This window comes from Glandiceps talaboti, chromosome 22 (genome assembly GCF_964340395.1).
Source record: "Glandiceps talaboti chromosome 22, keGlaTala1.1, whole genome shotgun sequence".
NCBI lineage: Eukaryota > Metazoa > Hemichordata > Enteropneusta > Spengelidae > Glandiceps > Glandiceps talaboti.
In genome coordinates, this window is record NC_135570.1 from 1439174 (window position 1) to 1583352 (window position 144179).

At 34.6% G+C, this 144179-nt stretch overlaps 3 protein-coding genes and 1 long non-coding RNA gene across 4 annotated transcripts in view; 1 reads left to right on the plus strand and 3 right to left on the minus strand.

The window, feature by feature from the left end:
- Window positions 1–3855: 3855 nt before the first annotated feature.
- LOC144452385 (tachykinin-like peptides receptor 99D) lies at window positions 3856–22804 on the plus strand. The gene is made up of 5 exons (XM_078143476.1): window positions 3856–4490; window positions 19047–19197; window positions 20865–21061; window positions 21552–21693; window positions 22763–22804. The coding sequence occupies exons 1-5, from the start codon at window positions 3856–3858 to the stop codon at window positions 22802–22804; spliced, it is 1167 nt and encodes a 388-aa protein (XP_077999602.1).
- A 7948-nt stretch (window positions 22805–30752) lies between these two features.
- LOC144452386 (neuromedin-K receptor-like) lies at window positions 30753–38435 on the minus strand. The gene is made up of 5 exons (XM_078143479.1): window positions 37777–38435; window positions 36426–36576; window positions 35129–35325; window positions 33491–33618; window positions 30753–30960 (listed from the first exon to the last, which is right to left on the minus strand). The coding sequence occupies exons 1-5, from the start codon at window positions 38433–38435 to the stop codon at window positions 30866–30868; spliced, it is 1230 nt and encodes a 409-aa protein (XP_077999605.1). The 3' UTR covers window positions 30753–30865.
- A 205-nt stretch (window positions 38436–38640) lies between these two features.
- Window positions 38641–109520, minus strand: LOC144452297 (uncharacterized). Its single transcript, XR_013482341.1, has 3 exons — window positions 109481–109520; window positions 91820–91941; window positions 38641–38837 (listed from the first exon to the last, which is right to left on the minus strand). It is a non-coding gene; the product is annotated as an uncharacterized LOC144452297 (long non-coding RNA).
- Window positions 109521–129230: 19710 nt separating this feature from the next.
- The window catches only part of LOC144452387 (solute carrier family 4 member 11-like), a 43189-nt gene continuing 28240 nt past the window's right edge, over window positions 129231–144179 (minus strand). The window contains exons 5-18 of the mRNA XM_078143480.1: window positions 143585–143708; window positions 142917–143030; window positions 142257–142367; window positions 141202–141283; window positions 140484–140609; window positions 137019–137132; window positions 136419–136625; window positions 135608–135857; window positions 134612–134718; window positions 133472–133640; window positions 132890–133063; window positions 131999–132194; window positions 130227–130396; window positions 129231–129357 (exon numbers count right to left, since the gene is read on the minus strand). Of these exons, the coding sequence (XP_077999606.1) occupies window positions 129297–129357; window positions 130227–130396; window positions 131999–132194; window positions 132890–133063; window positions 133472–133640; window positions 134612–134718; window positions 135608–135857; window positions 136419–136625; window positions 137019–137132; window positions 140484–140609; window positions 141202–141283; window positions 142257–142367; window positions 142917–143030; window positions 143585–143708 (2005 nt within the window). The 3' untranslated portion in view covers window positions 129231–129296. The remainder of the gene's footprint in view (window positions 129358–130226; window positions 130397–131998; window positions 132195–132889; window positions 133064–133471; window positions 133641–134611; window positions 134719–135607; window positions 135858–136418; window positions 136626–137018; window positions 137133–140483; window positions 140610–141201; window positions 141284–142256; window positions 142368–142916; window positions 143031–143584; window positions 143709–144179) is intronic.

The window sequence follows — 144179 nt, forward strand, 5'->3', positions numbered from 1 at the left end:
GTTTCTGTGGGAATTTGAAATCGATTGATGCTATGCTCCAATATATCACTGCCTTCTCTGTTTGATGAATTACTGTCTCTACCACAGTTGATAGTAGACCGCCATATGTACTGACAAAACTAGACATGTAACTCTCAACATCAAAGCATCATTCCCTGTAATATATTAATTATATAGTGAATAATAGCATGTCCTTGCATTTTGCCTAGTACGAACTTGAATAGATCTACGAGTCCATACAATTATGCAATCAAACATATCAATCGGGTGGCGTTGCCATGTCAACAAACTGTCTTCCTGACTCTACCAGTTAACAAGCGTTGCTGTTCTCTCTACAAACAAACATAGACGTGGACGATTAAAAGCACGCGTGTCTTTCTAACTGTTAACGTTTATAAAGTAACCCCAGTGCATGTAACTCAAAGTCCAACTCACTATGTATGCATTCATGACCGTCGCTTCTAGTAGACTAACAAATACACGCATATAGCATGTTGCTGAAATGCGCGATTGCCAAACAGTGGGCAGTTTTAGAACTTGCAATAATTAAATTAAATGTGCACGTGTGTTTCTGTACATTTCCTGTACGTTTCCAGTATATGTGTAGGTTAACTTATGCTTGTCACCACACCACGCTAGCCATAAAAACTTAGTACCATGCGGTCGAGACATAATAAAATAAAATAAAAGCGTTCAAATGGTATTGAGAAAGTAAGATTTTTCTGAGATTGTAATGCAAGAACTGGTACATTAACCCTAGTTGCCAACAATGGCGCCTTATCAAATACTCTTAGATAAAAGTGACACATGTTTAATCAGAACAATTCTGGCATTTGCGTCGAAGAAAGTGGTGACAAACCGAGAGGTTAAACGCGGACGGCTAGTATTAGCACATCCACATATGTAACGAGTAGGTCTTAGCTGTGGTTATCACAATCACCCGCTCCACATGACAGAATTATCAGCAGACATTTGAAAAGAACTAACGATTAGTTAAGAGATACTTATCCAGCAGGTGGCTTTTACTTTGTCTGTGTTTGCATGACAAAATCTAAAATTGAACCAGGATAACGAAATTGTTTTTTAAAGTTCCATCAACATGGATGTCAACTATAGCTATAGCTATGGTGGTTGCTACTTGAGGCTGCCAACACAGAGCACACTGTTGTTGCTGATATATGCAAAGGAAAATAAATGGTGATGATCAAATATCTATGTTTCCAGTGGGCTTTCAGTATTATGACGTCATAGAAAAAATTGAAAGGAAGTTGCGTAGGCGATTACTATCCGTATCTAGTCATACAACAAACGAAGCAGTGGTGGGGGAATGTGGACGTCTTCCATTTTTTTGTGTCAACATTAAGACGTTGCATCAGTTATTGGTTAAAGCTCCTCCGCGCATGTCTCCAGACAGGCTTCAAAGGCAAACTTATATCATGTTACGTAATCTAGATGTCATACACGGGCTACATCAATCAAACATACTTTGTTCACATACGGGTTCGGGTATGCTTGGTTGAGCACTTAGATTTTTGATCACCACCAGGGTACCAAATATTTGTAAACAAATGTGGTATGCTAAGATGACTGGTAAACCTAAATTACGTACTTATAGGTCTTTCAAAAGTTTACTAGAGCCAGAAAAATATTTATTTTTAAGGTGTAATTAGAACGTTCGCTCGATTTCAATGTTCATCACTACCATTAGCGATTGAAGAGGGATGTTACCAAGGCATTGTCTCGCAACTCAGAGTGTGTAAAATATGTAAATCTGGTGACGTAGAAGATGAATACCATTTCCTTTTGATTTGCTCTCTACTTACAGTTCGTTGAGAGCTGAGTATTTACCATTTTCTGTATATTTAGAACCTAACTTCAACAAATTCTAAAGATTAATGTGTACATCTGATGATGACTTGCTGATTAATTTGTGTAAATTTGTTTTCCAAGCAATGAAATTGAGAACTTCATTTATAAATTCTGTACAAGGAACGAGAATACATGTGCAATGAGTGCATGTTATTTTCCCAATTTACCTAATTGCCAAAGACAATTTAATATGCAAATGACTAAGTTAAGCTTAAAACTACATCAACGACCTTTATGGGATATTTGCGCTGTATTACCTTTGTTGTCTGTAGCAGATTATATAAAACCTTAAGCTTACATTCTCAAGGTATTACGTAATTATCACAAATCACTTTAATACTATGCAAATGTGCCATTTAATATTCATGATATATTCCAAAACCTAATAAGCAATTCTTGCCATTACCACAAACAGATATGCAAAGAAGTTTCTATAATGAAGTCGTTTTTGAAATATCGTGTATATAGGCACACACACACACACACACACACACACACACACACACACACACACACACACACACACAATCTGATGAAGCGACATCGTCATAGGATAACTTACATCTCAACAACGAATAATTTACTATATTATATGGCGCCTGATATATTTATCTTTGTTTCTATGCTAGCGTTATGGCAGATTTACGTACATGATTAGATGTATTCTGATGTATTCATTTATTTGTGATGTTTCCTTATCGGTTTGCCACATCGTTTTCATCTGAAAGGAGACTGTGTTTATTTTGTCCAATGCGTAAATAACACACACACAGGGCATTCGATCATTATGCCCTGGCTCAATCAACATAGATTGCTTATTTTTTCACCCGATCGATTTCTTGCACCAACAGAAATAAATTGTTTATGGTTTGTTTAATAAGAAATGTGTAGAAGTTTGTATTAGATTGATTTCGGTGAAGAATATCGGAGAACGGGGGCTAAGATATTGATCATCTTCAATAGGTCTTGAATTAAACAAAGTCCAATTTAGCCATAATCTTGGGGATCTTCCTTGCATTTCCCTAAGGGCTCAAGATAATTTGCAGGTGCATATAACTGTATTTGGAAAATCACATGACAGGAAATTGTTTTATCAGGGAAGAGTTGGATTTCGGGTCAGTAATTTGGACTTTAAATGGATTGAATGACTTTGTTAACTTTGATTTCTTCTCCTGCTTGCAGGTTTCGTCTCCAATAACAAGTCATCTAACATTAGAGGGATAGTCCAGCATACACCTCTGACGCTAATAAATTCATAACAGGAAAGGGCAGTGCGCAGTCTCAAGAGAGAGCAGACGAAACTGTCAACGGTTTTATGTGTAAGCATTAACATCACGTTGTTCATTAATTCCACTATAGACGTCTTTACACATAGCATAATCCCTGTGTGACTTCTTACTGCTGGAGTGAACGCACAGTCTCTTACCTTATAGCGTGTGTTCACGTCTTTTGCTCATAAATGACTACTCTGTGTAAATTCCTACGCCTGTGACGCTGTCTGCTTCTGAACTGAATCCAGTGAAAATTCATATTTTTTATTTAGAAACGGATGGACGTACTTAACAATCAATATTTTATTCAATGACGTGATGTGTCGGAGTAAGTACACTGTTTGGAATTAATACTTTCCGTTTATACTGTTAGATTTATTGAAATCACTGGTAACACATTTCACGAATTTATCAAATACATCCGCAAGGATATAGCTTGCCGTCAAATCACAGCGGCTAGCGTGTTGTTACAGATGTATCCTAGATCGACTAGCACATATCCACCGTGTTTATTTGTTGAAGACATACTTTCACATTCATTTCGAGGGTGATACTCAACTACTTGTTATCTGACGAATAGCTTTCTACGAGAAATATCCAAGTAGAACTCGGAATCTGAAGGAATCTGCGGGCATCATCCACGACAGCGTTCACTTTCCTGTTTTTAAGTTTCAAGAATATCACCGAGCTTCAGACCCATACTATACCATAGAGGATGGGGGTAACTGTAGTGCCTGCGTTCAGCGTTAACTTTACGGTTCCAGCTGTTGATATTGAAGATGCTGCCAATTGCACAAATTGTACACCTCCGTGCTCGGCTGCATTATTTACCCAACCAGCATTTGCGCAATTTTTATGGAGCGTACTTTTTGGTACGATGGTAGTTATAGCTGCTGGTGGGAACATAATTGTAATATGGATTGTGTTAGCACATCGAAGGATGAGAACCGTTACCAATTATTTTCTGGTCAACCTAGCGATAGCGGACACTCTGATAGCTACATTAAATATACCCTTCAATTTTTCTTTTCTACTGAATAACGTGTGGTACTTCGGATTCGCGTATTGCAAAATTGCTCGATTTATTGGACAGGTGACAGTTTTAGCAAGTGTATTCACGTTGTCGTCAATCGCAGTTGATCGCTACATTGCTATTGTTCACCCCATGAAACCAAGGATGTCCAGGGCTCGAGCAAAAACAATTATTGCATTTGTGTGGATTATCGCTGCCATCATCTGTCTACCAATCTTTATATATGCTAGCCTCAAATTGTTCAAGTGTCCTGATGGAGAACGAACTGTGTGTGTCATGATTTGGCCAGATGGTATATTTCAAGAATATGAGTTCTGGTAAGTCATTTTACATTTATACATAAACGTACCAATAATATTGTGTTAGAAAACGGCTTATTATTTACTGAATCATTCCTGTTAAGAATCGAGAGTAATGTTTTATTTTCATTTCACTCTGTTGATTAAAGGGGTTATGGGGTAATGGTTGTTGCATATTACAAGAAGTTCTTAACCACCACTTGCTATTAGCAGAACTTAAACCTGGGAATCGGATATAGCATACATTTCAGGTTAAACATGTTGAGAAAGTCCATACTAGGCATAATACGCCACCAATTGTGCTAAAACACTAGGGGTGGTTTTTAGTGATATCGGATTCATACATCGTCATTAGCAATATACTGTGATAGTTTAACACAAGGCTTTTATTAATAGATACTAAAATGTAGAAACAAGCCAGATAGTGCCACTTACTCGTAATTGTGTTCTCTACGACATGATGTACGTTAAACAGTCACTAAGTTTAACCTATGAACAAAAATTCAATTAAAATAGAATCTACCAATAAATCGGATTTCCTAAGCAACAGCTGGTGAAAATTTGAGATTTGGCATTTAAGCCCATTTCTTCTACAGGACAAATCACCATTTCGTCGTCCCCATTCACCCGCCTGAGCCGCGGGGTCAGGAGGCAACGAAAATCTAACCAGTAACGGTTACTGAGAACGAGCCTTGGGGTCCCATGCTACGAAATCCTAACTAAGAATCGTTACCGTTGTCCCATAGTACGAAAGATTAAGATTATGATTAAGTACAGTTACCTTGAACGAGCCTCGGGGAGTCGGGGGCCCGTGTTGCGAAAACCCAACAAGTGACAGCTACCAATAACGAGCCTCGGGGAGTCGGGGGCCCGTGTTGCGAAAACCCAACAAGTGACAGCTACCAATAACGAGCCTCGGGGAGTCGGGGGCCCGTGTTGCGAAAACCCAACAAGTGACAGCTACCAATAACGAGCCTCGGGGAGTCGGGGGCCCGTGTTGCGAAAACCCAACAAGTGACAGCTACCAATAACGAGCCTCGGGGAGTCGGGGGCCCGTGTTGCGAAAACCCAACAAGTGACATCTACCAATAACGAGCCTCGGGGAGTCGGGGGCCCGTGTTGCGAAAACCCAACAAGTGACATCTACCAATAACGAGCCTCGGGAAGTCGGGGTCCCGTGTTACGAAAGCCTAACAAGTAACAGTAATTACCGAGGACGAGCCTCGGGGAGTTGGGGTCCCGCGTTACGAAAATCTAACTAGTAACAGTTACTGAAGACGCTAAATCAAAACTTTGTTTCTGAGCCGGATTTGTATAATATAGGAAAGACAGTTCACTAATAAAAAGTTAACCCTCAAGCAAATTAGCCACTTTCAATTATTGTGGTGGTCATATAATTAGATGGTAAGAGACTACCTATATACTCATTGTCGCAGTTTTCGGACAGACTCTGTTTTCGGACAGATATCGACTCGTACCGCGATCCTCGCTATTTTCTTCGGAACTGTCATATTGTCATGTTCAATATTTCGTACGAAAGATCAGGCGATACTAAAGCTTTGATTCAACACTACTGTCGTGGTATCGGTTTTGAGAGCATTAATATGGGCGATCACAAAGTTACCGTATGTAACAACACTGTCGTAGTTGTCAGTGTTTTAGCCAAAGCAAAGTACGCGGAAATGTTACAAGATCACTCGAATACCATTTCGCTCTTATTTAAATCTACAAATATCTCATTAATGTTTTTCTCCCAGATGACATTTTCCATGAAATATGGGTGTTATTTTAAACGAAAATATGGGACGTATCTTGAGAAAATAAGTGTCTCAGATATCGGACAGTAATGACGTTTGCGCGCCCAAAACATAGACTGCCAATCAGCGCCATTAACTGTGATCGAATCCCGGGGTCGAATTCGGTAGTAGGACAGTGTTCATGATAATTCCTAGCAAAAGCAATCAACTTTTGTGTAATGGTGATTAAAATATCACAATACCAATGTTTTTGCCCAATATTTAAATCAAATGGAGCGGCGAAGTTCATCATTTACGCGACAAATACGTAAATCGGCGTGGAAGTTCGTGTCCGATTACTAATACTGTCGTCCGATTACTTAGTCATCGATGTAGGGTTATCAATTCAGAGATTACGTCAACCACAAAGTTATTTCTGATTTTAAACCCCGTTGAAAAAGACCCTAAGGAAAATGTCTAAGCACACACTTCCACGAAGGGTGTCACTTTTTGACTAATAGTAATCGTCGAATAACATGACCTTGTCCGAAAACTGCGATTGTGAGTGTAGTTATACAACGAGACGCATCAATAAACAAACTAACAGAACTGCTCCAGGACATGCCTATAAAATATGATGACCACTACACTTAACTCAATATCCTATTTGTACTGAAAAAAATGACGTTCTACCACCATGGTATTTTTTACAACATGGCACTGTTAATTATGTATTTTTAAATTGTCAGTTGAACTAGGTCGTCTGAAGACCAAAATAGCTTACAAAATGCAAACGATATAATAATTTACAATACTCCCCCCCCAAAAAAAGGAAGCAAAACAACAACAACAAAAACCAAAAAACAATAACAAAACAACAAGAAACAAACAAAATCTAAAATGTGTAGCCCTAAAATCTATCTTTCATGCTTACCGTAGACGTTTAACAAGAATTAACAAAATTGTGAATGTAATAAATGCATAATGAAATTTATTATATAGCCCATTAGTTGTCATAACATGTTCACCATGTCAATGTTTAGAAATACAAAACATCACATAGAAGCATGGAATAGCTTTTGTAGAGATGACTCTACCATATGGTTGCGGGGCCTTTAATAGTTGTTACGAACATATAACTGTTACTGATTGGGTCAACAAAATTATAAACGGAATGTAGCAATTATCGTATTTGCTTGACGTAAGGTCATGTTCGAAAGCAGTCGGTATCAAATAGTTCTTATAAATTGGTTCATTATGTAATTTATATGCAAGTGATCAGCTAATCTTTTACACAACTCTGACGTTGCCTAGGAGTATACGTGTCTTTGGTAACAATTTATTTTTAAATTCAAAGAGAAATCTCCACACTAGCTCTTTCCTTTTAGTGTAGAAGAGATTGTTGATTGTAAATGGTAGGGTTTGTTTTGGTTTGATGAAGTTAACATGTATAATGCCAATTAAGGCGGAAGGGGAGATTTCAGGAATGTGGTTGGTAGTAAGGGTGGGGGACTAATACATCTAATCATTTATGCTAAGGAGCGCTACGCTCCTCGACAAAGTGAAAGGACATTGATTTATAATTAGTGTGTTGTATCAAATATATTCACATCTTATACTATATGATGGAGAGATAGGTATAGATACAGGAAGAAAATGTTATTTCGACCAGCAGTCACCGTCTTTATATATATATATATATATATATATATATATATATATATATATATATATATATATATATATATATATATATATATATATATATATATATATATATATATATATATATATATATATATAACTATTAAAACCATCTTCTGCCAGCAAGACCGTGAAGTTCTCATGATAAATGATTTTTATCATATAAGTGTCCATAGAGGGGTCCTTAGGTGTGCGCCAATTGTAAATAAATGAAATTATAATGTGTCCCTACTTATATTAGGAGTTACAACACTATAAGCCTGGATATTCACGTTTCGGTTTGAATTCTAAATTATAGTCATGATACGCTAATTTGCCTGTGTAAAGTTACCTAGAAATGATACACCAGGTGAACACCAGGTGAATGTACTATATACATCCTTCGATAAAAGCTTTGTCATCTATGTATGTGTTTCATTAGAGATTTTCAATGTACCTATACAAGGTCAGGGGGTGTGACTGTGCTCACCCGAAAAGCCTTTTCAAGTATAAATTCTGACATATTGACTAGTAATGTGTTGACGTGTGATCCCTACTCCATTCATGGGACATGCCAACCATATAAAGGACATACGTGACACGATAGCAGAGTCATGTATTATTTTTAATTGCTCCTGATATTTGAAATGTGTCATTAAACGGTTATTTCCTTAGCATGCTTCATTTCAATGAAATCAGTGAAAGGTTAGTAATTGATCAGTGTCCTCCACAATTTTAGAAGGAGCCATTTCCGTGGCCTGCCTTATGATTTTCCATCTGGTTATACAACTTACATGAAATGTTTCGCCAGAATGTAAAATAACGAGTGCCTAAGATAAAGAGTAATAGTAAAGCTGATGCCCATATGGTAAAGCTGGCTGTACAACGACTGCTGAATTGTAATTAAGCTTGGCCCAGCAGGCAACCAGAATGTCATTTTAAAAAGAAGGTGATAAAATCGATCTATTATTAGTAACAGTCTTTGTTAACGTCAGAAATCACACAATGTCGTGTGTTCAATAACATTGCATCAGTTACACGATGGATGCCACTCTAGTAAGATTAACATTGTAATAGTTTTAAATCAAGTACATGTGTATATTACACATTCAAATTCTTGTGATTATTAGAGAATTTTCTTATGTCTCACATGTTCTTCTGTACGTTCACAAATAATTCAATTTTAAGAGTTGCTCAATTGTCTATCTTTTCTTCTCGGAAGTAGGTTAGTCAATCTACTAGTATATACCAAAGATATTCCAATTTGAATAGAGAAAGGCATGGTTCTTATCATGTAAATTATACTGTAGATTAGTTCAATCTCATTAAAGGACGACCACGACGTAGACGTATCCATCATTTCATATATAGAGTAACATGCGGCTGCCTGAGTTACCTCTTGACTTGTTCTGTTGTTATGTTGTAAGAGTTGCCTATATGGTCATGTGCTTATTCTCAACCACTCGTATTTCACAAAAGATGGATATATGTAATATAATATAAAATAAATATTGCAGCATTTCAAATAATTAAACCTCATTTTACTAGTAAGATGTATTTCTCAATATTGCTCTCAGTTACAGCTCATATATTACACATCTAGTATCTTACCCTTGGCGAAACTGAGTCTTGTCTACACGTAGCATTGGTAGTGCCTTCAATTCGATTGTAACTCAGTTTAATACCTCATTTACCATATATGATAAAGAGTGTAACTAGTCCTTTTCCTATCATTGCAAGATTCCACTATTCAAAATTTATATCACTATGGATTTGCACACGGTGGAAGGAATTGAAGTAGGGGGTTGATCAGTATTCAGTAGTAGAGTAAAAGTGCCTTGATGATAGGGAAGAAAATGATATTGTGTTGAGGAAATTGTAAAAACAATCTTATAATACAATTTGAATCTTCATATTTCTATATCATCACATTTCAAGACAGATGGATCAAGCTTTATAGATTAAACAATATGAATACAAACCGAGTTGAAATGTAGATAGCTTGATAAATTTAAGATAACATAATGATGGTGATAATTCTAACTTGATAGTTAAACAGAGGTCAAACTATAGTAAAGAGGTCACGAAGTTATTAAGGAATATGTGATCACTTAATGATCAATAGAGCGGATAAATAGGAAAAAACTACTATTATTAGTTTTTGCAAAAAAGGTTGATATTTGACGTTAACCACTATGATCCTAAACGTGCTTAGCTTTGTAGACGATTTATGCTATTACCCACAAATCTTGACCTAGACAGTAGTTGGTAATAGCCCAAATTAACTACAAGCCGTGACGCTAGGCTAAAACGTGCTCAATGAGTCTCATGTTTACAGTACTCAATTATACCCTTAGGTCATTGCCTTTGTATTGATAAACTGCTACCCTCTTATTTCAATTAACCGTGGTTCCTTCAAATTGAAACTACACCTAGTTTATTTCAATAGCCATACTTCTTAGTATGTGTGAAGGTTCAAACTGTTAAGACACGAGTAGGAAGAATGTTTGGTTATTGTAAGAGTCAAATAATGTTTTGCAACGTTTCAAACACAGCACAATTTCGTTTTATCCATGTGGCTCCAAACACAGTGATATACTTCGATGACAAAATTTACAGATCAGTGTGAAAAAACAAGGTTGAAATAGTATGCTAGCACATTTCATATTCACGTGATAGAAACTAAATCAGAGAATCTGCAATGCCATGATACAAAGACATGCACTTTGGCCCTAACCTTATTGTCACAACTTTCACCATTCTGTGTGAATTGAAATCAGTTAGGACATACTAAAGCCCCCGAATCACCTTAGTTGGACTCGGGATTTTGTTCTGAATTCTTCCCACCTTTCACAGTTTTCATAATAATTATGTACTTCTGTTCAATGCACATTACTTCCTTATATAAAATTAGGTTATTCTCCAATATTTGTCTTCAGTCAGCACTCGGACCTAAGGGTTGTTACTACTTGTCTAGTGACTCATAGTGACAAAGACCTCTTAGGTTACTCGTACTTTCCTTGGCTGAACGAAGAAAAATATTGGGGAATAACATCTAATTACATCATAACAATACTGATATGATATGTGGACTGCACATAGTCTCGTCCTCAACGATTCATATTCGTCTTTGTACACATATGACGTAATACTAATCACATCGATTTCATAGGATTAAATATACATCAGACGCACCGATGGAATAATACAAATATATGCTCTAATGTGTTGACATTGTACGCCTGATTTACAATTAAATCAGTGATTATTATGACATTATATATATATATATATATATATATATATATATATATATATATATATATATATATATATATATATATATATATATATATATATATATATATATATGTGTGTGTGTTGAGGGTAGAAGAAAATCAAGTCGGGTTTTTCGTCTCTACAAGCCTGTTTCGTGAGTAAATCACTCGTCAGGAGATGTTGATGTACATCAACATCTCCTGACGAGTGATTTACTCACGAAACAGGCTTGTAGAGACGAAAAACCCGACTTGATTTTCTTCTACCCTCAACATATACTCCGCTCTGCGTGCAGACGTATCGAGCACTGTACTACGGACATATCTTACCACTGACTTCCTATATATATATATATATATATATATATATATATATATATATATATATATATATATATATATATATATATATATATATATATATATATATATATATATATATATATATATATATATATATATATATATATATATATACATGTACTAACGTGTTAACACTTTCGGATCAATTTTGGGTTTTATTTTCTTGCATTTTCAGAAACCTTTATAACAATTATTGTTTACATTATTTCCACTTGTAAAGAGTAAGGTGTGGCAGAGATAACTGAAACCTGAAGATTATAATTCAAAATTTATCATATTTCCTAAAAAAAATAAACCCCCAAAATAGATCAAAGTTGTAAGTAGTGTTTGTATACTCTGTTAGCCTGGTATCCACATGTAGTGCAACTAATTCGCTGACATCATAGCAAAATTACATAGCATTATTACTGTTAGATTATGAAAGGAGATGACACAAAGTAAATCCTTAAACGCCGACTTTTCCATCTTTGTAGGGTCAATATATAACTCCGCAATATAGTTGAGATATAAAACATCAACGTGTGACGTGATAATCCTAACTTTAGGATAAATATATGAAACCTTTAGTGTGTGGCACTGTAGAACTGTGTATAGTATTCAGTGACTATTTGCTCTTCTTCTCAGTTTATCGTCAATGGGTGTATGAATGAAGACCCATTAAATACAGTCTGCCAAACATGTCTGAGTTAATAACGTGGTGGTGTTAACAAAGCATCAAATGGAAATGGAAATGAAAATATCAAGAAAGTAATTTGGATAAGAAAACATTGGCAGCTATATTCCAAATGAATGATGTATGGAACTAGAGCGACAATAATTAAAATGAACGTATGAAGAAACGTTTCCTTCAAATCATGTATAGAACAATTATGTAAGTTATATGAATATTGTAAAGAGTGAAGCAGAGAAAGAAAATGAACAAACATTCGCGTTAAGGTAATGATAGTCGTACAAAAAGACCCGAATACACACACATTCCAATTTATCGAAAACTCACATTGATTAGATCTTTATATTCAGTGCAATCATCAAATGAAAGTTACTATTTAATACACTACAACGTTTTATTGACCTTTCGATGGTTTATTCATGTTTGTCAATTAACAAAAATAACATTCTCATAGTTATTTTATAAATGGATGTTGGCGCCGTTCGTATGCACGGGTCTATCGCACATGTAGGACGTCACTTCGATGGTAGTCTGTTCAATTAAACACCTTGTCGGCGCTTCACAAAATTGGTTCTCTTACTTTCATTTTGTAGATCAATTATCAACTCAGTCGTAGCTTCCAGGGACGTTTCCGCAACTTAGACATTTTCAGATATGTACCTTTTTACAGTCTAAAAGATACGGTAGTTATGGAGAAGTGTAATAAAGAAACAGTTTACCCTCAAGCTTGCTTTTAAAAGAAAAATCGCATAATGAATAACTTCAATAAGCGACAGAGTTGACGGGCTACCTATTTAGATTAGTGTTGTACAGAAGGGAGGCATATTTGCACTACAGAGCAGACAATCAAATAAACTGAGAAGTGATTCATCGACAGTTATTTCGTGTTATTTAATCATGGCAAGTCGTTTATGCTCCAGGCTTATAAAACTGACTTGGTGGTTTTAGTGTTAGGAGTTTCCTTATGTCTGGCTGACGGCAAGATACGTTTAACCGTACTGTTAAATACGAGTCTTCACAATATGCACATATCAATTTTTTAAAGATATTCAATCGTAACGCCTTGGATCGTTATATCGAAAATGACGTTTTTGCCTTCTGAAACATTTTGTGCTGAGACTTAATCTCAGCACAAAATGTTTCAGAAGGCAAAAATAGAAAAGTTCTTTCATTATACGTTTACAGACACGTTAACAAACCCTTCAAGCAAATGCATCATGCACCCAGATTTCAAGAATTTCTGATAATAAATACTTTTTAACAATTGCTGCAATGGAGTGCCACCTGAGTACTTCTTTTAGTCAGCCGTGTATCATTGCATTACGACTGGTACTATTTTCTAATGATCACTTTCATCTTTAGGCAGATTCAAGTACACTTATGTTACCTATAACAAGTATCACAAGATATAGAATTTGCTCGACCTAACTCTAAAAAGAGACAACATTCTCCTTAGCATGATATCTAGTCGCTATCACTATGCATCTGCATCTGTGAGCGTCAAATACAATGCGAAGAAATCGGTAATTATGAATGTAATACTCACCTTTAGATGTAATACTTCACATGTTTATAGACTAAGTCATGATGCAGACTTATCATTTTGATTTTATGAAATAGCAAAAATAGCGAAATGAAAAAGATCTGAAAAGTTAAGCCAGACAGGACAGCAACGTAGAAAAGTACATTTATATGACATTTTCACATATTTTGATATTTGCAACAGCAAACGCACATAAAGATGTCCATGTGGGCAGTTATCCAAAAGCTGTTAATATTCTGTTGCGAAATCTAAACCATGAATTACTTTCATTGCCCTCACTGAACTCCGCGTACAACACTGACACTGTGATAACACTTTTGTGGTTAATTCTATAATTTGGCAGCATAATTGCTGTTGATTATGGTAGTGATGATCATTCATGGAAGGGCTAGTAGTTAATGTAGTAATGGTGGTATTGTGATTATTGTACAAATATTAAATGATGATGATGATGATGATGATGGTGATGGTGATGGTGATGGTGATGGTGATGATGATGATGATGATGATGATGATGATGATGATGATGATGATGATGATGATGGTTGTCGTTGACGTCGTCGTCGTCGTCGTCGTCGTCGTCGTCGTCATCATCATCATCATCATCATCATCATCATCATCATCATCATCATCAACGTTGCTGTATCACATACATTTGGTCGACATATCCACATTTGCTCCCTAGATTTTACACTGACGACGCAAACCTTACAATTGATATAGAGTGTTGATTGACTTGACACCCACAGAGAACAGAAACATGTCGTAGAGTTTGATATCAAAATATTTGAGAAGTCGGCTTACGATAGGAATGCCGAACTTCGACTCTTAGTTTATTTTGGCCATCATGCATTGTCGTACATTAAATAAACAAGGCTTTGTAGTTGACTGTCGTTGCTTATTCTACATATGTTCTCCATGTGGTACTAGTTATCTGTAAGCAGACTAGCCAAGCCAAGGCGATACTTATTAGTTTAAACACACCTAATTATATGAACAACATCGACCAACGTCTGGAAAAGATTAAATGTAATATTCAAGCTAATCACGGAATATTTGACACTCAATTTGCTGCTAGTGGTACATTAACACTTCTCAAGTTAACTTTGTTTAAGTATTTTTGCCTTACTATATTACACCTAACTTTGCCAGCCCTTAGGTAATAATCTTCCTTTCTAACTACAGGAATACCTAGATGTATTGTTCACAAGAGCATTAGCTCTCGAATGAAAGGTGTTATGTATGTTAAAAGAACGTTTTCTTAATGAAAATAGAATATTTGCCTGCCCATTACTGCTGCTGTCCAAATGATTTATTTCACTGACTTAACGTCCGTAATGAAATGTAAGTTAGAAATACTTCTTCAATAGATAAAGTCTTTGACTGAGTGAGGAAAGGCAATACATATTATTCAACGAATTGGGTAGCCCTTCAAGGAAAGGAAGCCAGTTCATTGGTAACAATATACACTCCTCTCTCTTTCAATTAGTGGTCATATTTACCAATTAATGGTCACAGCTGAGTCTACACATTACTTGATGATAACACAATTAAGGGGTTGTCATTGATCTATGAGATATGCCCAACTTATGTCTATAAGGTCAATTTACGGCCCTATGGCGGTTTTTCCTAATTATTCTCTATTTAGAGATCAGATGAGATTTGTCCTTTTATAGACAATTTATATCTGAAAAGGAGAGTTTTGATCAACGTTTGTGAAACTGACACATTAAGACACATTAAAATACGTACACATGTCTAGTTCTTTATAACTAAATGCTACTGAACGTCATTTAGATTTATGAAAGTGACAAAGGTGTCTGCTCAGCAATTTCCCTAGAGATTAAAATATAGTACTCAAATGTTAACGTAACATCATTTCAATGTACCTGTAGCCGTTTCAACTCCGTTCACAGCTATTGAAGTTTGTTTGGCAGAAATGGTACTACCCTGTTGCCTGTGCGAGTCGTTGCTATCAAGGGGCATGTATGGGTACCTGATAGGACGTAGAGTGTTAGATGATGATATTAATTAGTTGTAGGGAAATTAGGATTCCGCTAACGCTATGTAGCGAAGTTTTGAGATAGTGTCAGAGATATGCCAGTAATGCGTATCAGTAGCGCTGTTTTGTCTGGTGTTTTTGTGTATGTTAGTATAGCTTTCCATAATAACATACACACAACGACCAGACTTAACTTACTGATGTGCATTACTGTCATATCATTTAACCTTTCTCAATACTTCGTTATCAAGCGTAGCGGCATCGTAACACCTCCTACTACTAACACACAATGTGAAGAATCCAAATAAGATTGACAGTCAATCATATCGTGACAGCTGATGAGCATTTACTGACATATCTCTTCACATGTCTCATAACTTCCCTACTACTAAGTAACGTAATTTTAATCCGCTTGTTGGTGTTTCAATCCCCTCCGTTGCAATAGTTTCTTTGACAGACTGGTACCACCCTGGTGTCTGTGCGAACCTGATTGGACGTGGTGTTGAGTAATGGCATTACGTCATTGTATCATTTGACGGTATACAACATGAATTGTCTGCCCCAGCGAGTTGTGTAAGACAGGCAGGCCTGTGTTAGAGGTATAAAGACATGTGAACATGAAAAGTGTTCTTAAATGTCCATTATCAGTCAGCCATCATACCAGTCCTACATATATGTCTATATGCCTGGTCACGTACATGGCAAGAGTTAACAGGGTGGAACATTATTTACCCATGCGATGTTAGAATTTTAAAAGGGAATAAATCAGTGCCATGGACCTGTCACTTACTTCTATACAGTTAAAATAATATTGTTACAATCCGATGTTCTGTTTTACATAATAGTTTAATATTATCATAAACTATGTAAATAATCACCGTTTATTGCTTTGTTCAAAAGAAACAAACCTGATGCAACGCTTGCAGAAACGCAACTAATGGTGTACTCTACAGAAGAACGTGTTTTGGGTGATAAAAGTAACATATATTAGATTCACAGTAGTATATATGTTGAAAATTTAAATTGGATCGTTAATATGATGCATATTGCCCTACTTCATATTTAAATCTAGGCATTGATACGCATATCCTCATAGCTATAGTTAATAATTACATTGGGCCAGTGATATGCATATCTACCTAGTTAATAGTTACAGTGGGGCAGTATCATGCACTTCCTCATAGTTAAATCGGGTCAGTAACATGCATATCCTCGTGGTTAAATGTTAAATTGTGTCAATAATATACATATTCTCGTTGTCAAATGTTAAATTGGTTCATTAATATGCATATATACCTAGTTAATAGTTAAACGTGGGGCAGTAACATCCTTATAGATAAATCGAGTCATTGATATGCATATCCTCGTTGTTAAATGTTAAATTGGGCCATTAATATGCATATCCTTTTTGTTAGATGTTGAATTGGGTCATTAATATGCATATCCTCCTAGTTAATATTTGAGTACCCATTTGATTGCAAAAGACAAAGCATCACCCCATCTTTTTGTTTGTGGTGATTTTTACCAGTATTCCTATTTGACTAATGTAACATTCAATTCATCGACAGAGTCCTGATAGGTTAGCCAATTTTGTCTTTGTGAAATTCACCAGTCGATTGTCAGAAATTCACTTAACCATTGAAATAAGCTGATGTACAACGGGGATAGTAAGGAGCGAATCTAAGGCCGTGCACAACGCTTGGAACATAAAATCACCATTAACTGATCTCGATGGCACATTCCTTCCATTATCTGGTTGCTAAAATGTGATGAATTGTCTACAATGTTGGCACCCCATTGGGTTCGTTCACGAAATCAGATTAGAATGTAATTATATTTTTATATCAAATATATCAAATAAACTCGTGTTTATATAATTTCATCTGAGTTTGATTCAGATGCAACTCTAGCGACTTATTACATTAAATATATCAAATTAAAGAAATAATAATCAATAGTGGTATCATTACTCAAGTTACACTCATTAGTTACTTGATAATACACATAAACTAAAGGTAATATTTGTATGAGCTATCATTTCTGCAATCCATAATCACATATTGATATAACATTGTCAGAAACCTATCAATCTTTCATAATGATTGACGAGTTTTATCGTGAGTCACGTCTTTTCCCATTCTAGGCAGTTAAGGAAACTAGTTTAAAACTTCTAAATGGTGTATTTGTGTGTGTGTGTGTGTGTGTGTGTGTATGTGTGTATTTAAGTATATTGTATGTTATCTAAGATCATGAAATAAATCCCCTTTCACGTTTCCTGAGCTGTGTTAGAATAAATCTCTTTCAACTGACCAGAAAAACAGAGATTCCGATCTTTTGTCTAAGAATCCTCATAATATATTGAAAGTGATTTCAAACTGATTTCATTCAAAATCATCATCCATTCAAAGGTTGCTTTTCACATATCAGGAATATCAAAATTCAGAAGAGCAATAGCTTGTCTGAGGAGCTCGGGTCTCGGTCTGGAAATTGAGGAGGGTAGGGCACGTGGTATTTTTCTTGAGGAGCGCACCTGTAAAGTTTGTTGTACAATTGAAATTGAGGATGAATTTCACTTTATTTCTGTCTGCCCGTTATACCAACGTCTAAGAGAGTTATATTTACCAGTTTGGTCATATAGACAACCTTCAATTGAAACTTTTTATTCTCTTATGTCGTGTGATGATAGAGTTGTTATATCAAACCTTGCTGTATTTATACACAAAGCTTTCCAATTGAGAAAAGAATGTATTTGAAGTAGTATGTTTCCTTTTTCTTTTCTTTTCTTTCCTTTATTAATAGTTGAATTTTCTGTGTCCGTTTTGTATATTTTGCATTTTGTATATCTGTGATGGATTTGCTATTTGGGCCGGTGGCCTTTGAGAGCAATAAACCAATATTATATATATAATATCAACAATAAATATCCTGTAGTATATTATACCTGTATCAAATATTTAGAATGCTGACACTTTTTTGTTATCGGATACAGATAATTATCTCTATTTATTTATTTATTTATTTATTTATTTATTTATTTATTTATTTATTTATTTATTTATTTATTTATTTACTTATTTATTCATTTATTTGTTTGTTTGTTTGTTTGTTTGTTTGTTTGTTTGTTTGTTTGTTTATTTATTTATTTATTTATTTATTTATTTATTCATTTATTTATTTATTATGTCATTGATTGATTGATGCTAATCTCTTTTTTCCTTTTCTCAATGCATCTTCAGTTTTAAAGTTGTTGTAAAGATCTTTGTACGTTCAACATATTTTCTTCATATTTTCTGTACAGGTACAACGTTTCACTTATGATAATCGAGTATTTCCTACCACTGGCTGCCATGAGTGTATCCTATTACATAGTTGGTATTAAACTATGGGGAAGTCATGCACCTGGTGAAAGCTCAAGTCGACATAAAGAGCAACTGAAGGCAAAGAGAAAGGTGACTAATATATCAATCTAACTCTCGCCTTAAAAAAACAAAATCAATTTGCATTCTTTTTTGTTTTAAATATTTTGCCAGAGGTCGAAAAGAAAACAAAATGTACATATCAAGTGAGGAATTAGTTAATTAAATACATTAATAAAATGGAAATAAAAAATAACTTTAAACTCCTGGCTGGACCACAAAACTATTTTTGTGGTCCGGCCAGGAGTTTAAAGTTATTCTATATTTCCTTTTTATTGACGTATTTACTTAACTATACAACATATACAATAATATATACATATGTATATATAAAACAAAAAACAAACAAACAAACAAAACATATGCATGAATTTCATGTCTTAATATAAATAATTACGTCTGTTGAATATATTACAAGGGGCAAACGAGAGTTTATAACAATGTTTCAAAAAAAGTTTATCTAGTAAACACTGCTTTAATTGGGATTTAAAGGTAAATCTTGTTGATATTTTTTCAGTTGTATTTCATTACTAGTTCAACAATGACGATGAATGACGTCTTTAAAGAATGAGCATGTACTAGACAAGAAATCAAGTTCAGTGAGACGGGCAGTAACAGGGTTTATGTTAAGATCAATATAATAGATAGCACACAATATTTGCTTCCCAGGTGTCTGTTCTGTACTTAATGATGTAAAAAAAAGCAGGTTTTACATGTCCAAACGTCAGATATTAACGTTACTGTGACCAAACAGACCATAGCATAAAACACTTTCACAATGAGAGGTCAATCTCTACTATTCACTACGCATGAACCGTGGCACGTTCTATTCACTAACAAGACACTTAAAGAAAAGTGTCGTCTCATCCATGCTCTAGAGATCGATTTCAAAGGAAAAATGGACACGAAACCGACTCATAACTTATCACCACAGGGTGATTTCAACAGTAGGGATTATTCGAGAATGTTCCATAATCACTCGAGAAATTGTCTGGAGTTAAGGGACTGTGTTTGATAATTGTATCCTGAGCTTTTTGATATGAATGAATGTTCCCGCAACGTAAATCTTAATAGTCTTGATGCTGTGAATGATAATTTAGGTCGTCATTTCATCGTCCATATTAAGTCTAGTCTGCCTCTATCAGGCAGGCTATTGAATAATGATATGACCAAAATTCTTAGATTTTCAATTTTCATTTTTTAAATAAAAAAAACAAGAAAACCTTAGATTTTCATTTTTGTATCCAAATGATACGAATTAGCACATATAATTATACGAAGCAAATTGACTTGGCATAAAGTTATTTATATAACATTGAATAAAAATGCATAAACTTAAACACATGTATGTGCTGAGTATATATGAAATATGTATTTCAAACATTTCATGGACAAAAGCTATTGACTGTATAAATAATATTATATTCCTAAAACAGGTATTTCTATGGAAGGTCTTGTCAATATAAAAACATATCTATTTGATATGTGTATATTTACATTGGCTAATATAGCAATTATCTCCATGATTGAATATGAATATACATTAATGAATCGGTAAATAAAAAAAAGATAAACACAAAGGCAAACAAATAAACACGGTGACATTCTCAAATACACCACTTGTGAAAATGATGAGTTACACTTTGGCTTATTACTACAACACTTTTAATATTCCTTTTTGGGATTGTTTAACTTTATAGGTGGTCAAGATGATGATAGTGGTAGTTATACTGTTTGCCTTATGTTGGTTACCAGTACATGTCTACTATTTACTTGGACGTCATCATCACCAGATTTACCAATTCATACACATCCAACACATATATATGTTTATGTTCTGGATTTCGATGAGTAACTCCATGTACAATCCGTTCATCTATTGTTGGCTGAATGACAGGTAAGTTTGTCACATGTGCAACATTATGCTATTATGTTTAGTTTGTATCAAATTCCATAGAACGAAAGCATTGAAAGGATCGAAGTTATGACGTCATATGCGATTTGCTTTGGCTACTAATGAATAGGCTAATTGTTCGAAGATGCGAGTCGTTTAAACACAATCTACGTGATGGGATAATAGTAGAATTGGCTGACACTGAATAGATTTCCAGAGACAAAATCATAAACTTATAAATTGGTTCTTTCTTGTGTTTGTGTATGTTCAAATACACACTGTAGTTTTTGAATGTTTGTCTTCGCCTAGTATCATTTGTTTCGTTAAACGACGTTCTCTACAAAATGTGTTAATAAAAAACACCATTTTGACACAGAATTATCAACATCGAATTCTTGTTAAACACACAGAAATGCACTATAGATTGTGTACATTGAATGACATTTCCAGGATTGATAACATATTTATGTGTTTTTGTCGTTTTCTTCATCAGATTCAGAAAAGGTTTCAAGAAAGCTCTACGTTTTCTGCCAGGAGTCCGCTGGAAGCCTGAAGAGGGTATAGACGCTCCAAGGCCGAGTACGTTAAGCAGTTATGCATCCGGGCACAGTATGAAGCTTTCCCGGAATGGCTCAGTAATGACCACGGTTGAAGATTGTCCCGCTGAAAATGTCTTATGAATTAGTGACTGTTCATAATATGATCAAATCTTGCATTGTGAAATTGAAAACAACTAGACGAGAACCTTTAAAGAGAAGTGTTCCAAGGGATTATTTCTTGTTGATACAACTTTATCCACAATTTAAGAGGAATGTTAAATGCCGTGGAATTATGGGATTGACACGGGTGATATTAAATTCACTCAACCATGAGTAAAGTGTCAATATAGCGTAACGACCCCTTGAAGAGCTGGGTTATATTTTATAGGTCATTTCCCCTCAATGCTTATATTGTAGGCATATTCTGCATGACCTTCTCTCGTGTTAGGTTAAACTCAATGTAATAAGTGCTTGCCTTTGAATATTAATTGGTTAATACATAGATCGCAGTTTGACTGCAATTAATCATGCATGGTTACGACCGTGTCGTCAAAACATTAAAGTATATACGTAAACAGTTATCGATTTGCTCAAGAGATAAGCAGAGTTTATTGATAATCAAACAACAGCTGCTTTGTAACAAGTCTTCACCTTCGTAATAATTGGTAGTGAATCATAGTTGACCTTAAAATAACAAAGAAAAGTCGATAAGAAACACACACACATCTAATTAGATATTCAGATCTCTAGATTATACAATATGAAAGATCTATTGATTATGTTCTAGTTTAGGTTCAGTATTGATGAGGAAATTGACTAAACTGTGTGGTTTAGGGTTAGAATTGGTATTATTGAGGTGATTGGTTTGAAAATTATATAATCGGGAACGTATATAAATGGTATATTCTACATTTTGACATATATAGTAAGAATTGTATATGTTTAGCAGTTTGGGACTTAATGATATGAAACAATTAATTCAAAATTACTGAAACATACTTAAAATGTTTATATATCTATCTAGGTATTATAACAGTGTCTTAAATGCCTCTTTTGAGAAAACATATCAACTCGCTCCACTAGTTTAACTTGTAACTTAGGGTTTTCACTCAAATTAAACCTAAACCTGACATTTTCTTTTCTCTTTTTCACTTTTTTGTCTTAGGTCTTCTTGTTGATAGCAGAGTATGATACTCAAGTGTATTAAGAATATATATATTCTTCGGGTAGTATCTATTTTCTTATTCTGGTGATATCAACAGTTCACGGTGGATTAGATGCGGAAATTTAGTTATATCGCCCTCTGATATAGTTCAAAATCTACTTTCGATTTTTACATTATCACGTGAGGGCGCCATCCTGAATTTTCGAGGTTTATTATAGTATGAATACAAGTTTTCCTTGCATGAATTATTGACTTTACACAATATGCTCTCAATAAATTTTGTCATATTACAGACGAGATTCGTTATGTCAAGGAAATAAACACTTTTTTTTGATTGAATCTTTACAAAGTCGAATTCTTAGAATGTAACCATAATAAAATACAACGTATAGGTATTATTCTGACAGTTGTGTTCACATATATTAGTTTTAGTTTCGCTTGGTAATACGGCTATAGGAGAGTAGTTTTGGAGCACTAAGCTTTCTATCACTCTCTATAATATATTTGAACATTTTTACAAAATTGGGTTAAATATAGGGACATTATATTTACTTGAAACATACTTGGTTTGATGTATGGTATCATTGAGTTAACAGAATTCTAAAAGTTCAGTTTCTGTTCTTATTACTATTATATGTGATAATTGCTTCTTATGTGATCTTAACGATTCAAACATTTATTTGAATAGTGTGTCAGTAATGAAACAGTGTGAAACTTTGTCAGACAAGCATGGTTATAAAATTAGATTCCTACCAAATGTACATATGGGATCATTCTTATAATAAGAACGGTCATTAATTTTAACACTGGTGATCATATTCTTGATGACATCGTGATCATGTTTATTGGCCAGTCGGAAGTTCAGGAATATTCTCCCCGGGGTACGCTATGTATAACGTTACAACCCCCGGCGATGTCTCCTCTTTCATTTCCGACTGTTATTTGCTAGTGAGCCAACATCATTAAAATGGTTGTCTAGGTGGTCTCTCAGTGTACTTAGTCCAATAAATTCTATACTTTGAAATCATCCCGGACAAAATAGGACAGAAAGTTAGTAGTATTTTCTTCCAGATTAACTAGTAGCAAATCGATTTAATCAAACTTTTATTGACAATTGTAAGTTATTTATTTGACATTAACATATTAACTACTTATAGCAACCGAAAATGTTAAATAATGTTGGTACTTCTTGTATTGTCATTTATTGTTTAGGTGAATTGTATTATAGTACAAAATATGAATAAATAGTTAGAATGAGTTGAATTGTAAGAATCTGTAATTTATATACATATAATTTAGGATTGTGACATACAAGTCATACATACATACATACATACATACATACATACATACATACATACATACATACATACATACATACATAATACATACATACATAATACATACATACATACATACATACATACATAATACATAATACATACATAACACATACATACATACATACATACATACATACATACATACATACATACATACATACATACATACATACATACATAATACATAAATACATACATACATACATACATACATACATACATACATACATACATACATACACACACACACACATACATACATACATACATACATACATACATACATACATACATGCATGCATGCATACATGCATGCATGCATGCATGCATGCATGCATGCATACATACATGCATGCATACATACATACATACATACATACATACATACTACATACATACATACATACATACATACATACATACATACATACATACATACATACATACATACATACATACATGCATGCATGCATGCATATATGCATACATACATACATACATACATACATACATACATACATACATACATACATACATACATACATGAATGCAATTACGAGATGCATGTATGCACGACCTCACTCGCACACGCGCGCGCGCAAGCCTATACATACGTATGACGTGTGTACACCCGTCCTCCTATACATCACTAGTTTGGGAGATTAACACTGCTACATTACCCCCCCCCCCCAAAGAAATGACATGCCGAAGACATGTGGACCCAGACCAACTTATGATAAAATATGTCACAAGTATTGATAACACTATCACTTGGTCTGAGATGACATTTCAACATATATATTATGGACTTATTTTACTTCTAAATTCATTTTTTGATGTGACGTAAAAAGCCAAGGTGTGAATTTTGGTGTAATTAATATAGGAATGCGAATCTGTATTTGTCGATCATAGCATTCTATATATTTCTATATCTCCAGTTTCTGTATTAGCTCACTTCATCCACGTCTTTCACCTGCTCCTTCTTGGACACGCTGTTGTTTGATTGGTCTGTTCACTGTTTGCAATTTCTCGGTAATTTGGTTTAGATTTTCAAAAATGTTCAACTCAGCCAAGAATGATTGTTTTTCGTACAGTAAAGGATAACGTTGTGGTGTTAAGCCTCCGTGGATTGCTGAGATAACTGCGGATAATTGTGGAGTTGCGTAATCCATCTTGTCATCTAATATGGCGACCAACGCCATAGTACAACGAAGAATTCGAAGATGGTAAAAAGTGGTGGTGGACAGATAAAGAGAGCAGCTGCTGCATTGTTTTATGGGAAGGAAATATCAACCGTATCAACAGGTCAGTCGTTGTTTTCCTCATCTTCAAGGCGATATATCTAAATACTACAATATAATGGGTACTAATGGACCAGCAACTCGAGAAAATGGCGATCAATTACAGCCCAAAGCAATGGCGAAAGCAGCTCTAGAGATAACTCCATGATGTATTAGTTGAAAACTCGGACTCTTCAGAAAAGCGATACTCCAGAACTTTTAATATATTCCACTCTTTTACAGAATAGAAAAACGTGATATCCATTAGATTCCATGTGTATGTGATATATACAACAAAACAATATCAGCAGTGTACGTAGTGTACACTTTCAACAAAGAAAGTTATATCAGATTTACATATTAACCGATGACAAGTCAGGTGTCTCCATTGTAAAAGTACAGGCAATTACGGAAAGAACTGTCCATCCCTCCGAGTCAAAACGAGAATATGACGTAACACCTTTCTTTCTGATTATGAATAGACATTCACATCTTGACTCAGACAGAGTCATCATTGCCAGCAATCCTTTCAAAATTCGTTGCAAAATTGTGTCTAGCGCCAACAACGATGAACTTTTTAGTATAATATTACACGATTTGCAAAATACTTTTCCGAAAGTGAATTTTTTTCATCATGAAAATAAGCCTAATTCCACGTGGTGGTCGGACGTCGGGATGGATAAGATCTTGCATTGCATAGTGATCGCGACACGACACGTCATGGGTTATAGTTAAGCTTAATCTTCTTGTTGTTCCCTCTGAAGGAATTCAAGAAATTTTGGACCAACATCAGAAGTACCGAATCATCACCAGGTATGTTGTGAAATATTTGTCACTATAATTTCCCATATGAAAGTAAGAGTAGTCCGTATATAATTATGTGTGTGTGTGTGTGTGTGTGTGTGTGTGTGCGCGCGCGCGCGCGTGTGTGTGTGTGTAATAAAGCGAATTTATAATGCATCTGTTCTCCGAAGAGCTCCAAGCGCAGACACTGAACTACTAACAAATTGCGAGGATACAGAGAAACAATTGAAAACATGGAAGGATATGTTTACTAGGTGAGTGAGAGTTAAGATTGCAATAAGGTAAATTTTAAGTCTCAGAGCGGAAGGCTTATGGAGTTAGCGTGACAAAGACTGTTCTAAATTGAGGAGCCATATAAGCTTCTTGGGGACAAATGGTGTTTTTAGGATGCGGGTGTCGGAAGAAGATCGTATATGTCTACGGGAAGCATGAAGGTGAAGAAATTGAGAAAAGATATTCTGGAGCGGTTACCTCCAGCGCGTCATAACAAACAGATTGAAGAAACCTTGTATTGTATTGTATTGTATTGTATGCAAGAGTTGATTGGTAACCAATGCAAAGAGTGCAGAAGTGGTTCATCGTGGTTGAGCTCTGTGGCTTTGCACACAAGGCGTGTGGCTGCGTTCTGTACGCGCTGTAGCTTGTTAATAGGATACTTAGGACAACCAGAAAACAGACTATTACAGTAATCCAAACGGGCAGGAACAAACGAACAGTCAAGAGTCTTGGTTGCCTGCTAAGTTATAAAAATGACGGATTGAATATATACATGTAGTATTTTATGATTAGTATACATACATATGTGGAGGTCAAGTGTAATGAGGGGTTTGTTAAGGATAAAATTAAATCTACCGAGAAATAGCTTCACTTATATACTACACACAGATACCAAGCTTTATTTCGAAATGTGACATTACATTGAGGTATACAAATAATTTGTTCTGCTTCGCTACTGTAATCAGGAATACGAAGGTATACATCTGCTCTGCTTCGCTACTGTAATAAGTAATATCAGCGGAAGACATAGAAATAATCACTGGAAATAAGTTTTAATAATGGAAAACTTGGAAACATACTCTCATATAAAATACATATTGTTATAATTAATGTTAAGCTAAAGAAATAATGACTTAATGTATGGTTATATTAATAATATATCATAATACGTCACTTTCTAAAAATATGTGTATTCGTTTAATCTATGTAATAGTCTTGTAAACCAAATACTTATAAAGTGAATTACGAAGTCTTCCATAGTGTGTCACTTAGACCTACTACGCCATAAAATACTAAAACTTATTAACATGTTGAGTTGCTATAACATGGTTGACGATATACAGTATACAGTTTGGTTTATTTAGTGTTCCCTCTAATATCGATGGTATTATTAACGTAACAAGTCTCGGAAATACACTCATTAAATGTTCATGTTACTTTCTTCAAGAACACTCCAACTTTTCCCAGTTAAAATCAAACAAGAATCTGGGATCAACGTGCATTTTTTAAATTGAGGTCATTGTAGTCATTTTAGAATCCAATATGGCCACTGAATCCAATATGGCCGACGAATACTTTATCAACTCTATGGGAAAATGAAAGATTGACAATTTCCTCAAAATGGTGAACCCCCCAATTTCTTTTATTAATTTCTATTATACAGCAACGTTTGGATAGAATCTATTTGATTTCTGGGAAATTGTTACTGAGGCTAATTCTACCCTACAGTACAAACCTTAACGTATAGTTTTCAAAGTAGGAGTTTTGTAAAGCAACTTAATTTAATTTGACATGATTTTATCCTCATATCCTACAATTTGTAACCGCCATTATTTAATAATTAATTATTTCAAATATTGTCACCAAGGATGGATCGTTTTAAGATCTTATAATAACAATGGTTTGGTCAGTCAGTCGGTCGGTCGGTCCATAAAAACGAAGTATTGATTGTACATTCAATTCACAATTATAGGTTTAACATTCTGGGTGCTTTAGAAATGATAATTCAAATAAGGAAGATGATGTGAACCATATCAAATGGAGCTGTTAAAGCTCACAAAGTTCGGCGATGAACGATAATTTTCACCAAGAGCCAGACTCCTTGAGTCAGCATATTATCATCAGTTGTGGGTTTTGTTTAAGAGGGCGTTACTTGTTGTCAAGAAATAAAGTGTCGGTCGGTTGGATTATGAGAAACCTAGAAATAAATAGAACTTTCTTACATAGATAGTAACAAATTACACAATTCGTAATATTGACATTTATGTTTTAAAAAAAGCTAAATTTCATGACAAATGTTTCTGTATAATACGTACTGAAATTGTTTGAAATATATTACATGTTATTATACCGAAGTAGATAGAATTAACGTCAGTTGAACCTTTCACAATAATAAAGATAAAATGATGAACCTAATAAATTAACCATGATTCAAAATCTAACAAATAATTGTTTGATAATTAAGCGATTGTCATTTGAAACTAACAGGCTAACTAACTAACTAATTTACTACTCACACAGTGGATTTATACAATAATTTGGTCATTTCATTGGTCCTATTTACATCTCTATAAAACATTGTGGTGAGCATTTGTGGTGCAAATACATTAATTCAGGCGGATAGCCTCTATGAACATATCTACGCTACAACTTGTCGTTATATAGATCAACAAGAGTACAAACACGACCTACGTTATGAGACACTTGGCGATCATTGTCACCCCAAAAACTCAATGTCTATACACATTCCTAACTGTAGTTAAATCACAAACAACTCTAAATATCGTAATGTGTAAAATCAAGGAATCCAATTTGGTCTCAATCTAATAAACCTATCATTGAACTATATATTGTAACTTGTAATAAAACTAAGCGAGGAGTAATTTTTGGAGAATACACAGTCTCATATAAACCGTGTATGCATCATGGGAGCAGGCCTGTTTCCCCATGTCCTTTCGCCCCTTCCCCCGGCCTTTGCCCCCCCCTTCCAGTTGATCATGAATAAAAAATGTTTAGGGTTTGTTATCTCTAAGACATGAGCTTCATGGTATATATTACGTAACCCATTGATTCGTTGGTAGCTGAATGTCCTGACCACATCCAAATCAATATTATTTTACACTGTTATCTGCAAATTTACTTAGATTTTATCCTAACAAACGTAGTTCAATGGTTATTGTATATTGACACATTTCAACGTTTTTGTTATGGAAAGATACAGTAAGAGTGTCAAAATTATGAATCAACGTTCGTTGGTCTGTAATCGTCATTCAGACAACGAAACTGAATTTAGTGATAAATATATCAAACTGAATTTAGTGATAAATATATCAAACTGAGTTTAGTGATAAATATATCACTCATGAAATATATACACGTTTGTTGACTGCATATTTATACTATTTCAATAACTACTTTTTTGATAGTATAAATAATCTAATCTTGTAAATGATCTAATCTCATAAATAATCTAATCTAACATATGTCTGATCACTTTTCGTTGTATGTTCAGTTTCTTAACTTTAGATATCGAGAGACAAACAAACTAAAAACCTATGTACATGATCTCAATATATCTAAAGTTACTTGTATCTTATATAAAACATTGACATGTATGACCATGTTCATGCTATACACCTTTAATAAAGCTAACTATGTACAAAACAGACGAATGCGATGACTTCTATCATTTCAATGATTCTTGTTTCTCCAAATTACTGCTAAACATAGAATGAAGTGAAGTAGAATTGTATCTGTCAACAAATGCATCCTAAATTGTATCTTGAAGACGTCGTATAATTATTTATGGTAAATTACAACAGAACCTTTAACCTTTAACCTTTAATCTTAAGTAATTTGCCGCAAGCTAATCTTTAGGTGTAATAGTGACTTTGAAAATATCACCATATACTTATTGTGTATGGACACGTGATCACATTAAGACTTGTGTACATCGTATATCAAGATGGTACAAGTCGTAACTTCAAGTCAGAAAATGTATTCCTGATTGAATTCTGCCTATGACAAAGATAACGTACATTTCTAGAAAAGATCTACAAACAACCAAGTGTTTATATATATATATATATAATTATGAAAACACCTGTGCTGGAGTAAACAAAGTTAATATATCATACGGTACAAGTAACACAGATATAGGAGATGTCAATATATTAATCAGTACTGTGTTACTTAGGCCAAAAAATAAGTGTGTGTTTTCGATAACATGGCCTCAGAGAATAGGATAAGTAGGTCGGGATTTTATTTTACTTCATTTTACCTTTTTAAGTGTTTTTTGGGGGGGTTTTTTTTGACAAATATTACTTCGACCGAAAACCCAAACGAAATATCGTCAGAACACCGCTTCTGTGATAGTTTGATGAAATATGTACAGACATCACTGAGGAAAGAAAACAACTCAGCATGAAGGTCAAGAAGACAAATCGTTTTGTTTTAAATATTTAAAACATGTTTAGTGTCAATGGGTTAAACTACAGTTATCGGAAACACACCATTTTTGTTGTGACTTATACGTTCATAGTTCACGTTTCATAGATTTCACCCGTTTGTAGTATTTTACATGGTGTTTTCAGCCATTGAGTCGTCAGTGCCAGCTACTGTAGTCATCACAGAGCCATTCCTTGAAAGTTTCATGCTTGGACCAGAATGAAAGGTGCCACTCATAGTGCTTGGTCTTGGTACGTCGATTTTCTGATCTGGTGACCATTTGACGCATGGGAAGCAGCGTAACGCCTTCCTGAAACCTCGACGGAATCTGAAAATACCAATATAGATTGATCTCAAATGTGTCTCCTTTATAATTGTAATTAAGACTTTTAGATATGATAAAGTACTGAAAATGTGTCAATGAATGAAATTCAATATATTATATGTTTGTTTGTTTGTTTGTTTGTTTGTTTGATTGTGTGTGTGTTTGTGTATGTTTGTTTGTGTGTGTATGTGTGTATGTGTGCGTATGTTTGCAGGTATGCAGGTATGTATGTATGTATGTATGTATGTATGTATGTATGTATGTATGTATGTATGTATGTATGTATGTATGTATGTATGTATGTTTGTGTGTGTGCGTATCTGTGTGTCTGTGTCTCTGTGTGTGTATGTATGTATGTATATATGTATGTATGTATGTATGTATGTATGTATGTATGTATGTATGTATGTATGTATGTATGTATGTATGTATGTGTGTGTGTATGTATGTATGTATGTATGTATGTATGTATGTATGTATGTATGTATGTATGTATGTGTGTGTGTATGTATGTATGTATGTAACATGTATGTATGTATGTATGTATGTTTGTTTGTTTGTGTGTGTGCGTGTCTGTGTGTGTGTCAGTGTCTGTGTCTGTGTCTGTGTCTGTGTGTATGTATGCCTGTGTGTATGTATGTATGTATGTATGTATGTATGTATGTATGTATGTATGTATGTATGTGTGTATGTATGTATGTATGTATGTATGTATGTATGTATGTGTGTGTATGTATGTATGTATGTATGTAGGTATGTATGTATGTATGTATGTATGTAACATGTATGTATGTATGTATGTATGTATGTATGTATGTATGTTTGTCTGTATCTGTGCGTCTGTGTGTCTGTGTCTGTGTGTGTGTGTGTCTGTGTGTCTGTGTGTCAGTGTGTCTGTATGTCTGTGTGTCTGTGTCTGTGTGTGTATGGTTGGACTACATCAGGTAATATGAATATACTTTGTAATTGATCATTATAACTTTAAAAAAAATAAAGGACAGTGCATTTCATAGGAATAGTCGTTAAAACGTAAGTAGATAGTTTGATTTACAATGTTCTTTTTTTTAAATAACTATTCCTAGCCACATATTTTGCACATATCTTTGATTGGTAGACTTACAGAAAATACAACGTCTTTGCAAGTTAATTTGTTTGATAATCAAGGAATCTAGACGCTTTCTTCAGTCTTATTTCAAAATATAGGTGTCTTTCAATTAAGGACATGATGTGGTACAACGCTGACAACGTTGTTATTTTACATAGCACACAATGTTGCTTAGTATTGAATAAATGTGAGACCACATTTGATGAGTAAAACATTTCTCGACAGCTTGATTGAAATAAGCTAGAAAGGTTGCAATGATTACATATATACTCAAAAGCAAAGACCTGCTTCTGATTGGTTACTTATGAACAACAACATGCAAATTAAGACGATATGATTAAATGAACTAAGAGTGATTGGAGAAGAAAGGCAATAGCTAAAGAGACAGTTGAATGTATATAAAGATAGATATTAGTAATTGGGTGTTTAATCAGAAATACTCTGATACAGGAGTGTGAAAGCAGCCATTCTTTCAACAGAAGTTAGTATGCATTTTAGCTGTGTAACCAAAAGCACAAAAAAGCCAACAACCATCAAATAAGGCGATTATTAAAATTCGGTGACTCGACTGTTCAATTCATTCGTGTGCATTTGGCGAAATGGAAGATTAAGGAGATACTCTAAGCCAACCAAAAAGTAGTTGCATATATACAAACTACTAGGCTTGTGTTTTTCAGAAAGTCAAATCATGGCAAAGAGACTTGTCCATTAAGTAGATATCACAAAAAACAATTCATATGAATATTTCAATCACAGGATAAATTCGTATGAGCTGCAGGATGTAGTGCACTTGCCCGACTGACCTAGGTGAGCTGTGATTTGCCGTCAATGCAAAGGGTAGTCCTGTACTTATTGTCATAAAAAGTGTCTGTATTGATAGTTAATAATTTACTATCCCATAATTTAGACGCGTGTGTCTCGAAATCCAGATGATATAAGATTTAAATAAAAGACGTGTTAGAAGAGTTGAAAGTGAACGCAATTGTGACAGAAACGTGAAGGTAAATAATAAAGTGCCAAGAATAAATAGAACTTAAACTGTGAACAAAGTAGTTTATCCCAAAACGGTGATTATTAATTTTTTATTTTGGTGTCATTCTTTATAATATTGTAAGTCATAAGCTTACATTGAAAAAAAAATACCCATCTTGGTCAGTATGGTTTATCAAAAGAGTTTGTTAGATAGATATCCCATAATGTATCTTGCGAGAATTTGACAATATCTGAAATGCATGCACACGTACAGATCATTGTCGTTCTCAGTAGTAGCGGTCTGTATAGTGGTCAGTCTAGCATGTGAAACTAAATCCAATTCGATATGCTCATGTTCATTGGCTGTTGACAACACGTTCCAAACACGTTGCAACATGTATTGACCAATCAGAAACACTCTTTGCAGGGAACTTTCACACTCATATATCAGCTTACTTCCAACTTCGGCCCTGCTTTTGTAAGTAACACGGGTATATCCTGACCCGAGGACTTTAGACCAGTGATCCTTCGAATAATTGACACACGGGAGCCATTGAAAAACTTTCTTGAAGCCCATTCTAAAGCTAAAAATAATATTTTACTATATGAGATTTAAAATGATGTGAACTATATTATAAATCAACACAATACTTTACTATACGGGATATGATACTAGACAATAACATGTGATGAGATTAGAATTCGATTTCCTTGAATTAAAGGGATCAAGGCTTAAGGTGGGTTTATACCTATCGGGTTGAATTCTTCCTATACATTCAGAAGGTACTCGTGGTGTTCTAACTATCACAGCATATCTAATCATCTCTTGATTAAATTGATCCTCCGATATATATGAGTGACTCAAATTGTATAAACTATCAGATGACGTAATTTCTTATAGGTACAAAAATATCGAGGAATTCCCTACTATGCAAACAGCTGTTCTAACAATATTAATAATGTGTATGGAGATTAACATTCAATTTGATACTATTACTCTAAGGCCAAATGAAAAAAAATGTGTGGTTTCGATTACGCTCAGTTTTAGAATAGGTGGGATAGGTAGATTTTTTATTTTATTTTATTTTATTTTATTTTTTCCATGTGTGAGTGTCTAGTTCAGGTAGTTATGTTTTCTGTAGTTTTTCACATGGTCGCTGTGTTATTGTTCTTCTCATCAGATGTACATTCATTAAAGATTGGAAGAACAGTTTTATATTGTCTTTCAAGTTAATGTCAGTTTCCGCATCCACTATTTCTGGCAAGACATTCCGCGATTTTTTTACTCGAATATGTAAGAAAAAGTTTAGGGTTGGTAGTAAAAAGCTAGGTGGGGTCGGGTAACCGGAATCACACATTTTTTTCTTTTGGCCTAATCGAGATTTATAACAATATTTTTTTTTAGTATGAAGCTTTTTGTAAATTCAGCTTGTACCACTTTAACGACGCCTTTTGAGTTGTTTTCTGGTATTGACTGATGGCCCTGAGCACTGTAGCCACGCCCACCTTAGTTACCATTTGAGTTGTTTTCTAGTATTCTATAGGTGGCCTTGATAACAATGTCATATTAACAATGTCATGTGTTAAGTTTTAGCAGAATACAACATATTAATTATGTCCTTCAATAGGGAACTTGCAAACCCGCCATATTGAATGTTGCATCATGGGAAGTGATAATAAATACTAATCAATTAGTATTGTTAACAATATTGATACATTGTTTATAATCACCAATAATCAATTCATAGTTACCCTAACAATTGTGGGGGGGGGGTTAATTTCATCAGTAGCTCCAGATTACGTATTATGATAACCACAGATAACCCCATAGTCCTTTGCGTCTGAGCATGCTCAGTCTGGATTGCAAGTTCCTTATTGAAATTAATGTACGGACAGAGACTTAATTGTGTAACATACTATTTCATACTTCACAAATACCGTCTGTGAACATCTGCAATTCACTTTTAGTTTTCTTAATCATTCTAGCACTAAAATCCACATTTATATTGAGGCATCATTACGTTACCAAATCAACATATTCTAATGATCAGCACACTAATATATGTAACAATGGAATCTTATAGAGATACTAACCTGTCATTTAGGCAGCAATAGATAAATGGGTTATACATGGAGTTACTCATAGCTAGCCAATAAATAGCCATATAAATATGATTGATGTATTTATAGCTGTAGACTTCATTGAAATAGTGGCCCAGCAGGAAATAGACATGAATCGGCAGCCAACAGACTGCGAAGATAATTACCACGAACATCAACATTTTGACAACCTAGAAATATACATAAAGACATTAATTAGCAACAATGACGTGGTGAAGACATTCAATCACAACAGCTTAGGCAATATTTGTACCTTTATTTATATATATATATATATATATATATATATATATATATATATATATATATATATATATATATATATATATATATATATATATATATATATATATATAAATCTCGGTGAGTATCAATCTGCTAAGACAGTGCTCTATACCGCAGTGGCAGAGCGTAATAGTTTTGGGTGAGTTTTTTTGTGTAAGTGTTCGAAGGTGGGAGGGGAATGTTCGTTAAATGTCGCCTACATTGGGTACAACATTTATTATGTACGTAATACGTATACATTGTTAACAGCAAGTATGTAAAGAGTATGATTGTATAAACTATCTAAAAATAACTGTTACTTTGCTATCGATGACGTCACCGGCAACTTTGCAATGATAAACATTAGATCAATGATATGGAAGGCATGAAATGATTGTCATATTGACGACCGTGTCATCTGTCAAAGGTATATACAGTAATGCCAAAGCCGGGAGTCAAATTTGTCTCAAATTTAATTATCGAAAGATCAAGAGTGTAATCTCCTTAGGAATAGACAGCCTGATAGGTTATCATAGTATACCCTATAGTAACGCTGGTAGTCACTTCCTATCCTATGTTTTTATCATGCAATGATTGAATTCAGATAAATATCTCGACATGCTCTGTTTCATATTGTTTATATCTGATAGCTAAATGATTCAAAACAACTACTATGTTATATAATGTCAACTGAGAAAAGCTGGTTTACAGCGCCCCCTAGAGATACTGGACTTGATTGACTCATAATCGATTGAATGTTATGGAACTTCATTCTATTCGCGTACTAAGGAAGTCGTTTTTGATTAGGACTTATCCCTTTCAACACATACACAGTCGCTGCTTACTGTAGATCAATACTAGATGACAGATTCACTACCAGGGAAACCCAGATGACTTCCTCGTAACTTGAAGGCATTAACCTCGTTATTTACATACGCACTATATGAAAAAGGAGAAAGGTTAATAGTTACTGACAGTTTTGATGTATTTCATTTTCTCCTCTTACCTTTCTCTTAGCCTTGAGCTGTTCTTTATGTCTGTTAGAAGATTCCCCAGGTGCTTGACTTCCCCACAGTTTAACACCGACGATTGTGTAGCATATTCCTTGAGCGAACAGTGGTACTACATATGTTGCAATCGTAAAGGAAAACGTGTACCTGTGAACAAAGTGCAACATCTTTTCCTTCAATATAAAGGTCGGCAATATCGATGTAAATATAAGATATTTATCACACAGAGAGGATAGGTCATGCAAAACAAACACGTGTATTTGAAGTGTGAATGTCAAATCTATCATTTAGTGTTTCAATTGAAAATTGTTTAAAATTTAATCGGGGGTGTTATTCACATGTCTCGAATTCACTTACATTAATTCACATTTGAATAGAATTACAATCCATTTAACTGATCTGTCAGTCTTGTCATACACATGTGTGAATTCATACACATTATTCAAAGCAATGCTCATTCTGTAAACGTATCACGTGATGTTCTACCACCTACTGTACTTACATTAAGTATTTTCTCAATTAATATTACCGCATCCCATTACCATAGTCATTCTAACAGAGCATACGATGAACACGTTCTACTGCACTTGACATGTGTTCAACAATTTGGGGGATTTCGTGCAATGATTTATGAGAAAACGTCTGGTGGCGACATCACAATATTAACCTATACCTCTCCATTTTATATGTCATGACAATGGGATTAGGGTAGTACAGTATACAGTAGAGCCTCTTTACAAGAGTTAATCAGTAAGCTATTGGGGGCGCTATTCTCAGATTCGTACGTAAGGTGATATCAGGCATCAACTCAAGTACGCAGAGATAAGTATATTTTTACTATAGCTTTAGTGTTTCTGTGATACTCTACATGTTGTGAGTAGATGACGAGTTTAGGTATTTGCTATAGTTTTAGTGCTTCTGTGATATTATAGCTACATGTTGTGAGTAGATGGGAAGTTTAGGTATTTGCTATAGTTTTAGTATTTCTGTGATACTCTACATGTTGTGAGCAGATGGCGAGTTTAGATATTTGCTTCCAATATTGACACATTGTAAATAGCATAAAATGAATCAAATTTTGAAAATGAAAGACTAGTGTGATGATTATATTGACGTACGAAGTGGTATTAGTCGTATCCCAACTGTACATGTGTTTTTAAAGCATATAATGTACGCCATAAACGCACACGACAAACAAACGAAAAATGTAAAGTGAATTTAAACAACAACAACAACAACAACAACAACAACAACAACAGGGTACTTATTTATGTCATTATGGGTAAAGTTGGCTGTATAGGGTACTTGTTTATAACATAAAATGAGGATAAAATTGATTTTACCTACCAGAAGTACCAATTGTCATAAACCTGTCCATCAGGCCATACTGTGATGCATACCGTACGAAGTGTAATGGGTACAAGATCATCTGGTTCCATTATACATTCCATAACTGCGAGTTGTGAACCTTCCAGATATGGTATGCATATCGCCATGGATACCATCCAAACGGCAGCTATGATCGATTTGGCTCGGAGTTTTGACATTCTTGGTCTCATTGGGTGAACGATAGCTATATAACGATCGATACCAATGGCCATCAGTGTGAACACACTAGCTGCCACAGTAACGGGACCAATGAAGCGCTGTATTCTGCAGTATATCTCGCCATAATACCAATCATTGTATAGTAAATAACTAAACGGGAAGGGGACATTGAAGATAGCATTCATGGCATCAGCCAACGCCAAGTTGACAATGAAATAGTTTGTGACTGTCCTCATGCGGCGATGAGCCAGGACAATCCACAAAACGATTAAGTTTCCAACGGCAGCAGTAACTATCATGGCTCCAAACACAAGTGTCCAGGAGAAGACGACCAGTGATGGCATTCCATTCTCTTCAGGACAGACTGAATAGTTGAATGAAGGAGATGGCTCTACGGTTGAGTTGATGGAAAAATTCAGACTAACCAACGACGGTATGTAATTGGTACTATCTGCCATAGTGATAAAAGTGTGTATTTATCCTAAATAGCAGATCTGTGAAATATCAAACCAACCTTAAGTTGACAATTATTAGAAAATAACTCAGGAGAGAATATTTTCATAGACAGATATACTTCAGATTTAGTCTGAGAACAGAGTTGTTAGTGTCTGCATGAACACTTCAATTCGTTAATGATTTCGTGAAAATTTCTATGGCGACAAATCTTAAGAGCTTTTGGTGCTGGCTCCGTTCCTTAGAAACAACATCTTTTCCAGCGAGTATTTCCTGAGGAGCTGTTGCCGGTCGTCTTATCAAATGGCTTCACACTTTATTCGCTTTATGGAGTTGTTATAAAGGTGATAAAGATGAAATTGAACTTGTGTTATGCTATCTTCTGATGAATCAAACTGGGATCAGCACTGTAAGAAACACAAATAAAATGCATTAATGTCAGTTAATAACAAAATGATAATGAATATTTACCTATCATTAATCATTGTGGAGTCATGGTGGGTGAATGGTTAGAGTGGTCTGCTTGGAATCTGTAGTCAGTCAACCCAGCTATATAATTGGGGACCTGGTAGGATACAGGTTGCAATGTGAATGCTTTAATCCAATGTGCTTATAGAGGCTGCAATGGATTGTATGCTCCCCAGGGAGTTGAAGAAGTATAAAGGGCCTCTGTGCCGCTATAGATCCATTCCATGGGTAATAATTGTAAAGTGATTTGAGCACAGATTGGGGAAAGCACTATATAAAAACCAACGTTATTATTTATTATTCTTATTATTAATAGTTACAATGCCGACAAGAAGTGCATAACGTTTACTTTACTTAGTTCAAAGAGTTATCTTCACTATCAAGGGTACATTAGTTTATATCCTACCGTATGCTACCCAGTGCAATTTTCATTTACTGTCATATTAATTTCATTGTTATTCGAAATTACCTGTAAATGTTCTTTGCCAAATTGATCGGTAATCTACAGAGTAAATCTGGCAATCAAATGATTTCATGTTTAACACATCAACAGGCCTGGGATACAACAAATGCATTGCCAAAACCTGACATCTCAATTTATAATACTTAAATAATATTAAATACAAAATGAACACTAACGTTAAATTAATACAGACCCACTCTAAAGGCTTGCATGTGTCATCTTTATGTTATCGGCATATGGCAAATAAGACGATTTTCTTTCCTTCTATTAGACTTTCGAAGGTAGCGTGCTGCCAGCTGATGTGTATTGTTATCTGTCAATCTATATCGACAACTCGAAAACATAAATCACGCGAAGATAGAAGTAAAGTTTTAGCTATTGCAATATATATGTATTGCGTGCAAGCACTTTATGGGCAATAAGTCCTGAGAGAGTACACTAGAACCCACGCTGGACCTTTAGTGTTTTATCTATTTAGTATACAGTAAATTGCACTTGAAAGCAGACAGTTCCTGTCTACTGCACGTTTATAGTAGCATACACGTTTACACACCACTTGTTTCTGTTGAATGAGAAATCAATAGGCTTTAATGCAAGAATGTCTTCTATCATTTACGCTTGCAAAGATTATAGGTAAATGACAACAAGTCAGTGACATGAATGACATAAACTACTAATGGTACATATTACAACACTGTTTTATTGGAGCAATGTGTCACGAGTCAACTTAACAACATTTAGAGTATCACAGAAACACTAAAACTATAGCAAATACATAAACTCCCCATTCAAGTGTATGGAGTCTACTGTTGACAACATACCCACACCGCCATTCAAGTGTATGGAGTCTACTGTCTACTGTCGACAGCATAAGTTATTAAACATTGAGATAAATAATGGCGATTGGGAACGTTTTGACTCATATTTTGAGCACTGCAGAACCAGTGACGGAGACACGGGTTGTTGTGACGTAGAACGCAGGGGTATAGAATCGATATTTTTTGTTCAAAGTCAATAACTTAACTTGTGCACAGTGTAGGGGTCTCCAGTTGATGCTAAGATGCCAGCTCAAAAAAGTAGACTGAGGGATTGAGAAGAACTGTGTCAGTATTTACACGGAGAGTATAAATCCCCAATATCTAATCATTTCAGAGAGATAAGAAAGATTTTATGTTTACAATATATTTATATCTACCATTTGATCAGTCTGAGATGCCTTCAGGTTGATCCAAAATTTAAACTATTTCTGTACATCTATGTAATCTTGTCTTAAAGAAACCCGATTACATCAGTGTGCAATATCCAACACTTTCACCACAACATTCAAAAACCGTTATTAAAAGACTGCCTTTAAAACATGGGTATAAGGCTTTAACTAGTACACTCGCCATCCCAGTGGATAGGACTCGTGTGTTTATTACTCACCATGTTACATTGACAGACAGTCATATTGTCTCGTTTCTATCAGAGAATAAAGTGTATGAAAACGTGACATTGCAAGCAAGGAACAGCTTACTGTGCAATCACAATTCCCAACACATGCCATATCTAACCATTATCGACATGTTTGATGCGAAGTAATACTTCCGTGTTCTTTGATAAACTTACCTTTATAATTCGATCAACAACATATATCCACAATACATGTCAGTTATTATTATCACAGTAATGATAATTATACCAATAACCATGTCGAGTTTCACATGATATATTTAGTTGACTTACCGAACATAGGGACTCATTCCATTTCTTACTATACACATCTGTATTCCTATCATTAAAACCGTATTGTGTTTTAAAACAATGATACTTGTCTATCATTTATTAGACTGTTAAGTTTTAGAAAGGACAAGTTCTTAGATACTGAAGTCTAAAGTTTAATCTTGACAGTTCAACCATCCTTTGAAAACTTTCCGCCGAGATTACAAAACTAAGTAAATGTAATTTGTTAAACCGTTGTCATATAAAGACGTAAAGGGAAGTATTTACCAACTGCTATCCTTCATATTTTGTACTACCATGTCTTCCAACTAGATTTAGAAAGTACACATGAAAAACAAGAAACGTAGTAGAATTTAGTGTACAACCTGACTTGAGTAAGTATCATAGTTGAACATATGTATAATGATTATGAGAGACATTCACTAAAGTTGCACATCATGTACTCCTTGAAATGAAAGACTTAACATAGTGTAAGATAAAAATACAATTACCATAGTTGAACATAATTCACAGCTTAGGTTAATAGACAACCAACAATAGTTGAATATAATGTAAAACCTGCGTTGAAAGACAATTCAAATATTAGTTGATCATAATTTACAACCATATTTATTATTCCATAATTTAGTACATGTTATTCCATTAGATATGGTTTTATGACAATTATTACTGTAGTTGGCGATGATATCGATGTGCCTATGAGGTACAAACTGTGGTTTACGTAGGCCATATTCTCCAATTATGGACTTATCATTTTGAATGTACTGGTGTCTTTCATGAGTTCAGTATACATGGTAATTAAAAAACAACATTCCAGTTTAACCACCATGTCAGTTTTTTGAGATTTGATATTTCCAAGATGACACATTGGATTAGGAACACAGATAAATTTTCAATTAGAGACGAACAGACGATATATCAAACATGTAATCGTCTGCCATAAAACCACCTCAGTGCAAAGTTGTGCAAATGTTTAGATTTCACAAATGGCAAATCATTTATGTCACTTGTCATATATCTAATTTCAACATAAAGCTTCTCAAATTTACATCTGACGATTTAGCACATGCCACTCTATTGGTGGAAGGTTTTAGAAATAGATGGTCAGTGGAACATTAATATCGTGATTGTTTACTCTCTAATGTCAGTCAGTCACACACAAACACACACACACACACATGTATGTATGTATATATATATATATAACTCGGTGAGTATCAATCTGCTAAGACAGTGCTCTATACCGCAGTGGCAGAGCGTAATAGTTTTGGTAGTACTGGAACTCTTTCTTGGGTTACACCCAAGAAAGAGTTCCAGTACTACCAAAACTATATATATATATATATATATATATATATATATATATATATATATATATATGAACGCATTATACAGTAGTCATGCAATGGGAGAGAGATGCAATGTTTCCAATGAGATGTATTGAAGTATTAAGTAAAACTAAAAGTCGTATAGTACGAACATAAAATGACACAGTTGTTGATTAACGTCTTTTCACCTCAGACGAAATATTTTCTCAAGCCTGAACAGTTTCTAAACTGATACAAAGTAGATGTAGTGAAAAGAAGTTATACTTCAGATTTGTCTGGTTGTTAAGTGTTTTTTCACTGTTCCACAACCCCGTATTTATCCCTTGTACGTATTCGTTATTGGAAGGAATATTAATTAATTAATTAATGTCGATGTATCTGATTAACGCTGTATCTAATTGGGGTACTGTATACTATCATCTACATTCTATTCAATAGTATACGACATTCATGATAGCTCAACCACTTGCATTGTGGTTTCACCATCCTTTGCATATGGTCATAAAGTGACAGAAACCCTGTAACAGTTATAATTATTTCTATAAACCGAGCTATAGAATTTATTATAGCTCACTAAATGTACGAGAAATGAAAGAGATTACTGTTATGCTGGTAGGTGTAAAATTTCATTGATTAAAATGTAACTGAGTATCACATATGAACGCTCTCGCCATATGTCCTTTATAAAGATGACGAATCATAGAATTCATCGCTGATTGTCATTATTACGTGGCAATTCAACTCCGTCACTTGAAATTGTCACCAACCGTTTGTCACTTGATCATCAGTTGGTCTAAAGCAGTGACCATGATAGTACTTGAAAATGTTGCAACGCAACACAACAACAAATCCAGATGAACAGAGTGAAATCACTCGACTATTGACATCATACATTGATGATTGAGCTCTTCATTAACAATATACAACATAAACACTGCATCATGTTATCTGTGCTGAATGAATGAATGTAGTAATCGATCAAATTGTCGCAGACAAGGCTATGGGCTGTAATTAACATGAACCCCGGATTTCAGGTCAAGCCAAGGTGACCATACGCAAAGCACACTAAGCAAAGCAGACGACACAAACGTGGTTAAAAAAAGGCGTACGGAGACTGTTCTGTCATATTTATTGGTCTCTCAAATTACAATAATTTGTTCACATTCATACCAATTACTGTACTCGCTGCTAAATGATTCGTCGTGTTTTAGAATTCGGAACACAAAAGTTTACATCAAAAGGCAACCATCAAAGACCATAAATTTACAATCTATGAGTGAATTATAAACTATTCGAATGAATAGCTAACACGCTCAGTTTGAGCAGTGTCCACTAGCAAAATATACAAGTTGTGTCTTATCAGAGATGTGTCATTCAAAGTTCATTACTGTACACATTACATCTTATACTGTCTAATCCCTGGTAATACGGCAAGGCAAATAATTTCATAATGGTAATATTAAACGCGGTGTGCATTATACATGTCATGTACAATGATGCATTTAGACAGGCCGACCGTCTCTTGCAGCACTTTTGAATCAAAGTCGCATTAATTCAATAGAGAATACGGTGATACCCCCAGGTTACCACAATACATAATTCCCTTATATAACACGCGATCAAATGCCGATACACTAAGTGAATAAACAATTCAAATGTGTGGGAGGAATCACTTGTACGACCCGTATGGAAAGGAGTATCTTGTGGCGATATCTGTCCGTCTGTCTCTTTGTCTCTTTGTATGTCAGTCAGTCTTTTTGTGTATCTGTCCCTATGTTTGTCCGTTCGGAAGGGGGTGTTAAACACTTTCATTAATTAGCAATATCTTGCCAGTGGTGACGTCAAAGTCTATGTACTCTGCATAGCAGATGGATATTCAATGATACACATATAGTTTAATGTTATCACATGTATATACCTTGTGATATGTTTTACTACATCAATCAAAAAGAAATCAATATCTTCGCCAACTTCTACGACAACATATAGTTTACTCTCATTAGTTTCTTTGGCTTAAGAGTCTAGCTGTACAGACAGGACACACTTTTGTGTTTTAACACTCTAGGAAGAATACCACTCGAGCTATTTCGTACAATACTGAATTACACAATCTGACTAAAGGCATAGCATAGGCTTTGATAGATTTCATTCTCTGCATGATAACAAGCAGTTCCATAGGGTTAAAGTCGGAATTGAGTCTACAAATATACAAATATTGACTTAGCCAAAATCACAGAGATGACTTTTAACGCTTTTATTAAGCCTTTATTAAATACATTTACTTTGACACAACCAATTACCTGTGTAAATGCTGGATGTCCGATGAAAATCCTAATATTTGTATTCACTTCATAACTAACGCAATTGAGTGACAAGAACTACTGACCATGGTTAACCAGGGACTGTACTCTTTACAATACAATCCAATAATATTTACACAGGGGTAGTCAGTTTGCAAAGACAGGCTCTTTCATTAAATATTCCTCGGTGGCATATGCAAGGCTTTCTTTCAATATACTAGATTATCCATATTGTTAAATATCTTCAGGTTAGGATTAAAACGAAGGTGCACAGAATAGTTGTCAGGACGACCAATAGAACAGGTTGATGAGGATGAAAGAATGGTCGTATTGAATATTCTTGGTTCCACTGATAAGATAATACTAATTGTAATGTGAGGACCTGAGATTCAATCACCGGCCTTTAATTGGGCATAAATGATAGAAGAGTGTAGGAGGCGAAAACAGCCAGCCAGACGGACGGACGGACGGACAGACAGACAGACAGACAGACAGACAGACAGACAGACAGACAGACAGACAGACAGACAGACAGACAGACACACACACACACACACACATAGACACACACACATACATACATACATACATACATACATACATACATGCATAAATGCGTACGTGTGTACAGACAGACAGACAGTACTGACAGACAGACAGTACTGACAGTCAGACAGACAGACAGACAGACAGACAGACAGACAGACAGACACTCTGTCATCAAAGCGAGTCGGCATAAAGATACACTGTGAAACCTGTATGTATGCAATGGGTGAAGTTGTTGTTCATATTCGTCAATACACAAAACACAGGGGTGAATTGTCAATGACTCCTGCTCTACAGACAAACAGATTTGTAATACAGGCGACTTTGATAGTGATTTACCAAAAAAGATTTGAATGAAAATCAATCAACGATAAAATGATAAGCCGTTCAGATAGATGCGTGTTCCTGCAATTTATATTAATGTATGTGAGTTTGTTTTATGATTTTTTTTCCTATCCGGTAGCGAGTATTGTCTGCTCCACATTAGCCATCACAGTCACCGTAAGGAATACAATCTCTAACATCAGAACTACTAACATGTCCTGTGGGTATGGTACAATCAGGAATGAGAACAATTCTATGTACTGAACGTACGTCTGTAACGTTGATTTGTATCAAGATAAAAAGTGCATATTAAGATTCTTACAAAACATTGGGTATTGTACAGTGTATTCTGCAATGAGTGATGAGGCCCATAGAAATATCAACAAAGGACCTGAAGACTCTGAGCCAGAAGTCACTTCAAAAATCTTGAATTTCGGATAGGACGTTTTAGGTCGTGTTAAGTTACCCTCCCGGTGGATATATAAAGCAGGTTGCTATAGAAACCAGAGAGGTTTCATTGAATAGAGAATCTGTCAATATCTGCGATAGGAGTAATCTTCTCAGTTCAATCAGACAACTTGATTCCAATGAAACAAGAGTTCCTCAAATCTATTAAGAGTTTACATGAATTTTAACACAGCCACTGGAATACCCAGATGAATTAGAGCGAGCAATGTACATTATGAACACCCTGGTTTGCGTTAAACGCATCGTACGTTTGATTCATAATCGCACATTTTACCAAATTAATCTATTGTAAAGCTGATAATGGTAATTCACAAATTCAGTATGAAATATGCATACAAACATACATACATACATACATACATACATACATACATACATACATACATACATACATACATACATACATACATACATACACACATACATACATACACACATACATACACACACATACATACACACACATATACATACATACATACATACATACATACATACACATATACATACATACATACATAGTATAGCACTTCATTAACTTCAATAATCAACTGTCAAATCTTAGCCCTACTGCACTTGGTTTGAGTATATCTATTTTGGGGATTTCTTACAAGGGGTCGATGACATCACTATGTTTTTTTTGTCTTGGCAAATACAAAGAGTGTTAAAACACTGGAGTTAGGGTATCTGTGGCATCATCACTAGAGGTTTCTCATAATCCCTTGCAGAAATAAAGCAATATTATCGTAAATGTGGTAGAGCTATACAGAATTGTTATGTAGATTACCGTGGTGTTATTTTATCATCTAAAATAATTTATAAATTGATAGCTGTACACTTGTAGCATACCACTAATTGGGTGATTAATTGATTCACTTTTGAATCGACTTCAGTTTTTAACAAACGAACACACTTTTAATGTTCTAAATAATCCTCTATGAGAGAGATGCTTTCTTAAATCATGGATACCTACACAGAATATTTTCATAATTATAATTCTTGTAAACCCTATTGTCAAGACAATTATTTTTCTGCATTTTCCTGTTTATTATGACGAGTTCCATTATTCGACGAGAACTCTATCACGTTTGCATGCTGAGGGGTATTTTATTCGCATACAAACACAACGCCATTGGTGTAATGCTGTGACCCTCTATATAGATGATATAGAAGCCAGAGCAACACTGCACATACAATCTAAATAAAACGACACTTTTAGATAGATAACCCATAGGTCCTGTGGTGATCTTTTAAATGCACAACAATATATTGCACATCAATCGTTAGCCGCTCTACGTAATCGCAGCGATTATCATAAATATAGCAGGAATATGGCGCCGTCGATATTGCCTAGCGTAGTGATTTCTTCCGACAGATGATTGACATTGTCAACCGAATTTTCATTGCTACATTTCCTTGAGAGTTTACCAATTATTGCGGTTACTGCATGAAGTTGCACATCAAAGACTATTATTCCGTTACTGCCGGTAATTAACACCATTAGCGAAAGCTTTGACCAAATTATCTGTTTGGGATGAAATCGACAACAATAAAACTGTCTTTAGGTACCCATCATGTTATGTCCCACACTTTCCGTCAACTTATCTACACTTTATAATTGGACACTTTCAATCAAATGATCAAAACTCGAGAAAGTCCAACCTCTAATGTGGCTATTTCTGTTCTATACTTTGTCAATATATATATATATATACATATATATACATGTATATACATATATATACATGTGTATATATATATATATATATATATATATATACATATATATATATATATATATATATATATATATATATATATATATATATATATATATATATATATATATATATATATATCAATCTGCTAATATCAATCTGCTAAGACAGTGCTCTATACCGCAGTGGCAGAGCGTAATAGTTTTGGTAGTACTGGAACTCTTTCTTGGTTGTAACTCGTAGTTTCACGCATATATATATATATATATATATATATATATATATATATATATATATATATATATATATATATATATATATATATATATATATATATATATATATATATATATATATATATATATATATATATATACCACGTTATCGGAATTCAAGCATCACCACATTATGTTGCCAGTATATGTCATAATTATTTCCCTAATGTCCAAACTTAATGGGACACAAAGTGGGTGTTCACTGCATATTTGAAAAGGTACTCCTATTACTGTACCTACTATAGCACACTTAACGTTAACCATCACTTGCAATTAACTGAACTCAAACCTGGTATTAAGATATGACTCATAAATGATTCGATGACGTAATATATCATACGTATCAAAAATGTTCAGGAAATCCCTACTATGCAATCGACTGTTCTAACAATACCATGGAGACAAAATCATAATGTTATAGAAGATATGCATTGACAATTTAATATAATACAGGAATGTGATTTTATCTGATTGAAAGACCTTATCAACTCAGCTTGTGCCACTTTAGGATTATCATGTATCTATTTTTTTTATAGTTCATATTGTCAACGATGTGTACACGAGGTCTTAATTGAATCCCTTACTTGACGACATTGTGACGCCGGAATAGGCCTTCGTTTGGCAAATCTCGCGTGAAATATCCAATCGTTGCCACCAAGCATATTAAAATGGCATTGAATTCCCAATATACTTAACACTCCACAGCAAAAAAGAACAGACATTATATCAGTTTGAATATCCTATTTAATATACATGGAACCAGCCATCCGTTTTTTGTTTTAATTTAGTGAAGGTTAAAATAGAAACGGAAGCTGACTTGGAAAAAGTTATTTCGTTGTGTACTGTTATAACATTTGAGAGAGTTAATCCAAGAGGTCACACACGCATAGTGTTAATCACATTCCAAGCCATTAATTTACAACACACGCAATGTGTTATACTTTATTGTACAGTATTAATCGAACAACTTTTACTATCAGCAATGCTTTACCTTATTCAAATAAGTTATATTGTGCTAGCCTATGCAACATTCGATATTGAAAGGACATACTGCAATAATTGTATTCATGACATGTAGACGAAACAGACGCTTGAAAAAACTTTGCTTCAAGATTAATGAGGGGTACTATCCTATAACAATCAATGCATGGAAATGTAGAACTAGGATAGTGTTCCCATGAAGCATGTGAATGTTTTATTGATTTTTGTTAGATGTTACGTTATTATACAATGTGTCTTTTAAGACTATTAACTATATATTGTAGAACTCCTTGAACGATCAGACATCATCGATCGTTGGTTAAGAACGAACCATGATAGCATGCAGGTTGTCACCAGTAGTGGCGTGTCTAATCGTCATTTGATCATTATCGACTACACAATACGAATAAAATTATTTCTTGATATTTACTGATAAGATTCTGATTTTCATATCTATTTACAACATGCTACAATAGGTGATATAATACACTCCCTGTGCAATATGTAGACAAATCTATATTTCATTAAGGAGTCTAATACCGCCATATATACCTGGCCATTATTTACTATTGACAACGACAGCACACTTATATAGTGTACTCGATATGGAATTTCAATCAACTAGTCCAATATAACTGTGTTCTTCATTTGAATGTCGAAAATACGCCGAAGACAAACACAACTGATTATTTAATTTGTCAAAAAAAGCCTATTTCGTTTATTAAATGGCTCTACCTTGATCATCTCTATACATAACTTTGGTTTCCCAATATCGTACTTATTTGTTTGTCTGTCTGTCTCTCTGTCTGTCTGTCTGTCTGTCTTCGTCTCCTTTCTACTTCTTCCTCTACATTAACCAATCTCTGCATTTACGCTACCGTATCCGACATTATCCTTATTGTGTATGTATGTCTCTGTCTCTGTCTCTGTCTCTGTCTCTATCTGTCTGTCTGTCTGTCTGTCTGTCTGTCTGTCTGTCTGTCTCTCTCTCTCTCTCTCTCTCTCTCTCTCTCTCTCTCTCTCTCTCTCTTACGATAAGGAATTAAACCACATGTCATGAATATAAAGTTGCAAGTGAAATATTATAGAAAAATAATCTTATTTGTCAGATTATAATGATTGCACAATTGTCGCAAGGTAGCAATCACTTCGACGTGTGGACGTTTAAACATAGTCTCTAGGGGTCGTATTATGTTTGGTACAGTAAATGATTAAAACGTCCCATTTTATGCAGGCATTAAGAGGCTTTTAGGAGAACTGCCATTAGGATAAAGCTGTACATTACTCATTCACCTCCCAGAATAACTTACCACCATCCCAACAGATAATTGTTTGTGATTATGACAAGTATTCTGGACTATCTATACATTCTGTGCTTTCTTTTGTACGTTTTAAACTATATTGGATAAAGCAATCGCTGGCAATAGGTACTGGAACACGTTCTAACTGTAATTATACTTCGGAGAGACCCACAGCAACATAATAGCATATTGCATGCAATTTGCAAGCAAAGCGAATGACTTTTATTTACGTCATGTTATAACCTATTGCTAAGACTAACTGCCAATCGTGTGTTTACTAGATGACTAGTCGTGGTTGTTCATACGTTTATGGTACTATGTTGAATAAATCTTGTGCTGTACAAAATGACAAGCTGTCGGTAAATGACGTCAACTTTTGCAAGCTGCTAATAGTTATTGCATCGCATTTGGTAGTTTTCTACATATGCATAAACTACCTATACTAAAGGCTACCTAGTGTGACACTTAAGAATATTTTCAAGTTTGTTAGTTTGTTTATTTTTATCTATTTTATTTATTTATTTATCTGTTTGTTTGTTTGTTTGTTTGTTTGTTTGTTTGTTTGTTTGTTTGTTTGTTTGTTTGTTTGTGGGAAGGAGGGGGAGATAACAAGATCCCTCCTTTAATAGACAGATGAACAATCGCCTTTAACTTCGGTCGTTTATTGTTTTTAAATAGAAACATACGAAAGTATACTGACAATGTTTGGGAATATTAAATTCCCTATACCCATTGATCAAACCTCGTCAACAAGTGTGAAATCATGCATGAGCACCAATTTGAATATAGTCCAACCATACATATCAGTTCTTGGCCTTGCCCAATTAACTAGACATTAATTGATAAACGTCGCTGAATTCTTTCTTAGAAATCTGCAAGGTCTATCAAAAATATCTGTCAACAATTGAAAAGAAGAAATGTTGTCTAAATTTTTAAAAAAAATCGCTTGGGAAATTATAGCAATATGATACTCCTTTTGAACAGTTTAAATACGTTTTGACGTCACAGGTATGTCATCTGACGTCACAGGTATGTCATCTGACGTCACAGGTATGTCATTTTGAAGATACGACAATACAGTTATTGAATATGGTAACTGAAATTGCTGGAATTGATACAAACTATCTACTGATTTCTCAAACACATCTACAATCAGATCTACTCTACCTATAAGTTTTATATACTGATTTTTACAATTCACAATGGATAGGAGAGAAGGATACGAAATACGCGCCCGGGACATGTACACGTGTCCTGGTTTAATACTCAGTTGTCTAAATATAATTAAAATAATTCACAAAATGCCAGTGGTATGAATTGATATTGTTTATAGTTACAGCCAGGTCTGCTTTTGTCTGTCCTTTATAATTAACTACTACCACGGTGAGATTGTCGTTATATTACCTTACTATATACTGAAATGATTCTATTGATAGGGGAACAATTTGATTGTACGTTAGAGTTGTGACATATATGGATAATACAGAAACATGCCGAAGAATGGTGCTTCAGTCCTGATTGACATGGATATGAAATTAAGTTAAACATTGCCACCAGTGTAACTTTATTCATCAATGTCATGTCTCATAAATTGTTTCTGACCACTTCTCTGTCTATATATTAGATGTCTAGTTATTATACCTTAATATCTATACCTAGACTATATCATTTAGCACCGTCGTGGTATGTTGCCTTGCAAATGCTCATTTGCGTAATCGGTGTCGACCCCAAACTAGATCATCAAAGTGACAATATTCCAATTTGTACAGTCATTACAAAAAGAATTCAATGTTGATGAAAAATGACAGTGTGTGAGAGTATAAATACCATCGTACTAAAAGGAATTTTTTCTTTCAATTCTGATCGTGTTATTTAACCGAAGTCTTTGTCGAATGACATGTTTAAAAACTATACAGATAAAAGACTCTCGTCTCTGTAAAGGTGAAAAAACCCAGGTTGATTATCGCCACAGTTCAAACATCTCGATGTTAAAGCTCCAGTGGGCGTTGGATGTCTAGCATATACTAAATGAAGGAATCTAATTGGTCATTTGAATATAGATACAGTATACTCGTCCACTGAGGAAAAGATATATGCCCTACGAAAAGACGACAATGATATATATATGCCTACAGCAGTTACTGTGAATGACGAACGATTTGATACAGTCATGTGAAGAGCGACCTTATCAGTGTTTGTAGCAATGATTTAAAACATTATTCAAATCTTAGTTAGGACATTTTGAGTGGTATGCAAAAATTAAACTAAAGTCATAACGATATTGCCGTACTTAAAAACATATGTGATGTTTTTGCATAAATACCGTAATGATTTCAACATCAATCACTTCTATCCAAACAATACAACATATTATAAGTTATACATTTGACAAGTATGCAAATTTACAATATGTTTCCGGCTGAGAACGAAGTGTGAATACACATATTCATGATGACATTTAACCTGCTATAGGTAATATTACGTACAATTAGAGTTTTATAAACAATGGGAAATTTGAAAAATTACTGACCATCGACTGATATAATAATTTCTGTTATCATCAACATATTTTTAAACCCAGACATGGCTATACACATTGCTAAATATTCAACATTACATAGGCTAGAATAGAGAGAGGGAGTACAAACGTTAACATATTGCAAATAGTGACGTGGCTAGGTAAAAGATTGTAAGGCTGAGATTTTCGCTGAACCATACGGGACTATTTCAAATGGATCTTACTGTCATGGTTTGGTTAACCGTTCTCCAATGGAACACTGGTTTTGTAATTAATTGAACAAATAATGTTGAATAGCAATGTAAGTGTCTTTAATTTCAATGCCTACACAAATATATTGTGGCAAGCTGTCAAAATGACGAATTGACAATCAACAACCTAAATACGGTGTTCGTGACAAAACCATATTTCATGATTTAATAAAAGCAACATGTATATTATTGAAACAAATACGAGATTTATATTAAAATGCACTATTTTGAAAATAACGACACTTTTATAGCTGGATGGTTTTGTAATAAGTAAGGGATATAGTAGAATGATGGGTGGGATCGAAACCAAAGTAAAATACATGATGCGTACGTTAAAGTTAGAGAATAATGTTAACGAAAATGATTACAATATACACTTTAACGTTGATAGGAGAAAGGTTGAATAAATCTGAAGTTTGACATAGGCTAAAATAGCTGCATGGTAATTTTGATGTATTCTTCCCCAATAATGTTCAAACATTTGTCGATCTCCAGTAAGCTTAATACGCTTTACGATTGGTGAACAGTCTCACCGGCTTCCCTGGAAACATTGTGTGGAATGAAACCTTTTAGTCGTGTTTCAATTTGCGTAACATCATCGCGCGAGAATAATAATTAAAGTAATTACTACTTCTACTAAAATAAGTAAAATTGGTTCGTTTAGGGTTGATAATTTAAACAAATGGCCAATATTTGAAAATACAAAATACAGAGATTGTTGTATACTTACTACGTTTAGTCTGCAGACATCCTAACAACTCATCGCGATGCAATATCAATGCCCATCCGCGACGACAGATAACGATAGATATATGAGAATTACGATTACTACTATTAAAAGAAGTGCTGCGACATCAAAATCACTGCCTCATTTTTTATCATCAAACCGACGACGAAATCAGTGATTCGTACAAATTAGTTGTGATGTGACGAAGCGTAACCCTGTACATTTACTGATGTCGAGAGAAGTAGCTCCTTGTCCGATACATCCCGACACCTCGGAATCATCATACTGCCTCACTACCAATCGTCATCAGCTTAAATATATTGTTAGGAACTTTCATCACGGCCATATCAATCTAATGTTATGTTTAACGGCATATATGCGACAATAATGGTTTAAATAGTAAGGTTGTGCAAGTGATTACTCGGCGTAATTATTCATGCCCTACATATATTATAAATTATATCTTTAGATTCTTTTCATGAATTCGAATCGACTAATGGTGAGTTAAATGCTATTTACACTAACTAATACCTCGTAAGTTAGCAATGTTTCAAATAGATTAACTGTGTCCTTATTAATTCAATTCAACGTTGTTTAACCTCAGTATTGTATTGATGTAACGTGGTACAGTTTGAACGAAAAGACTCCAAAGCAAATTACTAACAATTTAGGAACTACGATTTGAATTATGTCAATGAAAATGGTTGTTACTTTATTAGTAATCTTCAGTAGGTAATTTCAATATGTTTCCATTATCAACGTGATAGCGGCAGGCAGGAATCAGGATTTGTTGTCTGCTAAATATGACGTATTGTAAATACATTGAAAACTTGCGTAACTAATTTAGGCATGAGTAGACGTATACAGAAAGTTCCATTAGTCTTGTCAATACACGCTTCTGAATAAATAGCTACATATGTATGCATGTAATTGTAGGGCAACGCTGTAAAAACCGTCAATGTAATTCTCTCTTTGTAAATTGTATAATTTGACAGGATCATGTACTTCATTAACTTTCAGCTGAGTTCGGTCAAATCTAATTGAATTATATTTGTTGTCCAGTCTCGTCAATTGTGAATAAAGAAGGCTATTAAATCAACCAGCTATTATGGTACCTCTAAATAGTGCATCGAAATGTGTCACCCTATTCTATAATGAGCACAAACAGCACCAGATGTGAAAAAAGCCAAGGAACGTTTTTAAACTGCTTATAAGAAAGACAAACCGTAATGTCCTAATGCTATTTTGCGAGGAAAAACTGTAATAGGAAACACGTAATGGATTATTCAATTAGGCTTTGAAATGCTCAGAGTGATGTGACACTCTGGTGAATCCATTAAGAAGTTTGATGCTGTCAACTCACATGTCATAAACTATCTCTGTGCAATACTAAAATAGAAGGGCCTCGGTTATGTGCCATTTGAGATGACAATGACATCCTTTATGATGTAGGAGTGTCTAAATTTATCAATCAAACTAGTTCTATACACGTGCGTGGTGGCAAATGTGGAATATCTAAAGCTAATATATGTCTGTAAAATGAGTCATGTTTACTTGCAAAATTGCTACTAATCAGAACGTATAGTTATACTTGAAAGGTTCCATCTATGTATGTATGTATGTGATGTAATATCACTTAAATGGTAAACGCAATGTTATCATTCAAACAAAATGCAATAAAAAAGTGATAAATCGAGATATCAGTGAAACGGAAACATTAGGATAACTTTCTTAGTAACGTTTTATTCACCAATTCAATATAACAACAATTTAAGATTTCGCATTCAGCTTATACAACGCAAAAAATGTCAGTATATATACGTTATCGTATGATAGTACATCTATGACTAGAATTATGCTTTGAATGTACACTAGTATATAACCAGCAAATGTGGATCATGCGTCTGTGTTTTGCCAGCCATGAAACTAATTCAAAATTCACTCGTAATACCCCTAACACGTTTTCTATAGTCAGCGCACGTAGATGGTCGTCTTGGCTTAGGTTATTATTAATTTGAAGCGAGCAAAATAACATAATTGCGCCTTGGTGTAATGTCAGAGAGGGATATACATAATTTATGGTGCAGAACGAAAACGACAAATCGCGGACTGACCAGTAACATAATTTCTACTTGTAAGTATGAAGTATGACATTTGTAATTATGCATAGCGATCAAGTATTAAGAGTGTGGGGGAAAGTAATTAGATATCAGTGGGGTGTAACTACAAGTAGAATTAAATAACACAAAACTGAGATATATGTCTCAAGTAACCACGCGCTCATTACATCAAAATATATGTTTAACGTTAAACATGAATAGAATAAAACACTTACATATGTATACATTGTAAAACATGGCTGTTAAGCGTTCTTGCAGAGTTCACACGTGAGAGTATCAACAAACGTTGCTTTAAGAAGCACGTGACGGCAGCAATTCGACTAATATCTGACATGCACCGCTATATTAATGAGCTAATATGGGTGTTATTTTTGAAGGTGAATGTTTTAGACAAAATTTTCCTTCAAAAAGAATTTTTAAAAAGCCACTTGCCTGTTATGTAATAATAATCACCGTGTGTTTTAAAATGCTCAAAACTATTTCTTGGATAACATAATTTTGAGATTAGCAAAGTATTAAGTGGTACAAGTCTCATTGGCAACTAGTCAGCAAGTTTGACTTTAGTTCTTATTGCGCTGCTACCCCACAATGAAATTTAAGAACTTGACCTTCAGCACAAGACAAAATAGCAGTTCACTTTGTCCCCGGAAGTAAAGACCGAAAGCTTAGATACAATGCTTATCAGACTGGACATTGATGATCATAGACCACATATTAACTGACTTTGCTGTATAAATAGACGATTGATACCACACTGCGTTCCCTTGGATATTGGATATGTGGTCAATTTGACAACTTTGTTGCTGGTAGTGTCCTATTGGACTCGGTAATGGCTACATATGACGTGCATGCTACAATTCATTTCAAACCGAATGTCGTATGCCACCTCATTCGCCATTACTTAGTACATGGCCGTCACGGTGTAATCTTAACCATTATAGCAAGCATAATATATTTGACAAATTTGAGTTATTTCATTTTAAATCAGATTAATAACCAAATACAGACACATGTAGCATGCATAGTATCATGTCATTTTGCTATTTATCTAAGACAATATAGTAGGCTAAAACCACAAAGAATCTATCTGGATCAAGCTGAATAGTCTGAAATGACTGACCAGAAATGAATGGCAAAGTACAAAAAATCATTTGTCCAAAATTCAAAGATGTTAACTTGGCAAGCAATGTCTACTCGTTAATGTACCGTAGCACTACACTGTTCAACTAGTCATTTCATTGGGCAACATCATACAAGGCGGGCATTGACTTACGTCCATAACTCATTGAATTGTAGACTACTCGAGATATATACCTGAATGCTTTTACGCTACGACAGTTCTAAGTAGACATGTTGAAATACAATTATCTGTGTCATCCATCACTTCGCCTTTTGCTAATACTATTGCCAACAGATAAGTATGATAGTATCATATGAGACGCCTGACTCTACGGCAAATATATGTCAGTAGTTTGAACTTGTAGTTGTGACTGTTGTGTGTTTAAACAAAATAATGGTAAATTATGATACTTTATAATTAATACATCTATAAGTATGTAAGTGAAAAAGCGTGTAGTCCTTTTGCGATTTATTTACATTTTCAGGTAGACAATACACGTATTGGTGTTTCAAGTCATATCTGAGTTGATTAGAGATTATTGTTCCTTCGTTAATTATTTAACGATTTGATTAATTCTTTCATCCACTACTAAATTATTGCATTCATTATTGCTAGTTATTAAGTCAATTATTTAATCAATTTTCATAGGTTTAAAGATGTAACATTTGATGATATGGTAATTCAACTTGTTCAGCAAACAATTTTGGGCCGAGTATTGTTCAGATATTGATTGATATGATAGGTCCAGTTGTACTTTTTAATTAAAGAAGAATTGTATTCATTTATTACGATTTTAACAAACAAATATTTGAACATCTCATGTGTCAATAATTTTATCTGGTACACTATATTTGTATGTTAAGCATACTTAAGTAACACTCACGAGGCTTAAAATCTTCGTAGAGATATGGTACAATGGACAACATCTCTTCACAAACTCTATAATAGCTGCTTTTCACACTCGTTATCACTAAAATATTCTTTATGGTAATCCTCTACTGAAAGGACTATCTGAAAATAATCAATTTCAATTCTAAAATCCCTTGTTACCGACCAATTTACAAATTATTTCTTTAATATATCTCTGTCTAGAATTTTTATGCGTTGTCTTTATTTGAATATGGACTTATATTACTAATAGAGAGTTACAACAAATAGTATTGGCAAGTCATGAAGTCGAACGCAGGTGGACAGGCCACTGATAGAATTGGCAATCTCCGACTATACATACAATCAAGTTGGATAAATCCTTGATTAATCATAAATACTAATGATAAAGGTTAATACGCGTTCGATTTGAATAGATCAGTGTCACCAACATATAATTAAGCAGCTTAAATACATAAAATCAGAGTTTGCAATCACTTTAATTAAAGTACAGTTAATCCTCACGCCTATCACTAGCTACTAGAGACACTTTTGGAAACTAAACGTTTCAAAGACACATGGATATAATTTCTAAACCAGTTAACACATAGTTTTTTTAGTAAGCTGGTGACGACGTTTATTTTCAAAATTAAATAAGACTTTTGGGGTTATTATTCCAAATAAAAATAATAACCCCTTGAATATTCTTTTTATCCGTGTGTAAAAATACACTAAAGGAATGAGTTCAGTACGTTTGGATAAGTTAATACAATTGGAATCCTGTATTATTAGTGAAACATGACACTATTCCTAATGTCTTCTATTAGTAGTGCGATTCGAAATTCACTTGAGTTGTCTTTCATACCCCCTTCACTTCCTCCCTCTGGAAATAAAATATCTAGAATTCTAAAAACTAAGATGAACAAACATACGTCAACTCTTATCAAGACGGATGAAACTGGTGAAATCCAATCACATAGCCATTGAGAAGACAAATTGTTTACAGTCAGTGAGTATTGAAGGGGATCTTATTGACAGGCGATAAGAATGAACAATTTTCCAAGGTCTATTGACTTGATACTATCAAGTATCTTAAGAAACCATGTCCAACACTCTATTGATTGCAGATACGTTACTAAGATAAAGAAATCTTCAAAAATCTCTTTTAGTAGTTTTCTGTGGAAACCGTGGAGACGCACTGAGTTCAATCTTAAGAGAAAGTATACTTTTTTTGTCGAACTCTTCGGAGACTTTGTTGGGGTGGGAGTAGCAGCATATAACTTCCAGGACCGTAAATTGACAAAATCTGTAACTTAGTTTTGACTAATGTCAGCGTACAACAGATTATTTAAAATGAAACAAAGGTTAACGTTATAGAGCGCAAAATGACAACCTGAGACCATCAACTAATGACATCTGATCTATTTATATTTCTCATCTCCCGAATTTTGACAGGCAATGGAACACCATGACATTGAACGTCATGTTGTTCACTCATTAGCTACTACTAATCTAATGAAGTATGTTGCACAGACAAAAAAATCTCTCTGGAAACAACTTGAAGTTATATTTTACTATGGATATCTAATCAATTAATACGAAGATTTTTATAACTTTTTGTGTAACATTTTCTTATGTTAATCAGTAATGAATGTGGGCCAAAGGAAGAATCTGAACAAGTCCCTATTCAATAACTCTAACTATTGGTTACTTAAGTTGGAAGTAAGTGTTTACATAGACACAGTGTTATTGGCTGCCACCACCCGGCTTCATTAGTCAATGCCTTACAGAGATGATCTTAATCGTTCGAACTTCAGAAAATCTAAGAATTGATTGGCGTATAAAAAACCTCCACTGTTAAGATATGCATCATTTGTTGAATGTGTTGAATACTGTATGTCTTCAATACTCCAGAAGCACACATTCTGTGATGTTTGCGATTCTATCTCCGACTTGCAGGGATGACAATAAATAGTCCAACACTTTAACTATCTCTATTGCCATGTTACGCCTTTGTGTTACTAATATTTTGTATTTTTATTGCAACCATGAATGGTTCAGGAAAATCGCATAGTCCAAATTACAGCCTAGATGGATACATTATATATTTTCAATGAAGCATGTGCACACACCAGTTCAAATAATTGGTTTTAGGGATGACATTTATGATATGTTTTGCTTTATCAGATTCTTGGCCTAGATCACAGAATAAAGTTCAGACGAAACACCTGTATGACACTATATAACAACACAAAAGGGGTAAATTGCTATTAGGATAACATATGTACTACGCTTCGCATAAAATTCATCAGTTACTGTAGAGGACACTGAAAACATAATTTTGTTATAAATGATGCAAAAGAGTGATTATTTCTTTCGCTTTTTCACTAAGAAGTTGTTAAATAATACAGTATTTTGTTGCCAATAATGAAAGGTTTGCGTGAACTGCCTGATATTATTACTGCCTACAATGTGATGTTCAACCTCCTGGGTGTATCAATGATCTAATTTGCATACACCGAATGCTAAATAACATAAATGAAGTAATTGACGTAATGGATAGCGGCCTCCGTAAAGGCATCTTGATAGAGGAGATTGGCTTTAAGCAATTTATAATTTCTTCACTGCCCTATACTTTATTTTCTTGACAAGATTGCTGTAATTGAATCGAATTGCTCAGTTGATCATTAACATATATACCAGTAAAGTAGCCGCCACAAAGGGCTATAATCTGCTTTATCCGTGGTATTAGCTTAACATGTAAATAAATGACGTTCATATGTAGATTAAAAGTGAAGAACATCGCCAGAGTTTGTTAGGACGTCTATTTTATCAATTTATTCACCATGCATCATTTACCCACAAGACACATTCCTGATTAACTTCAAAAATATCTTGTCTTCCGCATGAAAACATAAATGCTGATAGAAAAAACACGGTTTGCATAATACTTCCAGTATATGTGACCAGGACATTGTCAAGGTTTTAGCAATTATCTTTTATCTCCTGTTAATGAGTTCATTACAAAGTCATACAAGAATACCCAATCATTTATTGCATGCTGGTATAAGAATTCTAATTTGGTTTTAGATAATAAAACTGGTGCTGACATTACTTTGTACACCAATTTCTGATGACAAAATTATTCACATTTCAATCAAATTACACTGTAGCACACTTTTTCATGTTTTCTGTCGCGCATAGTAGTAAGTATGTTGCCTTCAAAAAGAGGAATATGTTTGTAAAAGTTTCAAAGAGCTTTTCAATTGACCAAACTTTGCCTCAGAGTGAATCACCATTTTATTAGTATTAAATTACTAGTTTCCTACATCAGGGAATGTCAAGGCTAAAGTTCTCAACTAGAGTAAGTCCATATAGCTGCCACTTCCTGTCAAGATATTTCCGTCAAAGAAAAAAGGTTTATTTCAAAAACTACTGGTGAATCTAAAATATCGTTGCAAGGCTACGATAAAAACTATAAAAGATATTTAAAGGAAAGGTCCAATCAAATGACATTGCAATTTCTATTGATAAAATAAATGTGTGACAAGTGATTTATACCATTTTTTAGACGCAATTGTCTTTGATATAGCTTAAAAATCAGTTTTAGCTTCCGATATAACAATGTCATCTTTTTTTGCTGAAATACAGCGCCGCCAGTGTTCACTTTGAGAAAGTGTGACGTCACGCCATCCTATCTCAGGATGAAAAGTATTCCGTGTAAGCACTGTAATGATGTGCGGTGACCTTGGACTAGAGGATTCCCAGAACTTAGAGTATTTTTCAGTAAATTGGTTAAATGGACTTAAGAAGAACATGTTTTGCATCAGCTGGCAGTCACTAGAAACACGGTAGAACGGAACAACACATGCAGTTTTAATATATGTTACTTAATGCTACTATTATTTTTATTATTGATTCGGTTACCATTAGAAATGTAGCTACCCATGACTGACGAGTTATTGGTTTTGTGTGAACAATCCTTGGGATACTCTTAAATTCAGAAAACAGACATGTGTGAGTTATTAATTCTAAATTAATAAATTTCACATGAATTTAGAATGAATAACTCGCACGTCTTTTTTCTGAATCAACTGTTCACTTTACTTATTACACGATCTGCTTAGCCAGCCCCCCGAGGCTTTGGACTCTAGCTATATATTCCCAAGTTTTCAATATACATTACTCACATCTGAGACACTATATCTAACCAAGGAAATACTGACATACTACAGTATAAGACACTGCATTGTGCATTAGTAAAACCATAAATGTCAGATACCCATCTGAGCGGTTTAATGGTTTCATTTTATTGATTGAAAAATAGTGTTACTAGATAATATTTAGCTTAAGACGATTACTTGAAAATGAGCATCCTGAAGTAGAGGATTGATGGTGGACACAATGACGTTTATGCTATAACACTAGTTAGTGGTGGTTGGCCAACCCTTTGAAATAATGCCTACTTACACCATACTCATGCCAAGTTATTGTCTCTGAACAGAAAATATGGATTATATACCTACGTCACGACAACCTGTGTCTACGTCACTGGTTTTGCGGTGCTCGATATGTGAGTCAACAAGTTCCAAATCGCCACAATATCCCCAATTTGTCATAAAGTATACCTTGGGATAATTATATTATTTCCTTATATTTGTCTTCATTCAGCTGGAATATACTCGTGATCAAAGGGATTGCGACTACTCGTCTAGCGACTCGTAGTGGCAACCCCTTTGGTTACGAGTATTTTACTCAGCTGTAAGAAGAAAATATTAGGGAATAATATCTAATTAAACCATATCTTTGTATCTACTTCAATTGTTGTATGTTCTTTTTATTTGTTCCTGGTATAATTAACCAATAATGCTCTGACAAGGTTAAACACTATATATCGCCGGTTGGTTAATCTTTTAAAATAATAATGCCTACCTACACCATCTCTTTGTATCGATTCCAATTGTTGTTCTTTTCATTCATACCTTGGTATAATTAACCAATCAAAGGACAATATCAAATGTTGGATTGAAAATTTGATTTTATATAGTAGTTGTTGTGAATGTTGTCTCATGTATTCATAAAGGTCAATAGATTAATACATTTGTAGTTTTATTCAGAAACAGACAATCAAAACCAAGGCAACATATTGGATAGTAATTATACAGGTGTACAGAATTCTGAAGTTCTGATCGTCTATGACTTACTTTGTTGCATAACCTGAGCTAGAGAAGTAACAAATTAGGTCAAATTAAATACCATAATGGATGGAAAGGATCAAATATGTCTGGACATAGTATACATGAATACACCTATTCTTGCTGTATATCTAAGAACATATATGCTCATCACGTGACATAGCTTGTATGCAATTTCTCTTTCGTTGTTTACAAGTTCAAAGTTATAAATAGCCGGGTTTCGACATTTCACATAAGATGCAACCCTATGTACATGTAGATATCGATACCATCATGGACAATTAATGACCTGTGTGTCAGATATAGAAACAAGAGGTTCTAAGGTTCTAAGATTCTACAAAATTAAATTATGCATCAAGAGTGCAGGGGATTTGTAATTTTTATGCAGAGGTTGAATGAAACCAGGCAAGGTTAGCTACATACACGGCTGCACAAGATTAAATAAAAACAGTTTATTAACTCTATCCCATCCCACACCTTCCTCGTATATCAAGAGGTGATACATATACGAGAACCTAGGAAATGCAAACAGTCTTTCACATTTACATTCAAATCAAGGTGTTGACAAAAATGACAGAGAGTAAATCTAATCGTTGAGAAATGTATCTTGTGTTTTATCTGTGTAGTGGGTATCAGATTACAAAACATAACTTATCACTTGATTTGACACTTCGCTAAAAATCATCGTTTGCCACGGGCGATTGGTGAGAACTGACTGCAAAGCAGTTGATCCATTAGTCTAATGAAGGAAGTTGATGTGATTGGGTGACAAGGGATATAACATTGGTATTATGTACAACAAATCTATTACAGGGATTGGCATGTTGCAAGAAAAGTACTGTCCGTAGGATTTAGAGAAGCGAGGTTTGTACCTTTAGCAATATCTAAATCCCATGTATCCTTGATCTTATAACATTTTAGTCTTACATTTTTTTCCTTATTTTTCTTGGACCTCGAAGCAACTTCAGCACAGAAAATGTAGATTACTGTGAACTATAGAAAGAAGTCAAATATACAGTACAATACTATGCACTGAAGAGATAAGCTAAATATACAGGCTAATACTGTGGGTCGGTCGTCGGTCGGCCGACTGGCCGGCTGGCTGGGTGACGGCCAACGGTCTGGGTGACGGCCGACGGTTTGTCGGTCGGCCGACCGACTGACTGACTGACTGACTGATTGACTGACTGACTGATTGACTGACTGGCTGGCTGGCTGATTGACTGACTACTTAGTTTGCTGGCCGAGTCTTAGTAATGTATTTACCCATGATAATATCTGACACATCAAAAAATACAAAAATTGCTAATTTACAGTTAAATGCGAGCTATCCTCTCTTAGTCTCTCTTGTTCGAACCACTGTCCATTATAAAACATGCCAATCTGTCCTATTATGTATAATATAATGTACCATTCTCATTTGTGTGACACTTTGATGAAAGTAAATTCAGAAATTAATAATTATGAAATATTGTATCTAATGCATACCAATTTTAATAGATTTCAAATACATGGATGAAAGTGACCTCTTGGTCATGATTGTCACGACAGGCCTAGAAAAAAGAAAACGTCACAAGTGTAGTATAGTTGTACGTACTTTTAACTTTCATAGTTTTAACCATAGACACTACACGTGTAGGGCCTATGATTTTTTAACACGATTGACTCGCTGCACACAGTGCTAGTTGTCATGGTCATCCAGTCACTTCCTAGATCTTCCTAGATACATAGCATATAGTCATGCTGCAAGCAGTTGTACATACACCGCATAATTAACATAAAGTACGTTAATCTGAATTCGGTGCAGTAATACATTATAGTGTCTACTCATTTTAGACAACATATCTAGGTTTCTAATGTTTCTGTAAAAATTATTAGTAGTAGTTCGGCATGTTTTAACATCATTGCAAAGGTTATAATGCACGAGCAGTTCGAAGTTCTGTTTTAGCTTTCGATCTGTCTTGGTCGAAAATCCTCATCAGAATGGCAAATTGCATAGTTACAGCTGGCTAAGACAGATCGAAAGCCCAATGCTAAAAACCTTTGAACTGCTTGTAACCTTTGTAAATCATTTGATCTACCTGGCTGTTAAACAATTTGGTCATTTACGTTACAATCTTGGACATCATGATTCAACATATTCTATTTTCAGTTATTAAACATACTAAAATTAATATCACGAGCGTTTACGAATAACATAATATCACAGAAGTAGTAAAGTGGTGTATAAATTATTAAAGTCAAATGTAACGAGATTTTTACTTGTTCAGTCGTTTTCTCCTTTCGTGGTCGTTCAATAATATCGGATATAGTCAATGCATTACAACTGTGTAGGTACATTCCAGTGGAAGCCATCCGTGCATTACACATTGTGCAATAAATAAGAATTTCTACCAGATGAATTACTATATCATTAATTATCTAAGGCATTGGTAAGTATGTTTGGGGTTGAGGGTTACTATTCTGTCTTCTTTTTTAATTTGTTTTCGATTGCTGAGAACCTTTCATCTGACCCGATAAATTATTTGGTAATATGTCAAAAGACGCGGGGTTATTCATTAATTCTTCCACATTTATTACTTTACAACTTTGTTTACATAACCAACTACTTGCGACGACCAATATCACCCAGGGCTTTATATATATATATCACTCAATATCAAGTAATTAGTAAAGTACATTTACCTTGAGAGAGCATAAAGTGAATGTGAGAGTTTGATTTGCATGGTAAGTGTAGAAGAAAGACATAAGGTATAGTGTTGTTAACTTTTAAAGTCATCACACAATCAGAGTCATCGCAGTTACGTTGTGTAAGTCCCGGAAATACTGATTATATATCTGAATGAACCCAAATAATATATATTCTGATACTCCGGCATGGCAACAAGAACGTCGAATATATATTCTGATACTCTGGCATGGCAACAAGAACGTCGAATGTATATTCTGATACTCTGGCATGGCAACAACAACGTCGAATGTATATTCTGATACTCTGGCATGGCAACAAGAACGACTGTATACATGCGTTCATGTTTCCTTTCCTTCTCACCCAGAGTATCGTACAACCTATTTCTCTATCCAAAGTTCTTACTACAGTTTAGTTGTTTGGGATATTAATTAGTCACTCGAATAGTATGGTTTAACACACATTGAACAGAGGAATTGGAGATTGCATACATTGGTTTAGTTTGGATAGTGCAAAATCAATACATTTAGTATTCAGCTACTTCACAAATAGTGTAATGCCACACACTTACGGCCTATATAGTACATAAAGTCGACAAAAGACTTTTGAATTTGATTCGGGCTAAAACATGCCTGTTAGTGTTTGGTGAAAACATTGTTAATCTATTATATCGTCACATTCAACGTATGTAAACGTCATTCCATCAGTACAAAATTGAATTTGTCAATATTAAGATGATGTTACATTCGTCTAAGATGAAAAGTAACCTTAGGTCACGTTTCATTTTCTTTGCTATTTGAACACACTTCAATTTCGATTCGGTACGGTTTGCACAGAATTGCACTCAGACCTCAGTGCCACTCAAACTATGATATACATAGATGCCATGATTATTAAATTGGTTCTCTGTTCAGCCTCCACGATTGGTATGAAAGGGAGCATTTACAGCCCCTCTTTGCGAAAATGTGAGGTCGTGGTGTGTACAGCGTTTGATAATAAAGCCATTGCATTGGCTAATTCATTATTAATTTACCACATAGAATTGCTATGTAATCAGTAAAACGAGTAGGAATAGTAACTGTTCTATATGATAATTCTAGCTTCTTCTGTTTTTGTTTTTGTTGCTGTTGTTGTTGTTGTTGTTGTTGTTGTTGTTACTGTTGTTGATGATGATGATGATGATGATGATGATGATGATGATGATGATGATGATGATGATGATGATGATGTAATGCTTGCAGTCATTATCATGATAATACATAGCATTTTAGCCAGCTTTCCATTTAATCACAGTATAGGCGCTTTATTTGTATTCAAATCCATTAAAATACTAAATCAACAGTATCCACATTATATCTCTTCAAACTGGTGAATATATCTTTTCAATATTAGAAATTATACTTACAGTTATTGTGGCAGGTCGAGTTGAAATGTTTAAAAACATAAGCTTATTGGTTGTGTATTATGTTTATATTTTGAACATCTCTCCATTTAGAAATTGAATTATTCAGTGTGAGGAAATGACCACTTGAGCTGCTTAAAACCCGTTACAGGTCACAAAGCAATCACAATTTCAAACACAAATAACAAGAACCAATTGGTAATTAGTACAGAGTGTTATGTTATGTTATGTTATGTTATCTTATCTTATCTTATCTTATCTTATCTTATCTTATCTTATCTTATCTTATCTTATCTTATCTTATCTTATCTTATCTTATCTTATCTTATCTTATCTTATCTTATCTTATCTTATCTTATCTTATCTTATCTTATCTTATCTTATCTTATCTTATCTTATCTTATCTTATCTTATCTTATCTTATCTTACTTGTTTTATGCGTGATGACAAGGTAACTATTGCTGAAACTTTCCTCTGTATATTTCCACTGATCGTTAATGCCAAATGAATGTTCATTACCAAGAGAGGAGTAACATTGCAATCAAGCGTTGCTCTGTATGGGCATTCTCATCTTCACGTTCTTAGCTCAAAATTCGAAAGTTCAAAGTTCAAAGTTCAAAGTTTTTTTTCCGTAATAGAGCATGAGTAGGTTAAGTAGAAATGCTAATTCCATAAGACATAAATAATGCACACACTGAAAAATGTTTCGTACTCGTGTCCCTTTTAAATGTTGAGGCGTCTTCGAGTCGTATATTTATAAATATTTCTTAAGATGCAATTTGAGTCCATCTGCTTAACATCTAAATCGCATATGATGTAGGATAAGAGTTGTCGAAATCAGGCGGTATATGCCACAAGTATTCGAGTATACCAGTACAACTACAAATGGCGTCGCTCCTGTGTGTGTCGACAGACTGTACCGGTAATCTTACATTGTCTCATTGAAATTAAGGATTACTGGACACTTATCGGAATTGATGCTAAATCAGACATTTTTAAGCATTGTTTGGTGGAGATAAAGACTTGAATACGCTTGAAGTATTGTTGGGGTCAGTCATAAGAGCAGGTTAATGAAAAGATCATTGGAGGGTCAACATCAGTATTAAATAACTACCTTTAGACACTTCTACGTCTAAATATAGTATAGCACCAAACCGGAATGTGTTGTTAATTATGTCGAAATTCTGCTGGTCCTACACTTATCTCCCAAACTACGTACGTTCATACATAACACCATACATAACAGTATCTACTCATACCTTAATGGAATTTCTGACCCAATTTAAGGAAAATGAACGTAGCCTATATATACAATGGGTCATTGACATGTAATACAAGGTCAGAGTTCAAACTAAACTGATAACACTGGGATACTCTTTCGAATAGAAACACTTTAGGCAAATAAGATTTAACTTTTTAGATTGATGGTCGACCCAAAACACTGGCTTCTCTTTGCATGATAAATGTACACACTTGTATTTGTGCAGAACTTCAACAGTTAAACAATTGAACATAATATGTATTTAATTTCAAATTGTATTTAGACCTTGCGAATTATTTACTGTTTTTCATGCAATATGTATGTGTAATCACTCTTAACGTATAAATTGGTTGTTTCAACTATTTTTCACAGGTACCAAGAACAGGTAATTAGAATCCTTGTAATGTAAATGCAATGAAAGTAATTGCATATCCAGTGTTGTTAAAAAACAGCATGTATTATTCATTGTTATTATCAAATTATAAAAGGTAATACATTTTATAAAAGTAGTGATTTCCACAGTTGAATGCGTTGACGGATGAATTTGATAATAGTGTAAATTTGATTTTAATATATCAGAGATTGAAACTAGGAACTTTGTAATATATCGCCAATATCGTTAGTGTATTTTGCAAATGTATCAAATCCTCTGAGTTACCTGAATCCAATCAGTTAAATGGATGTATATTGAAGGTCCTATGGTGTGACCAGACATGCACACAATTCATGATCATGTTTAGTTACTTACATCAAATAGTCATACTACTCTCATTACAAAATAGGATTGAGATGAGCCGTTTGACACAATCGAACTTTTGAGTGAAAGGCACATCAATTTACTAAGTAGAGACCACATCAAAGGTTTCTACAAATACTTAACCATAGCAGACAAATTTGATATTGTGCGTCTCAAAGTCTGTCTATCTTGTCGACACTCTTCGTAGAAACCTTTTAAGTGTGTTTCGTTTTGCTAGGATTATTAGGCTCTCAAAGCAAAGTCTCTCTATGTTGAAATTGACACAATAACACGTACAAGCTAGAGTATGTACTGGTTGTACACTGAAACTACCCTAGTGAATTCTGTCAATGCTTTATTCATACATCTACACTACGCACATCATTAATTTGATTACAATTTACAAGATAAAATTCGTTTTCATTTCATTACTTATCAAAATAAGTCATTGTGTAGTGTTATGTCATTTTCACTGGCATATGCAATCTTAGTCCAACGTAGGCGTACTATTCTCTATACCACCATTTTACCTCTAAATGAGAATATATATCACAATCACATACTTTAACCTTTAAAACATTACGTCACAAACATAAGTTTCAGAAATTGCTGTACATTATATAATTATATTCAATACTGGTATTAAAAAGTCAATTTCAGGCCAGATATATTGAAGATTCTGGGTTTACAATATTAACATCAAAGCTTCCGCTCCTAAATTAAACTGGAAAAGTGCCTCCCACATTTATATATATAACCCGTACTTGTTAATCACCAAAAGTAACTTCAGTTGTGTTGGTTTTACATATCAAAACGTACACTGTGATTTAAAGCCTCTCTGCACCATTGTACGATAGATTGTCAATAACTGTTGATATCAATCATATCTTAGGATGGAAATTCAATGGTCAATACTACTCACCATATCATATTTTGATAAAGAAGGAATTTGTTCATATTGGGATCAGTTTTAAAATAAAATGAAGAGAATATTTTCCTATCTACCTTGACTGCAACAATTAAGTGAACCAGCGTAAAAGTCAAAACACCATGTATGGGGAAATGTCAGAAATCTGCAATCTATTCTTATGATGTACTGCTTCATTGCATGTAATAGTTGACACTTTACTTTGATTTGATATCATCACAAAAAATGAAGTAGACCAACTCTGTAGTTGTAGCAATTTTAATCATAACACTTAAGATTTTATTCATTATTTTCGTACGACCGATATTTAATTAATTTAATCAGCTATTCCACCAAAGAGAGATATAATGCATAGTATTATTGCCTAATAATATCGCCGAAACATTAAATACGTAAATTACTAATATCGAAGGCGAAGATAGAGTTTAATTACTGCAAATAGTTAATTGTGCAAATGACTCATCAATATCCACAGGGCGTTTACCAAAACCTAAACAGTTCAGATGTGTGGCAAGTTTCATTGGAATAGTTTATTTAAATACCGTATTCACAGACTCACACACACGCACACCCCCCCCCCCACACACACACACAGTTTTCATAACATAACAATTCCTTATGGAAAATAACAATAATGCATCAACATGAGGATTAATGTTACCCTTTCCTGGGGATTGAGCAAATCTAACATTACTAAGACAGATGAATATGTAGTGACAGACGTTGACATTCTATGAAGACATACACTTACCAGGGAAATGCACAATTAATGCACTGCCTAACGAGTTTAAAATGTATAAATCAGTGACGAATACATTGGAAATACCAAAGGCTCCATCCATTCCTGTACTGTGATGTTCACAATGTTCAACCAAACCCATATATAAATTCCTACATTTTCATTTCCAACATTAAAGTAACCCCACTGATACAAAAACACAGATTAGTTCAGTAGAAAGTAGTGCGTGTAATTAATGTATCACATGGCACGACTAAAACACTATTTTGTGTGGCATGCAGGATGAATAAATTATAGAGATTGCGTTTGTCACGACACATTTCATGTATGGCTATCAATGTTTAACGTCTTTGGTGAAATTACACTTTGTAAGAAATAATGTCTTCTTGAACCTCAATTCAATCCACAACCGGGTTTGTAATGTACACTTTAAATGATCAATGTATTACGCAGTCATACCCGCAATTTTCCAGCAATGCACTTCATTGTTGCATACTCAGTAAAATACCTTTGACGTTGAAATTATTACCTTGACCTGCTAGTATTTTCCTTCATTATCCCATGTCAAATGTATCATATTGCAGTCCAAAGCACAAGCAAAGGGCTGGCAATATATACAAGACATGAATTCCTGGATTTAAGACTTGATTTTCAAATTATTTTGTTCGTTAAGCCGTATCACTGAACATTTCCCCTGATTGTATGTTTATCCACTTACCCACCTATCTCTGTTATTACTTTTGCAGTATACCGTTATTGGTCTTGTTGCTAAGAATATTTGTAAACATTTTTTAGTGACAGACAGACAGACAGACAGACAGACAGACAGACAGACAGACAGACAGACAGACAGACAGACAGACAGACAGACAGACAGACAGGCGACTAAACCACGACTGAATGTTTTAGTTCAGTTATACTAATAGAAATTTAAATACGGTGAAAATCACAGGTGCGGTGTCAGATTTACTACTTAAGTACACAATGCTCCTGGTTTAAGTGCAGAAAGCATAATATCTACCTGCTTATTTAATCCCTCGTATATAATGTTTGATATGGTTGATACCGCGATAAAAACAATCGGGTAGGGAATTGAATCAACTAGAACTTTAACATGTACATAAATACCATGCACTACTACACTAATAGAATGTGAAACTGTTTGGATCTATGATGGCTCTACTATTGAAGAGTATGGTGGAATGGAATTGCGTATAGATTGCAATGTGAGAAACGGATAAGGTAATTCGCTGAGAGAACTGTACACACGGGGGCGAGGCGGATTGCTCGCATGTAGACAGATTCAATTATCCCACAACGGGAACATTACTAAAGGATGAAATCCAATTAAATAACCGACCTTGATTTACAAAAGCCGAGATATCAAACTATTTGAAGTTAGAGATGACTATGTTAGTACATCAATTTGTAATTTGGATAACTAAATTCCATTTGCTATTTCCGAGTACATTTTTTAGACATGTTCCTTTTTTCTATGTTTGCTTAGTTCAACCAATGCACTGATACAACATTCCAATGAGAAGCCCAACGAGACGGACAGAAAGATTATATTTATACAAACAGTCAATGATTCAAGTCGAACCATCCCTTAAGTATTAAATCATAAAACTACATAACATTTACCATGATGAAGGAATAATGTATGCTTTCACGCTTTCACATGTCAGTTAGGTACATTCAGCTATAGCTTTATAGGCATAGTACATTATGGCAATAACTCAAGGGAATTGGCCTATTGCAATATTGCCACAGGCAAGAACTCTATGTAACACGAGATGTTTCCATTTAACAAAGAACTTGGTCTAAGATTGCCTTGACCTGCACAAGATGTATTCTATCAGACTGAGTTTGGTTATTCAATTGGAACGAAATGTGAATATCTTTAGCTATTGAAATGTGTTTTGTCGAAACGCATAAGAATGCAAGTATCCCTGGCGTCGATATCTTAGCGTCACAAGCACAGCAACATCTGAGTTTTCACAATATGACAGATATGTCAGTTTTGATCAGCAATAACTTAAATACCACAATCGGGTTTAAAGGCTTGACTTATACTAAGCACTAGAGCTGTCATCCGATTTGTCACTATAAAGTGTAGATTTTCACAACCTACTATCAAACATTGTGACATTTACAACGCTTGTCAGCATTCACACGTTTGAAGAATGCTAATTGAAAAGTTTCTCTTCGCTTTGTAGGATTCAAATAGCTCCATACGACTGTCGAAACACCTTTTTTTGGAAGAGCTGAAATTTGAATTTTGTGATCATCTGCCTGCTAAAGTTAGACTAGGTGATTGCGATGTTTACAATGGAATGTAACATGCATGCAAGTACAACTGTGATGTACATTTGCATCGTGCACTCATTAATCTGTTGCACCTTTCTGATTGCCTGTCTTGTAGACTATGACTGTAAATAATCATTTAAGATTTTTCATTTCGACTTAACAATTTAAAAAAAAAAACCTTGAGACTTATGATATATATTGGAAGAACAAGTGAGTGTTAACGTAAAATCTGCTGGTATATTCGAACCGCTGAAATAGAACACAATCTGCCGTTATGACAAGCTCTTAAGGAAACATTCGATTTACTGTCACAAAGGCATTAAAAATGTATGAATTATAACCACATGCCAATATTGCTTGGATGAATGTAGATTAAAGCTTTCACAATCGCTAGAGGATATCATTACATGGACATCCCATTTTAACGATCAACATAATGTGATTCTAAACGAACACTCTGGGCTATATCCCTAAACAATGTTGACATTGACTCGAGTTATACAAAAGGTTAACAATCTCAAAGTTGATATCTTTACTCCCAAAACTCCCAGAATGACGGTACGTTAATCAATAAATCTAAACAGTATGGCCATCAATATCTCCAGTCGGTGATACATACGTTCAAGTGTTTGACATAGATTTCACACTGTGGCGACGAATAGATCAAACGTATTGTAGAGAAAAGAATATGTGTCATCTATGCATGTTAGGTAGACGAAATAGAAACGGAACATTTCAACATCTGGAGATGACAACGAAGAAAGTATTGAAGAACTAATACAAACGCCATGATGTTCGTGTGTAGCTTTATAATAACTAGAAGCCATGCAAATGAACTCAGTGAAATTGAGTTGTTGTAATAAACTTAGAGAAGCAATATCGATTGCATAGTCTTAATCTTAAAATAATAGGAACCAGCTTAATACTTCGATGATAGGTTATATCCATTTTGTATGTGTACTAATTTATATTTAAAGTCAACGATAAGATAATTGATAGCTGTACAATACATTTCACTTATTGCTTAGTTTATGTAAATATCGTTGTTTTTTTAAGTAGTCGTGTGAAACTCACCAATGACAGAAATCAATATGCACAGGCAATGGAAAATTATTGTAATTAGTCTAGTCGAGAGTTCTTTATTGAGAAGGTCGTTTGTATATGAGTGATAGTGTTTATCTATAATTATCTACCGTTCCCTTGCAATATTAACTGAGGTAATGCCTTTGTGGAAACAGCTTAATGTAAACATATCGAATTATATACACTAACACATTTCTTTCTCTTTGATATTCTGGTCTATATCACGACACGAAAAGTATAATTTATCCACCTTTATCCAACCTGTACCTTACCTGTGACCCACCTAACAACCATCTCTGTCCAGGGGTAGTACGAGTCACCGTACCACTTTTGACTGCTTACAAGCCCCAGAGGAGAGGTCACCGTGGGTAATAAATTAAGTCAAAGGTGGAACTTCGTCTCACACTCACCACATTTACACATCCGATCCTCTGCTCAAGCTTTACTCCAGTGGGAAAGACATAGTCAAATAGGACTTTTCGTATAGTGTATATCGATAAGTTAACAACACTGACATAGCATGTTAATGGCCAGGAACATACTAAATTGTGTAATTGCTTTTTGTTAAAAGAAATCGCATTATTCCGAGCGGTTTGAATTGTTTTGATGAGCTTACAACAAACTTGATAATTACATCTAGTTTGTTGAACGTGGTTTGGTAGTTACATTAATCCCTCGACTTCTAATTCTTATCACGATTTGTACCATGTGACGCATTCCGTCAACTGGTGTCGGGAACCTTTCATTATTCAAAGTGCATACTTGTTTTTTAAAAAATCATATAGCTGTGCAAATATATATTTAGCCGTTTCCGTTCTGATTTCATTGTTATTGCACGTACATAACGTTTAACCCCATTTTCTTCCAATATTCGGCATCTGACTTTGATGTCAATATATTTAGATTTAAGTCTAAGTACATATTTGGCTCTTGAATACGTTTTATAATATAATATACCACTTACAGCATAATAATTAATTTAATTATTTATATTTCATAATATCTACTAGGAAAAGGGACTAGTACCCGATTAATTCAATCGAAACGTACTTTTGTTTTGAAATGTTTTTAAAGCTAAGCAAATTTCCGTTTCCAGTGCTATATTTTTCTGACACGTTCTTTGTTTTACCTGACGTTTCGCCAAAGAACTAGTCTCAATGTGTGAACACATTCGCTATTTAACTCATTATAATTAGTAGGGAATATATATAACATTAGATATCGATAGAAACATTACAACTCTATCTTGTGCTTTTACTCTTAAAAAGAGATTGCCTAGGTTAATCACTTGTTTATATGAAATACAGAAAGGTTGAAATCACGATTAATATATTCAGTTACCCAGCGATACACCATTGCAGTACACACATACAGAGAAGTTAACTAGAAGGTTTAACCTAAGAAGTTGACATATCATGTGACGTCAGGACTTCAAGTGAAGTAATTTACCATACCATCAGTATGCATTTCTCGTTCGTTACCTTAATCGCTACTTCAATACAAATAATGTGTGGACAATACTGAGCCTCGTTCTGGGTACAAAACCGTTATGAAGTACTAACACTAACTGTACAAGTATTCCTAAAGACATTATCTACATAATGATCAATGTTTCGAGTCAATATTAGGGTTTGGTCAAAGAGAACTATTAGTCGTATGACATTATATCTTTATATGGTTCGATAACCAATCATGCAATCTACTTGGAGCGTATTTCTAGAAAACTACTTCCTTCCCGTCCCATAGTCATCTTTAGAGACACAGATTGAATAATACGTACATAGCTGTCATATAGTATACACACCATTGCATATAACATGATACAGACAGACAGACAGACAGACAGACAGACAGACAGACAGACAGACAGACAGACAGGCAGGCAGGCAGGCACATACATACATACATACATACATACATACATACATACATACATACATACATACATACATACATACATACATACATACATACATACATACATACATAGGTATGTATAGGAAGGTATGTATAGGAAGGTATGTATGTAGGTATGTATGTATGTATGTATGTATGTATGTATGTATGTATGCATGCATGCATGCATGCATGTATGTATATATATATATGTGTGTGTGTGTGTGTGTGTGTCTGTGTGTCTGTGTTTTATAGTATAATTTAAGTGTGTATGTTAAACATATTGTTTCGTATGCTTCATAAAGCTAATACCGATACTGTATCTATTGAAAACAAGAACGTACAAGTAGAATATCTATTTTATAAATCAATTATACCAATGTTATTACCAACCAATATGAATCAACCATGAATCAATCTACTGGTTGTGTTTTATAAAAGTGTACGTCAGAAGTAAATCAGTAACAGAAATTGCACAACGGCCGATTTCAAACGGTTCTAAATATTGAAGATGTAAATTATTTGAATGTTGGTAAATTGCTCAGAGATGAAATTCTGAAGTGTTTCCTTTCCTGAGAAATCGATTTTCTACGTCTATTTGTTCTCTTGAGTTGAAATGTCAGATTCCTGATAGAAATAAAAGATAAATAGAAGCGCGGAAATGTGATGGGGATCAGGAAAATATTTCATTTTGTTCAATGTACTCAACGTCATTATGAAAATTTCCATTTAAATTACTTTTAGGACCAAAGTAAATACGTTTTCCTATTCCTTTGAAATAATGACATTAACAACGTCAATTCTTAAATTTGACAGCTGAGTGTGAAATTTCCTTCCTTAAAACACGAACAAACAAACATATGTCTTCTAGTTCGATTACCCACTAAATATAGTCATCTAGATGAACGGATGAAAATGTCAAACAAATAGATATAAATAGAATATTTCTCTTTCTTGTTAGAGATTACTATTCCAATTCATGTCATCCAAATATATCTGTAAATTTAAAGTATCTTTCAAGTAATGCAGTCTAAATGTTTGAAGTGAGCAGACACAGATTAATGTGAACTGTGACCTCGTGTATTCATAGAAATGTCTAAATGAAAAGATAAGTGTAATTTCAGACTACAATGCCGTGTCCAGTCTCAACGTATTTAGTTTTGACTAATGTGTGCAGTAGTTAAAATACCTTTCTCGCGAATAGAATAAACTCATCAAAACTGTAAATTTCTGCTGTATGGCTGTATACCATATTAATCTACCATGTGGTAAATAATCTTGGAATCAAGTCATTACATTAAACACGGTTGTGTACAGCTTTATGGCAAACATGGTTTATCACATAATTAAGGGAATCACTATCAAGTATACAATTGAATGAATAAATTTAAATTCTGTCAAACCAAGGATATCTGTACTCAGGTTGATGGTTACATTACAGCTGTCCTTTGAGTACAATATCATTTTTAAAGCAATACCACACACAAAGGCCTCAAGGCACCAACATAGTGTATAGAAGTTCACTACTTAAAATGTATTGGATAAACACATATCATTTCTAAGAAAGGCTTCAACTCATTATTGTATATATATTATTTAATCCGAAGATAAAGATTATGGCCATACTTCTTGTATTGCTACCTGATAAGCGTACAACTATCTAATTAACTTATAAACTACCACGTAGAGGACAGTTACTCCCGTTAGATATAATCTGGTCAATGGCTGTTAATTTCTAAAACGAATATTGAATAACTTCATAACGTGATATTAGTACAGTATCGAATATGCTACTTAAATGTGCACTATCGTGTTGTAATTTAGTGAACGGGTTTCTTTAAAACTTGAATTTTCACCGTAATTCAATTGGAATAGTTATGTCAACAGTCGTTATTTATATGCCATTTGATGTATTTAAGTTATATCTACTTGTTTAGTTAAGGTATCTGTAGAAGCAATAATTGTTTATTGCGCAACCTTGTATTTCCGTCATACATGAATGTCCGATATGTAAACGTGATCCTATACTCAACAATGAAAATATATCGCAGCTGTACAGATGGTTTAAATTTATGAAATCATATTGCGAGTGAAGTGCCAGATATGATTGAAATGTCGGTCGATGGTCTCCAAATTACCGGTTGTCATATGTTAACACACAATATCATATATAGCAAGGTTCACTGTATACAAATTATCCGTTTCTATTGTTAGATGTGGTGCTAATAAACACACATTTCTAAGTAACGAAACACCCACAGGAGAGCATGCCAGATATGAGTATGACAATGTGTTTGTGTAAGAATAGGGGAGGTATGTAAGTTTGTCGGTAGGTCGAGAGGCAGGTACGTCGTAGGTAGGTAGGCAGATGTGATGGGTAGGTTGGTATAAGAACATCGTCCAAAAAAAAACCAGTATCGATGAAGAACATTAAGGCGTAGCTTTAATGATGTCAATCACCAAAGTAACGGAAATGTTGAATATGAAATACTGTTGTCATGGTTTATGTGACATTTTAAGGTATGCACATGTACATGTATATAAACATACCTCCTCTCGTGTTCGTTTAATATTACAAAACATCCCAAATATAAATGATGTCCATGTACTTCCATCTTGGATATGGTAAATTCAAGAACATCAATTTGTCTGGTGACGAGTATTAGTCTATAACACGTAGTTAGATCCGTCCCTAGGACGGGTTAGAGGTAGTACCAGTAATCAGTATATTTACAAGGAAATTACATTAGACTATGTCACAGATGTCTACATCTAGACGAGAAAGGATGGTTTAATCCGTAATCATTCAAGTAGTAGAGTCTGTATATTGTAAGGACAAATGTTTTCGTCACAGTTATTACGTTAGGAGTTGGATGTGATATTTATCAACTCAATGGTAACATTTGTTGTATATTGCAACATATAATTCAATTCACCTGCGTTAATTTATCCTAAAGTGTGGCTTTTCGTGCAATATTGAATAACGATATTGATGGCGTGAAGAAATAACTTACCTTTTCGTATTTTGTTGTTCAAATAATCAAACAATTCTTTTCTTTCCTCAGTTAATTTGCACTTTCTTTTCATTTTAATTGTAAGACTTATTTTGTGCTTACAGACTTTGGGTTATTAATCGGTAGGGTGATTAATCTATATCTTAAACAGATGGCAATTTTCATAGATTTTTTTCTCGAGTTTAACACCAAACATTTTTTTTATACAATGCCCAGGGGCCTAGATACAACTTCAAACCTTCGCAGTTTTTTAGAGAATATTTTATGTAAATTAATGACACGCCAACTCTCTTTAAAACAGACACATCAAAACAGTGATGGTTTATTCAGCATATTGTAACAAATTAATCGACACGGTACTAATGTTTCTTTCTTACATTTTTAAAGATTCATATGGGAGACGAGAGAGACACTATAACGGTTAATGTCAATCAAAACGACATTTACCATATGGTGAGCACCAGGGAATGATAAAACTACAGTATCGGTGCGAAAATGATGAAGATTAATTGTACATCAGGAGAATATTTATCAAATCAAGTTATTTAATATTGAAGCAAATCACTATTCTTAATATTACACTAAAATAAAAACTAAGTCCAATACATAAAATCTTTCAAATACGCGATATCGTTTTCCAAAAATGTGCAACGTTGTTGAAGCATAACTGACGTCACACAGTGCTCACTCGGCTCTTACGTAATACCAGTAAATCTATAAACATATAGGATAGGTTATTATAATGATTGACAACATGGTCTACCAGACTACTCTTTTTCACGCCTACACATTTATTCTTCATCCAAAGTGGCACTTTAATGCTATAAATGTCATCGTTGCCTGTGAATAGTCTTCATTATTGAAACCAAACTTAGCTCATAGTAGGTTGGGTAAAATGTTATGGGAAGTGAGGAATGGAATATTACAGGTTTCAAATTTGACAATGTCAAGACGTTCATGATTTTAATATTTAAAAAAAAGAAATTGTTAGTAATCATCGCACTAGTTATATCCTGAGAAGTACTTGGTTCAAATGTCATTGTAATGATAGAATGGTAGGAAGAAATCATGGTTTACATGGAAGAGCACTAGGATAGTTCATGGGGTTTTAAATATCAAGTACAGTTGATGTAGGAAAGATTGGTAAAAGCGAAGAGACATTGATCAATCGTAACAAAAGAGGACTTAGCCATGACTTGTACAACACGGGTCTGTGTATAAAGTTAGCCCAATTACTGCAGGGAATAAGTAGTGTGTGTGTGTGTGTGTCTGTGTGTGTGTCTGTGTGTGTGTGTGTGTGTGTGTGTGCGCGCGCGCGTGTGTGCGTGTCTGTGTGTCTGTATGTGCGTGTGTGTGTGTGTGTGTGTGTGTGTGTGTGTGTGTGTGTGATTAAAAGAATTATCACATGAGAATGTGAATCAAAAGGAGTTTAGAAAGAATTGTTCTCTACATTTATGGTTTGAGTCAAATGGAACTGAAATGTAATAGAGTATGAGGACGGAGGTGAAATGGTATTTCCTAACGGCACTTCATAGTTAAGTTCATCTCATTTCTACCTACTTGATACAATCCACGTTAACAGTTGATGTAGGAAAGATTGGTAAAAGCGAAGAGACATTGATCAAACGTAACAAAAGAGGACTTAGCCAAGACTTGTACAACACGGGTCTGTGTATAAAGTAAGCCCAATTACTGCAGGGAATAAGTGTATATTCATGGTAATCTCCGATATTAGTTTATTCTATATTGTTGTACCTTTGAGTGCCTTAAGACGTGTGGTATATAACCTTTACATATCTTCGGTCAGATGTGTTCTTGATACCCATAGCTCCCACCATTCTTAATAGACTCCCTATACTTACGAAATACATCATGATTCCATTTAAGGTGATTAGAAAATCGTAAAGGTGATACACACTATAGAATGTCTAGTCTAAAGTCATTGTACTACAATATATAGTGTCAACCTGATTGGTTTGCAAGTATCGTATATACAATAATTACTAAAGGACTGATTTCGTTTTCCCCAAATTCTTTGCAAATTTACATTTGATCGATCACATGCCAATGTCTCCCCAAATATTTAACAGCATAACGTACAGTAACATGACGAGTCATTATACTGTTTTCCTAATGTAGTAACCGCGATATGACACTTTCAAAGAACTATCTAGATTTAAGAGAACGCGTTACCAAACGATAGTCAGACGCTAAAACGACAAAGGTTTCGGTTATTATGACGGGATAAGCGTGCAAATGTTTGACTGTGGTGGTCTTTACTTCGAAATATATCATTAGTTGAAATGAGCTTCAATATTTGTATACCCATATAATACCTGCCTATCAATAATAAGCCTTTCATTATTAGAATACATTATGTTAGGAAAGAACTACCTCCATACTGTGAACTGATGCAATGGTGACGCTTTAAATTGAAAATAAATACCACAAATTACTATAATCATTGCTTAAACACATTTAATGTTCTCATTTATAAGACGTAAAGTAGACCTGTCGCACTTCAAATAAACATAGTTTCCTCATAAGAAAACATTCTAAAGAGACTGAATTGCGATCAAATCATCACTTCACATGTACATATCAATCATTGTTGTACAACATAGAAATCATTAGTTGAGGTCAAATAAAATCCCTTTTAATCCTACACTAGCTGAATCTGGGATATTTATTTCATCAAATAACCAAAAAATAAAAGACTTTGTATCTGTTAATTAGTGGTCTATATTATCTGTAGGTAGTGTAGTGGTAAGTTGAAATCTTGTCACAATGTTAAAACTGTCCTGGTGTAATTAAAGTATCATTTTTCTATCAGATAACAACAACATATTCACTGAAATAGTTTTCAGTTTCAGTGATTTCGCTAATTTCTGGGGGCGGACCCAAAAATCAATTTGATTTGATTTATCGTACAGATGATGCTATACTGTTCACGGTGTACGATTTTGCGAGTACGTTATCGTACCTATCAAAACATTAGGAAAAAACATTAGTTTCATCTAGCGCAGCTGTAATCAACACGAATCATTTCCATAGAAACATACCTTTAAAGAAAGGAATAAAACATACAATTGTTCAGTCTTGATGATGTACCTTTTGTGAAATGGTATAGTCTTCTAATTATTATTGACAGTGGTAATGATATTTGCAAACACAGTATTGTGTAAGCTCTACAGATTTGGATCCATCTTGTCTGTGTTCTCGTTACATTTGACAACTTATATGATGTATGATGTATCGTGCATGACAGGGTCATAAATCTTGCCTACATTAATTTCATAGCTTTCTTTACCACTTCAAGGCTGTCTTTCATTTCGATCATCTTCATATAAAAATCATAGTTTAAGGAATTACTATTTATGAATTTCATATCACGAGATATTTCTTTTTCAAATTCCCTGGGAAAACATTGTATTCCTAATATAGCCGTGTGGTCTTTGTTGTCTTTATTGGTCTTAAAAACAGCTATTAATTTCCAAACATGCATGGCTTATTCAAAGTACTTATGACATGTTTTCATAAGAAATACTTTGTTCAAACCGCTAGATCTTTAAGCCTGGCTGGTCATGCAAACAATTTCAATTTAATGTCCTTCTTGTCAGATCAATGGAACGTTAGCTTGACGAATGATAAACCCATTCTTCTGACGCTTCAATAATCTCATTCCATAAATTGCTCATTTCCCGTTATTACAGAGACAAATCTTTACGAGTATTACAACATACACGTGACTGCTAAGTCATAAAAATATACTGCAAATTGATGGTGTTATTATCGCTTTCTAAACAAAATTAGGGACCAAATAAGTACAAGAAGCAATGATATTTTTACACTGTATGTGAGGAAGTGACTATGTATTATTATCTGTTTTATCAAATTACAGTCTTAGCATAAGCAGATTTGTACACTCGCTCAATTTCTTTCATAAAGTACGTTTAAAACCTAGCTACCTGTATCTTTTGTTTAATTGTGGTAATTCGTTGTGCCTATCTACAACTGATTTAAGTTACTTTACACAATGAGGGATTCATGGTTGACCAGTGATGAAAACTATCAACAATCCATAAAGTTGATATTTGATGACAAACGAGTAATCAGTTTGTAATATCAATTAATGATTTTCCTACGTCAGTATCCACAGAGCCATCGAAGATTAAATGACAAATCAATCGGTAAAAGTTAACAAAAGAAAGTGACACTTTCCATACAGCTACCCAATCAAATATTTTATTCGAAACGAACAAATGCCACCCCTCTTTTTAAAATCATTTGCCATGCCTTCTTTTAAATGTGTCTATTATCCATGATGTGCAAGTGTTTATATAAATTGCATAGGGTTCGATATCAATGTACATTTCAGTGTTTTCTTGGTGGCGCTGTTTGAGCAAGATGGGTCTGCCAACATTAAGATCATACGCATTTGAGCATTGAGTTCATAGACACTGCGATTCAAAGACCGTAAACAATCTTTGAACATCCTCTTGTGGCCATCCATTATGAAACAGTCTTTACATTGTCAAGTACTTAAATAGCTTTAGAAATGCACATTCTTATACAAAGTAAGATGAAGATTACGACAGTGCAGATGATTTAATTTCATAACCTCTATGCGCTGATTATAAATAAAACTATCGTTATCCTTGCAACTGGATTTCATTTTATCGTACATTATCAATAAGACTATTATTCTTAATATCCTGCCTGTCATAGTTTCATTGTCACGAACCAAATGTAATAACACTTCCAGCCAAATAATTTGATATTATCGAAGGTGTAATTTTCCTCTTATAACATTTAAACGAGGAAGAAAAAATTAAAGCGTATACTTCCACATATAACACATCATTAATTAGACTTTTCATAATAGAAGAAATAATGTACATATTCTGATGTGATTACGCCGGGGCAGATTTATCTTTGTCAGTTTTCGTTCACATACACCGGTAGTAAATAGATGAGATAACCACACCATTCAATGTTATAAATATACCAATAGTCTCATATTTAGCTGGCAAATTAAGACTGGGTAGTTGTCTTCCGATAAGAAAATGGAAGATTAATCTGTTTAAATTCATAGGAAATTACTGCATACGTGAGATGAAAGGGATTTACAATAACGTTGCCTAAATAGTGACAGGTGAAAGAACCCTTCTTCTGATTTATTATTCTTAATATTAACCACTATACATGGTTTGATATTTTATCGATGAACTGATAGGTTATGCGACAAAACTCCATTTTCTACAGTACCAAATTGATTTAGGATTGATCCTATCACATCCAACATCTTAATGGCATTGTGACAGATTGCTTTAAATGTTTCAGTATATGGCAAAAGTTTTACTTTAATCTTTTATAACAGTAAAAGCAAAGTTATGAGTATAGGACAAGGTAGGGTGGGGAGACATGGACCAGTAAAGACATGTGCGTGGTGGCAAAGACTACCAACTGAGACAAAGAGTGGGCAGGGAGGGAATATAACATAGAACATATGAAAACATACATATGGAGATAGACATGAAAGGGTAGATGAATCAGTAAATATGTGAAAGAAGAGGCCATGATACATGTAGGATGACAATACATGGGTAAACGCATATCATAAAGACCAGTAATAGTCCAGAATGAATAAGAGGTTTGGACTAAAAGTCACCAACAGTCGAGAGAAGGTGACACAGCTAGGATATCGAACTGCTTATACAAACATTCGTACAGAAAGGAAGGACGGTAAGGCAGACTGGACGATTCGTTAAAGCTTGTGATAAACTTGTTCATCACGATACCGTATATTGAAAGTTGAATTGGCTTATAGCCATGATGGACAATTGATTGTGTCTTATAGAGAATCTATGCTTGGCTTACTTGAATATGGATAATAGAAAATATATCTATCTATATATACTTATGGGATGAAAAGATCAGTAATTTTCTTCAAAAGCATTTGATTTCTGGTGATCATTCCCTGTATGTAAATTACCATTGGGACAACATGGGTATTGATTTATGATGTCTATAACATGGAACTATTAATGGTCCAATGACTTTGAAAATCGTCAAATCCTTGTTTATTAGCATACTATTTACATCCAAGATCGACATAAATACAAAATAGTTTGGTTTACAGAGTCATCTATTGTAAGTTCACAACTTTTTATTGCAGTTCTTCTGGTGACCATGGTTGAAACGTGATCATTTATCTGTTTTATTAAATGGACAAGAAAAATAATTACCAGTAGTTATCAGGTTATACTGTGAATACTTAAGTACTAAAAGGAGAGTTGAAAAGAACTCCTCTATACGCATCCTCAATTGTTTACTTGCAGGAATTTTATTCTTGTGCAACCACCAATATGAGGATCCATGCATCCCTACCTAACATTAATGATTTCGACAACAAACCATTGATGTAGTATCCCTTCTCATGACTAAAGAAAGTTATTTTTTTACTTAAATGGTCGGGAGATAATGCGGAGGAATTAGCATATACAATCCAGTTGAACAAGTACGAAAAGTAGATTTTGGTATTATTTCGTAGACTATCTAGTAATTATCGGCAATAGAACGCTTAGTATGATAAAAACATAATTACGCACAATTTCTTTCCATTTACAACGTTAACACGCACCTTCCGCAAAAAAGTCACTTTCACACGACACAACCTCTTTTCCGTGAGTGACCGTAGTCGTCATATTTTGGCGCTATATGACACAGCCTCTTTTGCCATATATTTTAGTGCGAGGAGCTAATAGCTTGTCACGTATGTTGGCCCTTTATGTTGATGCAAGGAGGGTGCGTTATCTATGCGCCGTACAGAGCTCTGTGGTTCGAAAATTATGAAACGTAACTGAAAGTTCATTTATTTCGTAGTTGATGCTTGCCATGATATTTCAAATACTTCCACCGTTTGTATTTATTGTAGCTAATACACTGTTAGAACTCATAGATGTAAGGCCTCTACTTTAATAATATACTTAGAATAGCTCACTCTGAGAGTTACTTCACAATTTTCTTAATCTTTCAAATAATGTCATGTCATCTTGCAAAATGTATCCCAAATGAAAACAACTTAGTGGTTTGTTCACGTCGGTTAATTTATGAAAAAGGGGGGAATTACGGTGCTTTTTTCGTTATTTACTTAATAGTTGGCGTCAGGAGTGAGGTTGCATACTTTGCACCAGATTGTATTTTCAGATAAAATGTAGAAGTAAATAAGAGATTTCGACGTTTGTGTGATTAACCATTGCAACATACACGATTGCATACTCTAAAACAGTGTGGGGAACACGTGAGAAGAAATAGCTATAGGTTGAAGTCAAGTTGAAGGAACCATTGATATAAGACTGTGGGACCATTGATATAACACTGTGGGACCATTGGTATAACACTGTGGGGAACCAAATGGGAAGAAATGGCTGTAGGTTGAAGTCAAGTTGAAGTGACCATTGATATAAGACTGTGGGACCATTGATATAACAATGTGGAACCATTGATATACACTGTAGGTGTAACACTGTGTACTGTTCACTCAACATAGTATCTGATAAAAGTAAAGTCCGAGTATACCGGGGAAAAGAAGTTTGCAGTATTTAGCGAGACATGGATACGTACTTACATCTTGCTTGCAAGTCATCCAATCAGACGTTAAGTTGTAATACTTATGGATATCACTAGGTAGGAACTTGGAGTTTTTAGTAGGTTGACCTATTGTGTGAGGTGACAAGGTTGATCACATGTTATGTTGGTATAATGACTAAACAAAACATAAATATTGAGTTTCGGAAGAATTCATCCCTCAATTATTTTATTACCTGGCATTTCTGCATTGTTTATCTTACCCATTTTAATTAAATATTGCTTGAAGAGCAATTGGATGCTTTTTCAATATCTGTCACATGGCACAAAGAGTAGAATCAGTTGGGAAAACTAGATAGGATAGATGTGTTAGTCATAGACACAGCACTTAACTAGAGAAGCATGGATAATATTTAATTAAATAACACTTAAACAAGAGAGGCTTAGTGAATTGGTAATTGAATTGAATATCAGAGAGTGTATAAATCACTGCTGTTACATAAACAATGATAAACCTTAAAGAAATTGCAATTGTAATAGTTTATTAAATATTAAAACATTGGAAATATAATTGATAGCTAAAGCCAATTCAACTCAGTCAAAATTTAATTTAAACTACTCTATTTCTTAGAATTCAAAATTTATCTGTTAATGGGTCGTCTGTATTTCCCAGAGGCAACAAGCAGGCGCTAATGAATGTTCGCTTCCAAGATCCAATTATTATTCGAGTCGACAGTGAGTTTTCACTTTGGAATTACATATACTGATAAAAGATATAATCTGATATGAAATAAAACTAATGATACATTGCAGAGTTGTTCATAGCGCCTGATTTCTTGTCATTGGTAAAGATTTAGTAGCATGTCAGACTACCAATGACGGGTTTGTAGAATAAGAAATACAATTGAATTTAAATAAGGATAAGTGCCGATAAGTATACTGGTATACTTCAGCTGACATCCTGTTCAGACGATAAGTCTTGACACTCGTTGAGAAAGCGGGAAAGGTTTGCCACTTGCCCATACCAGTATAAATAGTATTGAAGGACTTTAACAACTATTTTACATGGAAAGAAGAAATCATCACACCTATACAGATTGACTCTCTGATTTATGATTGCTATCCAAAGTTTGGCAGCAACAATATATTACCGGTGTATATTTAAACCGCTGTCATCTGGAAACAACTTGTACAAATGTACCAGGTCATTGAATTCCTAGTTTTATAAATTATACTGAACCTTTGAATAATTCAATTTGTGTATATATTAACTTTACTCAGATAAAGCTGGAAAGTAAATCTGTTTTCAAATTTAAATTAAACATGTTTACTGCTCTGTACAATCCTAGTAGTTTAGACAATGTGTGTATCATGTAGATGACCCTATGGCCCTACAATTTATCCCAATCAGTCTACGTCCATCCACAGTCTGTTGCCATTCAATCGTAATCACCAGATCCCTAGATAATGTGCTTCTATTTAATTTGCAAGACTAAATAATGTAACGGTCAGTGGTACACGTGGATATGACTTTAATTAACCTGATTGTCAAAACGACTCCTACGTATTAACGAGAACCATTTTCTTGACACTCATTGGCCCGATATATTTTCATATAATTGATTGTTTCTTACCTCTGACCTTTAAATGAGATACACAAATAAATAAAAGATAACAAAACAAATATGGTCTGGGTATTTTAATAAAAGGTCAATAGTTCGATTAGTTAAAATTCTAACAAACAAATTAAAATCATCTGTAATTGTGCACCATGCAGTTAGTTACATCTGGTATATACGCGAGTCAAGAACAAGTCTTCGTCGAAGATATAAGTCCAATTATTATATACTTTTCGGACCATGCTATCCCTCGTATAAGATCTTGATGTATGTTCCAATAGCAATGTTATGTGTGCATAAGATTTGAAAGAAATTAACAGTCAAATAATCAAATAATATAAACAGTGTGATATGCAAGAAGAAAAGGGGTGATTTAGACATTTGACCTGTCCACTATCATAATGTCACTAAACTAAAGGCCATGTGTATGCCCACCTTTGCGCTAAGTTTGATTAAAACGTGTATGCCCACCTTTGCGCTAAGTTTGATTAAAACGTGTATGCCCACCTTTGTGCTCAGTTTGATTAAAAAGTGTATGCCCACCTTTTCTCTAAGTTTGAATAAAACTGAATTTGTTTAACATATATGTCTAAGCACTTACACACACGCGAACGAGTGAAACCCTTTCCGACTTCATCCTTTGGGGCTAATAACCATTCCCTGGTATATATTCTCGTAAAAAGTCTAAATTTCACTTGATAGACAGTCAGGAAAGACACCTATAGATTATCATTAGTTCATTTCATGATCAGTAAATCAATAGAATCGACAGAAAAGATGCACAAATATGTACAGATATGTAGTGATTCAAGATAGTGGCGGGATTAGCAAAGGTGTGTAACTACTTGAAATGAGAAAGGGTAAAAGAAATAGAAAACATGGAGGCAAACAAACTAATAACGAATAAACTCGTGTTTTCAACATCCCTACTGGACAGATGGGATTTGACCGCTTTTTTAAAGGCATGTTTTGGTGATAGCAGTGCAATATCGGTCAAAGTGTCTCCATAGTGATAAAGTTCCAAGTTTTGACTATAACATTAACTAGTGTGTAAAGTAATAGATACCAGTCTCCCTCCATACATACATACATACATACATACATACATACATACATACATACATACATAATACATACATACATACATACATACACACACACACACACACATATATACATACATACATACATACATACATACATACATACATACATACATACATACGTACGTACGTACGTACGTACGTACGTACGTACGTACGTACATACATACATACATACATACATACATACATACATACATACATACATACATACATACATACAGAAACACGGATAACTGTAATGTTCGAGTGTGTGTACACTCTGCAGAGTGATACGTGATCTACCATTTGCTTCCCATAGGCGATAAACTGACGGTTTAAATATTCACATCATGACTGTCCCTGTATAAACAGTTGTCTGTTTTAGAGATCATCAGAGTCCTTAAACAAATATATTATAGTAATGATACGGGATGCGTATTAATGCAAGAAAACCTCTGATCAAATAACTTAAAATTGCTCCGTTGTCGATTTAAAATTCATCTTTAAGCTATGACTGGCCTTGGGTTCATTTCTATGGAGATGCTGTCAGTTTTGTACTACCAGTATGTTTACAATACTAGCCACGGCTGTTATCCACTACAACACGTTATATAATATCAACAACGTTGTATTTACATTGTATGGTGAACACCGTACCATAATATATGATACATGTCACACACTATTCTGTCATTATACTATTTTTTGGACGGCGGTATTCTATTGGGGGGGGGGGGTACGGTTGCCAAAGTATGAATAAAGATCACACATTGACTTGTTTATATTTTAATTCTGCCATCACATTAACTAAGCAATCTGTGTGATGGTTTATGGGTTTGTTGTTTCCAATTTAAAGTTATACTTATAAGTATATGGGCAACATAACCAGTATAAACATAGGAAACATGGATGGACGTGGCCTGAGTTCAACTTGATGCTTTTAGGAGATATTTGCCTTAACGTTACTCATCTCCTTATATACACAGTGACCATTATACGACATAAAGGAGGGTAGCAAGGTTTGCCTGTCATGACAGAAAGCTTAGACTAGCAGTTGAAGGTCTTTTTGATTTTTCCCATTTCATTCATGACATAAAATGAGGCTCAGTCTGCGCCATTTTGCTGCTCGTTAATTGTTACGTATGTTTTATAACAGTATACCCTGTATACTGACGTAGGCAGAACATTTTGTTACAGAGTATACCACTGTAACACAGGCATACTGATCTCCGTGTGGTTTAGCCATCAATTTACTAATATACAATAAATAATGAGCCTTTGTTTTAGACAAAGATACAGCTAGATAAAGCTGATGAAGCTATAAATTAGAATGTTGTCAATACTTTCACGACGCTTTTACCAATGTAAATAGAGTAGTCGTAAATATTCCTAACAGAGGCTATTTTAATGTTACTATGGGATTAGAGTGACTGTACTATATCAAGTCAAATTTAGCACCATTAGAAGTTGTAATCCCTTACGAGACGTTTGAAATTTATATACTCCAGGGTGACCATTACTCCGTAAAACATGCTATATTATTTCGTCAGTATCTGTAGGAACATGTATCACCTAAAATGATGATCTAAACATTGAGATATATATAATAGCAATAGTTGGTTATGTTAGTTGGTTATATATGCTCTCCAGGGAGTTGGGGAAGTAAAGGGCCGTTGTGCCGCTTTAGATCCGTGCCAGGGGTAATAATTGTAAAGCGCGTTGGGCACAGAGTGGGAAAGCGCTATATAAAAACCAACATTGTTATTATTATTATTACTGAGTAACCCGCTTGTGGCCAATATTCTATAGTGTACTTAATGGGTTGATGTAGTGTTCGCCATACCGGTTGTTGATGGCAATGGTGGTTTTTTTGTGTCTCAATTTTGAGAGAATTGATGATGAAGGTGGTTGAATGCGGCAGCGCTTTGGTGACTGTTTTAAGATAGTGGTAAAATTAAGAAAACTGGTGTTATTATGACTCAATACCATGCTGGCGAAGACGGCAATGCATACAGCGACGAGTTAGTGGTAATGTCGATGATAGCGGTGTTGAAAGACACCCCTTGTATCGCCTGTTTATTCACGTATTTCTCCTACAGCTTTAATTTCAATATAGTATACGATACTCTAACCATTTCCCGTGACTTAATAATTATTATCTTAACTTATCCAATTAAAATCACAATAATCAACTCATAATCGCACTGTGACTTTACCGGTGTTGTTACTACGTAGCTTACACTAATTGGTCTACGTAACCACCACGTCTCGGTTTCTCATACTGATTTGCGTCATGCTATATACCATGACAAGATAAACGCACTATTATCGTGATCGTCACCTACCTCGTGATACTGTCTTTTTCACCGTGTCACTGTGGTCGTCTTAATCGTCTAGAAACAGTGGCGCTGTAGATACCATTATCTTATCCCCGTTGAAAAGTGCGGAACGAATTCACTGCAATCATCTAAATTAAGAAGATAATGCAAATGATGAGTGGTGACTAGTGGTCAACCGTTAGTACATGACGAGGCAGAAAAGGTTTTTCAGTTCAACCAGATCATCAAGCATGGAACTATCACCACTCACAATTACTTCTATGATTGATGACAATGATACACATTTGATAATTTGTCATTTTATGGATCCATCCGTTTATTCTTAACTTAGTTTTGATGTCCTTCAATGTGAACTTTTTATCAATGCATATCTCTGTAGTTATGGTGATCAGGAGTGTGTTTGGATATATCTTGTCACCTGTGGCCTTCGGATTTGCAATCTAATATCATTCTCAAATGAGTGAGGTTCATGCATCAGGAAATTGGAAGTCTAATCTAGCGGGGATTTATCAAATATACGAGTCAATGTGGTCGTTAAAGGTCCCTGGTTTTGTATTTCACTAAAAGCATTGGCTATGCAAATTCACATACTGTATGGATTGTCAGTAGATTGATAATAAATGTAAGAGATCAATCTTACATGCTATGACTTATTCATATTTTTTAAATGTTTTAATTTGTCTCCGTTTTTATTATTGCTACATCGCCAAGATGTTGGGGATTCCTTCAGAAAGTCTACATTTCGGGTTGCCAAATCTATACCTCGACCTAGGTAAACTTTTCCCCAATCACAGAATTGTTATCACTTGATTCAGGGCAAGGGTGACTAAACATGACTAATAGCCAGAAGATCAATATACTATTCATGTCCCAATATTTTGGTATTAAAGCTGCTGACTAAACTTAACTCAAAACAGAGAAATAGTCATCATGTCTAATCATTCATACTGTTAATCACTAGTAAGATAAGAATATAAAGCAGACAGTTATTTCCGTAGCTGACTTTTTATTACTTGGAAACAGGATGCTAAATTAACTTTTAAAAAGAAAATCCCAATCGTCAATCCAGTTTACACCTGGTCACGTCAACTTGTATGTAAATGTTAGACCATCATGTATGACATCAGTATATCATTACCATCAATTCAGTTTACACCTGGTCACGTCTACTTGTATGTAAATTTTAGGTCATCATGCATGACAACAATCTATCATTAACATCAATTCAGTTTACACCTGGTCACGTCTACTTATATGTACATTTTAGACCATGTATGACACCAGTCTATCACTACCATCATCATTATGACGCCCTATATGATATTGTGCTTGTTGTCGTTTATACGTAGTTATTATTGCCTTTTTTTAGATTAGGTTCAACACAATATTTGCCAAAGTACAATACCTCTCTAACTAACCACAGAGTGTTAACATGTCATTGGACCACAGATAACCCAGGTGTCTCTAAAATGTTTAAATTATAAATATGTCAAAACTGTTTTACCAGTCATCAAGGATAGGATAAAGTCAATAGTACATATTTCTGAGGTGACAACGAAAGTATTTATTAAATCAATACATGTGCATATTGAATCTACGGATTTTCTTGCAATTGGTTACAATATGATTACTGATTAATTCAATGTGACTCCAATAAGATATTGCTTTAACAATACAACAATCTAATAATAACTGTTCGTAGCCTATCGTTTAAAGTAATTACATACAGTACAAGATTCCATTAATTGTCCCTACACAACAAATTACGTAATCCTGTCACTTTCATTTTATAGTTTTGGGTTTCGGAACGGATTGGTTAGAGTTTACTGTAAAGTTTTCCACGTCAATTTCTTTTAAAGTTTATAAAACTTTTACTTATGTAAAAATACTTGTATGAAATCTCGATTAAACTTAGTCTATAAGTTATAGTGAATTAACGTCAATACATGCCTTCCATGCCATTACAATTACCTTCTGGTATTGCTAGAACTGTTTATTGCCTAGTATGAATTCCTCGACAATTTTGGAACGTATAAACAATTACGTCATCGAATGATTTATATTTTAATTCCAGGTTTGAGTTCAGTCAATTCAATTGTAAGTAATGGTTACATATGCTTCGAATCAGTAATTAGAATACTACGAGTGACTTCTAAATATGCAGCATAAATCGCAAAAACGTATAAACTCAGCTCTTGCCCCTTTAAGTTACAAGACTGACTTTCATTTGTTCAGCAGTTTATACAGTTGTTGTAGGCCATGTCATTGCTTTGCTCGCCACAGTGTAGAGTCTGTACAACTTGGGAAGGGGGGGGGGGCAAGTGGACGAATACAAATAGTTCATGGAAGAAAAGGTTAGTTTAATTTATAACTTTTTTGTGAGTATCCTGTCTGCATATTATCAAAAAAAGAACATTAAAGCACAATTAACTACAACTTATTATCAACAGAATTTAAACCTTGCATTCAGACATGGTACCTAGTCGATCAGATTGCATAATTTATTATACCTCAGACTATTGTATCTGAGATGATATGTATACTACAAACCCATCACATGACATCAATTGTGCTAACAACATTACAAGACGTTTGATGCCATTGATATTTATCAACATTTACATCAAACTAAAATACTTAAATTAAGATTTATGAATATCTTCCCTCGAGTCACATCACTTATAAACTCAGTTTGTGGCATTTGAATGAACGTATCAAACTTTTCTGATCTGTACATACTTGATAATGACACATGAAAACATTGTGACATAAATCCATCCTCTGCAACCCTCGATTGTTTTTATGACATTGTTATTGTCATTTTATTGATTTAATGGGATAGTAATAGCTCTCCGTTGATGTATTGGTTGATTACAAAGTACAATTTGTATACCTCATGTATGGCAAATGAACTTGACGCCTTCATGTAAGAATAAGTGTGATCAAGCTACTGGGTGACGGACATCTGCTATTGGCAACGAATAAATTTATCATTAAGGTTTATACACCTCTCACCTGAGTTCAAATGAGCTAAATTGGAAATAAAATTAGCTCACCTAGTGAAATTGTTATGTCGTTCACAATTTGAGTAGATGCGTTGATCCGAAAACGGATACAAAATGTACTTAATCAACTTATAAACCTTGAAGTGCCGACATGTTAATGTTCACATGTACGACATGAAAGTTTGTGTGGGGAAATGTGCGATTAGATCACGACAATATTATGACTATGTAGTTGAATATAAGGCTTGACGTGTACAATAATTCAATGATTTAGTAACTTAAACATATGGGGTTTTATCCTCTCTCATTCTTTCTTTTTTGTCACCCATTTTTTTAAAAATTTTAATCATGTGTGAAAATACTTTCTTGACATTGTGTATTTTCCTGTGTTAGGCATAATTTGTTTTACTTTATCAATTTTGTTTTGTGTTTGTTGTGATCGGAGAGAAAAAAAGGTCATATAACTAAGGCGAACTCTCACTGTGAAATTTCACATGTGAATGTCTCACTTGGAGATCGTGTTTGTATTTGGAGTCTTGACCATGTAAACATTAACAACTTATGAAAAATAGACTATGTTATTTCCTACCTTCAACCACATCCTATTTATTCTGTATTATATAACACATTGTTTTGATACATGATTTTCTTCCGTTTTATTGATAGGAAGATTCATTCCATTGTTTCGTTACATTATATTTACTATCATATATTAATCTAACATGAATTCAGTGTGTGTTTGTAAGTACATTCTTGTTGAACATTTAAATGGTACCTGTGTAGATTTGACATGTAGATTCATGTTCTTACAATAATCTGCGGGCTATCAAGCACACTAAACGAAATTTGTCGCTGTGTACCTTCCAGTCACTGTCCTCTTCGTCTAGCCAACATACTCGGTTTAGAATTAACGAGACCCTCGAAGGTTTACAAAATTTATACACCAAGGATAGTACCCATTAGGTAATCCAATATAGAAGCAATGTATATATAAATCAAAACAACTTCCTACCAAGTAACCATATCCTCATTGATGATCTATCAATCACCTTATTGCTCGAGGGAGGAATTGACTTTTAGTTCAGCAAACAAATATTGTAGTCTATCCGTAGAGAACTGTAGAGGTTGGTAGTCTAATAAATTGAGGCCTCTCTCAATTTAATTGCTGTAAGTTTCTTCACGTTACAACTATGTATTGGTTCTGTATTCAACCCGTAAGCTGTATGATATATTGGCTGTGACAGCGAATTGCAGAATGTAGTCGTATTCACGTACAAGTAATCATTCAAAACCAATCATCCTCTACTTGTTAGCTATAGATCTAGATCTAACGCTTGTAATACACGGCCAAATCCAATACTGACAATTTAGACTTGTTAGTTTGCATCTGAAATTAACCATGGAGAGCCGTATACTTGTCACGATCTGATTCTTAAACTATTATGCCATGCACAAGCCAAAATATTGTCTTTGAGCAGAAAATAGGGATTACATTCCCTGGCCGTTCTACGTCGACCCGTGGCTAAGGCAAATGTGAGCCAAACATTCCAAGTCGCCATAATTATTCCCGAATTTTTATGAATTATGCTTAAGGGGTTATAATTATATTATTCCCCAATAATTTTGTCCATTCAGCCAGAAAAAAACCTAAGGGTTTGTCACTACTCGTCTAACGACTCGTAGTGACGAGTTCCCCTAGGTCAAAATATTGGAGAATAATATCTGTTTGTCTAACACTTAGTATACATTGTATATCTGTACACGTGCAAGTAGAATTACACCACTGTCGTCAGTGTTAATACCATCTACTGATAAAAACGACACCTGTGAAGATATGGAGTATTCAAATCTAAAAAGTGATTTATATAAGATGATACGATACGTACGTGACCATGTCCATGTAACATTATTATTCATAGCATTCTCGAATTGATGATGACGTTCCATATAGATGTATCAGAACGCATGAATTCCCAAAACGCATCAAAATTTACATAAAAATGTCATCGCGAAAGTTAATTAGTTAGAGAATCTAACTGTTAACGACACGGTAGAATTTTAATTGTAGGTAAATACATGTTCAGAAGATGTGAAATTAAGAATGTTGAGTAATTTTCATGTTTTTACATTTGACCGATTATTGCATTATTTGATTCCATGAAAATCAAACCAAAGTGCATTTGACAGTCGTAGTAATTGCATGCGATGTAACCTTTAGATATACGTACAAGGCAATGTTAAGATTTCGGCAAGTTTTAGATGCCAACGTTGACGTCACAGACTCGTTCTCATAAATATTATTATATTGTAACAATAATAACGAGGAAATATGTCCCAAAAGATCACCAAAAACTATTATCTTACCACACGACTAAGGGAAATCCTAAATACTGTCACCAAAGTAAGCTTTCCGGGAATCCTAAAATAATGAAGTAATAGAGTAATACCAATTTCAGATTGCACAGTCTGTAACTGAGACTTCCTTTCGACTAGCGTTTGTACACAATATGGACATGTATAACGCACACAGAAACGTATCGGCATTTAATACAGCTAGACTGATAGAGGTATTTGATGGTACAGAAAGAGAACAGATAACCAAACTCTAAACTTTGGCGTTTGCTCAGTTCTTGGTAACTAAATAATTATGTTTTAATGAGCTAACTAATACAATATAATGTTTCTACAACATCTAAATACTTAGTGAGCAGTCTAAGTTGATACAAATGATTCAGCGTGTTTACATAACAGAACTAATTTAAAGAGTATTTTAATAAGAAACCCTTTAAGTAACCTATGAAGACTGGTGCTTCAGACTGTCTCTTCGATGAAATCGACCTAAAGTCTGGTGTTGTTCTCTACACCTTGTATAATTATATTGGATTCAAACTATAGTTGCAGGGCTTTCTGTTCAACGGCTGACCTTTACAATGACTTATGTATGCCATTGCCATTTAAGCATTTGTGTATTTTGCGAAAGACACCTTGGAGCCGCACAATCAATCTTAACTAGTGTTATCCAAATAGACAGACCGCGTACAAGTTAGATATAAAACAAATACTTCGACACAAATCATCTTATCTGTACCCTGTTTGCTTTTGTAAGTACACAGTTGGCATACAAATGTGCACATTGAGTCACAGTTGCTGGAATACACGTTTACAGTATATTTATGTACGCATACAATTTGCAATGAAGGATGAAACTTAGTTTAGATCTAAACTCAGTTTTATAATAAAAATAATAATCATCATCATCATCATCTGAACTTTCATGGAATCAATTAATCATTTTGAATTTTCAATGTTTTTTTCCCAAATATCTAAATTTTAAATAAAGTTGAAAATTATTTAACCCATGTAAAAAATGGCTATTTTTACAAGATCAAATGTTTGGATCTTTGTGTGTACTGTATGTAGTCTGTACCCAAGTACATCCCATTTCATGTTACTTTACATTGGCTCTGTTTGACCAACCATGCAAAAACCAATAAGAGACTGCATATTCCACACTATACTAAGATAGTAAGCAAGATTGCAATGTCTTGCTACATTTTGTCTACTTTGAAATAAATCATTTATTCATACTACAACTAGCCGCAGACACGTGGATGGCAATGTTTTGATGTTTGTATTTGATGTCTGCATAGTGGCACATCAGTTCATTTCATTTAGACAAATTCATTCAATCTTGTTACAATGTAGCATATTCAGTGTGTTATCATTTCTAAGTGGTTGTATCAAACAGCACCTGTGAACAGTAACTTGAAACGGCCAGTATCCTCATTCTGTTATGTTTCTCCTGCTATAGTAACCTCAGTCTAACAATTTACAAGGCAAAGTCTGTAATATTTTGGTTCTTGGTTATTTATAGTATTCCATTCACGAAAACGTGTTGAACAAGACTTCAGCAGTCAAAGACATATTACATCACTGATATGCTGTTACTTGGTGCCTTAGGCACCGTCCTATCTACATTTCGCTGCTAAATGCATAACATAACACAAGCAATGTCTATGTATATTAAACATATAGTGATGAGTGTTGACCCTAATACTACAGGAGAAAATTGACATAACTATACCTAGTCCAATATATAGATAACATTGGCATGAGACAAGGTCAGTTTGACTAGACAGTCTTTCACTGATGACACTGAGGTTTGCATGTATTTGAATCGTATATATACATGAAAACTTCAAATTTATAGATCAAATGGCTAATTGACCTTGAATATGTAGGGCAAGGTCACAGGTTAGTGTCTTGTCTAATACTAACCTCTGATATTTAAATACTAGGGTAGACAATTCAATGGTGACTATATAAACAAAACTGCCACAATTGGGAAAATTTCATTTTGAACTTAAATGTCAAGGTCAAAGTTAAAGATCTGTCTTAAGAAAAAGCTTACACTTGAACCGTGTCTCTAGACATAAAACCTATATATGACCGAGGCCCTCACATATTGCAGTAAAATAGACTGGTTGTTATTTAATACAACTATGGCTTCTTCGCTGATTTTAATAATTTACATCCATTAACCTAACTTTAGTTTAAACCTCTAGATTATATTGACTGTTTCAAAATCAGTGAATTCTTTAAACACTGGAATTTTGTCGAAATCTAAATACTAGCCTCCTTTTCCGAATTTAATATTTGTTCGGACCACGTTAATCAAAACTGACTACAAAAATGTGGCCTCATGTTCAAAATAAAATCGTTACAAATGTTGTTTCCACCCCAAGTATTACGTTTAAAAAGTATATTTCCAGTTATTATATTTTCATACTCTCAACAAAATAAAGTCGAAATTCAACCAATTTTTAGTTCTAATACCAACATACCATATATCGTTCGATTAATTATTCATAAAATATTGTGATCTAAGGCTAACAAACATCTCTATATTCATCTAGATTAAAATAACATAAGTTGCTTTCAATTGTTACGTTAACCCACTGTGTTATTTTCAAGCAGTTAAGTTAGTTGTCAAAGCAATCATATGGGTTATAAGCCAGTTCTGTGTGTAAGCAGCATTTTATATGTAATGGAAAAACGCATACAATGTAATAGAGCATGGACTGGCAATATCCTTTAAATTGACAACCTCTTCACAGTTGCAGACCGCCAATTTTGTCGAATGGAGAAGCAGGCTAATTGCATTTTCAGTTCATTCGCTCGATCTATACTTAGTTATTGTGCGCTGGCATCTCACCTAAACCTATATATCAACATATTGTTGTACGGAAACAGATAATTGCCTCATTTTTCTTCATGCCCCAGCTAAAACAGTGTTAGCAATCCAAATAATCACAAGCGAAATAGGAATTCTATCGTTACGTAGGACGTTTAGATTGCTATAAAGCTGGTATAGTCAAACCATGAAAGAACAAGTACAGAAGGGGATAGGGTGGCTGTGTGATATTGCTATAAAACGGAAGCTTATATTTACTTATTTATTTGCAGCTGTTGAGAAATAAAGTTACTTTTTATATATTAGCTCCATACAGATGTGTCTAGATTATGGTCAATGCAATAAATGTCTATTTGGTGATTTACTTCATGGAAATCATATCATCGATCGGTGATAAGTATAAGTATTCCTTGGAAGAGGTTATTAAACTGAGACTACCATCTTACTCTATGATGGAAATACCGAAATTCCCCTGAGAGCAAGGTTGAAATTAAAGTCGGTATTAAATATTGTGTCGGCCTTGAATTAGCAAACTACATTTTTGAAGTATGAAGATTGATCAGAATTGCATGCAATCCTTTACTGAAAATAATACAATTGAAAAATGCATAGTAGTTGTCACAGAACTGCATTTACACAGCAACTGAATGGTGATTGGTTGATTATTTTATTGCCGTGGTTGTACATGTGTTGTTGTTGTTGTTGTTGTTGTTGTTGTTGTTGTTGTGGTGGTGGTGGTGGTGGTGGTGGTGGTGGTGGTGGTGGTGGTGGCAGTGGTGCTGGTGCTGGTGCTGGTGCTGCTGGTGCTGGTGCTGGTGCTGGTGCTGGTGCTAGTGGTGCTGGTGCTGGTGCTGGTGCTGGTGCTGGTGCTGGTGCTAGTGGTGCTGGTGCTGGTGCTGGTTGGATTTAAGTACTTATTTTTCTCCAACGAAATTGCCAGTAGAGTGATCTACTGGAAAGTAAAAGGGAAAATCACCAAATATTTTGCTTTCGTCATGCTCTACGTTGCTTGATCATTTTTTTTCTTCTCATTTTGAGGGCAAATGATATTACGGTATATTCACACAAAAAACACAGATGATGTGCACGTCCATAGTGTTGAAATAGAGAGATCAACACTAGTTCACCACACATCGCAGTCAACAGTAAATCTTCCCCCGGTAAAATAAAATGCTCAAACATTGCATTAAAGGTAGGGCCCTAGCTTCTGACAGTAGATGTCATCCATAGTACCATACATCAGGAGGTAATTGACCATAATCAACATGTCATCAAAGTAATGTTCCTTCTACAAGATTGAAATGCAACAACATGATTTATACATCCATAATGGTTTGTTTGTTTCACTTTCCTCAACCTTCTATTTTTTCTCATCTTCTCGGGTAATTATTCATCAGGTTCATAACATATTGGTCCAGGAAAAGGTCAGTTCAAAATTAATCCGAATATGATCACAGTAACGAGGCTAGACCTTTTAACCTTTTGGCGACTTAACTTACTGTAGTCAAATACCATTTGATATATAGTACCACATACAATTTGATATCCATATATTAATCACCATTAAATTTTTCAAGTATCAAGTCATGTTCTAAAAATAACTTATATATGTAGCATAGTGAAGCATCACTATTAGTCCATGTAATATATGTTTTACAATGTTTTCTTTCTTTTAAAGTAAGATATATTTATTATGAAAACAAATACTAATCATGCCAAAAGTGAAATGTAAAATGTCTAAATTCTGACATCTAAATTCACAGTGCTGCATGCATTGTGTTAAAGGACTCAAATCCATGAATAACTGTTCCCGTATTTGAGAGAAATACAGGTTAATTCAGTCAAGACCATTTTGGTAAATACAACCATGGCTTTGGTAAATACAGCCATTGTAATTATGTATGCATTTGCACCAATATATGCATTTTATAATGAGATAATAATTTACCTGTATACATCGTTAATACGAAACTGTACAATCTAATTCAATTAGCGATATTACCTTTTTCGGGCAGAGCTGATATAGAGTATTGTAATTAGATCGGTATGATATCCCGACACACAGAGATTGTCTTGATAGATTTGATAGATTGATGAAACACGGTGCAGTTCATTCGGAGCTTTGATATTATACGATATATTTCGTAACCCCTCGTATATTTTATTAATAATATGGGTGGTTGCCATATGACAAAGAAATCAAATTTATTTTCCTGTATTCTATTTCCACTTTAGTTACCATTTTGAATGAAGTTGAAAGATTGTAATATGGACCGGAGAGAGAATATGTACATTAGTTTATGTTATTGAAATGTACGTGATGATTCATTTCTGTTTCTTAGTATGGGGAATGGTTAGAAGTGTCTGTCTGCAAATTAGGTGATTCCCATTCTGTTTTGTAATTTTCGTTGTAAATATTATATTCAGTGAATGTATGTATAATTCCTTCATTAACCTCGATGATACAAATATCATGGCAAATATCAGATCGCCACATACACGTTACTATGGAAATGAAAATGATAAAGGTTAAAAAAAAAACTGACGTTCAAACTTACAGGTACATCCGACTTGGATGCGAATCTGTGATAAGGCCAAATAAAAAAATGTGTGTTTCCGAATATCAAACCGACCCTGGAGATTAAGTCGCCGATCCTAAATATTGTTTACATTCAAAAATGTAAAATGGTGAGGATTTATATTTCCTTTCGGTAAAAATTCTGTATTAAAATTCCAATTCCAGTGAAATCAAGTCTTTTAAGATAGTAAGTTAAACAAATAGAAAAAAAATAACATGCTTACTCGATTTTTAGAAATAATGTTACCGGAAACAAACACGTTTTTTTATTAATCTTTCCCCTGGTAATGTAATATATTTGATAAATTTAAACATTTATAATCACAGTTTTTATATAGTGGATTCTCACATTATTAATATTAATATGTTGGTGGTCAACCTAGAGTATAATTACATAAAATTATGTCTACAGCTACAGTTAACCTTGTAAACATCAACGAATGCATGTATACTCGTTTAAAATGTCCATTTACAACATAACCCACTGAGATCAGTTATGCAAAGTTATGCAAAGTTATGCAAAGTTTCATGCTTGTATGTCAACTTGAACGATATCATCTGTTATTAGTCTTGTAGTAAGTCCTTCGATCTGTGCTTTTGGGGGTTGTTGAATAAAGCTCTGAGGTAATGGATACCTCCGTCTGAGCCTTAGTAGCGACCTTCGGTCACCTTTACAGAAAGTAGAATAACCCGAGGGGTCTAGCAGCTAGACTACACTGTCATCTACTCCACCAAGTTTCATGACCAGAATAAGTGTGTGATAGCGGAATTCGTAATGTTAATTTTACATTTTAGTTTAATATGTTCTTCAAAAGTACAAATGTATATGGTTACATGGCGTGGACTTAGACTTAAAGTTAGGACATTTTGTTTACAAAATTCTGTTTTTTGAACAATGTACATGGGCAGTGAATTACTGAAATGTGTTATATAATGTGAATGGAATGAAATCAAGTGAATGTAAAGGATCACTAGAACCGATGATCACCATCTCATTTGAACTACGACTAATATTGAGGTTTGAACTGATAGTAATCGTGAAGTGTTGTTGTAGACACCATTCATGGATCATGTAATCGTCTATAAACCATCTATCAACCGTTGCAAGTTACTGATCAGAACTTAGCTACTAGAATCATTTATAGTCTTACTGAAAAGTTATTGACTTCTACAGCATAGATAGGTTATAAACTCTTAATTAACCAACTGTGTTCATTCTACATAACTAACTGAAATTATAATATGTAACTCGGTACTTTCTCTCACAGAAAATCTCAAAAAACCACTGTCGGCTCAGTGTAGTAAAATAATCTACTTTTTATTGCAGGTAGGGTTAAATTTATCGACCATTTAAAAAAAAAATCTAAATAGATATGCATAAGTATGATACCTTGTGAATTTGGTGTGGTGGTGGTGATGGGGTGGTGGTGGTGATGGGGTGGTGGTGGTGGTGGTGGTGGTGGTGGTGATGGGGTGGTGGCGACGGTGTTTTCCATTATATATCAGTGTTTCTATAACATACAATTGCAAAAATAAGAGGACTCTTCAGAAGGCACTTTTAATTGCCAATGAATGTCAACCTGTTTGTGTACATCAAGATTTGGATATCCGGCATATCGGCAGGAGATAAAAGGATTTATCCTATAAAGCACTTTTCTCCAAAACTCTAAAAGTAGATCAGTTTCCTAATTCTATGACCTCTTTGAACTTTTTTGACCCAAGTTTGACAGGAGTCATGAAATATCGTGAAAATGTAATGATTAATAAGATCTCTGTAAAGTTTTAGCAGAGAATTATGCAAAGCTGGTGTCAGTTCACTGCCAACTTGGACTCGTCATGTTTGGTGGTAAAGACTTGAGAGGTTATGCATATCAAAGGTTATTAATTAGAAATTTGGTGTCATGAGGACGAGCTTAATTACATAGCTGACCAGAAGAAAATGGGCAAATTGTAAACTGAAGGAAATTACAGATAAGTGTAGTACCGTACATATAGCAAACCACCATGAGTACATATACTAACAGAAACGCTAACAAGGGCATGTTACAAGTACATCGAAATGACTCTACCCCCGTAAGTATATGACTTTGTGATAATTCATGAGTGAGTGAGTGAGTGAGTGAGTGAGTGAGTGAGTGAGTGAGTGAGTGAGTGAGTGAGTGAGTTGTTGTTGTTGTTGTTGTTGTTGTTGTTGTTTCTTTATTACTCCTCAAAGAGAAGAGTTAAAACACAAATATACAAAAACAAAATAATAAATAAATAAGTATAGAGTGCATGACTTCATTAGTCAGTTAAACGATAAACTTAAGGATTTTATCCTGAATATTTCCTATTTGTTCGGTTGCTGAAATTTATACTTACTCTCTTCTAAAAAATTGACATTAAGAAATAAGAGTGTGACAAGACATCATAATCCAATCAAAAGTCTAAGCATGTGTCTATAAGCTGTATCTTGAAATATTTCCCATTCGTCTGGTTGCTGAAAGTGTTTTTTGCTATCTTCTAAAATACTGATAGTAAAATCAAGTTCATTTAAGTTGTACAAACGTACAGCAAAGTTAACGTTGATATTATCAAACATAGTTGATCAGACAATATCTCTATACAGCCGTATTACGACATGAAGTCAATAAATGAGCCTTAGATAATCTACAACGAGCTCTTGTGTGAATTGAAATTCCTTCAAGCTGCTCCAGCTGAAACTTGAACAGTTTGTTTAACACTGTCTTGTGTATATCATGACTTACTCGTAATATCGAACCTCCTGAACTCTAATACATCACATGTGGGTAAATGTGTTGATGTAGTTATACATATAATATGGTAGCAGTTTGATTTTTGGGTCCGCACACTAAAATCGGCGCTCCCAACTCGATCGCAATTTCAACCTGTCACTGTACTGCTTATTGATAAAAATTACCTAATTAACATATACGATGTCTAATTAACATATAAGATGTCTAATTAACGTGTAAGATGTCTAATTAACATATAAGATGTCTAATTAACATATAAGATTTCTAATTAACATATAAGATGTCTAATTAACATATAAGATTTCTAATTAACATATAAGATGTCTAATTAACATATAAGATGTCTAATTAACATATAAGATGTCTAATTTACATATAAGATGTCTAATTATTAGTATTTTAACAATCCAATCTCAAACATGATACTCCTGTTACAACTAGTTTAGTGTTCGTCATCTTAAAGTATATAATTTCAGCACCTCTATCATTTACAACTAATAACTGTAGGTTAGACTTGCGTTTTCATCAATCGCTATGGACTGTTACATCTAAATCATTTTGATAAATTATATTAATGTTTACATTGTTGTGATATTGACAATTACATTGATAAATGTAATACAATGTTTAGTACACCCACACAAACAAACAAACAAACAAACAAACACACACACACACACACACACACACACACAATGTACTTATACAGTAAATCAAACATCATGAAGCATAGTACATTTCTGATAGTGAGATTCTTACAGGGGGCGAGTGATTTAGTGTAAGGCTACTATATACACAACGAGGAAAATATAGCTTTACGTGTAGAACTCACTTGGTGATGATTTGAGATGAGTTAATTTCTGAACGACAGCACATGCAAACAAACAGTATCCATCAAGCTTCGAACAACTCCAAAGTGACGACTCTAGTACAACCAACTATTCCGCCTTTAGGAATGATACTCAAATGTCTACAACAAGATTTCTATCACATACACTATATGGGCCTATTCAAATACATGGCTCATCATTATGACAGGCACTCGTTGTGTCATCAGTCGTTCAATATACAGGCAAATACTTCAGTGAACCGTCTATAGCATGGGATTTTTTTATTGAATACACAAGTGACGTGGTAGGTATTACTCAGGCAATCCTTTTGCGGTGAAAATGAGAGATGTTCCCGATCTGAAAAGCTTAGAAGATGAGCGCACTGTCGTCGCGACACACCTATCATGGAACATTAGTTGTAATGTGTGGATAATTGTTATAGACAGAAAAACACTGCCTAGTTAACATTAATCATGTGACTTATCTCTCGTTAAGAAAGGGGTCCATTAGGATGACGATAATACCTTATCTAGCTTTCTCACTGTCAGTGTCGATAGCTACAATCGTCTACGATGGTCGTGTGATAAGATACAAGAACACACATTTGCTTTTATGCGAGAATCGTTGACGGATGTTGGATCACGTGACATCTGTAGTAGATGACATATCTTACATTTAATCATGTTTGTGTTATTAAGTTTTTTGTGACGATAGTATATTATACTAATATACAGTCAAGTGTAAAACCAACTACCAATACACATGTACTACTTTCAACAATCTAATATTATATATAAACAGTACATAACATTTGATAGTTTTGTACCATTTGTGGTTTGCTCAGTACGACAACAATGATATTAAATTTATGTACGATTAACATGCACATTCTCGAAGTTTATAGACTACCTTTAATTTTGAACTGTAAGTAAAACAAATTGAATTAGACTACGTACCGAATAAACGAAATTTCTTCAGAGTTTGAACGATTTGAAGTGTATTAGAGATGTTGTCATATACAACATCTAACAGTGTTCTCTGTTTGACTGAACGTCATTCTTTGCTTTGTACACAACATAGAAGAAACATTGAGACTGATACTCATCAGTCGACAGGGTATACAGAGACAGTATGACGTCGGGCAGATATTTCAGCAGTACGTGATATCGATTGAAAAAGAGAAAAACACAAAATATTGAAAGACGAACAGTTACGAATAATAAGATAAGAAGTTTGACGGACAGACTATAGACGAACCGATCGGTTGATTGTCAGAGGGGACACAAGAATAAACATTTAAAATGACGAGCAGGTGAAATAACAAACACCTAAACTTTTTTTCTGGCTAATAAAATAAAAGTTACTAGCAGACGGACAATATCAACAGACCGTAGTCAATTAAGAGACCTGTGTAAGGATGGCAGACATGTCACATATAAACTAAGGGAAAAAGAGGAATTTACAGCAGGGGGCCTGGGGGAAAATCTTTTGGGGAAATCTCGCAATCCCCCTTCGCGATCTGAAGACAATTCAGTAATTCCAAATTTAGTAAACCTCTGGAGGAGTCGTTTAAACATGTGCATTTAGAAAATGAATTTAGATATATTATTATATATGAGGTGGTGATGGCCTAGAGAACGTATGTTGTTATTTATCTACGTCTTAGTCCACCCCCCCCCTCTCTCTCTCTCTCTCTCTCTCTCTCTCTCTCTCTCTCATTCTCTCTCTCTCTCTCTCTCTCTCTCTCTCTCTCTCTCTCTCTCGATCTCTCTCTCTCTCGATCTCTAGATCTCTAGATCTCTAGATCTCCGTAAATACTGCTCGTTCACCTAGTCGTTTGTAAGTGCATAGTGTACACACAGGGGTGTATGTATTATTAACATTTTGTTATGCCAGTACAGACAAAGTAAGACTTCGACAAATAAATAAACAAACAGACAGACAGACAGACAGACAGACAGACAGACAGACAGACAGACAGGCAGTCAGTCAGTCAGTCAGTCAGTCAGTCAGTCAGTCAAACAAAAACAAACAAACAAACAAGCAAACCAAACAAACAACCCCAACCTGTTTAATGAATATGTGGATTTTGTGATCCGTTCTCATCACGTAGTCAAGGTGCAAAGGCTAAATAGTAGTGGGCTAACGGCCACAGGCAGTAAATTGATCTCAGTTGTCATACATCACAAGTCTGTATAGTTATAATCAATAGTGTTATCTGTCCAATTACTATGTGCCCATGTAAGCATTAGGGATCGTAAGCTAACACAAAGAGACGGCAATAATCGTTTTCAATACCCCTAGCAACATTCGATCATCCATATCAAGTACACATTGTATACATTGAACCCATGTGGAGATGTCAAAGAAGTTAACAAAGGCGAGAATAAGCTTTTACAGCAAGCAATTAAACGCTATGTTGATAACAATACGGTGATGGCAAACACAAACAGAGTCTGCTGGAACTCTTAAAGATTGAGTTGTGATTACAGAACACTGGCGATGCAAACAAATTTCAATGGTTAAAACACTCTGCTCTCTATAGAAAAATTGCTTGTTATCTGTACGATGGAATTTACTTGTGCAATAGCTCTAATATTCATTGGAAAAAATAGACAAATCGTGGTGTCAACCTTTCGGGATAATCTGATAAAACGATATGAATTATACAGAATCCATATTTATCTAAAGTTTCGAGTTTTGATAATGTATGTGTAACTACACTGCACAAAACCGTGTGTGTCTCGTTTTGTCTCTTCGTGTATCACTGTTTTTGGTAAAAGTTATGCTTCCGGAACCTATAACGAATATTATTTCAACAAGAATTCATTCTAAAGGCAACGTAAGATAAACGCATATTGCCAATAGTTCCAAGCGTAGTTCTAAATTGGAAATACTATTTTAGCTCTTACAATCTCTTAAAATTCAAGTTCATTAGAACTCAAGTAAGTTGACATAATAATACATTAAATTTCCTATTAATTTTACGACAGATGTCGTCAGCCAGCTACAAGTAAGGGCAATTTATAACATGTCTACCCGTGTTGTGTGGGAAGGGCAAATTTACACATCAAGACAGTTCTAGTGATTGTATTGCACTCTCTGTTACATTCGAGAAATTGTCATTTCCGATCATAATTCTCAGGTCTTTAGTATACATTAGAAAGAGCGTTGATAAGCTGCCACAGTTCTTATCCATTTAGAGACATTGCTTTGTTGACATCACAGTGGTTTTAATGTTGACTATTTCCAAAAGTTACAATCTTATATGGAAACAAAAAAAACAAAGACAACGTCGACTTACCTGCATCCATTCACTGTACACACCACATAGCACAATCGGGGGACTAGTTCTTTGTACTGTGTAGCTAGCTCAAAGCAAATAACTCCGTGTTTTCTATTGTATACTTAACAATACACCGTGACACTGGTATTCTTTTCAGTATAGTATGTGACTTGTCCCCTGCTTTGAATTTTGTGATTGAACACGTGATCGAAACGTAACGTGTTGTTGTTATCAAGCAGTCGCTTTTGTTATTGAGTTAAATAGACGCTCTCCACACTGTCGACAACTTAGATTTATCTGTGTAAACTTATGGGCAAATTAAGTAAGACGTTGGCCAGAGAGAATCAGTTCTAACGTTCTATTTAGTTGTATACCAAGTAATGTTTGATGAATGACTTGTTGTGGGGGTGTTGATAGACCATGACCCTACATTTGCAGGTAGTCGAACCTAAATGTACATGGTGTTATTCGTTGCCATGGTGAACGAATGGTGAATGAAAATTGGCCAGTAAACCATCTTCGCAATGCACTAACCTTAATTACATTGGAGGATTATCGGAGAGAAATTTTTTTAGGATATGAAATCGTAGCTTTACAAACATTTGAAATAAGTCAAGATGATACAGTTATAGTTATCAATCATAGAATTGGATATTAGAACAAGTAGAATTTCATATGGATCAGACGAAATTCGGTATGAATTGTGGAAGTGTCTTTGAAAAAAACAGGACTTGCCATGTTATGTTAATGTATACATCCATGCTTCAACCCATCCATCCATCCATGCATCCGTCATCAATATTGATGCATTCACACATTGTATGTGTGTGTGTGGGGGGGGTGGGGGTGGGTGGGTAGGTAGTTATGTAGGTAGGTAGGTAGGTAGGGTCCGAGGTAACTAGGTAGCTAGGCATATTAATTAATTGTCTTTTTTTTAATTAATTAATTAATTAATTAATTAATTAATTAATTACACTAATTATTTCCGTTTGGTTGTTTGATTGTTTTAATTAATAAAGACCAAAGATGAGACATTGAGATATGGTTCCATATAGTGATCATAAAGACTGGTTTTGTCTGTAGAGCCACAGTGTAGAAGTGCACTGACTGTTAGTTTTTGACAAACAGGGTCAGATAACCTATTACAATACAATGTTATATTGACAATGTGTACGTCTAGCTTGTTGTTATTCAATGTATAGTCAGTTAGCATATGTCTTGTATGCAGTCTTTCAATGCTATGTAATGCCAATATTACATTGCATTATATACTGTTGACTGTATTCAATTAGTGTTTTCATCTCAAGCCATAAGGTTAGTGATGTATATCACACTTGCTATATTAACAGCAGAGATTGATTTTGGCATGATCTATGTTAGTAGCCTGCCGTGTTTCAACGATGAAAAAATCCGGGTACAGGATACAGTTGTATATTATGAAAAATGACGTAGACTAAATTACAGAATACTGTGTATTTCAATGACGAACTTATTAATCATTATAATAGGTGATAAAAACTGGTTAATGTTGCTGTGTATCTGACAAGGTTACGCAGGGTTTTGTTCTATGATAATTGAAAACTCTTTCTAACTAGATTTATGTTGACATGCAATTGCAAATCATTTTTGTTCTGTCATGCGGTATGACCTTTGACCCCTGATATGCAATATTTTCCATATTACATTTCTGTGAAAACGAAGCTGACGTACAGTTAGGTGGACTTTATTGTATATGTATGGCAAGCTGACAAAGCAATTCTATCAATAACGAAGATAAGTCTTTTATCAGAAACCACACAGTAGTAGTTGATACCTTTGTTTTCATTTTGTTCCCTTTCTTTGAGAGGGGGAGGGGCGTACGTATGAGCCATAACAGCTCACTGCCACATCCCTGAATTAGGTTAAAAGATAGATACATTGATATGGAGATATATGTCCTGATATCATATAGCCAAATATCACTGTTGGTATCTAAAAACTTACACTGACAAGAAAAAAAGCCAGACTGATCAGTCTGGTGTTTCTACAGTGTATTAGACCATATATACCCTTCACTATTATGGATGTAACGGAAACTCTTTATCGTTCTCAATACTCTTTGTAAACGAATAATTGTGATTTTGTGAAGGCATCTGTTTTACTTCGGTTGGCCATTAGCAGGCTGTGTTTATCACTGAGTGGTGTTTTCATTACAGCGTACTTTCTTGCCGAATACATACGAATTAAACTGAATGAATCGTCAGTTTTAATCTTCTGTGAAACACAAAATACAAATGTTACAGTCCAACATTTTCTTCAAGAGCCTAAATGTACTAAGGTTATGGAACTTAACTAACACGATTAACGCGCACCTTTCATTTAAAATGGGCAGGATATTGTGCGATTTTCACCGTTCTGAAGTCAACAGTTTATTCAATTGAATTAAGTCAATTAATATGCGTTGAACAGTGTAGTCAGGGAAGAATGATGTCCAACATAATCAAATTGTCTAAACTTTTAACATGAAGAAGTAAAATACAGTTGTGTTTGACAGAAGCTAGACGAGATGATGTTCAGGAGAAGCTGCCAAAAACGTGTTTTCTACTCCTGAGCGTCGATAAGCGTCTCACCACAGGGAACAGCGATTATGTGATTGATTGATTGATTGATTGATTGATTGATTGATTGATTGATTGATTGATTGATTGATTGATTGATTGATTGATTGATTGATTGATTGATTGATTGATTGATTGATTGATTGATTGATTGATTGATTGATTGATTGATTGATTGATTGATTGATTGATTGATTGATTGATTAAAGCAAATAAAGAAATAAACGTTCATAAACTGTTGTCCTCTTCCTGTCTTTTCTCACTTTGTATTAGCTGAATAAAGACACCTTGTCTAAACCTTGTCTTTATCTATTACTGTAATCAATCAATCAATCAATCAATTACATGATTACTGTGCCCTGTGGTCCTAAGGTAAGAATAGGTCATGCACAAATATTAACGTCCTGGAACATGAAATAAAGGACTCTACAACATGAATAACGTCTCTAGACATAGAAGATAGTATATAGTGTCTTTACACCAATGTCAACTATTATTTTAAAAGTTGTCCAATTCTTTATCTAGGTATTTGGCGACATCTAAAAACCACGCCATGTTTGAACTCAGTGCCGTTCATTCGTTTTGAAAAAGTTCAGGTTTTCCATTGTTTCCCATATGATCTTTGTGTTATTGGTTTCTTCCCATCAGATGTACAGCCATTACAGATTGGAAGAACAGTTTTATATTGTCTTTTTAAGTTGATATTAGTTTCCACATCCACTATTTATCATGAGACTTGACATTTTTTACGATTTTATTATTTTTTCTCGAATCCGTAAAAAAAAGTTTAGAGTCGCGATCGGCAGTGAAAAACTAGGTGGGGTGGGGTAACTGGAACTAAACAGTTATTTGTTTAGGCTTAATTGTAAATTCGTGACAGAATGAAGTGACCCATTTAATAGAAACATGTATACATTGCAATGTTTGACAACTCGTTTTTAAATTTGTATACCTTGCAATGTTCCACAATTCATTTAGAAACTCGTGTGCCTTGCAACGTTTTAGCATTCCTCAGAATAAAGTGCCTTGTCAAAGAACACTTTGATAACAGACTCTAGTGTTTTCAGGTATATCCCCAAGTGTAAAACGTGTCCACCTACCTAATTTCATATGTACATGATCTCTTTCGTTATCTCACTTCACAGCTGTAAAGCGTTGTGAATCATTATGGAACTCTATCCGTCCATGCATACATAATTTATACATGATTGGAATCCATTGTTCAATACAATCAACATCTTAAAACTTCAAATTTGAAGGGAACAAAAGACTGACAACATCATATCTTTGTAGCATCGATAAAGCAGGTGATTGGCACCACACCTTATACCCAAGAGATTCAGTCCTCAGGTAATGTTAGGCCCTAATGTTGACTGACACGGGGCATGTACAATTCTTAACAAGTGTAATTGTCTAGTGATTGGATTTACATGCTGTTCACGATCTCAGCTACACTTCTATGTGTAATTTCATTATTCAAGAAGAGACGTTTTCTACACAAACAAGCCTTCAGAGAAATACCACTTATGTATTCAGTTTGGCACTAGATAGTTGACTTTGTAAAGAACTCCCTTAAATATCTTGTCTTTTTACAGTCAACATGCCGACACTTCGTTTCTTTTATGGCCTTAAAGGGGGACGCCACACCAGTAATGAAATAAAGGTATTTTCGTAAACCGTGGGTTCTGAAGAGTCATGTCGTTATTTCATATCACATCAATTTGAATATGATTGCCAAGAAATACCAAATAGAAAATGGCTTCACATTCATTTTCCTAGCAGTGGTCCAGCACTACCTCATATGAGTTAGCAGATATATATATATATATATATGACAATAAATATTCATGATGTTTGTATGAATGGAGTTATTTATATTTATTCATCATTTAATGGTCATGCATATCTGCTGACTGCCACAAAGCAGCACTGTGTCACTGCTAAGACAGTCACATGTCATACAAGTTTCAATTTGGTGTTTCTTAGTAATTGCGTGAAATTTATGTCAAATAAAACCATGAAGTGACTCTCCAAAACCCAAAGTTTACGAAAGAAATATTTTATTTCCTAATGTTCCCCTTTAAATACGGACCTACTTGTTTATTTGCTTGCTTGCTTGATTAATTTATCGGTGAAATTAACTAATCTAAAAGTAATTGATTGACACGGTAATTGATTATTTTACAAGATGAACTATGTGATTAACTAATTCATTAATTGCTTGCTCTTTCGCTTTTTACTTTTTCATTTCGAAAATCTCGTAATGTCAGTTTCTACTAGACCAATCAACCAATTCAAAGTTATAAATTGATTATTAAAAACTTCTATCCCTAGGAGATGGTATATATGATGTACATTTTTAGTTGCAAGTCTTTTTATTGTTTTACTATTCATGACGAGCGATGAAAGTGGTAATGTTATGATAACAGTTGCCCTTACTTCATGGGTTTGTTTTTCCCTGGTATCTCCATCAACCACTTTACATATTAAGTAAAACGTTAAGGTGTCTGCTTTCAGTTGTCTCTATGACGTCATTTATTCTGTTACAACCCGTAAGAAATGATTATAGTCTTAGAGTGGTATTGATAGTATGGACGCCAGAATTCCTCTACATAAACCAGACATATTTAGCAGCTGTTGTACTTTCACCATCATATGTTGTACATACATACAGGTCAGATTCTTATGATGGATTTAATTAGTTCTCAGTATGAACGTTTTCTTGTTATGAATCATTAGTCTAAGATAAGGTTAGGTTATCAAAGGTTAGCTTATTTAATGACAGGTGGTATTTTCTTGTTGATATATTATATCATTTTAACGGTTTTCGTCTATACATGTGTGGATGAAAAAGTGACTCGGCCGAGTCGGCACAAATCGTACGTGATATCAGTGCGTGGTTGAAATGTGGATGTATTCTACTGTGTAACTTGAAAGCTAAACAAGCAGTGCTGGAAAGGCTTTTTTAAAAAGGTGCAATAACTTACTAATAATATCGTAAAAAGTATAATTATTGTATCACCTGTGGGTAAACGTCTTTTTTTGTAGCTGTATACATGACAAATCAAATCTGATTTTTGGGTCCGCACACAAAAACCCAGTGCTCTCAACGGCGATCGCGAATCCAACCTATTGTGTACTGTTCATTGATAATGTTGACCATTGGTTAACATGTACAATGTTTAATTATTGGTATTTTAACAGCGTTCAGTGAAAATTGTGTTTGAATGAAAAATGATACCCTAGTTACAACTAGTACAGTTTTAACATGGTGACAGATTTAAAACCAAGCTTTCTTCCAAGATTTAAACTTCTCACTACACCACCTACAGATAATATTGACCACTAATTAACATATACAATGTCTTTTTATAAGTGATTGATCAATTATTAGTGAATACATCTTTGGTTATTTTTATGAAAGAACCCGTCCAAGTTACAACTAGTACAAGTTTAAAAACAAAACGTGTGGCGTCTACAGTTACAACACTAACAGCACTTCTTACATATGAAAGATTAGTCATAAAATCCAAACTTCCATTTGAAAGAATTAAAACATAACCTTAATCATGAAAACATAAATAAAGATTAAAACCTCTTAATATACCCATACTACACCTGACGAGTTTTCTACTAATGCTCAAATTGGAGTAGTCTGTGCAGCGAATATGTTATCGAATTATACAGAAAAAATAAGTATAAACTAATTTGTGAGCATTGAAAGTATCATATTTTAGACATTCTTTGTCATTTTTGTATTAACAAAAGTCTGAAACAAAGATAGTTTGTTATTAGTATCCATTCTGTATTTCAATCACGTGGATAATACATGTACCCATGGAAACAATGACATGGTATAGTTCGTTTAGTTCCAGTAGATATTAGATCTCATACCAATCACTTATAATTTATCACATGTATTGGCTTAGTAGAAAACGCCTCATTTAGCAGATAAATCAGTAAAAATCCATAATCTAATACTTGGTGATAGAATTGAGGTGCCGATTATCAATGAATGAGAGAGAGAGAGAGAGAGAGAGAGAGAGAGAGAGAGAGAGAGAGAGAGAGAGAGAGAGAGAGAGAGAGAGAGAGAGAGAGAGAGAGAGAGAGAGAGAGAGAGAGAGAGAGAGAGAGGGGGGCGTTTACAAGTTTTGTTGGATAAGAATTTCTTTCCAGGAAATAACTTCAAAACTCAGTCCAACTACGTTTCTCTGGAAGACTGATTATAGAAAATGTTGAAAGCTTTCGAATTGAATCATTGAAGAAGGCTTGCCATCAGTCTATTGTTAGTAATTGAACTTGTTCGTTTATATATGTAGACATGCTATTTCTCTAAACCTTGGTATTATCACTCTGTATCTAAATATCCATTTCATAAGTTTACATAGATATCCAAAATCTGAAGAATAGTAGAAAGTTAATACGATCGCAAGTGCAAGACGTCAATTAAGATATTTCATTACTCGCAAGACGTAATGACCTCTTGGGGGCGTTATTTTATCGAAATGATTCTGTCTGTCTGTGTGTGTGTGTGTGTGTGTGTGTCTCTCTCTCTCTCTCTCTCTCTCTCTCTCTCTCTCTCTCTCTCTCTCTCTCTCTCTCTCTCTCTCTCTCTCTCTCTCTTTCAATGTAAATTGCAAATGTCGTAGTATAATCATGAACAAGATACGTCACTCTTCCCGTAAGACTGGCGTATCGGAATATCGCTAAGTTATTCCAGAAATAATCGTAAAAAATTCATTTTAAAAATAACCTTGGCCACATTAATGACAATGACATTGGGTTGTTCACATATATATCCTGTCAGTGGCTGCAAATAATGGCACGACACTTTAGCTACAAGTCTACTATATAACTTCAGTAGCCCGCTGATTTTTACATCTTGTTCAAAACATTAAGATTGTTCGACCAATTACGTCACCAGTGATAATTTGCATACCTAGTTTAGTGTATATAAATCACGTTATTCAAGACTTGCAAAGTTCAGAAAGTATTGAAACGGAAAGTTTAAGCGTGATAAAACCACAGTCCCTCCGTCATAGACACTAGATTATATAATATGTCTACAAAGTATCAATGTGACATAGACAGTGGGAGAGAATCTTAAACGATTATTACTAAGTGATCACAGTCGTTCAATTAGACGTAACCTCGCTCTTTGCAGTCTATTCTATTTACCTTTAGCCTCATTTGAAACCGATCAACAGTTAAACTAATGAATATCCATACAGTGACGCAATATGGTCAACATCTAAAACACCGCAATCTTTGTCTTCAGTGAAATCCATTCAATGCAATTCCTTTCAACTCAGATGCAAAGCTTTACGCAGTCCTCATAGGAGGCGAATTTGTAAAGGTAGAGAGACGGTCAATGAAAGGTTGAGACCTTTTTCAAGGGGAAAGTTATATACATGTATATTGACTTATAGGGAACTCTTCAATCGTGAAGTATCTTCTTTTTTTTGCTGATGGGAATGTACTTTACTCCCGTCACGTTAATGGCTTCATTATTGAAGTTCATATAATGTACTCTCTCGAGTAACTCTCCTCTGTTGGAATTAACCCGTTTTACTATCATTGAATTGACTGCGATCAAGCAAAGACAGCCAACAAATTCTGAGTAACAAAACAAACAATATCAACCAGCGAGCAACCATATTTGTCACCTTATTGCAATTTTGTATTGACAACTAAATATATAGCCATTTTGGTGAAAAGATAATAGTGATATAGTATATCTAGCTGTTGTGTACCTGGCCGTGATAATGGCTATATCATGTCAGAATTTCCAATTTGATTATTTAAAGTAATTAAATGAGTTACGGATATGCTTGAATGAGAAACAGCAATTTGTATTATTAACAAACATTACCAATACAATACGTCAATAGTAACATTGGTGTGTTTTAAATATAGTTGATAGCACGGAAAACATTATTATCAAAAACTAATAAACTCATATTTCTTAATTTTAGAGTTTAGACAAGAAGATCTTAGGCATGCGACAAAATAAGATTACGTGACATAGATTAAACTTAGGACAACAGGCGATATTAGATTTCATACTCCCTTGACGTTTCTTAGCAATAAACCACATGAGCTACAGCACACGACATGGTATCATAATCACTATTCACCGCCTATAATGGGGCAATTAATTTGTTGAATAAATAGGATATCATGACGAGAAATTTAATCTCAAACAAATTCTTTCGTCAGCGTGAAAATTAGTTTGTTCAATATTTGATTAGAAGGGTGATGGAAATGTCAACCTTGACCTCAATTGTTAAAGGTTAAGGACATTGTCAATCTCAATGATATTTTAACGGAAAGTGACCTATCAAGTTTGTTTTCATTCTAAAATTAATTGTGTATAGGGACAGCTGATACGCTACGTTTTACATATTCTTACGTACCATTACTAACAAGCAGTAAAATCTAGGAAATGTCAGAGAATTGATATTAATTTGTATATCCGTTAAATTATGTGAACATATTTGAGCATTATTTCATATTGAGTATTAAGTCAACAATAATTAAATGTTTTGATATTCCTTCCAAAGTGCTTTTCACATATTTTCTAATAGTATGTTGTTTAAACTCTTCGATCGTAGTACACCATGTCAAATGACTAGTAGCGTACAATCATTGCCTGGGTTATAGTTTGGGTTGTACGCTTAGTTTTGTCCTATTCAATGAAAATAGTTTGTGTATTTGTTTAGTTTGTTTGTTTGTTTGTTTGGTTGTTTGGTTGTTTGGTTGGTTGGTTGGTTGGTTGGTTGGTTGGTTGGTTGTTGACTAGTTGGGCAGTTGGGAGAGTGGTTGGTTGGTTGGCTGCAATTGGTTCGATGTTTGGTCGAGCGGTCGATTGGACGGTTATTTCTGAGCGATCGATCGATTGATTGATTGATTGATTGATTGATTGATTGATTGATTGATTGATTGATTGATTGATTGATTGATTGATTGACGACTGACTGACTGACTGACTGACTGACTGACTGGTGACTGATTGGTTGGTTGGTTGGTTGGTTGATTGGTTGGTTGGTTAGTTGGTTGGTTGGTTGGGTTGGTTGGTTGGTTAGTTGATTGATTGATTGATTGATTGATTGATTGATTGATTGATTGATTGATTGATTGATTGATTGATTGATTGATTGATTGATTGATTGATTGATCTATCGATTGATATTATCAGTCACAACCCATTAAGTATCAACACAGCAAAGTCCCAAAGATCAATGTCGACTCGTCAGCAATTAATTACACACGTATTGTTCAATAAATTATGATTTGTCAAATACAACTAAAAATGAACAATTCTGCTAAAGGCTACAATTGTTATTACGTAACATGTATTGCAGTACATTTGTTGTTACGTATCAGGTATTGCAGTACATTTATTGTTACATAACAGGTATTGCAGTACATTTATTGTTACGTAACAGGTATTGCAGTACGACTATTTCACGACTTGTTCTTGCACGACGGGCTTGGTACATAACTAGTGACTGATCCGTCACATTTGAAATGAAACAGCGTTGATAATAATCTGTAAGTCCTGGAGTACAGAGGGATAGGCGAGTTGAATATCAACACTATAGCCAACTAACCCCAAAGCCCAACAACTTCATCATTGATAGTCTGTTGTGTAGAAGACTGTCTTTTGTAAGATTTCAGCAGCTTGAGGGTATTGTCTCTAGAACGTGAAGACTTACAACTGTTTAGCTGTAGGGAAGAATGAAAGTTTTACCCACCAAGTAGCGATTATGCAAATATTCGTAAAATGGTGTGGCTAACAGCCTGAATCATTATTTTAACGTATTCTTAGCCTCAAAGCGCCTCCTCCCATCTCTCGCTGTCATCGTAAGATTATTCATGTAGTGTCGAGGGGTTTGATACAGTGGACATATAAATAGCGTTTGACCAAGTGATAATCTTCGACCAAACTGTACCAAATTGTGCCAAACTGTACCAAATTGTACCAAACTGTACCAAATTGAACCAAACCCTACCAAATTGTACTATACAGACTTTCTATTATATGAATCTTTGTATTGGAACTATTGGTGAAAGACTCATGAAAAGGTCACTACAATCGGCAACATTTGAGGCGATACTTCAATAGTTTAAAAGACTTCATTTTCGAGATTACACAGTGACTCTAGATTTACCCCTCAAAATGTGTCAACGTAAATTCTCTTCCAGTCTTCTCTTGTATAATTTTCTACATAAAAAACAACGTTGATGTGGTAGACCTTGTCTAACATGGTCATTTTCATATTCCAGGGAGATACACACAAGGATCAGAATGTCCTTATTGAAAACCCTCCAGAGTAAGGAAGTGGTATCATGTTAAAAGTCTGGCAAGAAAAGGTTTCCTTAAAAGCTGCTCATTGTGAAATTTAAGATAAACAATAGCTTGAACCAGGCTCTTTTAATCTACCAAAAATACTGATCATTCTGTGGGTGTTTTTATTTAAGTTCAGCAGCAATTATTGAATGTTTTACTCTCTTTTATCTCAACCCTTTAATTATACGAACGTTCAGTGAAACAGTTCAATAAAAATAAATACATGACTGAATTTATTTTAATTAATTATATAGAGAGACAAAGAAAATATTAACTTACCTGTACCAAAGTATCTAAGGAAGTCGAGTTGCTATAATTTAAATGTCGTTTGCTTCTTGTGTAATGTCGAAAACTGTTGAGTTCAAATCACCAGATTGCTATTTCTGTGGACATTCAACAACATAGTGGTGACATCTGCTGAACAGCTTGGACGATCAGCCGTAGTGATAGGATTGTTCACTCAAGTAGCTTGTTAATATGGCTGTTTACTTAACATGTCTCCCTAACCTTGTGATTATTAGATTCCCCGTAGATTTGAACTAAGACTTCGATTTACAGTAGAAATGTACGTAATTGGTGCCAGTAGTGACGCTTTACTTGAAATAAAAATATATACGCGCTGGTAGTTGAGATGGAAAATGTAATATGGCTTCGAAATGTAAATAATGGATAAACAAATCAATGGATCTATACAACTGTAAGTGTACCTATTCTACTTAAACTAGTTTGTACAGGAAGACCTACCTATGTACATACCTACCTACTTACATACCTACTTACCTACTTACCTACCTACCTACCTACCTACCTACATACATACATACATACATACATACATACATACATACATACATACATACATACATACATACATACATACATACATACATACATACATACATACATACATACATACACACACACACACACACATACATACATACATACATACATACATACATACATACATACATACATACATACATACATACACACATACATACATCCTACATACATACCTACCTACCTACCTACCTACCTACCTACCTACATACATACCTACATACATACCTACATACCTACATACATACATACATACATACATACATACATACATACATACATACATACATACATACATATCAAAAATACATACAAAATGTACATACATACATACATACATACATACATACATACATACATACATACATACATACATACATACATACATACATACATACATACATACATACATACATACATACATACATACATACATACATACATACATACATACATACACACATACATACATCCTACATACATACCTACCTACCTACCTACCTACATACATACCTACATACATACATACATACATACATACATACATACATACATACATACATACATACATACATACATACATACATACATACATACATATATATTGTATGTACTAAGGATTTACCATGATAATGCAATTGTTCGGATCATTTCTGTCAAACTTGTTCGTAAAGCTGTCATGGTTCAGGGATCCTCATTATGTATTCATAATTTTTTTTATATCGAGAACACTTTATTGTTGCAGTTACAGGATGGATGGATGGGTGGGTGGATGAATGGCTGGATGGTAGGTAGTTGGGTAGCAAGGTGGGTAGATGGATAGAGAGGTAGGTGGGTGGGTGGGTGGGTAAATATGTATTTTTTACTGATCAAATGCTAACCAAAAGTAGCGGTAATTCAGAATAAGTGGAATTGAAGCATACTAAATTGACATCAAGATCTGGGACAACACATACCTTTAATGACGTTAGGGTTCGAGTACGCAATGCATATAGTTCTTTGACCCTAGCTATACCAGATCAGACGGTGATAGTTCCAATTCATAACTATTATGAACTTAGTTCAATCCTTAACATAAAACTCGAATAGATGTAACAAAGAGAAACGCTCTAAGTTGAAGATATATCTCTGGTGTAGAATTGCACATACTCGTCACTATAGAGTACAATAAACTGTCAACTTGAATGTTTTCTATATGTTATTAATGGTCGTGGAACGTTTAATGTTTAAGTGTTCATATAATAGTGGTATACTGATGGTCCACATGCTTATCAAATATACATATTCCGTAACCCTTAATGTCTAATATTGAATGGAATATTTATTACAAAATATCTAATCACAGTATGATGAATTCAATTTGATGATTAGTGTAGCCCATTTAATTAACCTTAATTGGTGTAAATTGTTCAATGAAATCTATTTATTGCAATGTAATTTACTCTGTAACAATGGCCCTGCTCATTTTAACATTCTGGTGTGGCAATCGATATAAATCTCTCTCTACCCCACCATTTTATTCCGACAGTAATTGACTGTGTAATTTCCTGATCGAATCGACAGTAGGTCTGATGATACCACATTAAATAACTTACAGCCTTCATCCCGGCATAATCTACGTTTATACCGATATATGTCAATATAAATAACCCCAGAAAGACACAACAATCGTTCAACAGTACTGAACAATGTTTCAAGAGATTGAACTTTCTAGAGAACAGAGGTGTTGATATACATGGGACAACCTTTCAGATATTTTGTGGTAATATATACACCCATAACTGATGACATTCAGTTTGTTTCACTATAAATGTAAGAAAGAAATCCCCTCCCTGGAATACGACATTGTGCTTGTGTAATACACAGTTTCATGAATATACATGTATTTTAATCCGCTAGGGAACTGAATAAAAACGTGTCTGCATTTTTCATTTAAACTTATATTGGAAAGTTTCATCTAATTTATAGTGTGTCTAGTATTATAAACATATATCATAAACTCCTTTAATTTAGGTGAATATTAAGTATAAAATAATACACCGATTATATTTCAAATTTTGAAAATATCAATATAATTCTCGACTAGAATGATACAAAAAATATACACCTATAAATACCAAAATATGAAAACAAGTCATTAGGGGTCACAATATACTAAATCATTAACAAATGGTTGCACAAATCAAACACTTTTATAATAAATAATATTGCTAACAGAAAAGCGCCCTCTCGTGATGATTTTGTAAGAATATCTGGTTTCTGTTATAGCAATCGCTTTTCGTCAGCGTATTTTTAATTGTAAAGTTATCCGGTAGTCTTATCGTCGAAGTGTTCTGCAAGGTTGTCACGTGACTATATTTGAATCGGAAAGTCAAAGAAAGTCATTAATCTTTAAACCTATAGCCATATTTTTAACATCCCTAACACGTACACCTTCCTCACATGTAATGATCCAACACGTGACATGTGTTTCCTTTTCAAATATCAGTGATGAAGTGTGTACGTGTATCGTGATTTATCAACTTTCTACACAAGCCATTCTGTATTAACAGTGATGACGAATCCATTTATTGTCACAAATTTTACAGAAAATCAATTAGGAAGGTAGGAAATGAGAAATTAATGAGGTGTTTGAGGACAATTTGCCACTTACAAGTAGTTAAAAGGAGTAACATAGAAGCTACTCTACGTTATACTGTTACAGAAATCAATACAAATCGATATATATAAGGAGAAATTGATGACAATGATGTATGGCGTGTTTTTATAACAAGCATCACTACCACATATCAATAATCAATTAATGTAACACATCCTGTATTTGGCGATGATGACATAATTGATATTGTCATTACAACACACATTCAGTCATTTGTAATGACTTAGCTTTATAAAATGACAACACACGGTAAGCTTATATGGTTCAATGTTACATCGAGAGAGAGAGGGAGGGAGAGAGAGTGGGGAGGGAGTGGGAGAGGGATTATCAGATATTAGATATTATCATTGATTATTTGCATTGACACGGAAATGACATAGTAATTGTCAATATAATCACAGCTTACGTCCCCTGTATCTCTCTCTAATGAAGCTAGGGTAGTATTATAAGTTACTATTTCCCGTATACCCCCCCCCCTCACAAAGAGCTGAGGTCCTGTTTCATCATCCCTCACTTGTAGATATTGTCTTTACTGTATTAATGAAGAGTATTATGTACACCAGAGTTCATGCCTTATAGCCACTGTATATTGGAAAAGAGATATGTAAGTGTGCCTTGAATTACAACATTAACACATTGTTTAAATCATAAGATAAAACAAGTACAGACTAAAACAAAGACTACATTTTAATATAATTTAACGAAATGGTTTTTGTTGAAGGCACTCCTTTTTTGCATATATTAAGTGATCGTAAGCTATCGTAACTTTCAAGCACAGATGAACATTTAATACAAGCTACAAACAAATGTTGTTTCGCTGTCTGCTTTCTGTGAGTAAGTTGTCCTTCGATTCATGAATGTGTCTTTCTTCGTTTTGTTAGGGAGATTCAACAACTTCTTTCAAATTGTGTCAAATACTAACCAATAGTATACACACTGAAACAGCATGGTGAACACATTTCTTGTGACATCTGTTGAACAGATCTCCAAACACCGTGTTATATGTTTAAATTGATGTTTGTTTGCCATTCAGTAATTGGTACAAATATCACAACATGTGTCCACCATACTACTTGTTCTTCCAGCTTACAGTCCATCGAATCACGGTTTGATAAAGGTCGGTTGTAAATATTGCAAATGTGTTTATACCCTCAAGTAACCGTTTCATGATAGACGTAAACAAAATTAGAAGTTCTGCGGTCGGCAATGAATTAATATTGTGGGTTGAGGAATGTTGTGAAAACTCAAAGTCGACAATGTAGTTTGATTTCATTCCACATCATCTATAAATGTGTGTATCTTCATTGGCATCATATAACCATTACGAATTAATGCTACGTTGATCAGTCGATTATTACCTCTCACATTCCCCTTTCTTTTTCGTGTGATTTCAAACTAGTACGTCCCAATCAATCTTCTTTAAGTTCATAATTCAATGCATGTGTCCCGCACTTGGCACATACAGACAGACTCTTTCACTTTCCAAAGTGATAAGTGTGTTTCGATAAATGCTCCCTTTATTTGTGTTAACGAGGATTATTGATTCTGTATGATGTAGTGACTCGATTAGTTGCCCTGTTGATGAAGTAACGTGATTATGTCTGCAACACATGTGTACAGTATGAAGTGACACAATTTCTGCTACGGAACCTCCCAAAATTGGCAGCAGTCATCTTCAGGACGAATTAATTAGAAAAGTGCATATAACCTGCCCGTGACCTGTACATATATAAACAGCCTGTCGACACTGAGATATTCATTACCATGACAACCATTGTTTTAGAGCCCATTTGACGCGTATATGCATACAAACATGACCAAAATGTGTAGACTGCTTCCCCGTCCCATTCTCACCACTGAGGGCTCTTTCTCTTAGCGATGAGAATGGGAAGGGAATCTGCTCCACAAACTTTGTAGTAACTCATATTATATTATGTTTCTTACATGTATTGTGCCACTTCACATTTAATAACGACAGTCGGTTTATGCTTTTACTTTAGTATATTACGTTATATATATCAGTTTTTTTTGGGGGGAAAGCACAGAGAAATGTGATAATGTTTATGAGAAAGTTTTATTCAAAGATTTAAAAACAAATATGAACAGCACTGTGTTAAAAACCTTAAATAATGAATCACGAACTGAAACCTGATACAAAATTGACCCGAGTAGCCCCTAACTTACACTCTATACTGAAAATGATAAACACATAGACACATAAGTATACATGTATACATATATGTGTCTGTGTCTGTGTCTGTGTCTGTGTCTGTGTCTGTGTCTGTGTGTGTCTGTGTCTATGTGGGTGGGTGAGTGAGTGAGTGACTGTGTGTGTGTGTGTGTGTGTGTGTGTGTGTGTGTGTGTGTGTGTGTCTGTCTGTATGTATGTATAATAATAATATTAATGTTGGGTTCTCATATAGCGCTTTCACAGTCCGTGCTCAAAGCGCTTTACAATTATTACCCCTGGCTCGAATCAGAACGGCACAACGGCCTTTTAGTCTTCCTCAACTCCCCGGGGAGCATACAATCCATTGCAGCCATTTAAGCGCATAGGATTAAAGCCTTCACATTGCAACCTACATCCTACCAGGTCTCCAATTATACAGCTGGGTTGACTGAGGCACAGTCGTGGTTCAAATCTTGCCCAAGGACTTTAGCCACTCAGAATCAAACAGCAGGCAGCGACGGGGCTCGAACCTGCAACCTGTTTGTTTGTATGTATGTATGTATGTATGTATGTATGTATGTATGTATGTATGTATGTATGTATGTATGTATGTATGTATGTATGTATGTATGTATGTATGTATGTATGTATGTATGTATGTATGTGTAGTACATGTGTCTGTCTATGTCTGTGTCTGTGTGGGTGGTGTGTCTGTATGTATGTGTATTTATGTACATTTTGTATATAGAGATATGTGTATGCCTGTTTTTCTCAGTGTGTGTACCGTTGAGGGCGTATTTGTGTTGTGTGTACATATGTATATAAAGATTAACAATTCAATTATAATCCAATTAATTGAGATACTCTTGATTTCATAATAATAGATTCGACGTTATAGAAATGACACACTACTATTCACTGCGTTAACTCCTATTGTCCTCATCAAATATTTGCATATGAATTTCCTATATACTTATCTATTCACATTATCTTATTATGAAAACAACTTATGGTATGCAAATTAGTCATTCAGTATGTATATACATATAATTCAATCCGACCTAATATCTACGTACGTGCCTTTAGATGGCTTCTAATATTTCTATTGCATGTATAGAATTGTGTGCCACTTTGTAATATATCCCATAATATCAAAAAGTTGATGAAATGTTAAATTCTGGTTTCACTGATTTATATGAAACCAACAAATTTTGCAGAGATGAATACCTTGCAAAGTCACAGTTTATTTAGTTACTTTACTGATGCCCCACTCTACGGATTGAGTGAGTGACTGACTGACTGACTGGCTGGCTGACTGACTCTTGAAGTTCTCTCGCATCACCAATATTGATTGGATAATGCCCACCTATAAGTGATATTTAAGAGACTGAATGTCAACGATAACAGTTTCGTTACCATAACAACCGATATTTACTTTTTTATCGCAGAACCCCTTTTCTCCACAACATTTTTCACGGGGCTACTATCATTACTTTGATCAACAGTAATAGTAGCCCGTAGATAAATATTTATAGTTTATTTATTGAAATAACATTACTTGCAAAAACGATAATCCTTGTAAATGTAGGCAATTTGTGGAGAAAAAAAACTTCCCAAATAACAGCCAATCATGAAGCTGTATTCGTATGGCCAATACATTCAGATAAGGTGTTGACAAGTAAAGAAGAATAGACACTTTAGATAGAGTAGTATTACTTTAGTTTGGGTATTCATAACTGCATGGGAAAATTGGAATGTCTGTGCAAAGTTTGTGACGTCATATATCGCACTTTTGAGGATGTCTTTTGCATGTACAAGGCGTTATGCAACTTCACACTTTCCAAAGGACATTTGGGTTATGCTTGTACTTTACGTACACTATATGTATGTCAAATAACAATTGCCCGTTCACTCTGAACGTATATGTTAATTCTCAAGAAAGTTTTGATTTGACTACAACTTTGTCCAGCATGTGTAGTCGGGTCAGACAGTTTATCATTCTAAGCAGAAAACATGGAAAAATCAACATGGAATGTTCTTAAATATTAAAAATTATCAATGCAATAATGAACTAGGGAAATGGTTAAAATGGCACGAGCTGAGTTTATAAACCTTCGTGCATAAAATCTCGATAAAACTATTTTTTGATACGCATAATAAATTACGTCATCGTTTCGTTTATGAGTTATATTTTAATATCCGGTTTGAGTTCAGGCAATCGCAAGTGATGGTTACGTATGCTTCAGTGGATAGAATACTACAAGTGACTTTTAAATACACAGCATAAATCTCGCCAAAAAATGTATAAACTCAGCTTGTGCCCCTTTAATGTAAAAGTACAAACACACGTATCTCTAACAATCAAAACTGTATGTGAATTTATGTGGAATAAAACTTTTCCAAAATTGCATATATTAAAAGCTATATATTTTATAACACCAACCTTAACAACAAAACAACATTAACCTTGTTTATTCGATTAAAAAAAATATTTAGTTTTTATAGAAGTCTGCTTTCTAATAGTGTCTCTGACAACGTTGTGTTGAGTTTGTAAACATTCCAAGAACATTCCAGTTCCTGTAAGTTAGCGTCGATTGAGGGCGCCTTATGTAGTATAGATATTGTGTTAAAAACTGATTTTTCATGTTGATCTATTATTACAGTTATATGGTGCACGTGGTTAATGGAATGAAGTCAAATCGAAAAGACCTCCTGATTTCGAATGTAGAAAATGGTAGGTAGGCCAACATTTGTATACTATCAATCAAACGCACGATTGTGTAGACTTCAGACTACCAAACAAGTTTGACGGTCTGAGCATAGCCATAGACTACAGATGTCTTCCTTGTCTGTGCGTAGATGTTATTCTGGGCCAAGAGATTATACTTGATATCATTGGAGCGTACACACGCGGTTGATAAGGCATCCTTTACGTACCACTGCCCTGTATTTTCATGAGCTTTTAACAATATCGCTAGTGCTTATTACGTCAACCTTATAATCCCAATTTGTCTCCATCCATAACTTTCCAGCAATTTACAGGTCTCGTTGCTATAGCTACATAACCTTGATCACCATGCTATTGATTACTGTCCTCATCGACAGTGAGTACAATACTTTTATCCGCATAATATGATGAAACATCCGCTCCAATGTTGTCCTAATCACTTTTAATAGTCCATAGTTTAACATACCAGTGACATGAAATCATTCTAGTGGTGATCTAATGACGCCAGATATTTCTTCTCTATAACTTTTGGAATGATGAAGTGCCTGTTTGAAAAAACGAACAATATTCCAATGACCGGTCGCTTAAACTAATTCTGATTCTAATTCTATTCATGGTACACGATTTTAGTTCACCAAAATGTTAAATTGCTATCTGATAAATTTAAAGGGTCTTTCTAGATAAAATGTGTAATGTACTTAGATCTAACAAAAACGATTGTGTGGTTCCGATTACGCTCAATTTTAGAATAGGTGGGGTAGGTAGATTTTTTTTAATTCTTTTTTATGTATTTTTTTTCATATGTGAGTGTCGAGTTCAGGTAGTTATGTTTTCCATTGTTTTCCATATGGTCTCTGTGTTATTGGTTTCTTCTCATCAGATGTACAGCCATTACAGATTGGAAGAACAGTTTTATATTGTCTTTTTAAGTTGATGCCAGTTTCCGCATTCACTATTTCTTGCGAAACTTCAAAATTTTCGCGATGTTTTTTTCTCGAATACATAAAAAGGTTTAGGGTTGGCGTGAAAAACTAGATGGGGTCGAGTAACTGGAACCAAACAATCTTTTTTAGGCCTCAGTATCATTTTTACAGTATAGTGACGTCTCTCTCTCTCTCTCTCTCTCTCTCTCTCTCTCTCTCTCTCTCTCTCTCTCTCTCTCTCTCTCTCTCTCTCTCTCTCTCTCTCTCTCTCTCTCTCTCTCTCTCTCTCTCTCTCTCTCTCTCTCTCTCTCTCTCTCTCTCTCTCTCTCTCTCTCTCTCTCTCTCTCTCTCTCTCTCTCTCTCTCTCTCTCTCTCTCTCTCTCTCTCTCTCTCTCTATATTTATGTCTCTCTGTCTCTGTCTGTCTCTCTGTCTCTCTCTCTGTATTTATGTCACTCTGTCTCTCTGTGTCTATCTCAACAGCTAACTAACCTTATTGGAATGAAAATGATGAGTAGAAATGGAAAGACCATTTTCATGTAGATAATTGAGGATATCCCAAACACACACAAAACAACAAGCTCAAGGAGTTCAATGAACGTGAACAGGTGCATCTTTCTCTGCGGTACTCGTCTGACGTAATGGCTTGGCGGGTACGCATTCTATACATGAACAAATAAAGGAAAAGAAATGGAATGAGTTAATAACCACAACCCAAATACACCTGACAATGTTAAGGACACAACGCAACGTCTCCGACACAACAAAGACGATACACCTGGCAATTCCCCCACGTGAAGGACACAACACAACGTCTTCGACACAAGATCTCCAACATCGCACACAATATTAATATACCTGGCAATTCCCATGTGAACAACACAACGCGATGTCTTCGACACAAGATCTCCAACATCGCACACAATATTAATACACCTGTTTTTCATCTGAAACACTTATATCTAAATCTGAAACACGAGGAAGATGGCGGACAGAGAGAAAAGACCAGTGGCATGTTTAGCCATGATTTGATTTTAAACATTAAGAGCACGTTGAACTATCTTGGTCAACAAGTGGCTGAACAATCAAGAAGTGCATGGAGTATACGTTAGTGTTTACCATCGGGAGGCTCCGTTCGAGTGCTATCCAGGGATACCCGGTGTCAGTCTAATACGGACTCTGACTATCTGATAGGACTAATAACTCGGCCATGGACTTGTCGTCGCTGTGCAATCCGAGCAGGGAAGTTCTCGAGGATGGCATCGACCTTTTAACTTCTTGCCACAGGTAAGTTTTATGATTATTATTTTCTTTGTCCTGTCCCCATGGCAACGCAGTTTCGTGAAAACTACGTTAATATGTGGCAGATATGTCTATCCGAGCAGGGAAGTTCTCGAGGATGGCATCGATCTTGTCATTTCTCGCCACATGTAAGTTTTATGATACCATTATTTTTATCTTTGTTTTGTCCCCATGGCAACGCAGTTTTTTTAAAACTACGTTGATATGTGGCATATGTCAGTATTTGAAACATTTGATGTATTTAAGCACCAACATTCGCCTGTTATCTGTAGCTTCATACGTCCTGTAACTTGCAATGAATATTAGAGTTCTAGTTAAGAGCCCACTCGCCAAATTTGAAACTGTAATTTTTGATAACATATTTGTTCATGAGCGCGAAGTCATACACGCCATACATCCTCAATTAATGTCTAATTAATCATATTAATCAATTTCTCAGGGTGAAATGTCCCTAATTGGCTTTCTAAGTTATCAGTCACTTTTTTTTCTAAATGAAATCCTATAGGAAATAAGCAATACAGTTGACTGGTTACTATAGTTACCAAATTAACATAGACTTGTGGTGTCCAACACACTGGTATTTCCCCTGTCCAGAAATACATATATGATGACGTGTTCTTGTTTTAAAACATCTACAAGGTATTTATCATAAGATATCCGTCCGGGGAATATACAAATCTACATGTGCCATGTTTTGTAATATGTGATGTGTAGGTAGGACGGTCGGTAAATCTACTCACCACCCGGCCCTCCATTCTTTTAAGTTAAACTTTGTAAACACAATATGATAGACACGTGATTTGTGGCGTCACTATTCACTAACAGTTTTCTCTGTGAGAACTCATTTAAACAGCCGTTCCTTTAAACTGAAATGTTTGAGAGTAGTTTAGAAAGCCAGGTGTATCATCCTAAACTTAATGTCTGTTGTTTGATGTCAAAGGTCAATAATTACATATACGTACTTGTTCGGTGATGAAGAGGATGAGACGTTCAAAAAACTGGTTACCTATGAAGGACTGTATTGCTATAAAGATATAAACCCCTGCCAATACTGACATAGGGATGTATTGCAATGGTAACGGTAGGAGTAGAAATGACACACCCAGAAATACGTGTGCTATAATCAGCGTAAGTCTGGTTTCTCGCACTCTTACAATTCTAAAAAAAACAAGAAAAGAAAATGTATTTAATAAGACATATAGCATTAGATTAATTTCTATGTTTCTAAACCTACCATATTGTACTTTTAAAACTATCCAAACAATTCCCCCAACATACCCAGCTATCTCCGTAACATTTTAAAATAAACAACTCACTTCTTATACAATCAAACCGTAGACACTAACACGAAAGTATAGTCTATGGTCAAACGAACAGAACTTTCTTAATTATTAAGATGAGTCACAGTGTGTAATCTGACGTTTCATATTGTGTACATTGTGTTCTAAAAAGTAAAATCCAGGGTAATATAGACAAACGTTGCCAAGGTAGAAAGACTTTTTACATATGTGTATATAGTCTGTATTCAGACGCAGATTATATTTTGTCATATTCCTAAAAAAAAACTGAATTTAAATACTAGTTGTCTGCAAGTACATAACCTATAACATACAATCTAATAGTCATGTACAATGCACATACAGAACGTGCGCTACTCACTCACTGAGGATTCGAACACATAAAATATAATCTAGTCTTGACTTCATGGACCGTCCTGCGCACACCATGTTAATTCTATTGTAGTATTAATTTCAACGACAACAATAGCAAAAAGTCAAGACGACTGTTGACAGTCTAACGTGTGTATAGTTAGATATCTATTGTCATGAATATACACCTTCTCTAGCTCTTACATTGTTTGTACGTAGCCGTAATTCACTCTTTCCTCCACAACGGCCAGTGACCTGACATGCATAGGTGATAGTGGCACAATGCCATGCACCATTGGGAGTCCAAATATAGCAAATACCAGATTGAGAAGTCCACATAGTAGTAGGTCCCAGTGATACGAAGTGCCCTTCTTTAATCTGTGCAAAAGATAGACAATTTATGAATTTAAGACTTCGTAATCTAATCTTGAATCTGTGTAAAAAAAAAAAAGATACATGATATCTGAGTGTCTCTGTCTGTCTGTTTGTTTGTCTGTCTGTCTGTCTGTATGTATGTATGTATGTATGTCTGACTGTCTGTCTGTCTGTCTGTCTGTCTATCTCCGTGTCAGGTCCGCCTGTTTGTTTGTTTCTGTCAATCTGTCTTTCTGCCACTTTGTCTTTCTGTCTGTCCTTCCACCCTCTGTCTTTTTTTAAAACGAAACTGCAAGTTACACCTGAATGAATTGATGACTATAAAGAAATGTATAAGTTTACGATATCAGTAACATTATAGAATATATTATAAACATTATGTACTATACACGTGTATTTAATCCAACTTACTTATTTTCTGGAGAATTAACTATTGAGCCTGTAATATTGTGTTCCATAAATACCATCAAAGCGTGTGAAAGACCAAGACCTGTTGACGCTAACCAACCAGAATACCCAAGTTTACCATATTCCGGGATAGTAAACACATCGTTGTCCCCATGATATGGAAATGGTTTCACTGTTAATAAGACCAGGATAGGGATTAAGAACTGACAAGGATAGGGATATTGGATTAAGAACTGACAAGGATAGGGATATCGGATTAAGAGCTGACAAGGATAGGCATATCGGATTAAGAGCTGACAAGGATAGGGACACCAGATTAAGAACTGACAAGGATAGGGATATTGGATTAAGAACTGACAAGGATAGGGATATCGGATTAAGAGCTGACAAGGATAGGGACACCAGATTAAGAACTGACGAGGATAGGGATATTGGATTAAGAACTGACAAGGAATGGGATATCGGATTAAGAACTGACAAGGATAGGGATATCGGATTAAGAGCTGACAAGGATAGGGACACCAGATTAAGAACTGACAAGGATAGGGATATTGGATTAAGAACTGACAAGGATAGGGATATCGGATTAAGAGCTGACAAGGATAGGGACACCAGATTAAGAACTGACGAGGATAGGGATATTGGATTAAGAACTGACAAGGAATGGGATATCGGATTAAGAACTGACAAGGATAGGGATATCGGATTAAGAACTGACGAGGATAGGGATATCGGATTAAGAACTGACAAGGATAGGGATATCGGATTAATAGCTGACAACGATAGGGATATTGGATTAAGAACTTACAAGGGTGGGGATTAAGAACTTGTAAAGTTACAGTAGCCTGGCCTTCAAATTTATCTGATTGGGAACTTCCCATGGATTTTGTTATCAATTATGTAAATGAAAAACTATAAAAGTGGGTTCCACTAGTGAATACAGGTATGAATTATTTGTGGTTTTTTTCCATTTTCTTGATTAAATGTTTTTGTCAAAGTTGGGGGGGGGGGCTTGCCAAGACACCCCTCCCTTGCAATGGTTGAAACTTGGGTGTATATGTTTAACGAACACTTATATAGGCGGAGTGCCCATATATATGTATTATATACATAACGAATTAGTCATAAACAATAAATACTCACAGTGTACGTCTTTAAAACAGTAAGTTGCGATAAACGACCATAAAAGAACACTTATTGCCAAAGCCTGGTTAGACAACAATTCTCGAGGTATTGTAGCTAAATACGGACTATTGGGAAAAAAGATAAGAAACTGACGTCATAAATACCTGAATACTTTAACATTTTCATTAATTTCATAATACTTAAGACAGTACGGTAAAGTATGGATAAATACAAATACACAAATGAAAACTATCTGCTAGTAAAAACTAACTCAAATGGTTTATTTCCAAACGTCCTGACTGGCTTTTACTCTGTTAACACAGAGCATCGATCAGTACTAATGGGAGAACAGTTATCAATGCAAAGGAAATCTAAGGGGTGAAATCTCAGTATCGCTATGTGAAAATAGTTATATGGATAAATAGATAACCATTTGTTTCATAGTAATTACTAGTCTTCAAGTTACACTATTAATATGAAATTTTATGATGGGGGCTTGATATCAATTTACAGAATGGAAAATAAAGAACTATACATATTATCATATTGATTTAAATTACACATTACATTTATCATAGATCTCTGTAGATCTGAGAGCCGACATGTACACTACAGGGTTTATGATTTAAATGTGAGATTCTTTATTCGTGTGACGTTTCCAGGATCGATGTTGTCTTGAGTTCAAACATATCTATGATGTGTAGTAATACCTATCCGTAATGATATCTCAGTGTGTGTTGTCATTTTCTATTAGGGTGTAATACAGTTTGAAAAAGTAATTAAAAGTTATCTACCGAGAAAAAACATCTTGTGCATCATGACGATATATCGAAAACGGTTTCATTTTCAGCTTTACATTTTGTCAGCGAGAGATTGGGTATAAGGTGTATTTGTTGGCCAAGTTGTAGGAACTGTTCACACCTACAGGTCATATGTAAATATTCTTTGCGAATATCAAATTGACTAGAAAGTAGAGTAAAAGTGACGGAAGATAAAATAATAATATTTCTTTACCTCCTTTTAAATCTAAAAAGAGTAATACCAATCCATGGCACGCCAATCATTAGTAAAACAAACAATATGCTGTTTTCTGGGTGACAAGGAATTGTCAAACATTTGTGTGCGTGATTTATAAGGGCGCCCTCTGTTGTTGTATTCGTAAATGTAATATTGACAGTGTCATTCGCATTGGTAATTGATATATTTGTTCCATCGTAAGCAGCTGTTGAAATAGTCTGTAGACACGTATAGTTTGTCTCAAAATCTGAAACGTAAAAACAAAGTTTATTTAAAAATTGACATAAATGTCAGCTGAGACATTCATACTGCTTAACTTGATATCAACCAATCATTAAGATTTTTCATCAAGATTATCTCAAATCTATACATTTTAAATTCAAAAAAGAATTTCAAACAAATTCCTTTTGATGCCAAACAAAATTGAATTAAATTCCTTAACTAAATAGAACAGTTTCCATCCTGTATGTTTGAAGGGAATACTCTAACGTTATAACACCTTATCTCTCAAACGAAATTCATTTTTATCATTATATTAACAGACATAAGTTTCATATATTCTGTCATAGTTGAACTATACTAGCAGTTAACACTTTGCTAAGGTATTATGTCGTTCACATACATATATACATGAGAATACTATTAAATGGAGGATATATATAATGCCTCCTTTCTCCATTAACGAAGACACCGTCGCTAGGTAGAATTGTACAGTTAGCTATGTGCCATGCCTTGAGGGAGGCAGGCAGGCAAGCAGACAGACAGGCAGACAGATAGATAGACTACAACAGAACTGTACATTACTTACTAGCAAGAAGTGCGTTTATTGCTTCCTTGATGAGAGTACAGGCTACAAACACGGTGAAAACTTCGTCAACAGATCTTGTCGACCACTTCATAAATTTGCTTACATCAATAACAGCAAACAAAATAATAAACCCTGAGCTGAAAATTCCAATCGCGCCATAAGCAACATAAAAATCCCAACCCTGCTCTTGAGTCAGCATGTAAATAACTGAAAGGAAAAACGAGAGATGAGATTGCTTTATTGTTATCATTAGTTTGAAGGGGAACACCAATCCAGGAAATAAACATTTTCATAAGCTGTCATTTTGGAGTCATTCCACGATTTTACATCATCTTACGATTTCAGAGAAACATCAAGTTGATCTTCTTTGAAGGTATTCTATCAGGCTATCACACGTGCCAAACTGGCAATATAAGTGCATGAGTCACTCTGTGCCTACGGCTGTATCAATGTATTGTCTACTCGAGATATTGTACACACAATGTAGTCAGTCACGTGTAGTATGACTTCTGACGTTAACGTAATGAAGCTCATTTCTCTGGTAATAATTGGGCTAACTGGCAATATTTCATAAATAGAAACAAGAAAAAACTGTCATACCTTTAGTAAACAGAGCTAGCGGTGCAGATGTTGCCACAACCATTAGAGGTTGACCACCGAATATACCACAGACTAGACCAGCTATAACTTGACCAGCTAGAGCTTTCCTGACTCCTGCAGTACAAATATAATAACATATTAAACTTGAAAGCTGCACTATCTGCAAGATACTGGAACATTTATTGAAACTGTTTTATTAGATAACTCGTAAGATTAGTTCACTATGAGATGTATTTGATCCCTTGTGGGTAAACACATTTATGTGGTACTCATATCCAATCAATTGGATTTTGGGTCCGCACTTAAAAATCAACGCCCCGATGAATCAAGATTTCAACTCATTAGTATACTTCTTATAGATGAAATAGACCTCTAAATGATTTGGCATATACAATGTATTTTAAACTATAATACCTCAGTTACAGCTAGTGCACATTTAATGGTGTAACCAAGGCATCGAAGTAGGATGTACATGTACAGTGTGGTGACACGTGTAAGATTTGTACGGGTCATCTCGTTATTACGATCTCTGACAAAATTGAGTTGTGAGTGATTTCTTGGCCACTCACAGTATGACAATGACCCGAAATAGACCTAAACGTAGACTGATAATGAATCTAGTTGTCATCGTATTGGGAATGACAGATAGGAAAATTGTTTATAACGCCACCGTCGATCACAAAAGGCAGTTCATTCATATTCCTTAAATCTACGTCTTCTTAATCTCGCAAAGGAATGAAAACTAAAGTAAGTCACGAACTGACTTGAGCAACAAACGGCATTTCAGACATACAGACGGCAACGGTCTGATAGGGGATTAACATTCCAAACAACATCATTGTATCATACTAGTTTGCAAAACGGCGCCATTTTGTGTCAAATGGAATTACAATCAAAACTGACATTAATGTTGAGCTATATCGAAATTTTGACCCGAAACAACAATTTTCTTTCGTAAATGTTATATTCTAAATGTATATATTACATATTATACCATGCATAAGCAAAAAGTATGGAATATATACCCTGGTCGTTCTACGCCACGACAACGTGTGTCTATGTCATTGGTTCTGCTGTGTTCGAAATACGAGTAAAAACGCTCAAAATTGCCATTACTTTCCCCGATCTTTTTATTTATACTACTGGCGATGGTATAATAATAATTATTATTCACCAATATTTTTATTCATTCAGCCTGAAAATACGGTTGCCACTACTCGTCTAGCGACTCGTATTGACTAGGGCCCCTTAGGTCAATCGTATTTTCCTTGGCTGAACGAAGAACATTATTGGGGTAAAATCTAATTATTTGCTCTATAACAACATATGGTGAATGGTTGGTATATTTCCAATTATAGGGGAATATTTTAAGTTAACTTTTAGATCGTCGTTATTTTTCAATAAAACCATTCTAACACAACGTCGAACACGTGTTAGCCACGACAGCTATACTACTCGGATTTCATTATGGAAAGTATTTCTACAGGATAAAATAACATTGACAACTTAGGTTAATCACTCTCAACCTTTTATCAAGGTCGATTCATTCGTTAAAAAAGAAACATTGAAGTGCTGCAATTATTGTGTTATAACTATTCAATGTGTTTTAATGAAGGGGCAACATCTGGAAACCCTGCGTTTCTTTAACAGGAGTTGCCCGAGGGAATGACTAGACTATAAGTGGATCTACCAATTTTATGCAATTTAACGAGTCAATACACAGAAACACCTGGGTGGTATTCGCTTCATCAGTATCAATGCTACTAATTGTGGGCTAACTGAATTAGTTTATATCTTGAGAGCCAAATATTTATCTGTTCAGCAAAAATGAGAAAAGAAATTAGTTCATACATCCTTTTTAGTATAGCAGCGGATATTATAATTATCCATAGTAACACAAATGTTTGTCTCGAGGGAAGAACTGGATTTGAATTCAGAAGATAATGATGGTAAATATACTATTAATGAAGGCTGGTTATTAATGCTTAGAATTTTGATAGCCATGAACCACCGAATAAAGGTAGCAATTATAATACATTATCATTGTATTAAGTACGTTTACACGTTCCCTTGCAACACTGCTCAATTACACACACACACACACACACACACACACACACACACACACACACACACACACACACACACACACACACACCAACCTTCTATATCCGTGTGCTTTCCTGCCTACCTCTGTCAACCAGTCAGTCAGTCAGTCAGTTCAGTCAGTCAGTCAGACAGTTCAGTCAGTCAGTCAGTCAGTCAGTCAGTCAGTCAGTCAGTCAGTCAGTTCAGTCAGTCAGTCAGTCAGTCAGTCAGTCAGTCAGTCAGTCAGTCAGTCAGTCAGTCAGTCAGTCAGTCAGTCAGTCAGTCTGTCTGTCTGTCTGTCTGTCTGTCTGTCTGTCTGTCTGTCTGTCTGTTTGTCTGTCGGTCTGTCTGTCTGTCTGTTTGTCTCTGTACCTTTATCTGTCTGTCTGCCTGCCTACATTTGCATAAATGCCTATCTTTCTCTCTCTCGCTCTCTCTCTCTCTAAAATGTACGCGACAATTGTTGACAAATTGATAAGGTGTTTTCATTCTATAAAGCGAATAATCAAATATTGACAAATACTATCATTAGCAGTGTCAGATAAAAGGCAACATGAATTTATTGAATTGTTGATGAAGGGGGTTGTATATATGACCTCTATATAAGACTCGAGTCACATTTCTGATATGTAAATGAGTCTACTACGTAATTATATAAATTAGCATATATAAGATAGATCACCAAGTGTTGTTGACTTGTATGACAGTAGATTGCAGAAAAGGGTACAGACAGTAGCTATCTCACAAGTTGACTGTTGGCCAAATTCACTCATGATTGCAAAACGAAATGAAGTAAAGTTTATGCATCACGTTAACGTTGTATAATATAGATTATAATTATACAATGCACAAGCTAAGTTTAAAAAAATAGGGAATTTATAGCCTGGTCGTTCTACGTCATGACAACGAAGGTCTACGTCACGACAACGCGTGACTACGTCACTGGTTCTGCTGTGTTCAAAATTTGTCAAAATTGACATTACTTTACCCGATTCTTCTTTGATATTATAATTCTTCAATATTTTCCTTCATTCAGCTGGAAAATACTCGTGACCTATGGATTTTGTCACTACGATTCGCTTGACTAATAACTCGTAGTGACACCCCCCCCCCACCCCAGGTCATTCGTATCTTCCTTGGCTGAACGAAGAAAAGTAAGGAATAAAATTTAATTATTACTTGTGAAAAGGGGTACGGACAGTACCTAAGCCTATCTCACAGGTTTACTGTTTCCCTTTCAAATTAATTAGACACAATTCCTTCATAATTGTAAAAGTAAATGATCTAAAGTTCAGATTTAACGTACATTTCAGAAAGTGGTGAATTTCAATAGTAGCCTTATCAGAATAATTATTGTAATTTGTAATTAATTCTTACCGATATGGTGATTGGTGTTCTTGTCGTTCAATACACCCAATGATAGTGTAAATAGTAAACAGGAAAAATACAGAAAGACGACGGTTGTTACCATGACTCCAACTGTACTCAAACCACCACTGATACCTAAAAATATAACAAACACAAATATAATTACAATCAAACATAACTTGATATAGGGATACACAAAGTCCATCCTAACGCCTACTTCAAGCAAGAATCGGGAAAGTGTTATATCTTTTTGAACGAAAACGCGTTCTGAAATCATCCTGTCCAACATCCGTCTACAGGAGGTCTCATGAACCCTCCGAAGCTCTGCTGACTTTTGTTTTCGCGTTAGTGCACTTAACACTGTAGCATTTCCCATCCTTCGAGTAAAAGCAAAATCCTTATATCTGAGGTCGAAGCGTAAAATGGAAGATGTTATACATTGTAGTAGGGGACTGATGTATATTCCCACTGCCTAAAGGTCGACCTCTAAATGCACTATAAAAGTCTATTTTTTAATTCTAATGTCGTTTTACTTTCATCAATTAATCCTCTCAGGCAGGTGTTTGCCAAATATGAAGTCCCGTGTCCTACTTTGGTTATGATGGATGCGTTTTTCCTTTCACTTCATCTTGCAAAGGGTCCATTGGTTTAAGTGATGTGCATTATACTCTATACGATGTACTAGTTTCATTGTATATGAATACGTGGGTGGATATGTTTATCTTACCGTCTTCGAAATCACTTCTGTAGTGGCGAATACGTCGCTTTACATCCTCTCGTATTCCTTTGAAAAAAGTACATCGTTTTCTCTGTAAAAAAATGGATCGCGAAGACATGTAAAGATGATACATTGCCTCTAGTTTATATCTATTATTAGTCATGGTAATGGCAATTTACAACAAAAACTCCATTGTAATATCGTTACAATAGACACAGATTAGAACTAGCAAGATGATAGATGTGAAAGTGTTCTAGTCATTGAATAGTGTAATTAGGACGGGTAAGAGAAGGAGAGTGTATATACAAAAACTTGAAATGACAAAAGTTCGTACTTTTAATCTAAATGTTCTAAATTATTCCCGGCAAATCATGACGCTGTCTCTGTGAATTTTAATCGCTATATAAATTATTATTATGTTTGGTGTTAATGTTTTACCGAACTACTTAACCAATATTTTACAGAAGGAAATTCATAGCTAACTTATCATAGACATGTTGCCGGTTCCAAGATGCATTGCGGGTCTCTCTCCATATTGTGTACGTGCTGAGGGGTTTACACGCGCTACTCAGGGTATGGTTGTCACCTGACCGTCTCCTGGGTTCAGCCGTAAAATCCCTCTCTATCATTGATGGCGTTTAGTCTTTGTTCTATAAAATCACTCGTTATCAAAGAGGTCAACATGTCTTTCCAACATTTCCTGATAAAATTTTTATTTCACATGTAATAAAGACAAACAAGACTAACTGTAACAACAGAAAAGCCGCCTTTCGCGCAATGCATCTTGGAACCGGAAAATCGACTATTTATTATTTGCTACCTCTGCAACATCACAAATGCCAGTGTATAAATACACAATTTATAGCAATGTTTAAATGAATCTTTATCAAATAACAAGCTAAAGTAAAGCCGCAATATAAAATGAGATAACGGGGTGAAATAAAGGCTAATGTACATTTTACTGTGAATTGGTCGATATGTTCGTACATCGTTGTATTTAAAGTATATTGCTTGTTAAAATGTCGACGGGATCTAAATCCGTTGAATGGAAAGATCCTACTTACTGTGTCTGCCTGGTGAAATGGGTTGCTTTGATCATTTTGGCTTTCTCTTCTTCGCACTACGTTTCGCACGTTGCGATTGTCTGAAAGTTCATCGACTCTTGATTGTAGAATCTGCAGAACACATAGTAAGAAATATTCTTAAAAGTACATAAATGTACAGTCTTGATGATACCACACCGTGTTGTGCATCAACTCAAACTATGCTACAATTCAATGAATACATCTTATAAAAGTTAATAATGTAGAATACAGTCTTATTCTCTCTTAGTTTCAATGTAGTTATTGCAAAATTACAGTCGTCCCATTCAAATACGTGTGTCTCAGGGTACGGCACACTGCGAAAACCTAGCCACGTGACAACGATCCGAACGCTAACAAAAATGTTTTTGAGCATAAAAATACACATATATTTACAAACCCCCCGCCCCCCCCCCCAAGTTTTTAGAACTTTGAAAAGTTTACATTGTGATGGCGACATGGGGCACCGAAAACCCTTCATCCACAGGCGAATCGATAGCTCACTGAAACTCTAAGTACAAGATGTGATTATATACTTGCTAAGTTCATCTGTAACATGCTAAGACAGTGACCCATCAAGACAATCATTACATACATCATTTTGATTGAATCTGTTGATATACAAAAATGAAGTTCACGTACATCTAGGAACTCCTCTTCATTTTCAGCCTCCTCCCATAAAGATACCCGAAAATTAATATCCGTGAAGAGAGTGCTAAACGTGATCGCCGTTTCCAATGAATTCTTCGTGCCTTTCTGATAACAAAAATATGAAATTATCAGTACTCTACCAAAACATAGTTTCAACTGAATACTTTGTGAACACATACAGACAACAAATTTCTTCTTGAAGAATGTCTCAGAAAGTGTAGGATCTTTACACTATCATATTAACAGAAAAGTTCAATTTTAATTTAACGATTCACTCATAATTTGATATATTGAAAATCATAACATTATTCATATTCATTGTGTACTGCAATATCATGAATGGATGTAAATAATAATAGCACTTGTAAAGCACCATTTATCCTAAACGTTCATAGGTTCTGAACACGACAAAAGAAATACAAACTTCTAGTGGAAAACACACTAAAAAGAGTCACAAAAAGTCACTGACAATAAAAGAGTCCCATGTAATAGAAAGTACTAATGATGAACAAGACTAATAAAAGAATCACTGGTGAAAATCACTTCTAATATAAGAATCACCTTTAATCAAATGGCAAACTAGTTCTAATTTAAATATAAATATAATTTCCACAAACACGAAAAATTACGTTTCTTTTCCTACGTTTAGAATAACTTACCTCAACTGTTGGTGCAAGTACCAACACAACAAACCGTACATCTGTGCACGTAAAACCAAGGTTTGTTGGTCTCTTCAGACGACCAATTGCTACATGGCGTTTATGTAAATTTTTCAAGCTTGCGCTACATTAAAACGAAATTTTAAAAAGCTATTATTATTCTATTCCCAAAAACCACAACTAGTACTTCGTAACAGTAAGTCATTTGTATACACTGCACTAAATACAAATAACAAGCCGAATGTATCTATATGTCTGTCACTGTGTGTCAAACTGTCTCTGTTGTTTGTATGTATGTATGTATGTATGTATGTATGTATGTATGTATGTATGTATGTATGTATGTATGTATGCATGTATGCATGTATGTATGTATGTGTGTGTATGTATGTATGTATGTATGTGTGTATGTATGTATGTATGTATGTATGTATGTATGCATGTATGCATGTATGTATGTATGTGTATGTATGTATGTATGTATGTATGTATGTATGTATGCATGTATGTATGTATGTATGTATGTATGTATGTGTGTGTATATTTGTGTGTGTACATGTATATACATGCTTGGGACTGTGTTATTCTCTTTGTA

Coding starts and splice junctions, on each gene's coding strand:
- LOC144452385 (XM_078143476.1), top strand. CDS start 3,856: ATGGGGGTAACTGTAGTGCCTGCGTTCAGCGTTAACTTTACGGTTCCA. Junction 19,198..20,864: donor AACTGAAGGCAAAGAGAAAG/GTGACTAATATA, acceptor TTAACTTTATAG/GTGGTCAAGATGATGATAGT. Junction 21,694..22,762: donor AGCTTTCCCGGAATGGCTCA/GTAATGACCACG, acceptor TTTTTGTCTTAG/GTCTTCTTGTTGATAGCAGA.
- LOC144452386 (XM_078143479.1), bottom strand. CDS start 38,435: ATGGCAGATAGTACCAATTACATACCGTCGTTGGTTAGTCTGAATTTT. Junction 36,577..37,776: donor TATGACAATTGGTACTTCTG/GTAGGTAAAATC, acceptor CTTTGTTCACAG/GTACACGTTTTCCTTTACGA. Junction 30,961..33,490: donor AAGCAGGGCCGAAGTTGGAA/GTAAGCTGATAT, acceptor TGGTATTTTCAG/ATTCCGTCGAGGTTTCAGGA.